The sequence below is a fragment of the Elgaria multicarinata genome, chromosome 6, assembly GCF_023053635.1.
Source record: "Elgaria multicarinata webbii isolate HBS135686 ecotype San Diego chromosome 6, rElgMul1.1.pri, whole genome shotgun sequence".
Taxonomy (NCBI): domain Eukaryota; kingdom Metazoa; phylum Chordata; class Lepidosauria; order Squamata; family Anguidae; genus Elgaria; species Elgaria multicarinata.
Window position 1 is genome coordinate 97,338,009 of NC_086176.1, and position 129,453 is coordinate 97,467,461.

Here is a 129,453-nt window from a genome sequence, read left to right on the forward strand (position 1 = left end):
CTCCATATATACAAATGACACCTGCTGAAATTCCCTTTTCAATACAACTGTTAAAGATACAGGAGCCCTGTCCTCCTTTTCATATGGTCACCCTATTATATCCCTCCCCACAATAGGGCTAATAGCGCTAGAAGGCCAGCGGATTTGGGGAAATGTTTCAAGCTAAACATCCTTTCATCAGCAGCTTTTTCTGATCAAATTAATAGCCCTCCGTGGCTGCTTAGGAGGAGCAAAAACAATGTAAGCAGTGCTGTGCGGCAGCTAGCACGTCATGTTACATTTGCTCAGCTGGAAAGGCTTTGGCCTGCACTGGGATGGGTGACTGTATGTGGATGTTGTCTGCTATTCACACCGCTAATCAAGAATGCTTAGGTCATTAGTCATGACTAACTTTGGCAGGATTGTGGCCATTGAGATGTTAAGGTAGGGTGACTATATGGAAAGGAGGACAGGGCTCCTGTATCTTTAACAGTTGTACAGAAAAGGGAATTTCAGCAGGAGGCATTTGTATGCATGCAGCACCAGGTGAAATTCCCTCTTCATCACAACAGTTAAAGTTGCAGGAGCCCTGCCCTCTTTTGTATCTGGTCAAGAGGGCAGGGCTTCTGCAGCTTTCACTGTTGTGATGAAGAGGGAATTTCACCATGTGCTGTGTGCATACAAAGGACACCTGCAGAATTCCCTTTTCTCAACAACTGTTAAAGATACAGGAGCCCTGTCTTCCTTTCCATGTGGTCACCCTTGCTAAGGGCGCAATCCTATGCACGTTTTGACAGAAAAAAAAAGTCTTACAACTCCCAGCATGTCCCAGCCAACATGGATGGTTGTGAAATGCTAGTTGCTGTAGGACTTTTTTGGTCGGAACAGGCACAGGATTGCACCCTAAATTACAAATACTAACTTACACACACATTTCTGGTCATAGCCTGGATAATGGCAGGAGGTGACTGAGAAACAGGATGATGCGTTATACAAAATAAAAAAAGATCTTCCAGGATTTGCTACCTCCTAGTGCAACTTTTTTTCTCTGAAGTACTTCAGTAATTCTAGAGAAGGAGAGAGATTTATAAATAAAGGGGATTCAATATCATGCACTAGTTAAAAATAGGCTTGGTACTTCAGTGAGAGCCCATTGAAAGCTCTCCCCCAGTGTGAGCTCAAGAAACTGCAGCTCTGGTTCATCGATCATTGCAGGAATTATGGAAACAGGAGCATACTCTGAAAGCAACGAAGATACAGGCAAAGGGCTTTTCCCAGATTAAAAAAAAAAAAACCTAGGAGAAATTGCAAACACTTTAGATGACAGGATACAAATGTAAACGTTCTCAATCTGGAAAACTGGGCAGATAGCGATAAAATGTGCATAGGAGGAAAATGCATTATTTATTCATTTAATGTAGTTCTATAACAGGCAAAGAGCTGTCTGTTTATCATTGAGGAAATAAATTGTTATTAAAGCTCGAGCTTTGAACTTTTAAAAACTTTTCAGCATGTCTACACTGTTCAGATTAAAACAAAAATGAGAAGAATCAGTCCAGTAGATCTTGAGTAAAAAGCCTTATACTACTATATTCATATACAAATTGAATAAATAAATCTTAAGTTTTCAATAGCACTTCCAAATGACTGGGCACTAGATGTTCAAAGCACTTCCCGTGCATAGTTGAAATCTTGACAACCACCCTTTAAGTCAGAGTGACAGAAGGGGTTTCCTGATCGATAATTCAGCCCCTTAAGGCGCAATCATATGCATGTTCAGACAGAAAAAAGTCATACAACTCCAAGCATGAGTAGCTGGGTAATACTGGGAGTTATATGACTTTTTTCTGTCTAAAAATGGTATAAGAACATACGATGAGCCCTGTTGGATCAGACCAAGATTCCATCTAGTCCAGTGTTCTGTTCCCAGTGTGTCCAACCAGCTGTTGACCCACAAGCAGGACATGGTGCAACACCAACCTCCTACCCATGTTCCCCAGCAACTGGGGTATATAGACTTACTGCTTTGGATACTGGCAGTAACAGCTATTGATAACCTTCTCCTCCAGGAATTTATCCAACCCCCTTTTAAAGCCATCCAAATTGGTGGCCATCACCACATCTTGTGGTAATGAATTCCAGAGCTTGACTATGCGCTGTGTGAAGAAGTCCTTCCTTTTATCTGTCCTGAATCTCCCTCCAATCAATTTCATGGGATGATCCTGGGTTCTAGTATTATGGGAGAGGGAGAAAAATATCTCCCTTTCACCTTTAGCCACTGATTTGAGGGGGGGCTGAAAAGGAGTCATATGTATGATACTCAGAAGGGATAGCTGTGTTAGCCTGTTGTGGTAAAAATAACAAAGAAACCTGCATGACCGTAAAGACTAACATATTTATTATGGCATAAGCTTCCATGGACACTGTCCACTTCATTAGAAGCATTAACCTCAAGTTGACACATTTACATGCTTGGGGGATTATATTGCTTTTTTCCTGATGTACAGTAAACAGTTGTATCAGCATATGAGGTGGTTCCTCTTATGTTTTGCTGGCGCTAACTGTTGCTCGTCTATAAAACATCAACATTGGAAGAAGCTACGCGATAACTATTTATAATGTGCAGCCATTTAATTGCTCCTTTGCCTTGGCATATTTAAAAAACTGAGACCTAATTCCCAATGCACTTATGACTCCTACTTTCCCTCAATTTATTTTTTGCCTGTTCACTGAAAAACGACACCACATGGCGCATGACTGGGCATTAGATGACTGGTTTCAAATGGTCACTTCAGGCTGTCACATGTTCTGCCAACTAAAAACTGAATGCTCTAAATGAGGGCTTGTCCACATTTCATATCCTCAGGGACTGCTCTTTTCTGCAGAGAATAGACCGAGTGACAGAAGGGAATTGTGCTGCGCTCTATGGTAAAACCAGCGCTACCCAGCACTAAGGGCTTCACAGAGATGGAGCACATGCATTTGGGCATAGCTGGGTCATTGAACACAAAGATAAATCCACAGTTAAAATGAGGGAGAGTTTCTCTTGCACACATAACTTCTGACAGGCCAAACTTTAGGATTTGAGGGATATCAACCCAGAGATTATAATTTGGCTCCTTTAATGATTGAGGGATCAAAAGGGGAGAGACACATGCAAAAAAAAAAAAAAGGGGGGGAGGGAGAAGCTCCCCCCCCAGTCCAAAAATTCTTTAAACATAAGGAGCAGGGAGGTCTTTTGGACAATTTCCAGAGGTATAGCTAGGGTGACCATATGAAAAGGAGGACAGGGCTCCTGTATCTTTAACAGTTGTATTGAAAAGGAAATTTCAGCAGGTGTCATTTGTATATATGGGGAACCTGGTGAAATTTCCTCTTCATCACAACAGTTGCAGGTGCCCTGCCCTCTTTTAAATCTGGTCACTCTAGTATAGCTCCTGCAGCTTTCACTGCTATGATGAAGAGAGAATTTCACCAGGTTCTCCATATATACAAATGACACCTGCTGAAATTCCCTTTTCTATGCAACTATTAAAGATACAGGGGCCCTGTCCTCCTTTTCATATGGTCACCCTACTTTAACAGAGGTTAATCTTTCATGTCATGAAGCCAAATTTAGAAAACAAAAACCTTCTAATTTCTGTGACTCAAACTGCTACTAATGGGACAAATACAGGGCTAGTTCGAAAGTGGCAACTCTAAAGTCCAACCATCACGCTCCATTCTTCAATTTGATTTGTGTGTGGAAGCTCTTCTAGTTGTAACCGAGTCGATTCAGAAATCAGCTCCACTGATTTTAGCGATTCTCACTTCCCAATCATTGCAGTACTATCCTAAACGTGTTTCCTCCGAAGTAAGTTCCAAATCATTAAGCATACGTGGTCTTGCAGCCCTATCCTATAACGCTCCGCCTTCCCCAACTTGGTGTCATCCAAACGTTTTGGACTTCGACTCCCAGCAGCCCCAGCTAGCATAGCCAATGGTCGGGTATGCTGGGAACTGTAGTATCTCAAGATATCTGGCACGCACGAGGTTGGGGAAGGCTGCATACCGGGTGCCTCGGCAAGCAAATTCCATTCACTTCCGTGCAATTAAGGCTGCAACCCTAGGCGCACTTTCGCCGGAGTCAGCTCCGTTGAACACAGCGGGGCTTACTTCAGAGTAAACCTACTGAGACCTGCTTTGCTTGTGATTGGCAATGTTGCCTTAAATCTTCTGCCTCCTCCCCCTGTGGATCGCTCCCTTTCCCCACCCTCTCTGGGAAGGGGTTAAGTTAGACGTCAAGGCCGAGCCCCTCAACCTCCCCCGGGCTGTGTCACCGCCTCGCCTTCGATCCGCCAGCCGGGCAGGCGCGTTTCTCTTTCCAGCAACATCGCGCCGAGGGGGTTGGACGCCAACTGCCGCCACCTCTTCTTCGTCTCCAGCGCCGCCGGTCGCCCGGGCTCCTTTATCGTCCTCCTCGCCTTTGCACGCCGCACAATCTCGAAGATGGCGGCTCAGAGCCTCCTCGCCCGGGTTGCCCGCTGCTTCCCCGCTGCCTCCCGATGGGGGCCCGGACGTGGGACGGTGCGGCTCGTCCTCGGAACCCAGGCGAAGGTAAGAACGACGCGGGGAGGCGTTTGGAGGAGCCCAGGAGCCACCCCCATTCCTCGGCTTTGATTTCTAGGCGGGGGACCCGATCCGGTGCATATGTTACTTGGAAATAAGCCGCATTCATTGGAGCGAGGCTTAGGGATAAGAACCTAATCTTAGGCAAAGTAGACCCATTGAAATGAATGGGGGCTAAGTTAGTAGCGTAAGTCTCATTCATTTCAATGGGTCTGCACTACGTAGGACTAACATTGGCTCCTAGCCACTGACTCCTAGGTCGGTTGTGTGTGTGTGCTTTGCATAGGATCGCAGCCTTCCGTTGGGGGTGGAGGTCTGTCCCTTTAAGAGCCGCTCGATCTGCAGCAGTAAGCAGGTGGTCATGTTTCGCCCCATGCAATAACCCAGAGCTTCCCAGGACCAGGCTGGGCTGCTCTCTCTCGTCTCCCCTTCCTGGGCAGTTGGCAACCCTTCGCTTGAAATCGAAACGCGCCCCACTGATGTTTCCTTGACCTCTTTCTGCTTGCATGCCTCTTACCCGACAGCGAGCCTGGCCTGCTTCCCTTTGCTCCTAGAGGGATCGGATCCACTTACAAGGGCTCCTTCGTTCCCTCCTTGGAAAAGAGCCTTTCCTTGAGGCAGAGGCCAAAGGATGCCCCCGCGACCCTGCTGCAGAAGGACTGAGGCGCCTTCATCCTTGCGCCGCCACCCCCCACCGCTTGACCAGGCCCGCGGGTTGGTTGCAGCGCGTCCTTCAGCGCTTGCAAATAAAAGACGCCCGTGTGTTGGGCTGACCTTGGGGAGGAAGGGAGCTCGGCTTCCACGGCCCTGCCTCATCCAACTATGCTTGCCTTGGTCGGATAGAGGTTATGAGCGGGGCGACGGTGGCAGTAAGGTAGCTAGGCCCAGTGTAGAGGCCGTCCTGCCCCTTTAAGTAGGTGTCTCCCCGAAGTCCTTACTTAGAACGCCGGCTTCTTGCAGCCCGGTCCTAGCTAGGTACCTCTTACTCTGCAGTAAAAGTGAGAGGTACCTAGCTCTTGCAGGGGGTGGGGGAGGTTAAAGCCTACTGTGCTTAATGGGGCTTGCTGCAAAGTTAGCGGATGTACAATTCTGATTTTAAGGGCACAATCCTATGCATGTATAGGTTGAAAAAAGTCCTGCAACTCCTAGAAGGCTGACTGGCTAGGGAATGCTGGGAGTTATAGGACTCCCCCCACCCCTCCATCTAAACATATGTAGGATTGCACCCTAAGTGCAACTAATAGGTCCGCCGCTTGGTTGGGGAAGAAACTTTGATCAAAATTGGCCCAGCAGGGTTAGTATTTCTAGGGCACTTGCCATCCTACAGAAATTTACTGCATGGCTTTGTGGCACATACAAGGAAAGAATTTTGGTGCAAACTGGCATCCTGGGCTGTTTGCTTGGTAATACATCCCCCTGATTCACTTGCTTCCAAGTCACTGTGCCCTCTCTGCCTGTTCCTGGCTTTTTCTGATCTGGAGCATGATGTTAGCATACCTTTAAATATTGAAGCTCAATAGAAAGTCTCAAATAGGATAGTCAAGGTTATGCCGTTCTTTGAATAGCAGTGGCAAATATATATAAGTGTACATATATTTGGTACAATCAAATCCAAGCATTTGATAGACCCATTCTAGTAAGGACTTGATTTCACCTTGATATGCCTTCAGCCCTGCTTTCGCATAATGGTTTGGTTCAGACAACATGCTTACCCACACTCTGAGTATGGGTTGTTGTTGAACTGTGGGTTAGCATGTTGTCTGGAACCAGAACATGTTCTACAGGCAGACTTGTTAACCACTTTGAACAACCCAACAACAAACCATGGGTTCTCAAAGTGCCTTGCTCAAGAAAAATAATCCACACTGCCTGGCTAACAACCCACCCGGCAGAAAAAGTCCTGGGTTTAGACAACATGCTAACCCACAGTTCCACAAACAGCCTGTGGTTCAGCAACAACAACCTACACTCAACTACCGAGTGTGGGTGAGCATGTTGTGTGAACCCAGCCAATGTTGCCTTATATCAGGGATTAGCAATCTTTTTGCTATTGAGAGCCACATGCAGTGGTGGGTGGAAGGACGCATCCCAGTGATGGATGTGGCCGGAATTGGTGGGGATGGAGGCCTGGGCTCACCTCATCTTTCTCAAATAGACACCTCCCCTCCATACACACACACACTCATATAGACCTGCACGCACCCCATCTCATCATGAGGAGATGGAGAGGTTTAAACCTCCCCTCCTGGTGCATTGAAATTCCATCTGCCTTCCTTGCTGCCCAGCTGATTGCTACTGGAAACAGTCATGCTCCAAGTATTTCTAGTGCCAATCAGCTGGGAAGGAATAAGTAACTCAGCTGGGGAATGGTAGTAAGGGGTCCCGGGGCCAAAACAAGATCGGCTGGAAAATGCAAGCAGCCTGAAGGCTCCCCATATGTGGTTTATGTGGGCCTGCTTTTAGTTTACTATGCTGAGAAGGAAGCCAAGCTGCATCACTGGAAAAGGAAGCAGGAGCAGCATAGGCCTATGGCCATAGCCAGCTCTGATTTTTTCCAGGAATGCCATCTGCTTGTACCATGTACGGCATTTGTGCCAGAGGTTGGGTGCTCATGCTCTACAAACTAGTGGGTAGTCATGTGCTGGTACCTAGCATGCTTCATTTTTTTGGATGCTGCCTTGGGTCTTTTCAACATCCCCCTCCCCTTTTCCACCTACTTCTAGATTGTATGCGAAGATAATGTGAGTCCTATGTTTAAAGCACATGTGGGCAACTTGCAGGCTGTCTGTGGCCCTCGGCTGCTCTCTGTGCAGCACACAGAGCCCTGCCTCCTATTCCCTGCAACCCAGCTGATTAGCCATCAGTTGGGTTGTGGGAAACAGATGGCTGTTTCCCTGCTGCTAGAAATAGCGATCTTGACCAGGATTGTTGCAGGGGGTGGGGGAGGTGGAGGTTAAAGCCTCTTCCCCTCCCCCAACGATCCTGCATCAGGATCATTTGGGGTGACAAGATTAAAACTTTTAACAACCTCCTCTATACCCTATGATCCACTTCCTGAATTTGTGTGTATGAATTGTTGCCTTTGAAGGAGGGTGTGTTTGTCCTGGCCCACTCACCACCAGCCCTGTCCACTCGTGTGGCCCGTCAAACGGCTGTGCAGGAGTCGGTGTGCCCACCTCTGAAGTTACACATGAGACCCCATGTTCTTAATGTGCATAATATTGGTTCTGCAAGTTTCCGCTTGCGTAAGTTTAGACTCCCATGTTGCTGAATTAATTTCGAGGCTGAGTCTTTCTGTGTTAAGTAATAAAGGACTCTTTGACCTAGACAGCACAGTTTGGCTGAAAAATGTGTCCTTGTTAGCCAAAGGTGATGAACCGGTTGCTTGGGACGTCTACTGTTGTGCCAGTGTTGATGAAACCCGGCATGTGACTTTCCAGGCTGTGGAGAACAAACTGTTGGCGGGTTCGTTCTGTTTCAAGTATGGATAATGCTGCCAGAAGCTTCTTATTAAGCAATATTATTTCTGCTTCTGTTGCACTCATTAATGAGGGAAATGAGCTGCCTTTACAAGTTTCCTATTGTTTTATCTGTTTAATAACCTGATTGCAAACACAGTGCACTTTCACTTAGTAGAACCAGCCAGGGAATATCTCAAATACCTTAAATATTTGGATAAAAGTAGTGCTGATGTCATAGGAATGCATGGAGGATTCTTAGTTTTGTTGATTAGCAAAGCAGCCCTAAGGATGTCTATTTAAAAGTAAGCCTCATTGCATTCAAAGGGACTTACTCCCAGGTAAGTGTGCATAGAAATGCATTCCTAGGTATATTACTAGTGAGTATGTCTCATTGAACACAGTGGAACTTGGTTTTGAGTAAATACATTTTCACTGTGAGGAACCTTATTTATTATTCCCATTTTAAAACATCCACAAAGTGGCTAATTGACATACAAAACAATATATAAAAATCACACAGAATCAGAATCGTAGTATTTAGGAATCTTGGACAACTAACGTTTTATTTTGGTTACTCAGATGGCAAAAATGTTAAGAATGCTTACCCTACTCAGATGAGACCCTAAGCCACTGTGGTTAAGTATTTTTAGCTAAACATATGGCTTAGTGTGTTGTGTGAACCATTCTTAACCATGGTGGCTACATAATCATGTTTAAAATATGGTCACTAACCATTTGCTGCAAAAGGGTTAGTGGTCTAACCATGGCTTAGTATGTCCTCTGAACAGGGCCGCTGTGTCTGATTTTGGTGTTCGTTTGGAAAGATAGACAAATCTTGGCCCTTCTTATTTATTAAATTAAAAATTATATACTCCTCTTTCTATTACCTCAGTTTTAGAAATTAAAAAAAAAACAGAAATAAAAACAAAAAAATGGTTAGTTAAAGCCAGATAAAAATAGCTGCAAAACATGGCACATAGCGGCTGACTTCTATCTTCAAAGGCCAACAGGAATAAATAGGATTTTGGCTGTAGAGAAGAACAAGTACAGTATATCCTCTTTCCTAAATAGTGTTCTTCTTCAGGATTCCAGCCATTTCCTCCAGGCAAGGCATTCCCCACTCCACTTTCAGCACCCCCACCCCACCTTGCGTGTTCCATTTTTTAATTTTCCAACTGTTAGTCTATATTCCATGACTAACATGCTGATTCCCCCACTTCAGGTTTTTGAAAAGGATTTTCTGTACTTCTCCAAATCTTGTGGCTTTTTCAAGCATGTTGAAGCCTTCCTCTTGTTTCCCCTGGCTCTGTTTCAGTAACAATCCTGTTGGCACTCACCACCTGAGTTTACTATTAGAAGGATTGCTCTTATGATTGCTGAGTCAGAGGACTTTATAGATGAACATTGTGTTCTCACAGTGGCCAGCTATTATTACTATTTATTTATTTATTTATTTATTTATATAGCACCATCAATGTACATGGTGCTGTACAGAGTAAAACAGTAAATAGCATGTCCCTGCCGCATAGGCTTACATTCTATTAAAATCATAGTAAAGCTATAAGGAGGGGAAGGGGCAGAATATGGCCTGGTTCAGACAACACGCTAAACCATGCTGCTTAACCACAAAATGGTTAATGGAATATATTGACCTTAATGCATTCCATTAACCATTTTGTGGTTAAGCAGTATGTTTAGTGTGTTGTCTGAACCAGGCCTATGAGGGCAATAGCTCTTTCTCATTTGTGTTCCCCAGCAACTAATATCGCCTCTGATACTAGAGGTAATCTAATAGTCAAGATGGCAAATAGCTATTGATAGCCTTATCTTCCATGACAACTATCATAATTAGATCAAAGATAAAGGGTTGATCACCTCTGCTATCTGGACAGGGATAACTTAGCTTCAGTTGTCTGTGCTATGGTGACCACCAAGAGTTGTAGGATTTTTTCTGTCTAAACATGCATACAATTGTGCCCTAATTCACAATCACTGATAGTTGCTTCTAAGTAAGTCTTTTTTTAAGATTGTAGTGTTAACTCTCATTCAGACGGTTTGTGAACTGCAGGCATTGTGTCAGACTTGAAATATGCTTTTGTTGCAAGTCTACAAAAAATAAGTTCCCAAGGAGTTGCTTAAGCTAGTGTTACAATCTGCTATATGTGGTTTTTGTCACTTAAAATTTGGCCAGATGTCTAGATAGACATCACAATTGTAGCACTTAAATGTATAAGAAAAACCAAGATTACGACATTTTTATTGCTTAAGGGGTATTGGCATTTGTAATACTTCTTTCTTTTCAATTATTCAGTACCCTTATTTTCAATCAGCAAAGTATAAGCGGATGTGTAATAATTTCAATCTTTCTTCTACTCCCCTTCTCTTAAATATTTATTGTGGCTAGCCATTAAAAGCTAGTTCATTCCTACATTTTTTTTTTCATAACCTAGGGAACAAAATAATATTTTGACCATCTGTAATACTTTCAGTAATTAGCATGGGCGATTAATTATCTGGCTTATCCAGTCAATGAGTTAGCCAACTGAGATTTGCAATAAAGGTGCCTCTTTGAGAGGATAAAGAAAGTGTGACCTCTTATCAAAAAAAGAAAAAAATGCTATCACTCGTTACTAGAAGGAAAAGCTTTCTATTGATGAGATTACTAAATAATGTTCCCTAAATGGCTGCTTTGTCATTCCAGAGAGATTAAAAGAAAATTCGGCATATGTGATACCCCTATGTTAAAAAAAAAAAAGGATAAATGAAAAACAAAAGATAGAAAAAAAAATAGATAACATTTTAACACTCTTTCTCTCTCCACCCCCGTACCTCTCAATAATTTTAGGATAAATTGTAAGGTTGTATAGACAAATGATTAATTTAATATATTTTTATTATCCTTATTCAGTGTATTTTATTCAGTAAGATCATGCATGAATACTGTGGGAAATTAATTTTGTGGAAGACTTGCAACATTCTGTAGGTTCAAAGTTTGTGGATTTTCAAAGATTGTGGACAGTTAGCTGAAAGAATCTGGGAACAGGGGAGCTGTAATATCAAATCAAGTTAAATTATATTTGCACATTGGCCATTGCAATTTAGAACAATTAACTGAACATAAGGCATAAAACAGACAATAAATGTCCTGAGTTCAAGAAAAACAAATTCCTTAACATATAAAACTCAGTATCTCCAAGCAAATAAAACATTAAATACAGTTAAGGCTAAAATGGTATAATTTAAAACTCAGGGTGCAGTTGCAGCCCTCATTTTAATAGCAATTGCTAAAAAATTCACAGTTTTTGCAGTAACCATCCTGTTGCAATCCTCAAGAAGAAAGTTCATATAATAATCAGTTGAACGCCCTGGATAAGGCAATAATAAGGGGGTTATTAACTCTTCACAAGTATTTCTGTACAAAGAGCAAAATAGCAGCACGTGGGCAATGGTTTCAATGTTACCATCTCCACAGGTACATACTCGATTATGATATGGAGTTCTCCTAAAGTGGCCTTCTCGAACCGCAGAAGGAAGCACGTTGAGACGTGTTCTTGAAAACGCAGTTCTATGTTTAGGGTACGTGAGCTGCTGTAAATATGTTGGTGTCTTATCTCCAGGACTAAATGAGGACAGTTTAAGATGAGGACTCAATTTCCTCATTGTGGACAAGCTGTTTTGTCTTTCGATGTCCAATAAGCGCTGTTTCAGAATTTCTTTAGCTTTGGGAGAGCCTAAACCTAATAGGTATTGAGATGGAAAGCCAACTAAATTTAGCCTTTTATTAGCAGCTTTCATTCAGCTACTTTTACGGGAGTCTCTCAATATCAGGGGGAGCAGACCCATGGCAGTTAGATGCAGCCACAGCCAATAAGTAAGTGTCCTCATCCAGACCTGTGTGTGGATAGAGATAACACCAGCCTCAAGCCGTAAAGCAGCATTAGAAACACAGTTAGGTACTGAAAAAATATATTTTGTAGGCGAAGAGAGAGAGGTATGTCCATCTTCTCAACAAGTTTGTGGTCAAACTGTTTCATTCCGCATCAAACTAGTTCAACTTCATTCTTTAACTCTTCTGTCTGCTCACCTTTTAGCTGGGTATCTGCTGAGGACATTTGAGTGTGCTCTTGCTATGAACACTGTGAATAGTGAACCTCTGGAAGTATCTCCCTTATGGCAACTTGTCAAATGACATTTACCATCCAGTTTCTCTTCGAAACTCACATACCCTTCTCATGGGTCTCCTTTTATCACCTCTACCAGGTAGACTGGATGACTCTTTACCAAAGCCATATTGGAGGCTCTATGCCTCTCTATACCAGTTGCTGGGGAACATGAGCAGGATGGTGCAATGGCACTCATGTCCTACGTAGGGGATTACAAATAGGCAGCTGTTTGGCTGGAATAGATAGGTCTGACTCTGCAAGGCTCTTCTCATGTCCTTAAGTTTATGTTCACCACAAATGGCCGTAAAGAGAGGTATGCAGTGGCATGCCAGAAACTTCCCAGTCTGGGTAGTGAGCTGATGGAAATCGATTGGCATGTGTGTCGAAGTAGATACCATGTTGGAACAATATAAAGCGGCATTCATTCAGTGGCTGATGCTATTCGTTTAACTATTGTTTCAGGTGTTCTAACGCTAAGTAGACACTGCTTTGAAATTCTGTACAGAACCTCTCCCTTACAGAGACGACGTCCCCCTTGGGTCTCCTTTATTTCTCTCTGTAATAAAAGGATCCCAACTAGGGAGCCAGTAATCAGAATCCTTGCCACTGTTTTCCTTCACCGCTGCCACCGTATAATCCTGTACCTTACCTCATGTACTTCAAGAATCCAAATCAGTTTATGAAACAGAATAACATTTATTTAACAAATAAATGCAGTTTACAAAGCTTGTAGTTTCATTTGTCACACTGTGTAACCTGTCCTACTCTACCCACTAACTTACACTATCTCCTACCATTCACACTGTTCCCAAAATAATAAACGATGTTGTTTAAACATTACACTTACTCCTGAGACTGTGTTACTACAGCTTCTCCTTGCACCATGCAAGCAGGGCTTCCAGATGAAATGATTTGGCTTCAGTCAGTCTTCGGGCTTTTCAATTTAGAAAAGGTTATAAGCCCAAGGTGTTTAATATCTTTCTAAAAGGGTGCCGTTGTCAGGGCTCTGTTTACTCTGCAGTTTCTCTCTTTAAAAAAAAGCAAATAAAAGGCAGCTTGACCCAGGTTATCTAAAGGGTTGCTTACTTCCATACCATACTGCTCACTTGTTGAAGGGGCTGTGCTCTGTGTGCCAGCTCTAGTAGATGTTGGCACATGGAGGTGATGGTGCTGAAGTTTTGGAATTTCCTTCCCCTATAGCAGAGTTGAGCAATTTTTGGGGGGTCTGGGGTTCGGTTCCCCCTCTGGAACCCACTGGAAGCTACATCCCCTCTCTTCTGCTTGAAATTCCTGCTAAGCCACTCATTTTGCTGCGAAAATTTGACAACCTAGTGGGAAAAATCTGGAATTTTCCTTTAAAACAATGAATCTGGGAAGCACACACCTTGCAGGGAATCAAAATCACGCCCCTGTGATTCTGCTTCCCAATGTGCCTTGTTTTAAAGGAAAACAGGCCTTTTATTTTTCTTTATTTGCTGTGGTGGCAGCAAATTTGGCAGTGGTTTGGAGATGTCAGGGGCTGCAAAACCCACCAGAGGTCTCCGTGTTGCCCGTCCTTACCCTATAAGCATGTTTGGACTTTTCACTTAAAACACTTGTCTTCTGCTGGGCTTGTAATAATAATTGATCTGACTTGATTGATCGTATTTTCTGCTGGTGTATTTTAATTCTTGTACACTGCTTTGTTGGCTTTGGGGATAAAGGCACTATAAAGGGGGGGAAATCTGATACGATTTGCAGAAATGATAACATTTTACAAAAATGAAAGCTGAAATTCTCAGGAAGATAAGTATCACATTCTGTGTCTCTTTTCTCTCCCCTCCCACAACTGTGTAAAATTGTAGTGAGTATCCAACCCTAATCCATACCAACACACTCCATTGAAATATCGCTTTGCATTTGAAACTCTAGGAGCGTCATCAGATGAGTGTTTTATCGCATGCTTGTTACTGCCCACTCACAGTTTTTTGCGGGTTCTTTTGACGCCGCTGTTCACCTCCCGCTCCTTCTGGTCTTCTTTCCACCACAAATAAGACACCAGCAAATCTGACTTTTTGGGGGGTGGGAAAGTTAAATGTGCCGCCATTTCCTGCTGTGTACAGGAAAAGCAGCGTGATAAAAACACCACTGAATGGGCCTCGTGGTCATTGTTTACTTCCTCTTTCTTTCCCCTGTGTGAAGAAAGAGGAATTCTCGTGAGACAGAAAGTGACGGTAAGGAAACATGATTTCCTCCCCAATCTGATGATTCTCAAGGATGCATTTTTTGGTTCCTTTAGATCAGCGCAAATTCTGTGTGTGTATCCTCCTAAAAACCACTGATGAGAGACCTTGTATTGTGGTTGAGTGCATCATATTGTACCCTGACACCTTTCCCACTTGCTCTTCCTCCTCTAGAGTTGTGGCTGCTATTTTTCTACCAGCAGCTGTCACAATACAAAATTTTATACTGATCCAGTGGAAGCGGTGAAAGACATACCCAACGGGTCTACTCTCCTTGTTGGTGGTAAGTAATAGAAGCTACTGCTCTTCCCCAAAGAAAGTTCTTATTCGGTTCCCCCCATCCCTGGGAATAAATGATATAGTTTAGGTTTTCAACATTCAGTGCAACTTATTGAAAGATGTTTATGCAGTTGATAGGAGAGGAATGGCATTTAACCTATGTTCTCCAACATCTATTGGTCAGGATCAGGCCTGTTCTCCCTACTGTGGGGGAAGGGGTTTTGGGGCGCAGTATCTGAAGAAAAAGAAGGACCAGGACCAGAAGTATACTAGCCAAAACAGGAAGCAAGGGAGGAGATTCTCCAAGACTCTTCAGGAGTCAAGGATGAATCTTTTGAACTGAGCCAATATCGTCCTGCAAGTAATGTTTCTAGGACATGGGGAACATGGGTGGGAGGGTGCTGTTGCACCATGTCCTGCTTGTTCATCCCTGGCCGATGGCTGGTTGGCCACTGTGTGAACAGAGTGCTGGACTAGATGGACCCATGGTCTGATCCAACATGGCCCTTTTTATGTTCAGAACGTGGGTGATGGGGCATAAAATCCCTAAAGGCTGGGAGCTGTTACGCTCATAAACCATATTGGCTGATTCCAACCAGCCATTGGCCAGGGATGAACAAGCAGGACATGGTGCAACAGCACCCACCCACCCATGTTCCCCAGCAACTGGTGCATACAGGCTTACTGCCTCGAATACCATCAGGGCTAGTAGACTCCAGAAGTATACCTTCCTCACCAAGGGAATTGCTCTGGGAGATCAACAGCCTAAGGAAGATAGAAAGATTGGTAGAGCAAGCATTGTTTAGATCATTTTATTGCTGAATAACTTTTATTGGTATTTTATTGGTGTTGCAAGCCAGTATTTTCTGGAAGGAGAAATCCGTTCATAGTTCACTGAATAAGGAAGCTGTGGTCAGTGCCATGGGGAAGGAGAGTAGTTTGCGTTTGTGCAATAAAAAGGGAAGCCCTTTCCTTCTAATGGGAAGGGCATAGTTAAATTTCTAAAGATACATGTGAAAACACTTTCAGCTGTTAGTTGTGTCCCCCTAGCCTCCCTTTCATAATCCACGTAATTGGATCATTGTATTGACTTTTTCAGAGGAGCTTGTATGTTTTGCTTGCTAGCGAACCATAAATTGTGGTGTCCGCTGGTTCCAAGTCTTCCATGCCTGCCAGGGGCAGGCAGTGTTCTGCCCACAATTTCCAGTGCGTCCCTGGACACATTTTTTTTAGTTCCCACCAAGGGGCCTTCCTCATCCCACATTTTTTTTTTAATGTGGGCATGCTGGGTTTGCTGTGAAGTAGGTTTCTGTTGGTGCTGAAAACTGTGGGCTCAAAGGTGTCGCTTAGTGTGTTGGGACTCTGCCTTGTACCTAGTCTTTTGGGCAGGTTACTTGCCCTTTGCCCTGCCTCCCATGATAGCCATTTTGTGGTGGTCTCTCAAATTGCCAACTGTCCCCATCGTCCAAAAACGTTGCCTCTCCTGGTGTATGCCAAAGAACTTGGGGCAGGATGTGTGTGTTGTGTTGCTTTTTTAAAAAAAAAGAAAAAAAAGATGCCTTTTTCAAAACAAAGTCCCAAATGACTTAAATGAAAACATGCAAAATTTAAAACAGCTACAGCAGTTAGCCATTAAAATACAACCAGCTCATGAAACAACTAAAATGTCAATGATGATTACAGACAATTCAACTGATGTATTAAACAGCCCATCCAATGCCTGGGCTTAGAAGGAAGACTTAACTTGGTGCCAAAATGATGACAATGTTGGTGCCAGGCAGGCCTCACTGGGGAGAGCATTCCACAATCTGGGGGCCACCGCCAAAAAGGTCCATTCCTTTGTTACCATCCTCCGAACTTCCTTTATCTGCTCCAAAGTCCACCATTCTATGAGAAAATTCCCTTCTCCTGAGTTAGGGGATTGGGCGGCGACGGGGCGGTGGTGATGGTGGATTTCCTTCAGGCTATACTGAGCAGCGGCCCTTGTTTCAGGTGAGTGGATTGATTGGGGTGGTGGTTTGCGTTTTTGCAAACAGAGTTGTTCACAGCTGAAAAATTTGTGTTGCTTAGGTTTTGGGCTCTGTGGCATTCCCGAGAACCTCATAGGAGCCCTGTTGAAGACTGGTGTAAAAGGGATAACCGCCGTCAGCAACAATGCAGGGTAGGTGCGCATCTTTTCTTAAAACACTAATGACATGAAATCTAACTGGGATTCTCTTCACGTAACTGATCATGCACAAGGGGGAAGAAAGTACCCTATTCATTCCTCTGAACGAACTGATCTTGCAACTTGAAATGATGAAGCCAGGACTGCTGTACAAGCGTTAATGCAAGTTTTAAAGAGATCTGAACTGCCAAAGACTATGCCTCGTTATATTCTCATTCCCTCTAGTTATTTCATAGCAGTGTTTGGGGTGGGGTGGGGGCTATTAGACGGCAGGGAGCTATTGTTGCTGTAGCACAGGGTGGGTTATTTATTCTGCTGGATGCATGCTGTAAACGTTAACAGTATTGATCTATTGGAAGGAACACCTTTACTTGTGTCCGCCTGACTGTGCTGTTGCGATATGTGAGGGAAGCCCATTCCATTGTCTTTCCACCAGAGAAGGGGAGGAGCTTGTGTGGTGATATGAGTAGGGACTTCTCTGTGGTGGTTGCCCCAACTTTGGAAGCCCCTCCTCCAAGAGATTCACCTGGAACCAACTTTGCTATCATTTTGGTGCCATTTGTTCACCTGGGCAGTTTTCAATATATTGTTTTGTGCTTGGGCTGTTAAATGTTGTTTTTACCTGCCCTTGGTTTGTTTTTAATGAAGGTTGAGATATAAATGGAAATAATGAATATGTATTATAAAATAAGAGCTCCTTTGAAATAAGGGGGCATTTGAAAGCAGAATGCCAGAACCTCAGTTTAATGAAGGATCCTCAATATTACAAAATCTATACTTACACTAAAAAGTGACTGATATTTTTATCTTTTATGGGAGCTTGGGTGGTGTTTTTTTACTGAAGTTTACAAAGTGCCCTGAAAAATAGGGAAGTAATATAGATAAAAGCATGCATAATAATAGCAAACTCAATTCTTTCAAGTGTTAGATCAGGCATTCTCCCGTCTCATGTTCCGATTACTCTTCTTGTATATTTAGCTTTAACTCTGATTTGTTATGACATCCAAATTTGGACTAATTATGGTTTGGCCAACCAGCATTGCCTGGTTTAACTATGGTTTGAAATGGGCATGCACTGCAGACCATAGTTTCAGATAATTTTGGTAAGCTTTAACCATAGCTAGCCCTGATTCAGACTTTTGATTTAACCATCCTTTGCTGCAAACATAGAACAGTGGGGCATTGGTTCTGGGGAACTATAATATAATGTCTGAATTCAGCCAAAGCTACACACACTTAAGCTGGTTCAAGGGCTTAGGCACATTTAATTCTATCCTGGTATAATTCAGTTTTCTGAATTAGAATACAGGCCATTGCAATCCCTATGTTCAGAATTATTATTATTATTATTTATTTATATAGCACCATCAATGTACATGGTGCTGTACAGCGTAAAACAGTAAATAGCAAGACCCTGCCGCATAGGCTTACATTCTAATAAAATCATAGTAAAGCAATAAGGAGGGGAAGAGAATGCATACAGGCGCTGGGTTGGGTAAACAGGCACAGGGTAGGGTAAAACTAACAGTATTAAGTCCAAACAACATCAGGTTTTAAAAGCTTTAGGAAAAAGAAAAGTTTTTAGCTGAGCTTTAAAAGCTGCGATTGAACTTGTAGATCTCAGATGTTCTGGAAGAGCGTTCCAGGCGTAAGGGGCAGCAGAAGAAAATGGACGAAGCCGAGCAAGGGAAGTAGAGACCCTTGGGCAGGCGAGAAACATGGCATCAGAGGAGCAAAGAGCACGAGCGGGGCAATAGTGTGAGATGAGAGAGGAGAGATAGGAAGGAGCTAGACTGTGAAAAGCTTTGAAGGTCAACAGGAGAAGTTTATATTGGATTCTGAAGTGAATTGGAAGCCAATGAAGAGATTTCAGAAGCGGAGTAACATGGTCAGAGCGGCGAGCCAAGAAGATGATCTTAGCGGCAGAGTGGTGGACAGAAACCAACGGACTGTGGCTGCTAGCCTAGTGGGTGACACAATTATCATCAAGCCCAAATAGTACTAGCAACTGAGCGCCACATCAGGAAGTATCTCTTCTTTAAGGAACATCCTGTTCTGTGCTATGGTAACACCTTGGAGAAATAACTCTTAAGAACTCTTTCATGTGTCTGGCCCAAACCATTCAAGCAGTGTTGGGGAACTCCCCCCACCCCAAGAGCTGCATTTACTTGGGAATAATCTGTTGAGCAGGGCCAAAACTCAAAGTGGGTGGGACCTACATGACCCCACACAATGATTCATTTTCTCTCGACCTTGTTCAGACAACATGCTAAGCCATGGTGCTTAAATATTTTGAGCTAAATATTGACCCTGTTCAGATGACATGCTGAACCATGGTGGTTAAGCATTTTGAGCTAAATGTTATGGCTTAGGGTGTCGTGCGAACCATTCCTAACCATGGTGGCTATATAACCATGAGATTTAAACATACTCACTAACCATTTGCTGCAAAAAGGTTAGCGGCCTTACCATGGCTTAGTGTGTTGTCTGAACAGCCCCCTCCCTCCCTTTCTCTCTCTCTCTCTCTCTTTCTCTCTCTCTCAGAGAGCTTCAGCTGTAGGGCAGTATACAAATGTAATAAATAAATGCAAATCTGGCTGATCTTTTGCCTTTTACCCTACCCCTTGCAACTAACATCCTACTTGTTTAAAGACCTGAAATATGTTAAATGTCCTTTATTAACCAGCATTATTTACCAGCAGATATTGGTATGTTGGGATAGGTGAAATGGTTAACATAGCTTATTGAAACCTAAATTAAACAGGGATTTAAAAAGTATCATTGTCCAGGTAAGAAATGTTCTCTCCTAGGATTATATGTAAAACAACATTATATGCATTTTCCTTTAAATTAACATTGTCCCATGTTGTCAGTGTTAACAAGTGTCTCAAACCAAATGACGGTGGGATTTGGATGCTTACTTCGTAGTGTGGAAGGCTAGATTCAGGCTTGCTATTTTCAAAAGCTTTCCCTGAATGTTATTCCTTGCAAGTTAAACATTAATGGCATTTCCCCTGTCTTATCAATGCTACTATTGACAGTGTTGCTGAATGATAAGATAATACTGATTCTTCCATCATTCAAACACTTTTAGTCTTTTTTTCATTACCCTATTATGTTTTTGCTGGAACATTGATATGGCATACTGAGAATTTGTAAAATGGTATATTTAACCGTGCTTAAGAAATGATGCTCAAGAGGCTTAAGAAATACCAGATTTTTAAAAGTTTCTTTTTTCATTTTTGGTTTTGAGTTGAGAGGCTTAAGAAATACCAGATTTCTTTTAGTTACTTCTTTTTTCGTTTTTGGTTGTGAGTTGAGAAATATTAAGGAACTGTAGAATTGAGTAACTAGGTATATTCTGTGATTCTCTCTCTCTCTTCTCTCTCTCTCTCTCTCTCTCTCTCTCTCTCTTTAAAACAATTCTCTAGCTTTGTTACACGTCCAAACCATTAAGTATGGACATCTGCCAAGAGACTTTTCTCTCTAATTGGGAGTTCCAGCAGATCTCAATTGGTAGATGTATACATGGATACTGTGGGAAAGTTGGGCAGGATGGTGAAATAATCACTGGGACAAAAGGTCATGAAATGCCAGGCTCAGCAGTTGGGGCTGTTACATATCCAGCAGCAGAACTCAAATATATGCATGATTACAAATGTATAACATCAGGACGACTCAGGATATTCTGTCTATGGATGTGTGCAAGATTATAACTCAGCATACCCATTCACAGTAGCGGTCACTGTGAAAATAGCATGCCTTACTAGCTACACTATGCTATTTTAATGCCTATAAAAGCAAACCAGAGTCACGATTCAGTCTGCACTGAATAGAATATGTTGATTAATTCTTGTTCAGCAATTTCACACCGTGGCTCCCTTTAAAGACTTTATTGAAATATGGTGACTGATGCCGACAGTCAAGTGTCCTTGGAGAATAATGCAGCTGGACAAGCATCTGTCCGGGATGCTTTAGGGTGGATTCCTGCATTGAGCAGGGGGTTGGACTCGATGGCCTTGTAGGCCCCTTCCAACTCTGCTATTCTATGATTCTATGAATAAGATATTCTCCAAATGGTTTCTGAGTGTTGCCACTTTTTTGAGCTCAGATTTTTGGGAGAAACAGATGTCATTGTCCAGGGTGAGCTATGATGCATTGGAGCATTTATTTTGTATTTGCTTAAAATGGTTTTTAGACTGCCTTTAAGGGTAGAACCCTTCAAGTGCGTATTTGGAGCTGTAGGTGGCAACAAATAGTATCCCATCACTTTAGTTTCTGAGCAGTATCCCAGAACTCAAATAGCACTAGTGGAGCACCGCTGAATCTTTTAATCACACAAGTGGTTTCCTATTACGCTTGTACAACCGGTTGCACAACAGGTTGCACAAGCGGAATGTGCAGCCCATTGCACAAGAGTTATGCGCAATGGGTTGCATAACAGTATAACATATACTGTACAAGTATAATGCACAACTGTGTGTGCAACCGTAACTTCAGTTGGATTCTTCTCTTGCACATAGTTCAGAACCTGGTTTCCATTAGCGCAACATCATTTGCTCTAGCGGAGTTACACAGTTGGTTACTGCCTTCTGATCCTATTCTGTCGGAGTCCAATCCTAAACAGTAATATTTCTCTAATAGAGGCCTGGGCTTGTACACCTGCCCATGATTACAGGCAGCCCATAGTCTCAAACATCTGTTCACCAGCAACAGTGGACTATCAGAGACAAGGACTAAGCCCTTAATGCAACATTTTCCTTGTGTCTTGTCTGAGCAACTTTATGTTATGTTAACTTTGGCTGTTAGTTGCCAAAAATGAATCAAGGCGGTGTACAACAATTTAAAACAATAAAACCCTGCAACAATAAAAACAAGAACATTAAAAACAGTAAGATCAATAAAAACTGCGTATTTTAAAAAGCTAAATTGAAAAGATGTGTCTTTACAGCCTTTCTAAAGGCCTAGAGGGGGGGGGGCAATTGTTATTCTTGAGTGAGTGCATTTTATAATTTGGGGACAGCACAAGAGAAACCCCTTTAATTTGTGTTTGACATACAGGCCTCCGAGGGTAATGCTGCTTTCAAAAGGGCCACTCTTGTAGATCTTAATGTTACAGGATCTAGTAATATCGGTGGTGCATTCACCTACTCATCCTTCAATGTGATATGTATGGCATCACTCAACAGTCCTCTATTGCAATGGTCTTCAACTGGTCCAGACCAGAGACACAGTTTGGGCTCCCAACCTGCAACATGGACCCACTTTCACAATTTCACAGTTGCTCAACATGGCAGCAACAGGTTTACCACGACCCATCTGGACTGATGTTGTGACCCACTTTTGGGTCATGACCTATCAGTTGAAGACAACTGCTCTATTGGAATCCTTCGAGGAGGAAGATTTAGAGACCCCTATTGAGGATTATGCCCAGAAACTAAATATGGCAAAGACTGAATTGCTTGTTTTTCCTCCTAAACCTTCTCCTCGTCTTTCATTCTCTCTCACTGTCAATGATGTTACGCTTACTCCAGTCAAGGAAGCTCGCAGTCTTGGCTTCATATTTGACTCATCGCTCTCCTTTATTCCTCATATTGAGGCAATAGCTAAATCCTGTCGTTTCTTCCTGTATAATATTGCCAGGATTCGACCATCTCTGTCTGTCTCTTCTGCCAAGACTCTTGTTCATGCACTGGTTATTTCTCGGTTGGACTACTGCAACCTTCTTCTCTCTGGCCTTCCTTCTTCTCACATCAGTCTGTTGGTTTCTGTCCACCACTCTGCCGCTAAGATCATCTTCCTGGCTCGCTGCTCTGACCATGTAACTCCACTTCTGAAATCTCTTCATTGGCTTCTAATTCACTTCAGAATCCAATATAAACTTCTCCTGTCGACCTTCAAAGCTTTTCATGGTCTAGCTCCTTCCTATCTCTCCTCTCTCATCTCACACTATTGCCCCGCTCGTGCTCTTCGCTCCTCTGATGCCATGTTTCTCGCCTGCCCAAGGGTCTCTACTTCCCTTGCTCGGCTTCGTCCATTTTCCTCTGCTGCCCCTTACGCCTGGAACGCTCTTCCAGAACATCTGAGATCCACAAGTTCAATCGCAGCTTTTAAAGCTCAGCTAAAAACTTTTCTTTTTCCTAAAGCCTTTAAAACTTGATGTTGCTTGGACTTTATACTGTTAGTTCTACCCCCCTGTGCCTGTTTACCCTACCCAGTGCTTGTTTGCATTCTCTTCCCCTCCTTATTGCTTTACTATGATTTTATTAGATTGTAAGCCTATGCGGCAGGGTCTTGCTACATTGATGGTGCTATATAAATAATAATAATAATAATAATAACAACAACAACAACAACAACAACAACAACAACAACAGTTCCTGTGAGGGGTCACAACACAACAGGGGCCTGAGTCCATAGAGGAGCCTGCTGAGGTCCCAGATGCTCATGGAGGGGTCCTCTGCCTCAGAGGAGGAGGCTGAGCGCACCCACCCACCCAAAGTTCCAGGGGAGGCAGGTCCACCTCAGAGAATCTCCACAAACTGACTCTGCAGCAGAGGTCTACTTGGGAGGAAAGGGACTCCTCATGAATAGGGCTCTAACCCAAGATCTCTAATGTACTGCAGCTGAACCCTGGGTGGGGCAACAGGCTCTGCTGTTAAAAGTCTTCAGTGTCTGCCTAGCCAGCATTGGAAACAAGGATATTTTTCATTATATCTTTTTTTGTGTGTGAATTGGTTGCCAGTCCTAGGAAAATATTTCTTGCATCTTTGCTGGGAGGAATGTCTTAAAGAACTTTGGCTGAGCAGATGTGTAAATTACTTGAGGATACGGATCCTTATGTAACTAATTAAGTAGCCTTACTTGCAGTGGCTGCTAAGATGATTAGAGCAAGGCTCCGGAAAACTGTTGCTGTAGATTGTGCACATGATGAGCTGATTTGAGTGGTTTGTTTAAACTTTCTTTTTCTGTGATTGTCTCTCTTTTGTTGTTGTTGCGCCAAAATTGTCAGAAGCGATGGTTATATACAATAAAATTGAATAGATAGAATCATTCACGCAAAGCAAAATGAGACAAACTTACAAATCTTGCTGCATACTCTGTTACGTGATGTGCTCTCATTAGACCCGTGTACAAACTTGCACACGTTCTAATGAGACCTACAGACCTGCTTATAAGGAATCTTTAGACATTGGCAATAGAATGTCTGTGGCTAAGTAAGGCGATTCTTACTCAAAGGAGCCTACACTATTGTAGAGGATAGTGCCACAATGCCACATTTATTGAGTTTTAAACAGATTCAAAAGTTAGTTTTGGGGGAATTAGCTGGGCAAATGGAAGCTTAAAAATAGTTTCAAGACTGTGAGAAGGAGGCTTCTTGAGACTTAGAGCGTACACATGCACACAAACACACACACGGAATCTCTAAAAGAAATATACCTTTCCATGGGCTGAAGCCCTTTTCTGTAGACAGCAACTAGCATGTGTTGCAGCTCCTGGTCTCAATGAAGAGGAAGGAAAAGAGAAAGCAAGGCCATAGCTAGACCTCAGGTTTATCCTTGGATCGTCCAGGGGTCAAACCTGTTCACCTAGGTTCCACACAGGGGATCCAGTGCTCAGGCAGGGGCGAACCCTGGATGATCCCAGGATAAACCTTAGGTCTAGCTGTGGCCCAAGAATCTTTCCTTTGGGAGGAGAGACTTTGCGATTTCAGCAGCAGTGTGGCACCTTATCCCTGGGGGTGGGGTGGGGTGGGTGGTGGGTAAGGCACCTAGTGATTTCAGCAGCATGGCCCCATGCCTCTGGGAAGAGGGGACCTTGACTTTCAAAACCTGAGGGTTTTTATTCAATTTAGAGAATAGCAGTGACATCACTGCTCATAAGCACTGGAAGTGATGCTACTTGCCATTGGAGAAAGACTGAGCTGGCCTTTCATCCCATATAACAAAAGAGGGCCCTTGAGGATGATAGCTGTACTTGCTGGAAACATTCTTTATTTCTATTATTTGTTCATTACATTTATATACCACCTCATAGCCGAAGCTCTTTGGGTGGTTTACAAAAGTTAAAAACAGTGAACATTAAAAACAAATATACAAAAATTTAAAAGCATAAAACCAGCAATGTCATTTCATTATCATTTAATGAAAGATAACGTTACATGCTAATGACCGTCTTAAAGACAAGTGTCCAGGCTGGAGTTCAATAATAGGGCCACATTGTAGGTGCATGACCAGATATCACTCTTGCCATCCACCATTCATATTCTGCTCAATTTTATTCCCACCCTTGCCTATGGGGAATGCCTTTTAGGAGGTCTATTAGAGATTGAATTGCTTGATCTAGCCTTATGTGATTGCTCTCAGCCCCATTCCTGTGCCTTTGCCCCATCTTTGCTGGAGGTGGAGAATGAAGACACCTTGGCTTTTTGGCTGCCTCAAAATGGAGTCAGTACTGCTCACTCACAAGAGAGCTACTTTGTAACAACTCACAAATCCTGTACCACTCATACTGACTCTGCAAAGGAGCCCTTTCTCTGCAGAGGGACTTCCATCTCTCCCAGGCAAAACCGAGGAGTCACTGAGGCCTATATTCTAGGCTCAGAGCAACATCCTGAATTTCATGCCTGAAGGAAAGGAAAGGCACCTTCCTCCTTTGTGTTCAGACTTAAAGACCTTTCTGAAAGTCAGTGACCTCCCTTCTTAATACATACTAATTTATTTAAAAATATCTAAATCCATTGCGCCACATCATCTTTAAACTATCCCCTTCCTAGAATGTCCCCAAACATCCCTTCTCCTTCTGATGTAGCTGGTTTGTCCCTGAACTGCCCTTTGTTTTCATGTGGTCAACAGTTTGGCTTACTTCTCTTTTCTTCCAGACATGGAGATTTCCTATAAGCCTTGACCGGTCACCAAGTTCCCTTATAAGGAATGCACACGGTGTGAATATCAGATATCAAGAAAAGAAACATATATCTAAATAGCCTCTAATACATTCTTTCTCCTGCTTTCCTTCTTAACCTTAAAGTGTTAGCCCCACTACTTATACATCCCTCTAAACACCTTCTGTGCCCCCAAAGCTTCTTTCCCTATGCTATGCTAACAAGCTCTTCTAACACCCCCCCCCCCACACACACACCTTACAAAAATAAGTAAAGTTGCAAAGCCCAAGAAAAATCCCTTTGGCTCTTAGCATTTTTAAGCCTTGGAAATATTGGTGGACTCTGGAGATCATGGTGGGATTGAGTGAGGTGGCTTCATCTTTCTTGGTGTTGGTGGCAGGTGTGCACCCAGGAATCCTTAAGGCACCATTTTTGTTGGTGTCTCCGTGAAGCCCTCGCACTGGCTTCACAGGGCACCATGTTTTCATGTGGCATCAGTGTGAAGGTGATATGTAGCCTGCTGGGGTTGAAAATGGCACCTGGAACCTGCCAGGATGCCCAGAACACAATGAGTTCTGGTAAGTTCATGGTGTACCCAAACCCTTTTTGTGCTGCCGCCTCTAAAATCTCTGAAATGCTTCGCATCCCCACTTCACAGCATGCAAGAAGGGTGGGAAGAATTAGGCAGGCATGTTGTAGCTTTCCCTGAACACTGTATGTAGAGTACCCTGTCTTGCATCCCCAGTGCCTACTTAGAATGGGGGTTACACCCTGTGTTTCTTCTTTGGACCCCAGTGTGATATGCATGCCATTCTCAGGCACATATTCCATCCAGGTACTGCAGAGAAATGTTGCGTTGTGGACCTTCTGTGGAGATGGTATAGAACTGTATCTTTAAGAGAGCAAAGATTAGATCCAGCTGAAGGCTGGGCAATCTATAAGGGGAAATTGGGGATAGCATTTGAGAGGGCTTAGTCAGGCATACGGCTATGCTGCTGGCCTTGCAAGGCATACTTTAAATAAAGGATTTATATTTGTACTTTTACCTTGCCTCTTTTTGGATACAACACCTTCAGACTATGCCCTGCTTGAACTGCATCCTAGTACAAGTAGGGAAGTCCATTGTTTGCAAATCCATCCCTTTTTTGAGACTGATGGATTGCTGTTGCTTGCTTGCCTCAGCTTGCATTCATGAGCCAAGCCGCAAGCTTTTCCTGATAACTAGGAACTTTTTTTATAAATAGAAAAACTCTGCAAATTGCCACCCTAGTTTGTAATTTGCGCAAATCCTGCCCAAATTTGTGTTATTTGCGCAAATCCTGGCCGTGATTTGTGCAACTTTCTATTTACGAAAGAAAACTCAAACCGGTAAATCTGCAAACTGGCCCAACTTGATGCAGATTGAGTCAGGCCAGCTCATGGGGAAGCAAGGCAAAGCACGGGGTGAGGAGTGGGGGCCAAGCGGATGAAAGCTTAGTGAGCTCCACCCCCTGGGGGATCCTTCCAACACCCCCAGGTTCAGCATCAAAATAAAAGAACTAAGGTGTACTTTCTTTGGCTTTCTTAAAATGACTCCACATCAGCATGGATATTACACTGTTTAAGATACATAACTGGGGCCAACAATGTGCAAGAAGATGTTGTAGTGTGGAGTGTTCCGTTCAGGGTGTCAGCCAGACGTTCATGCCCTTTCCCAACCACCTGGCATTCCGTGGCTACTGAGAATGCTCACTCCTCATTGGTCTGTTTTGGGGTTTCCTCCCCCTTAAGTTTCCCCCTCCCTTAAATAGTTCTCGGACTCCTGCAAACCTTCAGATTTCCGCAAACCTGCTGATGCTTCCCTCTTGTGTATGGCTCTGTAAGGATCCATACTTGGAGAGTGGGTTCGCTAGAAGTATAAATGATGATAATGATGTCTGTGCACCGCTGATCTTCTGCAGTTTTGAACACAATCTCAGAGTTGTGTGTCAGATCCATGACTTTTGTCTTTTGTGCCTTTGCCCTACATTGATTTGCTTAGTGGGTGAGCCAAAGGGACAAAGGGTCATGTATGGGGTCATGTATTGGCCAAGTTTCCTTGTGAACTATTTTTTAATTCTCTAGCTGTAAGTGTTCTGGTTTTAGCTCAAACTTCCCTGAGTGCCTGACTTAATCTCTTGTTCTGCTGCCTACCCTGCACCTGTGTAGATGGGGACATGATAGAGACATATAAAATCAAGAATGATTTACAGTATTTTAATAGAGAAATGTTAGAATGCCAGGCCACCCAGTGTGTTCAGAAGTGTATGCAGAGCCATCAAAATGATGTACTGTTTAATGCAGTGTATGCAGTAATATATTTTATTCTGCGCTTCTTCCATTATGGAACTCTAAATGGAATACCTGGTGTTGCCAGGCACTGACCAGAGTGTGGACCAAGACCTGTTTACCTTGAGCAAGCTTGCTGCATCAGATGTCTTTAAGTCCACACTTGTGGCTAATTAACCACTGAAATTCATTGATATATTGTTATAGAATTGAAGGGGTAGTGGTCTTAGGAACATAGGAAGCTGCCTTATACTGAGTCAGATTCTTGGTCTATCTAGCCCAGTGTTGTCAATACTGACTGGCAGCAGCGGCTCTCCAGGGTCTCAGGTAGGAATTTTTCCAGGCTTAACTGGAGATACTGGGGATCGACACTGGGACCTTCTGCATGCAAAGCAGGTGCTCTGACCATTGAGCTATGGTCCTGCCATTGAGCTATGGTCCTGCCGTGATCTTCTAGTCTAACCCACTGCACAGTGCAGGAAATCCTGAGCTAGAACTTCCACTGATGGAGATCCCCCAACAGCTTGAAGTCTCCAGCAAGGCAGAGCCCACCACTCCTGTCGGTAATTGGTTCCATTGTTGAACTGCTCTTATTTTCAAAAAGTTTCTCGTAACATTCAACCAAAACCTACCCTGCTGTAATTTAAAGCTATTAGCAGCAGAGAACCAAGTCCTGATTCATTCTTGTGTGACAGTCCTGCAGATATTTAAAGAGTGCTAGTTTCTTAAAAACCCTGGGGAGAGCTATCTTCCATGAATTTATTTGTTAATTTTGATAGCGTAGATCATCCCTTTTCAGAAAGTATTTCTCTGCTTGCCAGATGTTGGGAAGACACATTGGAATAGATAACTCTACATACTGCTTGTGAGCTCAGTGTTTCCCAACCTTGGTTACGTAGATGATGATGGGTAAGTTCCCATCATCTCTAGCCAGCATGACCAGATAGTTAGGGATCATAGGTATTGTAGTTCAATAACATCTGGGGATGAACTAGAGTGGTCTCATCCAGAAGTCTAAGATTCTTACTGTTCACTGAAGAAAAATCCATTTCAAAATACCTGTAAGAAGCAAATGGGTAGTAATGGGATAACTCCCTCCTCCTCCTCCTCCTCCTTCAATAATAATAATACAACAATACTGTGTATTTCAGCTAGAGTTTATATTTTGCAAAAAGTTAGCTTTTAGCACATTTCCTCAGTTCAGAAATCATCACATTGGGTGCAGGTTGCTTTGAATGCTGCAAAACCTGCATTTTGAAATTAATTTCAAAATGAAATCCACATTTTTGGAAGTCAAACACAAGCTTCTTTGCTCAAAGAGGGTCAGCAAAATACAAATTCAAACTTTGCAATGCAAAATTAGTTTTACTGATCGTTGATGTGGGTTTTCAGCCTCTTGCTGTGCATCATTTGAGCCTCAGTGGATTTGTTCATCTCCATTTCGGATAAGAACTGAAACAAATTGTGTATTTCGACATTCAAAAGAATCCTCAAATCAGCCCAACTGCGTTAAATTAATTAAAAAAAAAAAATCTTAGCAGAGACATCTGTGCTTATTTTTTTGAGTTGGCAACGTTAATCGTATCCTTCAGAATAGCTCTTTCTAATTTTAGCAGGGAGGTTATTCAATATTCTGGCAGGTGTTATTGTCCTGCTACTCCTGAATTACTAATGGTGTAAGGATCCACACTCTGTTGACATGCTTGTATGCTATTCAGGCTACAAATGAGGAATGGAAACATGGGAGATTTTTTCCAAGCTGAAGTCAACTCTTGCATTAGAACAATGTGTTATACAGGAGTACCTAATCTTGGCTTGCAGTCCCTATTAGATTTCTTTGGCTAGGCTTGTGATAATGGTGACTTTGTAAGATGTGGTGCATGTGTGAACATGGAAAAAAGCAACCGACGACTTCCACCCTGCTCAGAGTGACCAAGAAGCTGAAGCTTCTCTAGGTAGGGTTGACATAAATGTATTACAATGAGAGGGGGAGGCGTTGGAGCAAGAGACGTGGGAGAAGAGGAGGAGGAGGACAGAAGAAAATGGGAGGGATGCAGAGATTTGACCCTCCCTCTGTCCCCAGATTGGGCATGAGCTAGGGTGCTTCCAAATGATGCTTTTGTCCTGCAGTCGCCCTGTTTCATTCATGGAGTTTGATATGTGGTCGAGAAGATGCCATCTTCAATTTGGATCCCTCCTGTGTTTCTCTTATGCATTTTGTCTTTTTGGTGTGTGTGTGTGTCTTTTTTTGTTTCTTAACCTGGAAAAGAATACCAGAAATCTAACTGAAGCAGTGTAGGAGGTGTGTTATGCCTGTGACATGCAGATGTCATGTGTGTTACAGATTACATTACTTGAATTCCTAGCTTTGCTTCTGTTTTCATCTGTATACCTAAATATTGAGATTAAATCTTCAAGTATCTGGATGTCCTTCTTGTTTGGTCTTACTCTCTGCCTGTTAATTTATACAGGTTACCCTGTGTTTTCTTACAGGCAATGGTTTTTTTAAAAAAATAATTTTATTTTTCTACAATACTTAAACATACACATTACATCCTCTCATAAAGAAAAAACAACAACATACTACATAATATTGAAACGTTGAATACATAATATCTTATCTAAATACATAATCAAAATTAACATAGAAGTGCACCCCCCACCTCGGGATCTCATTCCTGATTCCAGAATCTCATACTTTCTTCTGCTGGTGGTTTCCCACTTCCTTTAGAAAACACAAATATTAGGAACTGTTTCCAAATTCCTTCAAAATCATTTGATTTAGCTATACCTCTTCTCCATTTAATATTACTTGTCAATTTATCATTAATAGCTATATCCCATACTTCTTTATACCATTCTTCAATAGAATATTCCCCTTGAATCTTCCAGTTCCTAGCTACAATCAATCTTGCTGCAGTCAGCAAATTCGCTATCAATTCCTTGATTTCCTTTTTACATTTAAAATCTTCAAATAGTGACAGTAATGCAACTTTTGGTGTTCGTTCTATCTTCATTTCCACAATTTCTTACAGGCAATGGTGTGGACTTGATAATACATTCTAGCAATATGGTTTGTTGATCTTACCAGTTTTCAAAAGTATATATTTATATCATTTATTAACAGTCCATCTAGCCCTGTATGCGGTCCTATAATAGCTAGTTTAAAATAGAATTGCATAATAGGAGCTATTCCTGTTGTTCACATCCAGTTTTTAAAGACTGGGTTCAGACAACATGATAACCAATGGTGGTTTAAATAGTAGACGTTTGGTTATTTAACCCACCATGGGTTATTGTGTTGTGTGGACAGTTGGTTATTTAACCCAGCATGGGTTATTGTGTTGTGTGGAGGGAATTTTTAACCAACAGTTGGTTATTTGGCCAAAATAATCAATGCAAGTAAGCAATGCTGTACAGAGTTGGCTATTTGATCCACCATTGGTTATTTTGTTGTGTGGAGGGCACCATTGGTTATTTCCTTAGCCACGTTGGTTATTTTGTCAGCCACAGAGTCACAAGACAAGAGCAGTCAAAGAGCTGGCTGCTGCTGTAGTCCAGCTGGCGGGATAGATTTTCGGCAGCAATGGCTGATGGGATACTAGTAGGAGGACTGAGGGGGAGAGATGAATGAGTCAACTCAGTGTAGACTAATAGTTAACTCAACACTGATCCTAATCTATACCACGGTTGATTATTATCATGTTGTGTGGGGAGTACTCCCTAGATAAATAACTGTTGAGGTGATTATTACCCCACCATTGACTATTGTGTTGTCTGAACGCAGTCAAAGTCTAAAGACGCTGTAAATCTTGCCTATCCTAGTTAACGCCTATACTTGCCACCAAACAGATTTCATGTTGAATTGAGGACCTTTGACCCAGCTAAGCAGATGACAGGCCATTATGACTTTATGGCTTGGATGGAACAGAAAGAAGGTGTGTACGTGAACACTGCTTACAGGATATTCTGCTGGTGGGCTAGTTCTGTAACCTAATAAGTGTGTGTGTGTGTGTGTGTGTGTGTATGTATGTATGTATATGAGAGAGAAAGAGAGAGAGAGAGAAAATGAGAATGTTAGAGAGGAAGCAGAATGTCAAGCAAAAAGCAAGATTCAGGTCAGATGAAGAGCTGAGTTCACTTAATGGTATAACATTTGCGCTACACGATTACTTTTTTTACTTTGCTTTTTATACTGTATTTTGTATTTGTGCTTTTAACATGTTGGTTGTTTTAGTATGGTTTTAATTTTTGTGAACCGCCCAGAGAGCTTCAGCTATTGGGCGGTATAAAAATGTAATAAATAAATAAATATTTTTTTAAAAAATTGTTGGGTTTCAAGAAGTACTGCATTATGACCTTAAAAGCTCAAACATCTGTTCCTTTTCTTTTAAACACAGAAATTTCTTTTAAACTAAATTCCCAAATTATTTTTAATGGATTCCACTTTTTTAAACAAGCCAAACAAAAACAGCCACTTCTAAAATAACAGTGATCTAGTGAACTCAGGGCAGTCTCATAGTGGCTTCATGAATGTCTAGTCTACACTGAGTGGCCTTTATAGAAGCAGACTTTTGTCTGGTTCAAGTTTGGGTCAACTTGCGGTCGATAGCCTGCATCTGCTGCGTACAGAAATCCCTTTGCTAGTCCTAACACCATTTCAGGTCCGGTAATGGCCAATGTACTGAGGCAGGCGAACCAGTGGATTAGAGGAGCCCTTGATAACATGAGGCAGAAATCTCTCTGTAATCGTTGGCAAATCTGTCCTTGACCTTTTATTCCCTACTGTTCTCCCACTGAGCCGATTCCGTGTGCCACATGCAGGCTGAAGCAGTGTACGCGTATCGTTTGGTTCTGGTCACAATATGATAAGACATTGAGGGTTAGCTGAAGTATTATTACTGGACAAAGGTTGTGTTTTTTATTTTCGTATGAGTGACTCCCTCTTGCTGCCTTATGCCTCTTTGATTTCCCATTACGTTAAGACACCGGCCCCTCCCCGTATGCTTTCACAAGAATATTTCTTATAGCAGGTTTTGTCAACTTCTGAATCATTGAGAATCCCGTTTCTTCTCCAGACAGTGGACCAGAGGCAGAAGGAAAGGGTCTTAGTGCAGTAGTAGATCACATGACTCACAGCACATAAGCCAAGCAGTGTGTGTGTGTGTGTGAGGGGGAGAGAGGGGGGGAAATGTGGAATTTGTGAGAGAATATGATACGTATGTATGTTTACATTTTGTATGTGGGCGTATGTGTGTGAGTGAATGGTGTCTCTGTGTGTATGTATGTATGCGAGTGAAGCACATTGGGACCACATGTAGAGATGTGAAGGCCTGGGGGAAAAACGGAAAAATTTGGGAAAACGTTTTTTTCTTGAACCCTTTTTTTGGGCTTTTTCCTATTGTTCTTTTTTTTTTTTTGCTATTGATTATCAGTTACTTTTGTTCGTACATATTGTGACTTAAAAGCCAGTATTATTTGGGGTAGGGGTTAAGGGGGTAGGAAATAATACATGCTTTTAGTTCAGTATCATAAATACAGGTAGTTCATTATAAATGTGTATTTAATTGTATTACTTTTTTGTGCACAGTAGGGATGGGAGAATCTGTCAATTTCAGTTTTGCTCAGTTTCTCATTTTCCTGACTGGAAGTTTGTTTCAGCCTGTTCCACAGCCTTTTGTGAATTTGGCGGGAAAAAGTCAGCATGAAAATTCGTATACATTTTTGTGTACATTTCTCCAAATATATGTATTTTTGTATCCACTTCCCGTAGTCTGTGCAGGCACTCCCAATGTATATTTTTTGTGCATATTTTCCACAATATATGCATTTTATGTGCACTTTCCCTTAATATTCACATTTGTGTGTGCATGTTTTGAGTTAAGAACTGGTTTGCAAATTTTTGAGAAGTGTGGATTTTGATATGCAAGTGCGTTCCAGTTTGCTTATAGGTTTGGGAGGTGTAACTTGAGTAAGTTTGTATAAAAAGTCAGACCCAACAAATTTCTCTTTCATTTCTAGTGCACAGTTTGGTAGAATACGGTCTGCACGCTTTCCCTTACGTTTAGATGCTCACACACACAAACACACACACACACACACACACATACAGACACAAAGCCAACAATTCATGAATGGGATGGAAAGAAGCAAAGTGCCATAGTTCAGTGTGGTAAGAGCACAAGGTCCCAGGTGCGATCCCCGGCGTCTCCAGGTAGCGCTAGAAAAGAATCTTGCCTGAAATCCTGGAGAGCTGTTGCCAGTCAGTGTTGACAATACTGGGCTAGACAGACCATGGGCCTGATTCAGTATAAGGTGGCTTCCTATGTTCAGTCTGGAGTGAGACAACCAGAGTGCAGTCTGGAGCGAGACAATCAGTAAACCTGTGTAACTTTCCAGTACCTGGAAGAGGGTAGGTGGGGGGTGTCCTCACATGAATTTTCATGACATTGTGTAGCTCGTTTTGTAATGACTGTTCTCCAATAACTTTTTCTGTGCAGGGTAGATAACTTTGGACTTGGCCTATTGCTTCAAACCAAGCAGATCAAACGTATGGTGTCATCCTACGTTGGAGAGAACGCAGAATTTGAGCGGCAGTATTTATGTGGAGAACTGGAAGTTGAGCTTACACCGCAGGTAAAATGGTTTCCTTATGGGGCCAGCTGGTTTTCCTTTTGTGGGGTCTATTATAGCTAATAGCACTAACGTTGGCTTCCATCTTTGGCCCAAGTTCCAAACTAGCATGCAGGTGATTGAACCGTGTATGTCAAAAACAAATGTGGAAGGTTTCATTCAATAGGACGGGGTTATGAGAAATGATGTCCTGTAAGGCACACTTTTATACATGTGTATTTGTGAGGGGCAGGTAGATCAATCCTCAAACACTCAGGTTTTTGTATGTTAGGTACTCCAGAGTAAATAGAACTGTCATCACTCTGATGGGCTGTATTTTCATCCTCCCATAAAATATTTTCTTGGACTATTCTGCTTTTCTCGTTTATCTGTAGGTGATATATTTTCATGTCACAGTAGGCAGGAATTGTGACTGCCTCTATAGCCAGGCAAGAAAAATTGTGACTTATTTTCTTGTTGTGTTTTATGTTGCTTTTGATTTTATGGTTTTATGTTCTAGTTTTATTTAAGTTGTTTTTATGTTTATTGTAACCTGCCCAGAGAACTTAGTGTTACGGCCCGTGAAACAATCTACAGATGTCATAAATTAATAATAAGAGGGACTGTGACATAATAGCAGGTCAGCCAATGAGATTAAGAGGTTTGAATGCTAAGGTCTAGGAGCAACCTTTGTGAAACTGAACCCCTTAACTTTTCTTTGCACACCACTGAATTCAAATGGTAGCTTGCCTTTGGAGAAATATTGGGGCTGCTTAATGATAACAGTCAGAAGTCAAAGAAGGGAATTAGTGGAGGCTTTGCTCTTTTAGCTTTTTTTTCTCTGTCCCTGCAGACTTCATAGAATCATAGAATAGCAGAGTTGGAAGGGGCCTACAAGGCCATCGAGTCCAACCCCCTGCTCAATGCAGGAATCCACCCTAAAGCATCCCTGACAGATGCTTGTCCAGCTGCCTCTTGAATGCCTCTAGTGTGGGAGAGCCCACAACCTCCCTAGGTAGCTGATTCCATTGTCGCACTGCTCTAACAGTCAGGAAGTTTTTCCTGATGTCCAGCCGGAATCTGGCTTCCTTTAACTTGAGCCCATTATTCCGTGTCCTGCACTCTGGGAGGATCAAGAAGAGATCCTGGCCCTCCTCTGTGTGACAACCTTTTAAGTATTTGAAGAGTGCTATCATGTCTCCCCTCAATCTTCTCTTCTCCAGGCTAAACATGCCCAGTTCTTTCAGTCTCTCTTCATAGGGCTTTGTTTCTAGACCTCTGATCATCCTGGTTGCCCTCTTCTGAACACGCTCCAGCTTGTCTGCGTCCTTCTTGAATTGTGGAGCCCAGAACTGGACGCAATTCTCTAGATGAGGCCTAACCAGGGCCAAATAGAGAGGAACCAGTACCTCACGTGATTTGGAAGCTATACTTCTATTAATGCAGCCCAAAATAGCATTTGCCTTTCTTGCAGCCATATCGCACTGTTGGCTCATATTCAGCTTGTGATCTACAACAATTCCAAGATCTTTCTCGTTTGTAGTATTGCTGAGCCAAGTGTCCCCCATCTTGTAACTGTGCATTTGGTTTCTATTCCCTAAATGTAGAACTTGGCATTTATCCCTATTAAATTTCATTCTGTTGTTTTCAGCCCAGCACTCCAGCCTATCAAGATCACTTTGAAGTTTGTTTCTGTCTTCCAGGGTATTAGCTATCCCACCCAATTTTGTGTCATCTGCAAATTTGATCAGCGTTCCCTGCACCTCCTCGTCCAAATCATTAATAAAAATGTTGAAGAGCACTGGGCCCAGGACTGAGCCCTGCGGCACCCCACTCGTTGCCTCTCCCCAGTTTGAGAAGGTTCTATTGATAAGTACTCTTTGAGTCCGATTCTGTAGCCAACTGTGGATCCACCTAATAGTTGTTCCATCTAGCCCACTTTTAGCTAGTTTGTTAATCAGAATGTCATGTGGTACTTTGTCAAAAGCTTTGCTGAAGTCAAGATATATGACGTCCACAGCATTCCCACAGTCCACAAGGGAGGTTATCCTATCAAAAAATGAGATCAAATTAGTCTGACAGGATTTGTTCCTGACAAATCCATGTTGGCTTCTAGTAATCACTGCATTGGTTTCAAGGTGTTTACAGATTGACTTCTTTATAATCTGCTCCAGAATTTTCCCAGGGATGGATGTCAGACTGACTGGTCTGTAGTTCCCAGGTTCCTCCTTTTTGCCCTTTTTGAAGATAAGGACAACGTTAGCCCTCCTCCAGTCATCCGGCACCTCACCGGTCTTCCATGATTTTGCAAAGATAATAGACAAAGGTTCTGAGAGTTCTTCCGCTAGCTCCTTCATTACTCTTGGATGCAGTTCATCGGGCCCTGGAGATTTGAACTCATTCAAGGAAATTAGGTGTTCTTTGACCATTTGTTTATCAATCTCAAACTGCAATCCTGCCCCCTCAACTTCTGCTTCACTTTTTCCAGGGGGGTCATAGACCCGCTTTTGGGAGAAGACCGAGGCAAAGTAGGAATTGAGCACTTCAGCCTTTTCTTTGTCATCTGTTATCAATTTGCCATCCTCATTAAGCAGCTGAACCACCATTTCTTTCCTCTGTCTTTTACTACTCACGTATCTGAAGAAAGCCTTTTTATTGCTTTTAGCATCCCTCGCTAATCTCAGCTCATTCACAGCTTTAGCCTATCTGACGCCATTTCGGCACTTCTGCGCCACTTGTCTGTACTCTTCTTTTGTAGCCTGGCCTTCCTTCCACTTCCTATATGTATCCCTTTTTGTTTTCAGTTCATCAATAAGCTTTTTGTGGAGCCACATTGGTTTCCTCTGTTGTCTTCTATCTTTTCTCCTTGTTGGAATTGTTTGTAACTGTGCCTTTAAAATTTCATTTTTTAGATACTCCCACCCATCCTGCACTCCTTTTCTCTTTAGGCTCCCTTGCCACGGGACCTTACTTATTATAGTTCTGAGTTTATTAAAATCAGCTTTCCTAAAATCCAGAGTACGTGTATGGCTACGCTCGACTTTTGTCTCCTTCATAATCAAGAATTCAAGTATGACGTGGTCACTTTCCCCCAGAGTTCCCGTAACTGCCACTTTATCCACTAAGTCATCCCTATTGGTCAATAACAAGTCAAGGATTGCCGATCCTCTAGTTCCTTCCACCACTTTCTGTAGGAGAAAGTTATCACCCATACATGTCAGGAATTTCTTGGAAGGGCCGCTTTTGGCAGTAATGGTCTCCCAACAGATATCAGGGTAATTGAAGTCCCCCATCACTACTACATCACACTTCCTTGAAACACTGGTAATTTGTTTCTCAAAAGTTTCGTCCTCGTCTTCTCCTTCCTTTTCAGTCAAGTGGTTTGTTGCTTTCAGTGCGTGTCCTTATCAGTTTCTTCTCTTCTAGGGCACCCTTGCTGAACGGATCCGGGCAGGAGGAGCGGGCATTCCAGCTTTTTTCACCAGCACGGGCTATGGAACTCTAGTCCAAGAAGGAGGAGCCCCAATCAAATACAACAAAGATGGTTCTGTCATCCTTTCCAGTGAACCAAGAGAGGTAAAGCATCCATGGATTTGAATCGGGTTGGGATCAGGGCAGAGATGGACAAATTGAGCTCCTCCAGATGTTTTGGCCTACAGCTCCCGTCAGCCTTCAGTACTGGCTATGCTGGCTAGGGCAGACAGGTCCCATAGCCCAAAACATCTGGAGGGCCACATGTTGCTCACCACAGAACTAGGGGCTTGAAGCCAGCAGGGGTGAGATTTCCGATTCTTTGTATAAGCCTTTTCCACAGTTCTGTTTTGTGCAATAGCACTCAAGACCAAGGTAGGTGGATTTCAGGTTATTTAGAGACAGTGGAGAGTTCTACCTTCACAACAAAGAAATGACTACCCCCCACCCTGTTTCGGGGGCTTTGGCCTGAGGCGGTTCACAGACCAGTCATCATCATCATCATCATCATCTTACCTGCCTCTCCCTCTGGATTGAGGCAGGGAATAACATTAGATACAAATACCATAAAATACATAAAAGTGATTAAAGGCATATAAAACTGATACAATATTAAGTAACAGTCAAATATCTTAAATTCGACTGGGTAGGCCTGCCAGAAGAGATTAGTCTTTATAGCCTTCTTGAATTTGAAAAGACTATTAAGCTGGTGAATCTTTCCCAGCAGGCCATTCCACAGTCTGGGAGTGACAGAAGAGAAGGTCCTCTGGGTAACAGTTGTCAGCCTAATTAGTTCTTCCCAGAGAACCTAAGTGTTGACATCATGGGCTCGTGCATAAATTTGTACACCTCCGTTATGTCTAATGTTCATCAATCGGAGTTGAACATACTAATGGTGAACTTGGTGACACTAGTGTTTTCATTCTTACTGTTATATGTCAGGCTGACTTAGAGCTTTTGCCATTCTACTCCTTTAAAAATACACCCCCCACCCCAAATATTGAATGTGATTTGCCACTGCTGCTGTTCGTTCTCTCTCTCCCTCCCTCTCTCCTCCGCCCCTTTGCGTGGAAGTCTGGAAGAGGATCATTCTTTAAATCCTAGTATGGGGGCAGGTCATTTTAGTGAGAAATCATCTTACGAGACTTCCCCCCCCCACTTGTTTCCTGTAGGTGAGGGAATTTGATGGCCGACACTATATTATGGAAAAGTCAATTACGGGAGATTTTGCCCTAGTGAAGGCGTGGAAATCTGATCGTGCTGGAAACATTATCTTCAGGTACAGTATGATCACAGAGCAGACATGGTTTTCTCTAAACTATTTTCCAGGAAATCTTGGGAGTTCCTTGGAAGCTTGTGTGGGCATCCTGAATGAGGAGATCAGGAATATTAGAGAAAGAGATACCCAGTGGACGACTGATGTTACTATCCTTTAGGGCAGGAGTGGGCAATTTGTGGCTCTCCAGATGTTTTGTCCTACAACTCCCATCATCCCTCACTGTTGGCTATGCTGACTAAGACTGATGGGAGTTGTGGCTCTCCAGATGTTATGGACTAGAACTCCCATCACCAGGGCTTTTTGGTTTGTGTTAGGATGCAGGGAACCAGCAAGAGGGAAGACACTTATGTGTCACAAAACAGATGATAAAAAGTTCTCAGGCACCTGAAAAACTTTTTTTTTGCCCAGTGCATTTCATAAAGAACTTTATTTCCACAAAACATCATATCAAATGCATTTTAAGACAGAAGACACATTGGAAGAATTCCTTTCAACACGTTTGAAGAAAGATAAGCGGTCCCTGAGGAAGGAAATTTCTTGATGAAATGCGTTGGGCAGAATAAAAGCTTTTTTTCAGGCACCTGATAACTTTCCCTCTTTTGTTTTTGTTAGGATGCAACTTCAATTCCCAAAGCCCAACTGTGGAGGTCTACATGGTCTGGACAACACTCTATCTTTATTTAATTTTTACTAATGCATTTAAAATAGTTTTGGCCACCCTAGCAAGGCAGTAAACAGAATTAAAAGACAGTATTAAAAACACACAGCTGAAAAACAAACAACAGAGTACCTTAGAGTATGCTCTAGAATCCTATGCATCAATGCCAGGGTTCTGTGCCATATGCATGGGGTTCTTCTGCAGGCATGTTGGAGGCCAACAGGACAGGGAAGACTGGTGCACGCTGACTGGCAAGCAGTTCTCCAGGGTTTCTCAGCCCTATCTTGACATGCTGCGGATTGAACCCGGAACCTCTTGCATGCAAACCATGTGCTCTGCCACTGAGCTATGGTCCCCCTCTGCTGTTTTCCATCTCTGTGTCCTTGAAGTTGGCTACTAGGCCATGAGTGCAGTAGGTAGGAAACCCTGCTCAACAGATCAGCTAAGGGTGCGAGATCACACTCCTGATACTTATGCCAGGCCTGGGACACCTGCCAATTGTATGGGTTGACATTGCCTTTGTGTGCGCCATGAGGGCACTGAGTGCCCACAGTCTCAGGTAGTTTGCTAGGCTCAGTCCCAGGTGCACCTCCTACAGTTCTTGCTCAGAGTCCTGGAGCAGGGCTACAGAAAAATTTTGATTTCTCCTCCATTATTTATTTATTTATTGCATTTTTATACTGCCCAATAGCCGAAGCTCCCTGGGCGGTTCACAAAAATTAAAACCATTCAAACTATAAAACAAACTATAAAACAATCCTTTGGCAGGGGCTCATGGAGAAGGACCCCTGAGGATGACCTTAGGGTCCGGGCAGGTACATATGACATTTGGCTGTGTCGGTGCACACAACTGAGTTCTTTCTCTTTTAAGAACATAAGAGCCATGCTGGATCAGACAAAGGGCCCACCTAGTCCAGCACACAAAGTGGTCAACCAGTTGTCAACCAGAAACCCACAAGCAGGACATGGTGCAACAGCACCCTCTCACCCATGTTCCCCAGCAACTGGGGTATATACGCTTTATTGTACTGATACTGGAAGTAACACATAGCCATCAGGACTAATAGCCATTGATAGCCTTCTCCTCCAGGACTTTATGCAACCCCCTTTTCTTTTTTGAACAGCAGGCTGCTGTAGTTTCTTGAGAGGTGTTTAAGAAGCAATTTGCAGGGCTGAATGTGGGTGAGGTTGCTATCTGGAAAGGAGAAATGGTGGCCATTTGATTTTTTTGACAGCATTGAATTTTGTACGTATAGCCTCTAAGGGCACAATCCTTGTATGTTTAAACAGAAAAAGGCTTTCAATTCCCAGCACCCGTTTGGCCAGCCATGCTGGGAACAATAGGATTCCCCCCCCCCCCCGGTCTAAATATGCATAGGATTGCACTCTAAGAAAGCTTCCAAACATAGTTGCCTGTGAAATCCCAAGGCCATGACAGTCTCTGGAAAAACACAGACCTGAACACTTCTACGCTTCTTCTCATAATATGATGGAAGCTTAGTTACATCTGATGATTAATTAACTAATTAATTTAATAAAAAGGGGGTGGGGATTCGACATTTCATTGGGGTTTCAAAATATTTCATCCTAAATGTTTGCTGACCACATGGATTCACTTAGTATTTGGCAAAACAAAATAACCAGGAGAGGGCAGTAGAAGCCTAACATTTTCTGCGTTGTTTGAGAATTGAGAGAGAAATATCTAGAAAACGGCATTCATTGGTTCAATTAACACTATGAGCCTGCTCCACTGAGGCTTACACCATCAATGGAGACGCGTTATCAGAAAAGTCGACATCTGTAAGAATGCAGTGTTTAAAACAGATAAAACTTAATCATTATAACATTACATAGATATTCAAACTGGGACATGTTAGGAGGACCTTGGAGGAACATTTACAGAGAAACAGCTTAAAGATTCCTATTATGCAAGTAATACAGTGAAAATGTTGCTTTTCTAAACAGTGTCAGCATATGGTGAAATAGATGATTTATTTGTTTCATTTCTATTCTGCCTTTTCCTCCAAGAACCCCAAGGTGACATACATGATCTTCCTCTTCCTCTCATTTTATCCTCACAACAACCCTGTGAGGTAGGTTAGGCTGAGAATCAATGACTGCCCCAAAGCCACCCTGTGATCTTCATGGTTGAGTGTGGGGATTTAAACCTGGGTCTCTCCAGGCCTAGCCCAACGCACTAACCATTACCCCACACTGGCTCTCAGAGCTGCATTCAGGTTGGAGACCAGAATTTAAAGCAATTTTTATTTTCTTCCTGATAGACAGGAGGAAAGCATATCCTCCAAACTAAAACCCAGAGTGTGAACTGAAGAATCCTGAAACTAATTCTGTGGATTGTTCTAGGGGATGGTGAGGTGAAGTAATCACCAGTTCCCAGGGGATATGGCCCGGGTGTGCACAGAATCATAAAATCATAGAGTTGGGGCAGGTCTTTCAGCCCATCCGGTTCAACTCCCTGATTAATGCAGGAAACAACATAGACTTTGCAGCCATCTGTTGAAGACTTACAGTGCCTGAGAGCTCCTTCACCCCAACGTCATTGGTTCCATTGTCGAACTGCTCTTACCTGTTGAGACGTTTCTCCTAATATTCAACTAAAATCTATCCTCCTGTACCTTAAGCCCATTAGAACTGGTCCTGTATTCTGGGGTACCAGAGAAGAAGTTTTTGCTGACTTTTGTATAGACTGGTGCTGAGCGATAGCAGAAGCCTTTAATGTAGCGCTGCACATTTCAGAGTAAAAAGTCTGCTTCAGGAGACTGAAAGGAAAATGCAGGAATTCCAGAAGTAAGAAGCTTGGAGTGCAATCCTACATAGATTTAGATAGAAAAAAAGTCCTGCAACTGCCAACAACCTTAAAAATACGATTTAGCAAGTTAATATACAAAAAACCTATTTATATACAACAAATGTAAACAATTTTAACAACAAGAAATCTCAGGACGCGTTAGAAACACTTTCATATGCTGTTAAATGCCTGGGAGTAGAGGGAGGACTTAACCTGGCACTGAAAAGATGACAATGTTGGCGCCGGGTGGGGAGAGCATTCCATAATTGGGAGCCACCACTGAGAAGGACCTTTCTCTTGTTTGCTTATGGAAATCATCTGGGTAGGAGACAATGGCGTGGTTGTTCTTCCCTGTCTTGCTGTACCCTATCACAGGTTAAAATAGGTTCCCTGTTGCCTGGAACCCCCCAGAATCTTGAAAGCTGCCCTGATTAATTCTGTGAATCTATAAGGACCCTTAGGCTATATTCCTCTACCCATTTACCTGGGAATAACTCCCATTAACCTCAGTGGAAGTTATATCTGAGTAGGCATATACAGGTTTGTTTGTTTATTTATAGACAACTCCCCATTGAAAATTTCAGAGCGGTGTACAAGATAAAATAAGACTTGCTTCTTTTATTTTCAAACACATCTTCACCCTGCACCTACCTCCAGGATGGAAAAGTGTAGTTTGCCATTTAAATATATTCCTTATACCTATTCCAGCTACACAAAGGTCTTTAAATATATATATATATATATATATATATATATATATATATTAAGACACCCTATTGCAGCGTTCCCCAAGCTGGTGCCCTCCAGATGTGTTGGATTGCAACTGGCATAATTTCCAGTCAGCTTGGCCTACACATATTGTCCTCCTAAGGGCGCAATCCCATGCATGTGTAGACAGAAAAAAAGTCCTATAAATTCCAGCATTCCCCCAGCCAGCATGTTGTGGGACTTTTTCCTGTCTAAACATGTGTAGGATTGTGCCCTAATTCTGTTGGGCCGACATAATGCTTTTCCTGATATTTACAGCATTCTTAATCTGAATATAATGTACTCTCGCATCTCGTATCTGCAGCCCCCTTACCTCTTTGCCCCACCTCTTGTCTTCCTCAAATAGGAAAACTGCAAGAAATTTTAACCAGCCCATGTGCAAAGCTGCCAGAACAACTGTGGTAGAGGTAAGTTGGAACAGATACTGGCCCCATTCAGAAGACACCTTAAACCACAGCTTTAACCATGGTGGTTAAGCTAGAAAGCCAGGCTGTGTTCAGAAGACACCTTAAACCAAGGCTTTAACCACGGTGAGTCAGGAAAAAAGCCTTATTCACCATGGTTAAACCCGTGGTTTAAGGTGTCTTCTGAACGGCCCCTGGCTTTCTGACTTAACCACTGTGGTTAAAACCGTGGTTTAAGGTTGGGCCACTTTTTTTTCAAGCGCTGTTCATATGTTTTACTTCAAAGCTAAAGCACTGTGATGTACAATTTATTGACACAACAAGAAGTTGATGTGTGATTTCATGTTACAGTGCGACGGTTGTCTGTTGTGTTTGTGGCTTTGTGTTGTGTGCCACCACTTCTTCAACCCATTACTTTAACAGTTCTCTCTCTTTTGCTTCTAATACCAACCCTATGTGGTCTTGGGTTAAATCAGGAAGAGGTGTTTGTCCATATGTGAGATTGTGTTGTTCTTTGCCACTCTTTGGTGGACCTGGAGGCCTTTGTAAAGAGCTCAAAGAGCGTTGAAACATGATGTACATACATAATTGGCAACAAACCGCTGACGACAGTGGGAAGTGGGTGATATTGCCTTCACTTACAGCAGGAATGGAGTCATTAAAGGCTGCTGTGTCATTTATTTAAACATAAAAACGGAACACCTGTTTCCAAGAATAACTAAGAAAGCCCTTCTGCTCACCTGAGGCCTAAGCACAGGAGGGGGATTTTTTTTTCCTGTCAAGGTCTGCATTACCTCAGCTGAAACCTTTTGGACTCTTGTGTTCCAGCAGTGGCTGGGCCAGAGCCGAAGTGGGTGAGGTTTGCAAAGTGAGCTAAAGTCCACATGAAACTAGGCTGAGATCCACATACGGCACTTGGGCCTCAGGTTCTACGCCTTGTGCTGTAGGTGGAGGCCCACATGACTGAGTGTTCTTCCACACACACCAAAAATTCCCTTCACATAGAAAAAGCGCATGTCTTCAAGTAGGCTAGGCTAGAACCTTTCTTGCTGACACTTCATGCTCTGTGGTTGGCAAAACTGTGGTTCTCTGGAGTTAGTACTAACCACAAACCATGCTGCCGCATACAACACTTTAAGCCATGGTTAAAGCCGCTAACACTGCTGCAGAATGTCCAACTGGTTAGTGAGTGAGCAGAGTTTAGCAAAACGCACCACAAAAGACACCTTAAACCCTGCAGCTGCTTAACCAAAAGTCTTAACCAGCAGGGTTTAAGGTGTCTTCTGAACAGGCCCATTGTTTTCTACGTGGAGGGAATTTTGGGGGATGTGGGGGAAATGTTGGCATGTAGGGTTCTAGATTCACACAAGTTTTCTATGTGAAGGTGTGCATGCTATGGATTCAGTCACTAGGTCACTACCTGCTGTCTGAAGTGGTACAACTCAGTTCTTGTAATTGCGAACTATGATTTCACGTTATGCCTGAACCAGCCCTTGAGCTGGCAGATTCACCATTCAGGCTTTGGAACTTGAGGGAGGATTTCCTGAAGGTTCAAATGGCCGAATGTCAAGCTGACGATCTGTAGTGGGCACTCTTGTCCGTTTTATATAGTATTTTGTATCACTTTTAAAATATTAGTTTGCTTTATTTATTTATTTATTTATTTATTTATTTATTACATATCGCCCAATAGCTGAAGGTTTCTGGGTGGTTCGCAATAATTAAAACCACAAAATACATTGTAAAATACAATATAAAATGTAAAAGCTTAAGAAAAAAGTATAAAAAAAAATACAAACCAAAATAAAACCTAGCAGTAATGCAGAGATAAAAATACAATAACAGAGCTAAAAGACTAAAATGCCTGGAAAAATAAAAAAGGCCCTTTACCTTGTGTCGGAAAGAGTCCAATGTAGGCATCAGGTGAGCCTTTCTGTGAAGCTCATTCTACAGCCAGGGTGCCACAACAGAAAAGGCCCTCTTCTTGATAGCCACCCTTCTCATTTCCTTGGGGGGGAGCTCCCAGAGAAGGACCACTGAAGATGATCTTAGGGTCCAGGCAGGTACATACAGGAGGAGATGACCCTTTAGATAACATTGCCCTGTGCCATTAAGGGCTTTGGAAGTTAATACCAGCACTTTAAATCGGGCCCAGAAATGGTCTGGCAGCCAGTGCAGATTGTTAGAACCTTTTTGGTTGACCAATAAATGGGACAGAATGGAAAGCAATGCATTTTAGCTATTGAGAACACAAATCTAAACTGAATTGGTAAGGTATGATCCACAATCATAGCTTGTGAAAGGTAGGCCCAAAACAAACTTTGTTTTGGGGGAATAAAGACAAGCAGAAGTCTCTTGCATCACCCTTACAAAGTTTGATATCCATTTCTGAAGTGAGAACATAGGTAACATGGCTGTCTCGCCCTTGGCCCCCTGGCATCAACAATTTTTAAAAGGAACTTGGATAATACATTTGGGGAAGACACACTGCCTCAGATCCTGGAGTACTTTAGCTACTTGAACTACGCAAAGCTGTATTGACTAATGATGTTCTGATTTGGTATAATAGAACTTCATATCTTCAGTATTTCTATCCTGATACCATCTCTGACGCAACTGCCTCATCTCCCTCCAGCCTTTTCACAGTCCATTCTTTTGGGTCCCCCCCCCCTTTCCCTTCATAGTGTACTTTTTAACTGGATTTTTTCTTGCCAAAGAAAGAAGAAGGTAGGATAACACAGGTCTAGGTTTTCTTTGATTTTTGAGACGTACATCTATTATGGAATAGTCGGCTACAAGAAGACTTTTGAGTTTAGGAAGAAAGAGGATCATGTAGGGAGGGCGGGTTAGAATTGTGTGCAGAAATGCTCTCTCACCCACAACTAATTAAGCAAATGTAATTAAAAATCCTACAATGTATCCCCGGTTGCTTAGCAACAACACTCCGGCTCCATTATCGTTTTGCTATCACTGGTACAACGGACCTCATTACATTGTGGGACAGAAATGAATGGGATCCATTAATCACCTAACATCTTGGTATTTGTTTTCTATTGTTAACACGGAGGCACTGCTAAATGGTCATACTTAAAAATATACACTTATAATGAATACAGCCTTAGCTCTTCAGTCTTCTTAATTCTAATTTTGCCTTGCCAGGTAGAATTCTGAAAAGGGGCCAAGGATTAAAGAAGGATAATTTCAACCTGTTCTGCAAAAGCCTTGAAACGATGCCCAGAAATGATGCTAGCCCATATGGCCCACCTACCAGCGCTGCTCGCTGAACCTCTGCCAGCAGCCCAACCCTGTTCTGCTCCCTGGTTGAGCTGCCATGTGGTCTGCGGCTGCCCAGCGAGCAACAGCAAGACACCATTTGGAAAAAATATGGCAGCTTGGGTTATGTTTTTTTGCTTTCTTTGTAAAACGCCTTTTACATAAATGGCAGCCGTAAAGGGGCCATTTATGCAAAATTGCAGGAGTGAATGGACCTTTCATGCCTGTAATCTTGCATAAATGGCCACTTTAAAATAATAATAAAAAAATGGCAGCCACTTTATGGCTGCTATTTACATAAAAGGCTCTTTATGAAAAAAACCGAACCACCATTTCTAAACAAAATGGCAGCTCGCTGAGTGGGTCGTGCGGCCACTCACCAGGTGCTCTCAGACCGCGTAGCAGCTTGTCCAAGGAACCAAACAGGGTTGGTAAGTGTGGCGGTCCATGGTGTCTGTGAGACTGAGCAGGGGCAGAGTGCTATGGACTCCACCCCGCTCTCAGTCATCCCTAACCTATGCATACCTATGTTAGCACAGCAATGTTAACACAACAGCATTGTGGATTATACCCTATCAATTCAGTTTAGATTTGTGTTCTCAGTTGCTAAAATGCATTGCTTTCCATTCTGTTCCGTTTGTTCATCAACGAAAAGAGTTCTTACCATTTATAGCAAACAAATATCAAGTGTTTACCATTGCAAGGGTGATTTTATGCAGCATGAGGTGTGCATTTGCAGTTACTAAATGGTGAACTTGGGCGAGCCCCTACCTGTCTCGTCTTACCTGCTTTAGAGTTGTGAGGATGTATGATGTTAGGTAGCCTCCCCCAACCTGGTGCCCTCCCGATGTTTTGGGCGACAACTCTCAGCATTCTTGACAATTGGCCATACTGGCAGGGGCTGATAGGAGTAGAAATTCAAAACATTGGAGGTCATCAGGGTGGCTGAGGGCGATGTAAGAGAATTAGCCTTTTGTGAATAGGTCATGTTTATAGGAATGATGAAAAATAATACATTGTAAGCTTGATGCTTTATCCTGCCGAAAACACAGATACGGCTTCCTGATCCACCAGACCAGACTGGTTCATGCAACAACTTGATCATGTTGTACTTCCAGGTTTTGACTATAAGAAACTGTCTACTTCCTGTTACAGAGCACTAGATTTGTTACCTTATTTTTCTTTTTAAAAGTTTAAGGATGTTGTTATGTGGGCAGGTGGGATGAAATGTGTGGTTTAGTAGTGTTTAGAGGACTAGAAATAGAAGTTTGACTTTGATGTTTTGCTTTCGTTGTCGGCTGTGTACCTACTGCTGTTCTACAAGCTATGGCAGAATGGAAGGAGGCTTGGCTGTTTGCTTCTGTGAAACTGGAAATTCCACATTTGGTTTTTTTACTGCGCTTATCAAACCTGTTTGGAGTTTTGGTGTGCTCCAGCTACAATGTGGCAATATGTATGTTGGGTCATGGTGGGCTGCTCTGACTGTAATTTCAGTTCTTCACAAGCTTAAAACTACAGATGATGTCAAGGGTTCATACAACAATTTGATCATGGTGCCATGTTGCTCTTCCAGGTTTTGGCTATAAGAAACTATGAGGAAGAATGTGGCCCAGTTGCTTTATTTTTCTTAGGAAAATATTGTAAAAATGTGATTTGCTGCAGAGCTTCAAAGACTTAAAAGGGACAAATGTAACTTGTGTTGATGCAGTAGCAGAGGCCATGCTGGAAGCCTGTGGGGCTGCATGGGGCTTGTGGGTTGCTTGTGCTAAAGTTCGATGCTACTGTAACTTCTTCCCTCTCCCCATATCCTTACTTGCATCCTGAAAGGCAGTGGAAGCACCCAGTGTGTTTCTCTCTGCGAAAGCTTTTCTGAATTCTGTTGCATACACACTCTGAAGGGTTCTTTCCTTTTTTTCCCATATCTATCCAGGTGGAAGAAATTGTTGATGTAGGGTCATTTGCCCCCGAAGACATTCACGTTCCCAAGATCTATGTCCATCGCCTCATTAAAGGGGAAAAGTATGAAAAAAGAATTGAGGTAAGTTTAAATGGGTTTGGGGCCATCCTGTGAGTTTGCCCATACAGTGTGGGCACATTTGCATAATTCAGCTCATTTTGCATAATTTATTCTGGTTTTTCCAGACATGGGGAGGGACAAGGAGTTGTGCATGCTTGAGATCTGATGATCATTATAAATTGGGTCAGGAAGAAAAGAGGCCTAGTTTTACCCTATGATCAGGAGGTGGGGAGGTGATGGCTTGGCGTGGGGTGTGTGTGTGTGGCCATCCCTGGGTCCTTTGACTGGGTAACTTTGCAAGGATATTTGAGCACCGCACCTGTTCTCTGCTGCAGACATAGTGTAGTTTGGATGTCCTAGGACAGGCCCTCTAGGTGTTTTGGCTTCCCATGATCCTTCACATTAGCTTATGCTTGTCAGGGCTGATGGGAGCTGTGGCCCCTCAGAGGTTTTGGCCTACATATTAACCACCCTGGCCTAGGGTGATATATGAAGACTCTGTTGACTAGATGTTCTAGTTTCATAGCAGGATGGGAACTAGGTAGCCTTGCATTTTTTCTGATGCTTGTTTGACTGAAATTTAATGCCTATAAATGGTTTTCACAAAGTTATCTGAGGAATCCTGGGGCTCTTTGGAGTCCCTCAAAGAGAAGATCAATAATGCTGGTGAAACTCCAGACTGGCACCCCCCCGCCCATCAATTGAGTAGGTCCTCTAGAATGCGCCCCAGAAGCTGCAAGGGTTCCATAGCAGACACGTGGGCCTTTCTTAGTAGACATGTCAATATGGAAAGTTTTGCCTGACGATAGAAAACTTGAAATGCATTTTCCTTATTATAACCTCTGCATCTGCTTATGATGGGCCACCTTTCTCAATAGGTATTTTGGCCCTAGGGTGAGGTCTAAGGCTTTATCATGTAGCCATGTTTCGTTGTTGCTAAGCAGAGCTGGCTCTAGTCAGTGCCTGGATGGGAGACCGCTTAGCACCATGTAGGCCACTTTTGAGTTCTGCGAAGGAAGAAAAGGGGAATATAAATGTAATGAATAAAACACTTCTTTTGTGTGCTAGACAAATGGTTCTGCTGAAAAAAGCTGCCATACTTTATTTTAAGGCTACTCCTCAAATATTGCTCCTGGTTCTTCTTTGACTTGATAACTGCAATGGACCCCCCTTTTTTGGGGGGGATCATAAGGTTGGTGTAGATCTTTTTCACGATACAGCCGTATCTTCTTCATTTTCCCGGCGCTGCTTTCCTTCTGTCTTCAACTCCCCCACCCCCCACATACTTTTTGCAGTCTCATTTTTAAGTGTGTTATATAGTCTAGACCAGAGTTATAGCAAGGATTAATTTTGGTTTGCTGAGTTTTGAATTCCTGCGAGGGATCTGTCTTGTCAAATAGGCGATGAAAGTGCAAGCTTCTCTATTTACTGACTTGAGCTGGTGGGAAGAGGGAGGGAAGGAGGAAAGAGAACTGTAAAAATAGCATCTGTCTAGGAGGTTCTGACTGCATTTTCCAGACATAAATTGTATTGGATGTAATGCAGTTTTTCGCCAGAGTGCTGGGCAAGGAATCCAGCAGAAAGCAGATTTAACTTAAGAGTGCCTGGAGAAGGAAGATATGCTCTTATCATATTAGAAGAGGCATCATGACAGTCATATATCTGGCCTGGCTGTGACCGAGAGAGCAAAACGGCTGATGGGAAACCTGGCTTTTACTTGAACTTTGATTAAATCCCTCTTTCAAATGCCTGTTTTCTTGGGGCTTCATTTCTAAAAGGAGAAGAAGCAGAGGCTTTGGGGTCAAGGTACACACCACAGCTGTAGACCCAGGAGCCATGTACCAAGGCAGTTGCAAATGTCATGGAAGTGATCTGGCCCTTGGTTCTAGCGTGCATGCAGGAGTACACTTGGTTTCTGTGGGCAGAGGGAAGGTGAAGAAGCAAAGGCCCTTTCTACACCTGAAGATTATCCCAGAAAAATGGAGGGATCGTCTCTGCCTGCTCCCGGGATACCCTGTGTGTCATTTGGATGTACAGGGATGATCCCGGGACAAAAGGCAGATGTAGAAACGGCCATAGATTCCCAACTCCAGCCTCTGTTGAAAACCTACTCTGCTGAATTGGGTGTGTTGGACCTCTTTAATCTTGAGGGCCCATTGTATTTCAAAGAAGCATTCCAGGAGTGGAGCCAAAATACCAAAAATGCCAGCATATTGTAGCTTAAAGCTCTTACTACCAATAACCAAGCTTTAGGGAGAGACATTTTTCAACCTTTTAGAATGGCGGGAAAAGCTACACAAATGTCGGGAAACCATCAGTGGTTGGGGGAAAGGGGGCGGGGCCATCGGGAGAACCCAGGTGGGCCGGGTTTGGACCCCAGGCCTGAGATCTTGTGCCCCTGTGCTAAATAAATCCACACGTCTGGGATTCGAACAGAGCAGTGTTTATTCGACCAATATTGGGGAGGAGGGATTGAAAAGGCTTTTAAAAACCTCTCTCCTAAGTGGAAGCACTTTGATATAAGCTGATGTCAGTGGACCCATGCTGGCTGTAATCGAAGCGCTTGTTTACTTACAAGATCAGTTCGCAGTCCACTTATCTTCCCAACCCAAGTCGACTTTCACTTAAGAGCTTCTGAATGTTTGCTTGTGAGTCTGTGTAGATGTATGCCAGCAGAGGTGCTATCTGTGGAAGGAGACAAAATCAGCAGTGTTACTAAATAATAAGAAATCCCATCGAGCGTTCAGTCTGTACCTGGTTCATTTTGTGTACGTTCATTTTCATACTGAGCCTGGAAGATTTGTTACCTTTTCTGCTGCCACTGTGACTCATTGCTCTTTGCCTGTGTTAATTTCTAGCAAAGCTTTCCCTGGGCATTTGGTTTCAGAGAATGAGGGTGCCGACAGCGTGTTTCCAATCCACCATTTGAGAATATCTGTCTTAAGGCCAGCATTCCCTTGGGCTAGGCAGGAGAAGAGAGTACTAGACAAAGCTCATAACAGCAGATGGCAGCCTCGAGCAAAAGCTGGAAGAGACTCTCTGTTTCCTATGCTATGCTTGGTGAAGGAAGGGAGCATGGAACTGAATTATCCATTAACGCAAGGGGTGGGTGAGCAGCAGTCCAGTTGGGGAGGGACCATTGCTCATTGGTAGCAATGCAAACAGAAGGTCCCTGTTTAAAGTGCTGGCATTTCTGGTTAAAAGGATCATGGAAGAGGTGATATGAAAGACCCCTGCCTGACTTCCTGGCCAGCTCCTGGCCAGTTACGGTAGAAGATATTAGGCTTCAACCCTGGCCGGTACAGGAGGAGAACTTATTTTGATCCTGGGGGCTGGATTTCTTCCTAAAACACCACCAAGTGGTGGATTATATTAGGGGGTGGTCCCCTTCCTGCCAAATCCCTGACCGTTCTGCCTGAAGCCACACTCCCTAATGTTCTTGGACTCTTCCATGCAGAGAGGCAGAGAGTGATGGGTCTGTGCCTCTCTGCAGAGAAAGGAGTGAGCAGGAACCCCCCCCCACTCTTATCTCCAATTGTTGATTGGAGATAAGAGTTCGTTTTATCTGCTTAATACTAGAGAAAGGTTGTCATCCCTAGACTTGGAGGACAAATTATCTGACCTGGTATAAGGCAACTTCCTGTGTTCTGCAGAGATCTGGGCAAAGTTCATAGAAAAACTTGGGCAGCAAGAGGAGATGAGTTGTGGACCCTCAGCATAAGATAGCTGGCTCATATGGTTTTTGGAATGAGGAACCTTAAAATCATGTTGGGTACTTGAGAAAAAGGCAGGTAGGCCCTGGCATTCCTGCATCCATGCCAAAGTGGTGATACTTTGAGGAGGTTCATGTCCTCTTCAGGGCCAGATTTAAATGAACTTTGTGAAGGTGTTCGGTGGAACATATATTTGTGGTCTTCTAATAACAGAACTTGGATCCATACTAAACAGAGCACAGACAGAAGTGTTTGGTGTGCAGAACAGAGAGTAAATTGTCTCTGTGGTCCATTCCATCAATATTTCAAATTTACCCACTTTCAGGGGAAATGGCTACTGTTCTTTGATCTTTTGATGTGGAACCAAGGACCGTTGGTAGGTTCTGTCTCATCAAATAGGCAATGAAACTGGAGGCTTCTCTAATTACTGATTCAGAGAGGGAGAACAAATAAATGTGCCTTGGTGAAGTACCTGATGCCCTCCAGATATTTTGGGTCTAGCCAACATGGTGAATGGTCAGGGATTCTGGGAGTTGTAGTCCAAAATATCTGGAGAGCTCTAGGTTGAGGAAACCAAGTTTAAATAATCAGACCTCAGCAGGAGCTCCTTCTTAGTGCAGTGGTGCTGTCAGGGCAGGTTTTTGAGGCGGATGTCCAGAATGCCCCCCCCCCCTAAATACGACAGGGCTGGCTTACCATATTTCAAGTAGATGAAGTAATACACATTACCATCTAAATGGGTGGGGAGCCTGTAAAATGCTTGAGTCCAGAGTCTAATATCACTGAACTGTTCTGTTGATACAGTGTTTAGCATAAATCAGCCCAGCCCATTTTAACTAAATTTCCTACTACTGTACTTCAAGGTGCCCAAAAACTTCCTTGACTGTAAAGAACCATCAGTTTCTGTAAGGACTATGGTGTAACATCTGCCTATCCTCAATGTCCCATGAAAGGGTGAATTAATGACACAATTTTGGGCTCTGCTTATATTTTCTAGCGATTATCGCTCCGCAAAGCTGAAGATACACAAAGTAAGCAGAAGAAAAGTGGCGATAATGTGAGAGAGAGGATCATCAGGCGAGCAGCTCTTGAATTTGAGGATGGCATGTACGGTATCCTTTGGCTGCGTTGAATGACCTTGCCTGCTCTTGTTGTCGAAGGCACAGATGCATGCCTAAAGTTTTGTAAAGGATGAGTTGAACCTTGACTAATTCTCTTAAGCTAACCTTGGTATCGGCATTCCACTGCTTGCCAGCAACTTCATTAGTCCCGACATAACCGTTCATCTACAGAGTGAAAATGGAGTCCTTGGCTTGGTAAGAATGGAATATGGATGTCATTACAGAAACCACTACAATATGGGGAGGAAGAAGGATTTGTAGAAGACACCATTAAATGTTTGACTGAAAGTTTGATTCTGTATATATTTCAAATTAGGGACCTTATCCCACTGAAAGTGAAGTTGACCCTGACCTCATCAATGCAGGTAATCCTGTTTGACTATCATTCTCAATTCTATGCTGCCCTTCCTTCAACTAGTTCAGTGCAGTGTACTGTCCTATTCCAGGTAGAGTCCACAGGGTGAACCAGAGAAACAGGTTCAGGCTGGGGGGGGGGGGGGGGCTGGGAAGTGTTCCATTTGAGATGAATCATTCCTAAAGGATGAGGGTGATGTTTTTGATAGCCCAATGGGGAAAGGGTAGAAATATCCATGAGCATAGAGTAGAAAATGCTAAAGAGCAATAGGGGGGAAATTCACACACCAGCGACATGTAGAGATGGTTTTTCTATGCTAATGCTTGAAGCCTTCAAGCTAAGATGCAGGATTGGAATGCTTGATTTTAAAGGAGACTGTAGATATAGTGGGCATAATAGAAAACTGGTGAGATGGAGAGAACTCGTGGGATACGGTCATCTCTTGATACAACCTCTATAGAAAGGACAGGGAAGGGCCTGTTGGGTGTGTGTAATGTGACTCTGTATGTCAAAGGGTCAAATTAAATCAAAGTTTGGGTCAAACTAAATAGAATCCTTAAAAGGGGAAGATCCCTCCGCAGAAATGATAAGGGTGATCTTGATATGGAAAATGAAGTCAGGGAGGCATCCAAAGGAGAAAGTGTTGTAGTAATGGGTGACTTCGGTTACCTTCAATCAGACTGGATAAATGCATGTTCTGGTCACAGCAAAGAAGCTACATGTTTGGATAATCTAAACAAATGTGCCCTACAGCAGTTGGTAAGAACTCACCGGGGTTGTAAACACAACGTGCTAACCGACACTCAGTGGTTGAGTGTGGATTGTTGTTGAACTGTGGATTGTTTGTTGAACTGTGGGTTATCATGTTGTCTGAATGCTGCGCATTTCCACAGGGTGGCTTGTTAACAACCCTGAATAACCTAGCAACAACCCATGGGTTATTCAGGTGGCTTGTTGGAGAAAAATAAGCCACACTGTACGGTTAACAAGCCATCCTGCAGAAAATGTCATGAGTTCAGACAACATTCTATCCCGCAGTTCATCAAACAACCACATGGTTCAATCACTGAATGTGGGTTAGCATGTTGTGTGAAACCAGTCACTGTGGGATCAGAACGCTGGATGAGATGCCTCTCGATTGGATCTGTCATGGCTGCTCTTATGACCTTAAGCAGAGAAACAGGACTCTTTTCATTGCAGGATAAACGACTTTTTTGCCTTCCTGTCCTCATTCTCCCCCCCCAAATAAAAGCTTTGCATAGCCATGTCCTTCAAGTAAGTTGTTATCCTCACAGAGAGAATAGATACTCAGTACCATGTTGGGCACTTGGCCGTTTTATGCTTGTTTCTTCTACAGGTAAAGAGACAGTCACTGTGCTTCCAGGATCTTCCTACTTCTCTAGTGATGAATCTTTTGCAATGATTCGAGGGTAAGTAATGAAAAGACCTAATTTGCTAAATGTCAAGAGCACTGGCCCAGCTAGGAGGTGAACTTATTAGTAGTCCTCCGCAAAGTGGCTGTCGTCTCAGTCTTCTGCAAAACAGTCATGCAATTAGTAGCTGGATATTGGAACTCAGTAGATTTAGCAGCTGGATATCGGGTCTCAAAATAGTCAACTCTGATAGCTCTAACAGTTGTCAGATCAACTCTTGTTTCTACAAATCCTTTGCATTCTCTCCCGCGGGCAGCACGTGGCTCGTGGGCCACACGACACTCCTCCCCCAGCCTTAAGTGTGCCCCTACCATATTTCCCGCTGTTTAAAGCTAAATTTGGGCTTTTCTAGGATATTATTGCAGTTTGCTGCTGAAATTTGGCAGCAAACCACTGATAGTTTTGCCACTGTTGCTGCTGACTTTTGGCAGCATGCATCACGGTTATGAGCTCTGGAGAGTTGAAATTGGCCCTTGGAGACCTTTGATGTTGCCAGCACCTGCATTATATGAACTACAGGTGCTCTTGCAATGAATCCATGCAAATTACGACTTTTTTGTGATGTTCGTATAAGTATTACCTTTGACGTTGTTCAGCAAATTTCAAGTGTTCCAGGTTTGACCCATAGAGAACCAGTCCAAGCCACTGAATTTAATGCAACCTATCCCCAAATATATGCGCATGGAATTTGTCTCGCATTTATCCATCTGCACTTGCTGCTGATACAGAGGCAGTGTGCAAGAATGTTTAGCAGGCTTGTTGATGGAACTAAAGAGTGTACCAAAGTTCTTCATGTTGCTCTTCCACCAAATGTGTTTTGATTTCTTGTTTTAACAGGGGACATGTTGATTTAACTATGCTTGGAGCAATGCAGGTGTCTAAATATGGTGATCTAGCCAACTGGATGATCCCTGTAAGTAAATGTTTAATATTTTGCATTTTATTCATCGTATTTAATTTGAAGTGATTGATAAATGCTTTTGCAAAAGGTGCTTCGCTGAAATCTGTGTTTGCAACAAATGTTAAAAAGAAAATAGATGGTTCCTTCTGGGTGCATACACATTTCATTGGCAAGGGTTGTCTCCACAGTTTGCCCAATAGTGATCTCAATACCATGTTTTTGTTCTGTAATCGAGGATCTTTTTGGAAAATAAAATAAAATCCAGCGTCAGTTCATGAAATCTTGCCAGAGCAAGACGGGTATGGTGACTCATTCTAACAAAACGTTGTTTTCAACACATAATCAAAGTAGCTATTCTAAAAGTCATCCCATACACAGAAAGTTTGAACCAACCCTTTAACCCAAGGATGGGAACCTGTAGCCCTCCAGATGTTATTGGACTTCAAATCCCATCCCCAGCCAGGATGGGCAGTGGTCAGGGGTGATAGTTGCTGTAGTCCAGCAACATCTGGAAGGGCACAGTTCATTCACCCCTGTTTTCATCTGCCTGACCCCAAATTTGGAAGAAGACAGTACTTGCCCGCAGTTGAACTTCTGGTCATTGCTTTATTGCTGTTGGCCTTCAGAATGCATGAAGGGTGTTGCGTCTCTCCCGCCACCCCCACCCCAATTTGGAATTGCTTCCTTGGCCAAAATTCCCTCCAGCTTTCTCATTTTTCGATACAGTTGTTTGGTAGTGGGGGTGGGTGGGTTCAGGGAGGAATCCAGCTGTTCTTAGCCAAACTGGCAAAGCCTAAAATATAAATGACTGGAGGAATTTAATCAATTTCCAAAGCTAAATACATTTGTAATAGAAGACAAAGGAAAAAGACTTTCAGACCCCACCTGACAGTTTTCTTCCTGCAAGGAGTTACTTTTATTTCTGTGCAAGACTGAAGCTTGGAGTCAATTCATTTCCCACTGTGAACCTGCAACTTGTGATAATTCACTGTTGGCAGTTAGGCCTTTATGCATCGTCACCCGGCACCAATTTAGGGATCCTGGAAAAATACTCTGGTTCACTCTCAAGACCTGTCTAAAAAAAGGTGAAGATAACCTAATGTTTAGGCCCTCTCTTTGCTTTGTATTCTAGCTATTTACAAACATATTTTCGATCCAAAGAAAAGCAAGGATGATAGGAGTTGTAGCCCATAACATCTGGAGGTTGAAGAAGGCTGGTTTAGTCATTCAGTGGAAGCCTTAGCATGCACTTCTATACCTGGGTGTATCAAACGCAATGGTGCTTGCTTCTAAGAACATAAGAAGAGCCATCCTGGATCAGACCAAGGGTCTATCTAGTCTAGCACTGGCTTTATCCCAACCTGGTGTCCTTGAGATACATTGGACTACAATGCCCATCAGCCCCAGCTAGCATGTCCAAAGGTGATGGGAGTTGCAGTCCAAAGCATCTTAACAACACCAGGTTGGGATAGGCTGGTATAAAGCCATAGTGTACTGCACTCCTAAAGCCAGCTAGTACATCTCAAAGAGTCCTCTTGATAGTGACTGTGAAGCACTATCTGCTGCTCTTGTACTCGGAAATAGTTCTTATGAAATGCCTGCACTCCGGATGCTTATCGTGGGCAAAATCTTATTATTAAGGCTGTCTTGTACAGAGACTATTGGTCCATCTACCCTTGAGAGTAGATCTGCCAGGACTCAGCCAGAGACCTTTCTGGCCTCTTTGTATTTATCTTTTTATGGTGCTTTTTAAAAGAACCTTAAAGTTCCCAATCTCATTTATCACCGCAGCACGCTTGTGAGGTACTGAATATTGTTGGAGGAAAGGTCACCTTATCGTGACTCTTCCACTTCAAGAATGGTAGATTCAGTTACAGCCAAAGAAAATAGAAAGAGGACCATGACATTTTTCAAGTATCAAGAGAGTCTACATTTAGGAAAATCAAAAAATAAGTGCAAAGTTGGCATTAGTATTTAGTTTGTTCACATCTGTGGATTGTGTGTGTGAATGTTCATGTGTGTGTTGGCTCTCAAATGAATTATTTCGTAGGGTAGAAAAACTTGTGATGTGTGAATTGCTTCTCAGACTAATCTCTTCAAGAGTATGTTCACTGAGAGCTCATTGGGGATTTGATCTGTGCTACCCTTTATCCCAGCTTCATTGTAACTAAAGGAGTAGCACAGTGAGATTAAATAAGTGGTAGTTCAGGGTGAGCAAAAGATGGATCAGGATCTCCTGGTAGATCTTAAGAACATAAGAAGTGCCCTGCTGGATCAGACCAAGGGTCCATCTAGTCCAGCGCTCTGTTCTCACAGTGGCCAATCAGCCATTGGCCAGGGACCAGCAAAGCAGGACATAGTGCAACAGCACCCTCCCACCCATGTTCTCCAGCAACTGGTGCACACAGGCTTATTGCCTCGAATGGCTAGTAGCCATTGATAGCCTCCAGGAGATTTGCACTACATCATCAAGGAGTTCCAACTCCCAATGGGTGATCAATGTGAACAACAAAGTACCAAATATACTTGTATATTTTAGCTTAATGCTCTTACTGCCAGTAACTAAGCCTTAGGAGAGAAATTTCAACTGTAGAATGGGGGGGACACACGCACACAAAGGGCAGGAAACCACCAAATTACTGGTCAGGAGAAAGGGGGTGGGGCCAGCAAAAGTGGGAGTGGCCATTTGGAGAACCCAAGAAGGCCAGATTGGAGGTTCAACCACACACACACAAACACACACACACACACACGTTCTCAAAGATGCCTTTTATCATTGAACTGTGCCTTTTGCCCATTTCTGCTACCTGAATGTAGGTGGCAGAAATGTCGTGCCTAACACGTGCCATTCCATTCAGTGAATTGTGGCAAGTGCGATTGTCAGGGATGCGTGCAGGTGTCTGCAAATAGATGCAGGTTGTCCAGATGCCCTTATCTGGACAGAGATAGCCTAGCTACAGTTATCCTTGCTCTGATAACCTCTCGCTTGGATTACTGCAATGCGTTATACGTGGGGCTGCCTTTGAAAACGGTCCGGAAGCTTCAGCTGGTGCAAAACAGGGCAGCAAGGTTATTAACAGGGACTGGCTGGCGAGATCACATTATGCCAGTCCTTTTCCAGCTTCATTGGCTGCCAGTCCAGGTCCGGGCCTAATTCAAAGTGCTGGTATTGACATTTAAAGCCCTAAACGGTTTGGGGCCAGGTTATCTGAAGGAACGCCTCCTCCCATATGTACCTACCCGGACCTTAAGATCATCTACAGGGGCCCTTCTCCTTGAGCCCCTGCCAAAGGAAGTGAGGCAGGTGGCTACTAGGAGGAGGGCTTTCTCCGCTGTGGCACCCCGGTTGTGGAACGAGCTCCCCAGAGAGGTCCGCCTGGCGCCTACACTGTACTCCTTTCGTCGCCAGCTGAAAACCTTTTTATTCACTCAGTATTTTAACACTTAATTTTAACTTAAATTTAAATTTTACTGTTTTAACTCTGTATTTTAATCTTATATCAACTTTGCTGTGTGGTTTTATCCTGGTTGCGCTTTTTATACTGTATTTCGTAATTGTGTTTTAACCTGTTGGGTGTTTTACTGTGGTTTTAATTTTTGTGAACCGCCCAGAGAGCTTCGGCTATTGGGCGGTATAAAAATGTAATAAATAAATAAATAAATAAATAATAAATAAATAAAGCAGGGTTGCTCCGAAGAGTTTGAAAGAAGGGTGGAAGTGTCAAAATGGGTGTCCATCTTAACTGAAGTTTTGACTGCGCATGTGTTCGGATTGGCATGTGTAGATCTTTCTGCATCAAGGAACTTTAACCAGCTCTCGCTCTACAGCTTCTTTTATTCTTTCTACTGCAGAAAAAAAATGCCTTTTATAGTAATTTCCTAGCATTCTTTAGTAATGTTCCTTGGGTCCTTTGTTCACCTTTTCTCTCCCCTTCCCTTCTTCCAAATTTAATCCAGCTGTCTGAGATGGCAGTATGATGACAATAATTCTGTCATTGTACCATTTTGCAGACAGTAGTCAATGGGGGGGGGGGGGAATGACAGAGCAAATATATTTCAAAAGCAATTCATTTTTGGTTCTGGTCTGCCTTGTACTTTTTATTGAGGAAATGTGAAACAAAGAATTTTTTCCCCTTTTTCTTTTTTGTTATCTCAAGCTGTAATGTTGGTCAATGGATATTAATGTTCTTTAAGCTTGACTAAAAATGTTCTGTTGGAAACATGTTCACTTGGGAAAGAAGGGAAATTGTTCAGGGCCTCCTTACTATCAGTTGTTAACAACTTTAATGATTTCTAAACCTGCAAAAATAACATATTGCTGAGCACTGGGTTTTGTAGTTATTTTTAAGTCTTTTAAGCCTCTTCCATGGAATGAGAGTATAAATAAAATTTCACTTGACCATTTTTAGATACTTTATACATTACGAAGGTAGTTCTGTTTAACTACCCCTTCTAGCATGGCTGGGTATCCTCTTTTACAGAGGGCAGTCCTCTATTTGTAGAGTTAGGAACATAAGAAGAGCCATGCTGGATCAGACCGAGGGTCCATCTAGTCCAGCACTCCATTCACACAGTGGCCAACCCGCCATCGGCCAGGGATGAACAAGCAGGACATGGTGCAACAGCACCCTCCCACCCATGTTCCCCAGCAACTGGTGCACACAGGCTTATTGCCTCCGATACTGGAGGTAGCACACAACCATCAGGGCTAGTAGCCACTGATAGTCTTCTCCTCCAGGAATTTACCCAACCCCCTTTTAAAGCCATCCAAATTAGTGGCCATCACCACATGACCCTGGGTTCTGCTATTTTGAGAGAGGGAGTTGCCAGAGGACTGTCCTCTATTTGAAGGCACTCTCTGTTTCAAGCGGTCTCCTGACCAATTCCAGTTTCAAGAGAATGAACCATACAAACTATTGCCCATCAGTAGTTAGCACCTGGACAGCAGACTGAAGAGGCAGGTAGTCAGGTCACCTGTTCACACAGTATGGTGAGATGTCCTGAATTTCTATTTAAACGATAATAATTATTTCTGAATTTGTATCTATACCTAGAAATCAGCATGTGCAAATGTTATGCAGATCAATGCTCTCTCCCCACTGAGGGGAGGTTACAACAGCTGGGATTGTTTAGCTTGGGAAAAAAAAGGCTAAGGGGAGACCTGATAGAGGTGTACAAAATTATGCATGGGGTGGAGAATGTGGATAGGGAGACATTTTTCTCCCTCTCCCATAATACTAGAACCCGGGTCATCCCATGAAGCTGATTGCGGGAAATTCAGGACAGATAAAAGAGGACTTCTTCACACAGTGCATAGTTAAACTATGGAATTTACTACAACCAGATGTGGTGATGTCCACCATTTTAGATGACTTTAAAAAAGGGTTGGATAAATTCCTGGAGGAGAAGGCTATCAATGGCTGCTAGCCCTGATGGCTATGAGCTACCTCCAGTATCCAAAGCTGTAAGCCTCTACACACGCGTTGCTAGGGAACATGGGTGGAGGATGCTGTTGCACCATGATGAGTGATGGGTAGTGTGAACTTGGAGAACATTCTGGAGTCCCCTGTACCACCCCAGGAGTCACAGACCTAGAGCACTTGTTTGCTGCCTTGAGCTGCCTTAAACTTCTAGGCAAAATGGTGGTGCTGTCTGTCGATGGGTCCGTTAAGAGGGCTGGGTCCTAGCGACTGCGAACTCTGCTGACCTCTGACACTTGCCATGGAGACCTTCGATGCTTAAAAACAGACAGATTTCTGTTTGGCCTTATTTCCCCATAGATAAAATGGGAATGACAGTATCAGTAGGGATCAGAAAAAACAGCTGTAAGGCTGGAATCTGAAATCAGAAAAGAGACAGCTGCACTGGTGATGTTTCCAACGCATTTCCACACAGGTCTTTATCGAGGGGATAAAGAGCTTTTCCCCTTGGTAAACACCTCTGTCGAAATGCATTGGGAACACGACCAGTGCGGTTGACTCTTTTCTGAATGTGAATGGCCCATCTCACATGGGGGTTGTGGGGCTGATTGAGGTACGAACTTAGAGCACTATTGATACATAAAGACCTGGAGATGATGACTTAATTTTGTATTTTGTGCAGGTTTGGTGCTTATCTAATTTTACAGAAATGGGGTGGCTGGGGGTGGAACGAAGAGCTTCAATATATTAGTATTTCTGTTTAAGCCTGTTTTTCTTGAAAATTGTGTTTTTTAGGGTAAGATGGTGAAAGGAATGGGTGGTGCCATGGACTTGGTATCCAGCGCAAGAACTAAAGTGGTTGTCACCATGGAGCACTCGGCAAAGGTAAGAAAAAAAGTAATATCCTCTTCCTGGAGTTTTGATTGGCTGCTATCCTATGATGCCCGTGCCCTCGTGGGAGCAATTGTTCATGCGACGACGCTTTCACACTTCGCAAGTGGAAATGTTCGTTGCAGGAATGGGACTAATCAAGAGAACTCGCAGAAGGGAGATCCGCCGACCTATCCCGATCCACCAACTTAGGTTTCTGGGGTTATCTGTAGGAGTGTGAAAGCCCCGTCGCACAAGCGGCCGCTCCTGTGAGCACAACAGAACCAGTAGAGGCAGAGCAGCCCTGTTGGATACTGGCGTAGACTGAAAACGTGCATTGTGTCTCTATGAACTTGTCTGTTGTCTGGTACGTTGGGCTTTCTCTCCAACTCCTGTCTTGTATCTGGATGCACTAGTTGCTGGGGAACATGGGTGGGAGGATGCTGTTGCACCATGTCCTGCTTGTTCATCCCTGGCTGATGGCTGGTTGGCCACTATGTGAACAGAGTGCTGGACTAGATGGACCCATGGTCTGATCCAGCATGGCTCTTCTTATGTTCTTATGTCACACCAGTACATGAACGGCTTTCCATGTGAAACAGCTGTTGTCATGAGGCCACTCCAGTGGCATTCATCTGTCTACCATGCTAAGAAGAGGAGCTAGAGCATTGCTCCATGGTAGAGCACTTGGTATGCAGAAGGCCCCAGGTTCAATTCCTGTAGTCTCCAGGTAAGGTTGGAAAAACTCTGGCCTGAAACCTTGAGAGCCGCTGCCAGTCAGTGCTGACAATACTGGGCTTAATATTGTTGATACTGACTGGACTAATGGTCTGATTTAGGATTAGTCAGCTTCCTATGTTGCCTATGTAGAGAAGTGGCCTTAAGAACATAAGAGCCATGCTGGATCAGACCAAGGGTCTATTTAGTTCAGCAATTTGTTCACATAGTGGCCAGCAGCTGCCCGTGGGAAACCCACAAACAGGCGATGAGTACAACAGCACCCTCCTGCCCATGTTCCTCAGCAACTGGTGTACGTAGGCCTATTGTCTGCTAAGCTGGAGGTAATACAAAGCCATCATTGGCAGAAGGGATGGCGATGTGTATTGAGAAGAGTTGAGGAGCTGTTGTGCGCAGAGAATCTGCAGGGGATGTGTATGAGAAAGGCATCAGAACCACAGAAAACCCTTGCTGGATTAGACCAAGGGTCCATCTCATCCAGCATTCTGTTCACACAGTGGTCAACCAGCTGCCCATGGGAAACTCTCAAATAAGACATGAGTGCAATAGCACCCATCCACTCATGCTCTCCAGCAACTGGTGTACTGAAGCATACTGCCTCTAATACTAGTAGCCATCGATAGCCTTATCCTCCATGAATGGTGTCAGGAAAAAGGTAGCAGACCCCCTTCTCTGTGCACTGCCATAGTTCTGATTATACTATTTAGTGATGAAATGCTTCCTACATCACGGCAGCGACATGGGAATCACTTAGCAGTGGTAAGATCTTGTACTGTCCAAAGCTAGCATCTGTATGGCAGAGCCTTTTTTTTAACCTCAAAGTGCAGTAGTGGGCAGTGTATATTAGTGTTCTTTAAATTTTGCAGAACATGTTGTATTTGAAACCAGTGGAAGCTGATGGCTCTGATGACAGTGGGCCCTGAATAGTTCTGACTAGTTGTGACTGAAACCCAGGGCAGATTCACCACCCCACTGATATCGGAGCCATCCAGCCTCCACGTGTTTGGAAAATATTTGCTTGGGGGAGAAGAGAAGGGTTGAAACCCTCCCTTACAGTTTGACATTGCCCATCTTGGTCTGGTATACAACTACCTATCACAGCAACATGGGACCTTGCCATGAATGAGCAGAGGCATCATGGGAAGGGGCCCCAAGGCACTAATATTTCTCCCTCTTGCTACTGCAGTCTGGTTTTATTTGTTTGTGTATTCAGTGATTTATAAACCACCTTTCAGGGCATAACTGAGCCTTCAGTGTGGTGGCCCCCTTCCTATGGAATTCCCTGCCTCTGGAAGTCAGGCAGGTGACAACTTTGTATTTCTTTCGGTGGCTCTTGAAAAGGTTGTTGTTCCAGGAAGCCATCCCTTAATGACTTCAGTTTTATTTGCACTTTGTTTCTTTTAAAAATGTATTTAATGTGTTTTTATTCTGTTTTTATTCTGTATTCTATTTGTTCATCACAATTCTTGGATGGGGAATGGTATATAAATATTGTAAATATTGATGATGATGATGATGATAATTAATATAAAAAACTGTCCTCATGAGCTGTGTACAAAATTTCGTTACAAACATAATTATGAAATATTACCATCCAATTAAAGCCATAGCACACAAGCCAAGAGTAAGCAGTTAATTAAATCTTGGAATGAATAAAAAGCAGACTGGTTTTTTTTAAAAGGTTTTTAACATTTTAGAAATAATAACTCCTGCAACTCTTGATCCACAAGAATTCAGCTGGATATGGAGGTTCAGGGCATTGCTGTGTCTTCCCCCTTCTTCTGGCTCACTGGGAGATCTCGCATCCACTTTGCAAAAACCCTGGTTCTTCCATTCCTATTTTGATGGCTTTCTATAGATAGAGCTTTAGATAGGTTTTAACCACTGCTGTAATAATAATGAGGTGACAGCAAGATAACCTTTAACAGTAGCATTCTGTAATGTTGGGGTCACGGCGGCTGTCTTGAAAGCCATGTCTTTCCGCAAGCCTGTGCATTTCAATCGCCACGGAATGCTTAGAAGAGATATTGTGTGACCTTAAAGGTATTCCTGATGAGTTGATGAACGCTTTCCTTTAAAAATAGCACCGATAAATCATTACCGTGCCAGGAACAGAGCTTGTAGGGTCCTTGAATGAAGCATTGTCGTGATCTCGTAGTCATTTTTCCTTAATACCAGTCAGTTTCATTGTGGGTGCTAGCTGTCTTGATAGCAGATGTAGATGTTGACAGGTATAAATAAGAACGAAACCATTATTCCCTACAGCAAAGAAAAAAATGGGTAGTGGGGGCGGTGAGAGGACTCTCTTTGAGAATACCCGCTGCTTCTCCACAGATAAGCAGAGCAATCATCAGTATAAAATCCGTAAAATTCATCAGTGATTAATATAAGCTTGCAACATCTTTGTAAGTTGCTTCTTGTATAGAAATGCAAATGAACAATTGGAGATGAAAGCAAAAGGGGTGAAAGATAACCAGTGCTGATCACCTACCGTTAATTAACACATGTAAAAGCAGGGCTTCTCTATTACGTGTTGACTTGTATGCCCTAGATATCTAATTACTTATAAGACATCCTGCTCTGCTTGTCTGAAGACTTAAGTGTGTCCTACAATTTTGAAATAGTTCTGAGGTATGTAGCTAATTTCGGGCTTCTCTAGGGGAAGGCCAAGGAGCTAAACCTGGGAGTGAGAGAAGGGACAGTGGTGTTTTCCCAGAAAAGTTGGGTTTGGGGAAAACAGGGACAACCTCCGAGGAGTCAGAGTGTAGATCTGACTTTGAGAAAAATGCTATAGATGACAGTCCTGGAGGAAAAGGCTATCAATGGCAACTTAGTCCTGATGTCTAAGTGCTACCTCCAGTATCTGAGGCAGTAAGCCTATATATACCAGTTGCTGGGGAACATGGGTGGGTGGGTGCTGTTGTAGTCGTATTCTGCTTGTGGTTTCCTGGTTGACAGCCGGATGGCCACTGTGTGAACAGAATGCTGGACTAGATGGACCCTTGGTCTGATCCAGCATCAGGGCTCTTCTTATGTGCTTACGTTTGTTACGTTTTTTGGTTGGATGTGCCAATTGAAGTAGAACAATAGGGCAAAAAAGGAAAGATTATACAATTAAACTTTCATCCTCGTTACTTTTATCCTTGAAGTGTTGCATATTCTTGGACAGAGGGTGACATAGGCCTTAGCTAGACTCCCAGGATATGCCTGCTCCCAGGATACCTGTGTGTCATTTACATGAACAGGGATGACCCCGGGATAAACCTTAGGTCTAGCTAAGGCCATACTGTCACAAGGCTACATTAGAACCTATTCATCTTTTGGACTACAAAAGATAAGCGCAGAACTGCTTCTTAAGGCGATATGACTGGGAAACTTATTCCTGGAAAATGCATTGTTCTATTCATAAACTGAATCTACAGTTGCCGAGTTATTTTAAGGAATCAAGATAACCACATCTTCTGATAGCACCATTGCAAACGGCTTCTGTGTGGTTCAGTCCCAGAATGCATCTGTAATGTCTGGCAAATGTTACTCCTTCCACCAAACAGCTGACGTAGTCCCTTCCAACCACCATTATTGCTGACATTTAAAGGAACTACGTAATCTGCCAAACCCATGTGGTTTCTCTGTGCATATATTAATGGTGAATTGGAAGATAGTAGGGGCAAGGGCATTAAGTGCGGGAATTAGGAAGGTAAGGCAAATAATTTTCGAGCTGTACATCAGCTCACATTAGTCTTTAAATGTTGAATAAGGCATATTTGTGACCTGAATAAGTCAATCTAAAACAGCCTTCCCCAACCTGGTGCCCTCTAGGTGTTTTGGAATTCAACTCTCAGCAGTCTCAGCCAGCATGGCCAATGTTCAGGAATTCTGGGAGTTGTAGTCCAAAACAGTGGAGGGCACTAAGATGGCCCTAGAATATTTAAGCAGGGGATTAAAGAATCTTCTGTAAAACAGCTCTGTGAACCACTGTGGAAACGTCACTGATGGAATCTGTACATATTTGTGGTGTGTTTTAATGCTGCTTACTGTGAGGCCTTCTGAATTTCAAGCAAGCTGTTTTCTCTTGTTCGTTCATGTGCCTTTTTTCACTATAGGGCAACGTCCACAAAATTTTGGAAAGCTGTACTCTGCCAATTACTGGGAAACAGTGTGTGAATCGCATCATAACGGAAAAGGTAGTGTTTTACTTTTGTTAACCCCGTCTTTTTCCCTAAGAAGCTCAGAGGGGCATTTTTATCTTTATAACAGTTCAGTGAGGTAGGCTATTTATTTATTTATTACATTTTTATACTGCCCAATAGCCAAAGCTCTCTGGGCAGTTCACAAAAATTAAAACCACAATAAAACACCCAACAGGTTAAAAACACAATTACGAAATACAGTATAAAAAGCACAACCAGGATAAAACCACACAGCAAAATTGATATAAGATTAAAATTAATCTTATTTTAAGATTAATTTTAATCTTAAAATTAATAGGCTAGGTTGTGAATTGCCCAAGGCAAACTCTGGAATGTTAATATGCAAGCTCCCTTTGTGTGAATGGCCACTTTTAACCGGAATTAGGAAGAATAAGCAGTTATATTCCCCACCTCCTTTCAAATATAGGAAATCTCCCCCCTGCCCAACCCCCCCCCCCCCCTTATGATTGCCTCTTCTGTTCAGGCACTTGCCTGACACACATGGGGGCTTAAAAATTACATTTCTATACTGCCCAATTTCTATTGGGCAGTATAGAAATGTAATGAATGAATTGGTTTTACCAAGTTGAAACATTGGCTGCAGGCCTCTAGTTTAACTAGTAAGGTTCCCCTTCTTTCTTTTGTAGATTAAAACTATTTTGCAATTCCTTTTAATCTTGCAGGCTGTGTTTGATGTCGATAAGAAAAAAGGGCTAACTCTGATTGAAATCTGGGAAGGCTTGTCGGTGGATGACATCAAGAAAAGTACTGGTGCTGAATTCACAGTAAGTTGTTGTCTGCTCATAAGTTGCACTGGGACTTACTCCTGAGTAGACTTAGAATGGAGCTGTGTTTTGCATGTTCAGTGGGAAAACGTTCAAATTGGTATGAATTACATCTGGTCCTGTTCGCTTTGCATTCTCTGCCCTAAACCCCGCCCCATGCCCTTAGCCCCGCCCACTGCTGGAATGCGGCTCCCGAGGCTCTTCTAAAATCGGAAAGCAGTCCCAGGCTAGAAAAGGTTCAACACCCCTGCTTTAGAACACAGCAATAAAGAAGAAAAACTGCATAGCTGTACTGTGGATTTGGGGATAGATGTAGCTATACATGCTTAGCTTCATAGGTTTTTTTTGGGGGGGGGGCGGGGTGGAATCCGGTAGATAACACATGCAGCATCTCCATAACAAAAAAGAAATTGTTTAGAGTGACCTGTCACCATTATGAAGGTGGCATTATATCAAGACTAAGCAGTCCATTAAATCAGATCTACAGCTTCGCTCCTAGATCATCCTGATGGGGCAATTTGTTCTGGTTTGCAGGACAAATTTATAATCGGAATTATAACAACGTCATAAAAAACAGAATGGAAAGCCTTAGCTTAAATTTGTTACATTATAAAATAATAATAACCATCAGGTGACTTCCATACACATCACAATTTAGGTGAGTGTCTTCCTGTGAAAGCCTGACTCTCTGTTAGAAGACACAAAAACACATTAAGGCTGTAATTTTATATAATACTTTCCTGGGAGTTAGCTCCATAGAACTCACTGGGGTTTATTTCTGAATAGATCTTTATAAGACCTAGGCTAAAATTCCAATGCAGCTTTCAATCAAAGTGGCTTTCAGAAGAAAGATAAACATAATCCTTACTTATATAGCAATGGAACCATTTGGTTAAAAGGAATCTTAGGTCAAGTTTTCATAACATTGTTTCACAGCTCCTGTGTACACTGGAGTGCACACAGAGTTCTTGTGTTTACAGTTTTTCCGATTTACTTCAGTGCATAGAGTTGATTGTACATACAAATTAATACACATATAGATTTGTTTCTGTTCTCTCCATTGAAATGAATGAGGGTACTTCAGCAAGCAGAAGAGCCTGGGGTATGCAGTGGAATCCTCAGTGCCTCCAGCCCAGAGGGAGCAAATGTTTCTCATGCAATAATTACGTTCTTGCTTGTGCAACTGCTAGCATTGACCATCTGTTGTTGATACATCTGTAGTTCATGGATCATCTATGGTTGGAGACCGTCATGCGGGGTGTGGGGGTGGGTGAGGGAGTTGAAAAGGCTTGTGAGATGACTGCATTGATGTGAAATCTTGATGGCCTGGTTTGCACATAACACTAAGCCATGGCTTATTTAACTCATGATTTGTTGCCCTATTCAGAGTTTGTCTGGCAGATAGTCAAATAAACCATGATTTGTTTTTCCAATCCCTGTGTTTGCAGTTTCCCTCCTGCTCCCTCCCTGTATCCCAAATGCATTGTGGTGCAGTAGTACTGCCATTTAGAGCATCTGGGGTTCTTTGACTACTCTTGCCTGCTGCTTCTGTAGCCTGGCAAAACAGCCCATGGTTCTTGGTTTACACATAACAACAACCCATGGTTTAAACAATGCAGAGCTACATCACAGCTGCAAGCATTAGGGGCTGCACGCAGACTGCGACCATCAGGGCTGGCTGCACACACAAGGTCCCTATTGGATCCTGCCCTCTCTCTGCTCTTATTCCTCCTCCTCCTCCTCCTCCTTCTAGCTTAACCCTTGAGTCCTCATCCCCAACCAAATTGGCATTTAATTTGCATTTATAAAGCACCTTTCAAGTGTTCAAAGCACTCAGCTTTGTAAGGTAGGACTTTGTTAGATTCATTGACCCTGTTCAGATGACACACTAAGCTACCGTGGTTAAGCATTTTGAGCGAAACATGATGGCTTAGCATGTCATGTGAACCACGACTTAGTGTGTCATGTGAACAGTGGTAGCAACCTAACCATGGTTTAAACATGCTCACTAACTATTTGCTGCAAAAGCCTAACCATGGCTTATTCTGTTGGCCCGTTATGTTGCTGGTCAGGCTGAAACCTATCTTTTGCTTCTCTTCCTATATAATACACCCCATGGACATTAATGCCGCTGGTACCTGGCATTACTAAAAACTACTTTATATGGTTATAAGACTGCTGGAAATCATGTATGCATTATTTTCCCATTCATGTTTCTCTCTCTCTCTCTCTCTTTCTCTCTCTCTCTCTCTCTCTTTCTCTTTCTCACTAGGTTTCACCAAACCTCACACCTATGAAGCAGATTTCAACCTGAGAAGTAGACTGGGCTTATTATCTTACATACTTCCAGTGAAGGGAATCAAATGTCTGTTTTGCAATTATGCATTTTAAAGAGGTCTTTGTAAGTAGTTTCTTGGTAGTTAGCATCAAGCTGACTATGTAACTATAACTCCGTAAATGTTTATTCGCACAGTACAGTTTCAAAAATAAACTCAATTTTGTACCTAGATATTTATAAGAATCATATTGTAGGTTTGACTGTCAATACACAGTGGCAAGAGGCAGTGGACCAGTTTGGAGGATCGTATCTTGGTTTGTTGAGCTGAAGCATGCACAGGCCTTTTCCCCACGCATGCAACACTTTTGCACAAGCCATGATTAAACCAGAAAATTTCTAATTAACCATGGTTTCCATTTTTTCCAAGTCTGGAAACCATGGTTACCAACTTCAACCCGTCTGAATGTGACCAGTACCTTCTAGATGTGATCCTGATGCTGTCATTTTGGGCAGAGGACACTTTCTCACATTGACCATGCTAACTTGGAAGTGCCTGTACATCGACTGCAACTGCGCACACACAGAGGCATGGGACAACATGTTGTTGACCCTAAACCATGTGAATAAACAGAACTTTGGTTATTTGAGTGTCCACATTACAACAAGTCACTTCAATATAAGGTTATGTGCAAGGCTGTTTATATTCTGTGATCAAAAGTCAGTATTCTTTTAAACTGTCAAGTTTCTAGTCATCAAGGCTGCAGAGAAGAGAGGCTTGGATGTCTGTGGGGAATGCTTGGTGCGATTCCAGAGAACAAGGAAAGAGGGTTGCTTTTGAGATTTCTAGTGGTGCTCTGCATAATACCATCCCTTTCTCAGGAGCAGCATGGAAAACCCATTTGCTGGTGGTATAGGTTATACACAAATAAATATAATAATCCAATCCACAAAGTGTCTAGCAGATTAAAGCATGCAAAGTAAGCATACAGATTTGCTTAACTTGCATACATTATAATTACTTTGTGAAAAACTTGGCTTGCCGAGGCACAGCATTTTGATACTTGAAGTGATGAAATATACACAGCCCTGGGTTGCATAGGAAGCGTACAGTGCATTGCTCAGCTTTCAGATAATGGAGGCAGTGTTGCAATGGAAGTTTATTGTCATAATGATCTTGTGGGGACTTTTTTTTTTAACCGACCATTTAATAAATACATACACACGTGCATCTAATGTTTGGATCCTGCCTTTTCATTGTTAACAATGACTCATTCGCACAAATGTCTAGTGAAATCAATGGGAGTAAGGCAGAGTCTTTTTTTTACTGTGCTTGATATGCCATTTATGTGTTGTGAAATTGGAGTTTAAACAGTGGCAGATAATGACTCTCTTTCTTTCTTGGTCTGGGCAGTTCCAAACGCCTGTACCTTTTCCCCACTCCAAAGCTTTAGATGAGAGATTAATTAAGGTGGAAATGTACAATTTAGTTAAGGATGATTCAACACTTGATTAATGATGTAAAAAAAAATACCCCTATTTGAGGAGAGCCACGTGTTGTAACTGGTGGCTGGTCTAACTGAGGTGGCTTGTCTAATTTGAGAATCAGTGTGATATTGGTGTCAAGAACGGAGGCCCTCCCTCTACACAATGAACATTAACAGAGGATTGAACTTCAACCAAGCTAATCACATCTTTTATGATGCTAAAGAGCTTTTCCATAATACAGATTCAGTGAAACTCAAAAGACCGCCCCAGGGCCTAAATAGTCAATCCTGAGCTCTCTATCAGGGACGGCTTTTGCAAGGTCGAGAAGTTGCCACCCAATTGACAATAGGCAGTAATGTTAAAACCCGAAAGGCCGAGTAATTCCCCCCCTTAGGTGGCTCCCTTTTGCGTATGCTCTGGTGAGAGGCAATTCTGGCATAATGCCTCAAACCACTCCTTATCTGTGCCACCTTATACTGACGACACACACTTGTGTCGACCAAGTTGCCCTCCTCCTCGCAGACTTGGGCCTAATGAACACCAAGCAGGATATTGCACTATGGAAGTGGTATATAAAAGGCAGGAGCCACACTAAGCGGGATTTAGCACTATGAAAGCAGCATATGGTCTGTGTCAAGGGGCCCCAACAGTTGTCAGTGCACTTCAGTTACTGCTATAAAGCAGTAGTGTGGCGCCTGCCTTTTATATACCGCTTTCACAGTGCCATATCCTGCTTGGTGTAGATTAGACCTTGGTTTCCCATGGGGCAGTGAAGGTAGTGTCTCAGTTTGGATCACTTGGTTGCCAAGGCCTTGGGAACATTCTCCTCCCCCGCTTCCTCCCCCGCTCTCTGGTCTAAATGTTTTAGTTCCAACTCTGAATCAGAATAATCAGAAACTGCAGAGGCCCCTTGTCTCAATCTTGACAATAGGTTTGGTTGTGGGTAACTTGGTTTCCAATCCCTGTTCAGACATTAAGCTTATTGTGTAGTCTTGGGGCGAAACAGTCTCACATCTTACCTCACAGAGTTGTTGTGCTGTTCTTGAGCATCTATTGAACTGTGTTCAACATGCATGTGCTGGTGGTCTGCTCCATCCATACGTTTCTGTTGTGTTGCCTGCGTACACTCAGGTGGCCTTGAGAAGAGCTCGTCCTCCAACCCTGTCTTCTGCCAGAACATGCCTCCTTTGTGGTGGTGGGAAGCAGGAGATAACAAGGATAGGATAGGATCCTTTATTCCATGACTGCCTGCTTTGACCTTGTAGGATTCTTTGGAAAGGTTATTTTGAGCTTGGTGCTGAACTAACTTTTTAGGTTCTTGCTCCCCTTTACATCAGTCGAAAACTCATGCCTAGGTCCATTCTGTCCCCAATTGCCAATCAACTATTACCAGAAGTAACCTCTACTAGTTGGGCTTCTGGTGGACTTCCAGGAGGTTGGAGCCAGACTTAGGCATGCTTAAGAAGACCAAATGGGTTCAATGGAACTTAAGTTAGTCTCTTTAATTTCAATGGGTCTACTCCTAAGCATGGTTAAATCTGGATCCAATCCACTATTACTTATTGGATATTGTCATTCATTCACTAGTGCTGAATAAGAGCATATCCATATTGATTGGTTGATAAAAACTGCCCAATATCTGAAGCTCTCTGTGCCCTACTGTGCCATTGTTTTGTGTGACACTGCAAAGGAATTAACTTTGCTTCTCAGGAGGAGATGCCTACCTCTATGCATGATTGGATTTATGTAAGCCAGTGCCCCATTTCCATCCCACCCCGATCCTGGGTTGAACTTAATATGTTCCCTAAATATATAAATTAGGTAGCAGCCATGAAAGATGAGAACTGGAATTTTTCATTTCTCCTTCATAGTATATTAAGTTCTGGATGCCTACAAAAGGACTAGTGGACGATATTGTGACGTTGGAAAGTAAAGCATTTCACAACAGGAGGAGATGGTGTCTGGGGCATTTTAGTTTAGAAAAACATTGCCGGTGGCGGGGACACATAACATGTTAATGAAACTATCCATGGTGCATTGAGAGTAGTAGTGCTCCCATCACACTTGGAACTGCCTTCCTCAATGTGAAGCCCTCCAAATGCTTTGAACTACAATTCCTGGCATTCTTCACTATTGATCACGTTGACTGGGGGATGATGATAGTTGAAGTTTGAAACATCTGGGGGGCACCAGGTTGGGGAAAGGTGTGCTAGAACATTGGGCAGTGGTCACCCAATAAAACTGATGGACAGTAATTTGGGGACAGACGAAAAGGAAGTCTTTCTTCACACAAGGCATAGTTAACTTACGGAATTTTGTGCCATAAGCTGTGGGGATGACTGGTGACTTCGATGGATATAAAAAGGGTTAGATAGATGGAGGAGAAATCTATCGACAGCTATTAGCAAGGACAGCTATAGACACCTTCCACTTTTGTGGACTGAATTCCAGCTTCTGGTGGCAACAGCAGGAAAGAACAATTGCAGTCTCCCCTCCAGATGTGTTAAATTGACTATTGGCTAGGCTTGCTGGAGATGATTGGGGTTGTAGCCCAAGACATCTGAAGGCTGCCAGGTTGGGGAAGGCTGAGCTTTTGCCTTCAAGCTTTGGTTGGTTGTGGGCTTCCCAGATTCATCTGGTTGACCAGTGTGGGGGAGTAGGAAGCTGGGCAAGATAGACCTTTGGACTGATCCAGCAGGGCAGCTCTTGCATTCTTGCAACACATTCTGTTCAAATTTCAGGCAATGTATATAGAATAGAAGTGATGTTTTTCCTGCACCCCTTAATTCGCAAGGTTTTGCTTTCTTTCATCTTTTGTGTGCCATGCTTTTGGTTCTGTCCATTGACAAAGAAAAACGTAAAACAGTTGACCGAGCTAATGAATGTACTGTAAACTGTATGTTCAGGTCTCCTTTATATGTACTTGCAAAAAGTCAATAAAACAAATCACACAGTGTATTGCTGTCAGTCTTGTCAAGGAAAACGTAACTTGTTGGAAACAGAGGTGCGTTTTACAACACCTTTGAGGTGGGACTGTAAGTAGGTCACCGGGGTAGAGTACATGCTTTGGATGCAGAAGGTCCCGGGTTCAATCCCCGGCATCTCCAAATAGGACTAAGAAGGAAACTTGCCTGAAACCCTGGAGAGGTTAGATGGACCAACAGTCTGATGCCGTATAAGTTTCCTATATTCCTAACTTCTGCAATGAATAATAATTCATTAATAATAAACATTTGAAGAGCTGGGTGGATAAAAAGCTGATGGTTCTGCCTGAAGGATTACCATTCAAAACATGGCACCATTTGCACTTTACTTCACAGAGAGTGTGGTCTTCAGTAAGTTATGGGCGAATTGGATGCACGTGTACTCAGAAGTAAACAGGTGTGAAACTCCCTCAGAAATGCGTTTGGCTTTGTTCTGCTGCATATTTACTATCAAGTGTGCTCCAAGTTAGTCATTGTTACTACTTTCTGATAGAAAATGACTTCCCTCCAAGGCACTATTGAGGGACCTTCTGGAACAGGCTATGACAAGATGCAAGGGCCTGCAGCAGGGAGGACAAATAGGTAACACTCCTCCCCCCCCCCCCCGAGGATACTGAGTATAAAAATGAGAGAGAAAAACTGGTGATACTACAAAGATCCTCTCAGGAGCAGGACATCCGGCAACCTAAAAGTTAGCAATTCTGATTTAATGGCTCCCCGGTACTGCAAGGTTTTTCAGGGTTGCCAAAACTATAAAACCGTTCCAGATACAGACCATCATATAACCGAAAATCGCTGAGAGAAATGGGGTTCTTTAAATACATATAGGAAGGGTAATAAACCAGATTCTTTTTGTCTTGACGAAGTGAAAGGACACCAAACGCATTCTTAGCAACAAAAAAGGCGGAAAGTGTTGCCTTGTTGCATAAGCGTTGATGGGTTTGGCTGGTGGTGCTGGTGGCAGTGGTGGGAAGGCACTCTCTTATCACGTTGAATTGACTGATAGCAATTTTATGTGAGTGGAGCTGTTTGAGGCTCAGAGTCTACTGCCTGATTCCTAATTTGTGGGGTAATAAGAGTGAGCTCTGATGGCTCAGTTTGTAATATTTATTTAATTTATTTAAAACATTTATATCCCGCCCTACATCAATAAGATCTCAGGGTGGCGTACAGATAAAAGCATATAGTATAAAACAGTACATATACACAGCTAAAACCAAATTAAAACCATAAACAAAGTTAAAACAATATCTAATTTAAAAGCAGTAAAACTATTAAAACAATAATTTTCGCACGTTCTAACAATCAGCTGGTAGTGGTGTGATAGTATAAAAGGGTTGGTGCCATTTCGCATAATTCTAGTTGCTTTGGGAAGTGTAAAAAATCAGACAAAAACGGTGATGGTGTGACTGGCAGAAGTGCATTTTGTGCAACATTGCATCGTTTGTTCAAGAGCAAGCCCTAGTTGATGCCGTTGAGTCCAAATGGGCTATTCACAAAATACCCAGGTTACCAAATGTAAAAAGTACAAATGCTCATCATGATATTCCTCATAACCAAACACACTTAGGGGAAGGGCTGTGGCTCATTGGTAGAGCACAAGCTCAGAGAGAACAGGCTCTGAGGAGGTGTGGGGGGACAGATGATATAAAAGTCCTGCTAATCAAAACATCTGGGTGCTTCAACCCTGTGAGCCCTGATTCCACTACACCACTGATGGTGCTTCTTTACATAAGGACATAAGAGCTGTTCTGGATCAGACTAAAGACCTGTTTAGCCCAGTATTCTGTTCCTACACTAGCCAACCAGGTACTTCTGGAAAGCCCATAATAGGACACAAATGCCAATGTACCCTTGCCAGCAGCTGGTACTGAGAGGCATGCTGCCTCTGATACTGGAGGTAATTTATCACCATCACGACACTGATAATCTTATTCTTCCTGAATGTGTCTAATCCCTCTTTAAAGCTGTCCAGCTACAACTAGTGGTAGTGAATTCTGTAGTTTCACTATGTCCCCGGTGAATAAGTACTACTATTTCTCTGACCCGAATTCCCCACCACTCAGCTTCATTGGATGATCCCGGATTCTAGCATCTTATGACAGCAGGAGAAAAACTCCCTCTCCACTTTCTCCACATCATAGATACTAATAGAAATGTTGATCAATACCCCCTTCGTTACTCTCCTTTTTTCTCAGCTTAAAAAGCCTCAAATGTTGTCTACTTCTAGAGGAATTGCTTGGGCCCCTTGGATCATTTCAGTTTCTCTTTTATGCACCTTTTCCAGTTCTACCTTGTACTTCTTAGCCATTTTGTACGGAAGAGATTATTTTTGCATGTACAGTTTTTCTCTGATATTCCCCCCACTGATCCTTTCCCCAGCAGCGTAGAAGTGAGTAGCAGGTCGGATTGTGGACCTCCTCTAACCCATAGGTTTCCTATCAGTACCATAAGGGATGATTCTATGATCCAGTTTAAACCTGTCCTTCTCACATGAATTTGTTCTTGGTTAACAGAAATGTTATGAAACCCAAGTCATTATTAGGACTGACAACTGTTTAAAGAAACCTTTATCCATCAATTGTACAGTTTTTGGTGTAATAATCAGTCACTTAAATCTACATAGATTTACACATGAATAAAAATATATCTGAAGAAAAAAGCACATACTTCCCTTATTTTTAGATGAGCTATTTCCTCACATGTGAGGGAGAGGAAGCATCTAAGCTGATGCCCACAACATACCGTTTTCCTACATTTTTGTATTAAAAACAATTAACATTTGAAGAATATGCACTGCCCAGTTAAATGAGAGGCTCTTCTTAATCAATTCAGGCTGCAATCTTATACGTACCTTCCCGGAACTAAGCCCAATGGAACTCAAGTGGGACCAAGTGGGATTGTTCAAGACAGCAAGCAGCAACTATGTACAAATTTCAGCTTATTTCAAATTTCTTGCAGGCCCACAGTCCTTTTGGGTTTAACATTACTGGACTGTGTAGTATAGGGGGCTGCTGTTTGAGGAATAAGCCCAAAGCTCTCTGGGAAGTGAAGAACTAGTATTGCAGGGCTTTGGATCTAGGCCTTAATACTTTATTCCTATTTTGGGTAGCTCATGTCTCCTTTAAGACATTAACACTCCATCTGTGGGTAATTGTTTCTTTAATAATATCTTTCAAAGTAATTTTCCAGAAGGCCTTTAAGTACAAATTAATTGTCAACCTGTTCTTTTTTATCCATTACTTGGCTAGCAAAGGTGTGTTTTTAAAAAATAGATTAATCATAACGATCTTTTTCTTCCCTGTAGTGATAGTTAAGACTGCAATCCAGAATTCTTTTGCATTCATTCAAAGAACACAGACCAATGACCTCTATTACCCTACTGATAAAATGCCAGGAGGAGGCTTTAGTGTCCTCTGAACACCCTTAACATGTATGAAGCTGTTCTAATAAGTTTCAACCTCTTCCTTAGAATGTTTAGGATCATATATCCCATGTTTATTTATTATTTATTATATTTATTTGTATCCCGCCTTTTCCCCAATACTGGGACTCAAGGTGGCTTTACAAAATTAAGAACATATACAATTAAAACATATAAATAGAAGTTAAAATATAATTAAACTAAACGTAATATTAAAATATTTTTAAAAAACATAAAAGACAAATGACAATACAAAATCCAGCATGTTAACAGATCCAGACAATTACCAAAGGCTTGCCAGAACAAAAAAAGGTTTTGATTGCCTTTGGAAAAATAGCAAGGAGGGAGCCAGTCTAGCCTTCTTGGGAAGGGAGTTCCAGAGCCTTGGAGCAGCCACCGAAAAGGCCCTCTCCCACATTCCCACCAGGGAGCATGTGATGATGGCAGGACCGAGAGCAGGGCCTCCCCAGAAGATCTCAGGAAATGGGCAGGCTCATAAGGAAGAATATGGCCTTTCAGATAAACTGGACCTGAGCCATATAGGGCTTTATATGTCATAACCAGCACTTTGAATTGTGCCTGGAAACAGACCGTTATGATGTGCCTTTCCTCTATCGTCCTTCAATATGTATATTTTCAGAGTATCCAACAGAATATCAGTAGAATTATAATGAACACTGTGTTAGATCCAGACTTCTGCTGGATCAACTGTGCTGTCAGAAGTGGATTCACCCACTTTCTCCTATTGCCAGCATCGCCAGCCCCCCAAAAGTGCTACACAGAGAAAAGACATAAGAACATAAGAAGAGCCGTGCTGGATCAGACCAAGGGTCCATCTAGGCCAGTACTTTGTTCACATAGTGGCCAACAAGCTGTCAAGTAAGAAACAACAAAGTAGGACATGGTGCAACAGCACCCTCCCACCCATGTTCCCCAGCAACTGGTGTACTGGTGTACTTCTGATACTGGAGACAATATATAGCCAGCAGGATTAGTAGCATTTGATGGCCTTCTTCAGGAATTTGTCAACCCCCGTTTTAAAGCCATCCAAATTATTGACCATCACTACATCTTCTCGATGACCCAGCTGAATGGGGTGAGCTGTAGTGTGTGTGGGTGGTGGATTCTCAAAAATCAGACAGAGGGACCTTCCATGGATGGAGTTCTTCCTCTAGCAGAAGGTAGATCCTGGATTCAACCCTTAGTCAAACTCGGAGTTGACCCATTGAAATCAATGGGACTTAAGCTGAGCATGACTAACTTAAATCCCACTGATTTCAAGGGGTATATTCTAAGTATAATTAAAGGCAAAACTATATGCTGCGTTAAGTGTGTAGTGTGTACTGGATCCTAATTTTTAAAACTTTCCTATAAATGTGCAGGGCCCTGATCCAGATGTGGAACTACCGCTGAAAATGACATCTCCACATGCAGTTCTCCCTGTAACAACCCCCAATACATAGTTTGATGATAGTCATAACTCTGAACTTTCCCCCAGCTCATGCTGCAGATCATGGCTGGCGCTTTCATGGTCTACAGTTTACTTCATCAGATGCATGAATCCTTATCCTGGGTTACATGTATATATACACATGGTTAGGGATGGGAACCGTAAACAGGGAGGTCAGAGAAGAAATGCAGAAAGTACAGACAGTGACAATTATATTAACTGTGACCATTCATAAAACAATTCTTGGTGTCAACAACCAATGCCAGGATACCTCTGTTATCACTGACAACAGTTTTGTGAATGTCCACCATTCTATCTCATCTAAATCACTAGTTTTGATCTGAAAATCAAAACTAGAAAATGTTTGACGTGCCTTTGAAGTGTAGCCAGGGAGGGAAATATGTCACTGTTGCTATTCTCTTTCTACCCAAATTGATCTCTTGTTCTACCCATCTTGTCTCTGCACACTCCCTTGTCTTGTGTCCTATGAACGTTCAATTCCTCTTCCCCTTTCACGCAGACCGAAATACACATTTGAATAGTTTTGGTTATTTGCTATTTAAATCAACTTTGTATTATTATTTTTAATCTGTTATGTTGTACATACTCTGCTCAAGCCATATTCCAAGGCGTATTGTTTGGGTTCAAATTAAAACCTCATGTGTTCCTTGATAGATGTATATTGCAAGAAATGTGGTATTCCATATCGGGAGCACAGCTTGTCAGATTGTCTCCTCGTATCAAATTTCTGGAATACAAGAATCCAATTCGAGCTGCTATAATTGAGAGAGCATACGGTTGCCAGGAATAGCAGCTGCAAGACTTATCCGTTGACAGGCGTCTTGCTTGTGAATTATTGCATTTTTGCTGTACTTGCTTTGACACATTTTAACCAAACAGGCTGTTATTCCTAATGACCATGTTCTTGTAGATTAATTCAAGCAGAGCTTTGGAGTATCATTCTTCAGTGCCTCTTTTACCTTTCCCGTAATACGCTAGAACAGACATTGGACCAAAAAAAAATGGAGATTTTTTATTACAAATTAAGTTGTTTTATTTTTAATTTATTCTATTAGGATAATTTATGTCCCATCTTTTTACTCATCACGTTTCCATGCCAGCTTGCAGAAGTATATAAATAACAAATAAAAACCACAAATAGAAATAAAAGATATAACTTATTTAAATGAACTGCAATCAACAAATATATATCACGACTATTATCAATGAAAACAAGTGTTTTTGCAATATAAGCCTTCCATTTTTTCAAGACAAGAAAAGCCCATTTTCAACAACATCATCATCAATAACTTATTTATTACCCGCCTCTCCCTCTGGATCGAGATGTAGAACAACACAGCAACAGCAGCAGCAACAACAACAACAGAATACACACTCTAGCTATTTCAAAGAGAGGGTGAAGCCCAAGTTGTCATAGCAGAGGGGGGCATGGCTCAGTGGTAGAGCATTTGCTTTGCATGCAGAAGGTCCCAAGTTCAATCCCTGGCATCTCCAGGTAGGGCAGGGAAAAACTCCAGTCTGAAACCCTGGGGAGCTGCTCCCAGGCAATATCAACTATAGTGGGCTAGATGGACCAATGGTCTGACTCAGTATAAGGCAGCTTCCCATGTTCCTACAACAGGTTCTAAGGGTCTGCAAAGAACAATGTTTCATTTCATTACTCTGTTCATTGTCATTTTATTTTTTTAAAGTGCCACAGGCTGAGTTCACACAACCCGCTAACCCACCAAGGCTTATTGTGTTGTCTGAACTCAGAGCATTTTCTGCATGGTAGCCTTTTAACCATGCAGTGTGATTTATTTAACTCAAACAAGCCACTTTGAGAACCCATGGCTTGTTGGGTTGTTCAGGGTGGTTAACAACCCGCAATGCATGGTTAATGAACAACCCCACAGAAAATGTGCTGTGATCAGACAACATGATAATGCTTCTGTAGAAACAGTGCTGCATTCAGACAACACAATAACAACAACCCACACTGGGTGGATTAGCATATTGTGTGAACCCAACCACAGAATTGCATCTTCTTTATGTGTCCACCCTTTCCCTTATTTAACTGCTCCAGCATCTGGGGTGGGTGGGTCGGTTCATGACATCAGTACATATCAGCCAATAGGCAATACCCAAAGGCAAACCTTTATTCCAGCTCCACCACCTGGACAACCTTGTTTTTCAGGAGCTCGCTTTGATACATCTGGGTGAAATCCAGTGTTGCATGAATGGATTGCTGTTTGCACAATGGTACTTTCCCCATCTATGCCCTGCACCCTCCAAATCCCCAAAATCTACAGAATCCCCTTACTAAAAAATCTTCCATAGATTTTGAGGGCATGTAAGGGGCGTCAGGGGGAAAGACAACCCAATGTCCAAAAAGCAGTGAAATTGCTTCCGATACTCTCTCAGTAGTACATTTGCATGCGGCCAAAGAATGTCTTTTGATTGCTAATGAGTTCACATTAGAGCATTATTCACAGCTACTCAACTGAAACATAATGCACTTTAAAATAGGGACGGCATTTTAAAAGTGGGCTGGTTGCGCATGGAGTTGTAATAAGCACCAAAAGCAAACACCAGAACTGAAAATGCAACCCTACATTTAGAAGATTGCTTCCTTTAGAAGTAGCAATGTTCAGAAAATAACGGAGAAGGCGTCATTTGGCCAGGGCATGCTGGGTGCTAGGAGACATCTTCTGCACAATGACATCTCAGTGCATTTGACACGTGATAACTCAATGGGTTTTTTCAGGAATTGGGAGGACTCCTACTTGTACTGTTGCCTCAAGAAACCCCATCTGGACTGAAGCAAAAAAGAGAAAATGAAATATTCCAACAACGTTTTGCATGCAGAAGATCCCAAGTTCAAGCACCAGCATTTCCAGGTATAGCTGGGAAATACTCCTGTCTGGAATTATAAGGTTTTTATAACCATATGAAATTCTACCCAAATGGAAAGTAGACATAGTCCACAAACATGGTGACCAGTGGCGGCACCAGTAAAAAAAATCACAGAGCACAGAAGGGGCAAAGCGTGGGCAAGCTGTATCCCACATATTCAGATCTCTGAAAGAAAAATAACGGTATCTCTCACACTAAAACTGCCATCCCCTCGACTACAAGGGCTGTTCAGTCTGGTTTGGGGTCAGCAAGTTCCTCCCTCACCCATCTTGCTACAGTATGAACCAAGATCCCATGATTTCTACTAGGCATGTGCTCCGCTCCGATTAGAAGCGCAGAAGCAGGAGCGAATTGGCCTGCTCCGCCTTGCCCAGAGGCGGAGTAGAAGCGGACCGCGGACCCCTAGAAGCAAGGCGAAAGGAAGCGCCCATTTTCGGAGCGCTCCGGTTTCTGCGGTCCGGTCCGATCGCCATCTTGAAACATTTCGCCCATAGGATTGCATTGCGGAAAAGAAAGGGGGATAACTGTGTTGTTTTTGAAGCTATCATTCTGAAAATTCTTGTGCTCAAAGAGTCGTGGATGGGGTTCATTTTGAGACTACTCTCAGCTCTCTGCGTGGTGCGGGTCGCGAGCTAGATTTTTTAAAAAAACCCGGAGGGAAATACCTTTTTCGAAGGGCTGAGGGGCAGTCAACTCCCGGTCATGATCACATGATCCCAAAGTTGGAGGAGGGGATAGGCAAAACGGGTAACTTGGGATTCTGGGAAACTTCTCTTTCTTAGTCTGAACGGACTTTTCCCAGTGTTTTTTAAAACAGTAGCCCCACCAAATGCACAAACACAACCTGAAATCATATACTAAGCCAATAATAAGAGAGCACTGCTACCCACCCTAACTTTGGGGAACAACTGAAAAGATGTGGTGCAAGGGGATGAGCTCCCCTAGGGCATGCCATGTGGACGTGCCCCCACTCTCTCCTGTACTTGGGGGGCTATCACAGCCCTCCAAAGAGAGTAACCCGGTGGAGCAATGCCTATCATGAGCTGAACTGACAGTGTTGCTTCTTAAAAGACTGGTCACTAGGACCAGTCAAATTGGCAGCTGCTTCCCTCTCCCCCGGGCACGTCCCCCTATTACTGGTAAAAGACAGATATAGCCTTTTTTAAAAAGTTCTTCTTGTTGTTTATTCAGCAACACTGCTGCTTTTAATTCCACCCCTCCTTTGTTTATTTATTTATTTATTTATTTATTTATTCCATTTTATATGCATTACTGGCTTATCCTTGGCTCACTTCCTTATGCCCCCAGAAATGTCTGCTGCCTGCCTGCCTTCCCTCCCTCCTCCCATGCCTGCCTCGCAGGGATGTTGTGTGTGTCTGGCTTTGACTCAGGGGAGAAGTCCTTCCTGCGCTCAAGTTAGACTTTTGGAAGTTCCAAATCCATTTTTCAAGTGTGGAAGAAGATTTCATAGGTTTATCTCTACTCCCCAATTCATGGCATGTTGGGATTTTCTTTGAAATGGCCCCATTGAGATGTCTGCAGGTTTAAGCCCCGCCAAAAATCAGGGGATGATGGGACTGCCTTGAGTCTTGGTGTGCGTGTATCCCTGGATAAGCTTTCATGGTGGCGAGTTTGAGATTTTTAACGTGCAAATTGACGGAGCTATGGAAAGGGGTGTGAATGGGGTGCCCGATTTTCATAAATTCCCCAAAAATCAGGGGATGATGGGACTGCCTTGAGTCTTGGCGTGCGTATGTATCCCTGGACAAGCTATCATGGTGGTGAGTTTGAGATTTTTAACGTGCAAATTGACGGAGCTATGGAAAGGGGTGTGAATGGGGTGTTGGATTTTCATAAATTCCCCCAAAATCAGGGGATGATGGGATTGCCTTGAGTCTTGGCGTGCATGTGTATACCCCCATGAGTTGTCATGGTGCCAAACTTGAGGTTTCTAACTTTCACAGAAAAAAAGTTGTATACTTTTTTAGCTTAATGCAAGCCTATGGGGGGGGGGGGGGAAACGGAGCTCCGATCCGGATCCGGAGCTCCGAGCGGAGCAGAGCGGACATAGGTGGAGTGGGGGCGGGGCGGAGCGGGCCGATCCGCAAATCACGGATCTGGAAGAGAAGCAGAGCGGGGGGGTCCGTGCACACCCCTAATTTCTACCACCCCACAGGGTTGCAGTTAGGAAATGTGGGATTACACTGGGAAGAAAAACCAGTCACCGCAGAGATAGTGGCCTTCCAGAAACTCTCAGCCTGGGGGCCAAAACAGCCATGAATTCATTCACACAATTAGCAACTGGATATTGATTTATTAAAGGTTTTTATATATTGCTTTATAGACTGACCTCACAAAGCAGTTTCCATGACATTTTTAAAGCAATGAAATTAATAAAATTGTGCAATCAAAACCAAAAAAGGACGAACTCTTTGTCTTGGAGAAGCTGATTCTGTTTCTTCTCCTGACAGGCCAAGATGGCAGTCTGCTTGCCAGTGGTGCCACCCTCCACTCGGGTACTGGTGCAGGTCTACAGTGCCCATAAGGTGCCTTGTCAGGACACCATTCTTGTGGCTCATTGAGCCTGCAATGGGGCAGAGAGAGGTCTTAACCCCACACAAGTCCTGGGCACAACAAGTGCCAGAGGAGTGAAAAAGGCTATGTCACATCAAACTGGAAGCCCTGCACCTTATTTTAATGGGAGAGGTGGTTAACTCCGCTCCTGCTGGAAGTCCCATCCCATCCCTGGAAGTCCCACTTCCAAAGTCCAGCTCCAGAAGGAGGGATCACTGGATGGGGGTCATATGACTCCTAGATGAAGTCATCATACCTCCATGGACCAATAGGATGGGGGTGGAGACCCCTGCTGTACATGTGGGGAAATGGAAGTGACCCCATAGGGACCATTTCCAACCCCATGCCCAGAAGTCCCACCCTGGAGGTCATGTGACCTGTCTACAAACTCCTCATGCCACCTCATCTTCTTCAGCCACCATAGCATGAGGAGTTTGTAGAGGGGTCACACAATCGCATCAAGTAAACCCTCCGTCCAGGCCAGGACTTTTGAAATTGGGAATTCTTGGGATGGGGTTGGAAATGATCCCATGTCTGCTACCTTGCCTCCCGGACTTTGCCTTGTGATGGATGCTCTGTTCTACTGACCCTTGGACTCCTCTGCAACTCTGCTTCTGGACTGTGTAATGCCTGAGTGCCTGACTGTGTTTTGTTCCCTGACTGCTATGTCTCCCCCTCCTGTCTAAGTTAGGGATGTCGGGCAATCCATATTGGGGGGTGGAGCTTCACAAGCTTTTGTCAGCTTAGCCCCACAGACTCCGTTGTGTCTTCCACCAACTAGCCCCACTCAGTGTGCAATGAGTTGGGCAAGCTGGTGGAATTCGTTAAAAAATTGTCCAAATTTGGCTGCAAATTACGCAAATCTGCATAATTTACAGGGGAAATGTATGCAAATCCCTATTTGCACAAATTAAGCCAAAACCAAAAAATAAATAAAGGTAAGGCTGGAGGCAAGGATAGGCCTTTGGAGAGAACTGTGGATGAAGTGGTGGCTAGAGATTTCTCCCAGAAGGAGCTGTTCTTATGGTTAAGGATTGCAGTCAATTGACACATTGAGTTGGTTGGCAGAGCCTCTTCAGTTTCAGCTTACCTCTCACTTCCATAGCTGCCTATCCGGACAACATACCTCCTTCCAGTCCAAGAAGAGAGGCCCAGGCAGTTTGAACCATCACAGTTGCTACTTTCCTACTGTGAATGCTTCCTCCCCATGAGCTCTAGGGATTAATTAATTAATTAATTAATTACATTTCTATACCGCCCAATAGCCGGAGCTCTCTGGGCGGTTCACAAAAATTAAAAACATTCAAAGTATAAAACAACAGTATAAAACCATAATATAAAATACAATTTAAAAGCTCAATTTTAAATAGGGATGGGTTTCCTCACTCGGTGTCTGAACCAGGGGAAGTGGTGTACACATCGTATCCACATCAGGGAAGGCTGGAGGCAGGGTAGGATCATGAGGAGCACAGTGCATGAAGAGCGGACCGGACATTTCTCCCATAAGGAGCTGTTATTCAGATGAAGGTCTGTAATCCACATAGGCCTGAAGAGATCTGGCTGCGCCTGGTCTTTCAGTGGCTCCCCCCATGTTGCCTACTAACTGGAGTTCTTCAAGGGCCACTGTCAGGTTGCATAGTCCTGTGCTCCTGGTGGCTGAGGAACAGGGGGAGATAGAGGTATAGGTACTAAGGACACCCGCTGAGGTGATATTATGTGTCCAAGTTATTTGCAGGGGCCTCTGGAACCTCAGACCTAGGGGACAAGATGCCTTCCCCAACTCTAGGCATACTGCATCTCACCTGACATGGTCCAGGCTTTGACTGAAGTCATTTGTGGAATTTTATAGAATCATAGAATAGTAGAATTGGAAGGGGCCTATAAGGCCATCGAGACCAACCCCGTGCTCAATGCAGGAATCCACCTTAAAGGATCCCTGACAGACGGCTATCCAACTGCCTCTTGAATGCCTCTAGTGTGGGAGAGCCCACAACCTGCCTAGGTTATTGGTTCCATTGCTGTACTGCTCTAACAGTCAGGAAGTTTTTCCTAATGTCCAGCCAGAATCTGGCTTCCTGTAACCTGAGCCCATTATTCCATGTCCTGCACTCTGGGATGATCGAGAAGAGATCCTGGCCCTCCTCTGTGTGACAACTTTTCAAGTATTTGAAGAGTGCTATCCTGTCTCCCCTTAGTCTTTTCTTCTCAAGGCTAAACATGCCCAGTTCTTTCAGTCTCTCCTCATAGGGCTTTGTTTCCAGACCCACTGCTGCTGTGTGAGTATGTGTGCATTTAATTATAATTTGTATGCTAATGTTTACATAATATTGTAAGCCATCTTGTGAGGGCTCTGTACCCTGAAAAGCAATGTGATATAGATAGATAGATAGATAGATAGATAGATAGATAGATAGATAGATATAATCTTGAATTCTGCCTCTCCTCACTCATCCTGGCTGTGCCCTACTTCCAGATAATGTCAGCTAGAAACTCTTCATTCTGTTCTGAATTCAAACTCCGGCAGACGGGAGGGAGCAGAGAGATAGCAAGAAACTGTTTGGGGGGGGGGGGTGTCACTTTTTTCCAAGCTTGGATGACTCTCTTGAGAGATTCTCACCTATCTAAAGATCATCTTCGGTCATTAGCTCCCATTGACAAAACATCTGTCATACTGAGCTATTAGCTGGCAATTCACCTGACGCAGGAATGATCAGCCAGCAGCCATAACAACATTTTAAACAGTACTGAGTGGAAAATTTCTCCCACATTTTTTTTGACCATTCTCTTTCAATTAGATAGACAAGAAATTGTGTTTGAAAAGAAATTCAAGACATTTTGGGAGAAATTCTCATGGGTTGGGTTTGGGGTTCTTCTGCTAAGGAGTGGTCGCTAGTGGTGTGACTTTCCTTGTATGCTCGTCTCTACAGGAGCCTCTTCAGCTACCTGCATGTCAATTAAAGCTCAGGGTAAGACATCATGAGAAGTTTGGTGAAATTGTACCCAAGTTTGTACTCCACATTGTCCACAAATACGGTGGGGAATTTTGAGAGTTCGTTTGCGCACAGCTCTAGTTTTATATGATTACTTTGTAAGAAACGTTGACTACGAAAATAATAGTGAACTCCTCCTATGCTTGCTTATGCAGAAAAAAGCCCTACAGTTCTGGCTGGGGAATACTGGGAGTTGTTGGACTTTTTCTATCTCAACATTTATTTTCTTTTATATAAAACATAATATAGAGCTTTAAAAGTTTAAAAATACACGGTAAAACAAAAATGAACATATCAGCAGTTATAGCCCAGGGAAACCCTGTGCAAAAAGATTTGTTTTCAGGAGGTGTTTAAAGCATGTTACGTTTCCACCTCCAGATCTGCACGAGGGAAGGTTTTTCCAGATTGTGGGTGCCACTACAGAGAAGGCCCACCACTGAGGTTCTTCATGGCGACATTCCGTTTGTTTCGGAATAGCTAGCAAGGCCTCCTCTGAAGATCTTAAATATCGTCCAGGTGTATATAAGGGAATGTTGTCTACCAGGTATCCTGGTCCCAAGTTGTTTAGAGCTTTTTAGGATAATAACATAACCTGTTATCTAAGGTGCAATCCTATAAACATGCATAGGACTGTGTCTTAGACCATTTGCATTTCACTCTTTCTCTGTTTAAAACATTCAAGTAGTGAGGAAAGCCTTTATTGCAAATGCATTGTTGTTGTTGCTGCTGAAAAATAGCTAACCAAACAGTCTCATGTAGTTTTTAAAGACCACATCTCATGTAGGCCACCCCCGACTGACAAGGGGTTCTGTCTGTACTTTTAAAGCAATTTTTTAAACCATTCTGAAGTGTCTGGTGTACTTTATATTTTGATAGAATGATGAGCTACCTCCTACAAATAATTGTGAAGCTGAAGAATAGAGAGAAGGCACTTTTGACTATTGAGGTTCCTTGGTGTTTTTTTTAGGGTTGGGAGTGTTCCCCCCTTGTTTGAAAATTAAAATAAAGATGTGTGTGTCCTTTGTATATCAGCATTTTATGCCACTTTCCTTCCCAACGGCTTCCAAAGCAGCTCACAAAAAAATATAAACAAACCTAATTAAAATACAACAAAGTAATCAAAAGATAACAATCAATAAAAGATTTTCTTGGAATAGATAGTGTAGCAACAGGAGCAGTCTTCACATCCTAATGCAGGAGAAAAGCTAAACAAACCTCAAAAGCTCTTTGAAATAAGGTGGCCTTTACAAGGTATCAAAAATAGGAAGGAGTAGTATATACTAGAAGGAGTCAAATGGGCCTTCTGAGGGAGGGAGTTGGGGACCCTAGGGGTCACCACTGAAAAGTCCCTGTCCTTTGTATCCAAACCTCAGATGCTTTGGGGACATGAAGCAGAGCCTCCTCAGATGATCTTAATGGGCAGGCAGGCAGGCTCCTATGGGATTCTGCATTCCTTCAAATACTGAAGATGGACACCATTAAGGATTTGGAGCAGGATGACCAGAACTTTGAATTGGACTCAGAAACAAAGTGGAAGCCATTGCAGATCAATTAATTTTGGACTAATAAGATCCATAGAACTCCCTCCACCCCCGCCACTCCCAAATAACACCCTGGCAGCAGAATTCTTTGCAATTTCCAAATACTCTTCAAGGGCAGCCCCATGCAGAGCATGTTGCAGTAATCTAACCTGGATATGCCCAAAGCATGCACTGACAAGTGTCCTGGTCTGCCTTTTCCAGAAAGTGCCACAACTGGAGCACTAGTCAAAGCTGTGTACAAAAAGCCTTCCTGGTCACAGCCCCAACCTGAGTACCTGAGACAGCCACAGTGGGCTTTGCCATTTCGGTTGTCATTTATTGCGCTGTGCTGTTGCAGTTGTTGCAATACGGGGGCTTTGTACTGGATCCTGCCCACCTCTTCTTGCTTTGCACAGAAGACCATGGTTTATATAGCTTCCCAGTGAGAACACCAAAATAAAAGCCCTTGAGTGGAGCATTCAGCCTCTCAGCTATAAAAGCAAACGCTTGTAATAAAACCTTACCACATGCTGCTATGCACTGCTGGAAATATTTTGCCAGAGGATTGAATGTCATTAACGTCTGGAAGAAAAGGAGAGTTGATGAATACTGTTGGCGTTTTCATATCAAACCCATCAACTTACAAATGCAAATCACAATTTCAGGGTTTTTATCACTGATCTCTTTTTTAAAAGGCCTATTCCTGGGAAAAACTTTACTTTCTGCATGACAGTTTGATCTCAAATACTATGAATCTTTGATGGATTCCAGTTTAATCCATGGCAGCTGCATATAAGTATATTTGGACTCATCCTGTTCCTTTAATTTTGGTCAAGTCAGCTGCCAGCAATTCTTGTGGGAGGAGAGGAGTGAAAAGAAATCACACACACACCCAAATTGGGTTGGGGTGAATAAATGTTTGGGTTGAGGGGTTGGCACATACTTTACTTGATACCTGGAAGAGACGGCTGAGAGTTTCGATTCTTAAAAGACTCCAACACCAGCCTCTTCCTGCTGGCTGTGGCACAAAGAACTCCACTCCCTCCTGAGCCCAGGAGCAACACGTCCTGAAATGCCCATGCAAGTTCTGCATAAGGAATCATAGATTCAGTGGAGTTCTAGCAACACTCCAGTTCACAGCTGAATGTGGCCATTTAAAGGACCTTACAGTTGGGCCCTTTCGGTTGGGAACCAGACGTGTCACTAGAGCTTTGTTGAGTCTGTGACCCCATTGGGTGAATTAGAGTTCAATAGGTTTATTAAATAAACCATGAATGTGGTCATCCGTGAGGAGGTGAAGAACATACAATGACTTTTCCCCCTCAGTGTTATCTCTGTCTTCATCCCACACTACATTTTTGCTCTAACTTGAGTATTATTGTTGTTGTTGTTGTTGTTGTTGTTGTTGTTGTTATTATTTATTTATATAGCACCATCAATGTACATGGTGCTGTACAGAGTAAAACAGTAAATAGCAAGACCCTGCTGCATAGGCTTACATTCTAATAAAATCATAGTAAAGCAATAAGGAGGGAAAGAGAATGCAAACAGGCACTGGGTAGGGTAAACAGGCACAGGGTAGGGTAAAACTAACAGTATAGAGTCCAAACAACATCAGGTTTTAAAAGCTTTAGGAAAAAGAAAAGTTTTTAGTGAGGCTGTGAATCCATTCTGGGATGCAGTCAGACTAGCCAAAATTCTTGAGGAACTCTCCAAGGTGCTGAATCCAATCCCTGAAGTACATTCAGCACACTGGATTGCTTCTTTCAAGTTCTGGCTGGTCCTTACTGAAATTTGCAGCCCCAGTGAAATCGGAACCACCAGCATCCACTGACAAAAAGTACGAAGGTTGTATCCCAACTGAGCTTGTTGAGGGTAAGCCCACAAGGATCAGTTATCTGGGCCCCCAGGGAGCTGACTGCCATTCCAACAGTGCAGAAAGTGCATATGGGCCCAGTGTCTCTATTTACCAGATTCATTCCCTTGGTAGTTTCTAGCACCTGTCCCTGCTAAAGCACTGTTAATGTTTTATTCCTATTTCCAATGTTCACACAGGACTACCTTCGGGTCAGAGTGGTGGGTCTGGACAAAGGGCCTTGGAGGACGTACCTGGCAGCAGAGCACAGGGAGGCTGTGAGGACTATTTCCCACAATGCCCCAGAGCAATGCTGCATCTGGGAAATTAAAATGGCAACCAGACTCAACCACCTGCTGCTTCCTAGTGCATTAGGCTGGAAGGATTTCCCAGAGCCGGAATAATATTTATCAGCTAAGTGGGATAGCGGAGTGTTGTTAGCATGCAAAGGAATATAAACTACTTTCTTACAGAATATTGTGCTAAACAGACAAGAATTACCAGGGGAGCCTTTACCGGAAACTGAAAGCCTATTTTAATGGTGGAAGCTCTTGTTCCTTTTTAATTAAAATTATTCTTTTCTCTATTTGGATTATTGAAACCTACACTCGTGAGAAATGGAGGTGGGGAAAATCACCTCTTGGGCTGTACAAATATTGCCAAAGTAAACAGTGAATGAATGTTGGTGAAGAAGGCTCTGAAACCACTGCTTTGGATTGTGTAAATCTTCATGTAGTGCCTATAATATAGCAGTCCCATGTGTGGGAAAAGGGGAAGTTGCTCAGTAGTGACGCTGTGGGCTTCTACTGGGCAACTCAGCGTTTGAAAAGGGGAAAGGCTGAACCTACAAAGCCCTCAGTACCTGACTCCCCACAGGAACTTCTTATCTTAGAAAACATTTCTTTCCACCCCAATGTGGTACACGTAGACAGAGTGCCCAGTTTGGACCGGGGTGACCTTTCTTCAAATCTCCTCTCAGGCATGAAGCTCACAGGGTGTTGTTAATCCAGTTGCCATCTTTCAGACTCGCTGACTTCACAGCATTGCTGTGAGGATAAAATGAGAGATAACCAGTGGAGGCTGGTGGCTCCAATGTCAGTGGGGCAGCTAAGTCCACGCCTGGTTTCCATCAGAACCAGTCGGAATGCTAAAGCACCTTGGATGGCTCCTTTAGAGTTTTGACTGGTTCTGGCTGAAAGCCAGAATGGATTCTCTGACCCACTGACATTGGAGCCACCAGCCTCCACTGGATATACCTGTAGGCTGCCTAACCTTCCTTGGGATAAATAGGTTCATCACACCAGGGTTATACTGTGCAATCACTGCGAGTTGCGTGCAAAGGACCCTGCAGTTTTCCAGTTTATAATCTGCTTTGACTGTGAAGCACTGCCATACATCCTGCTTTAATTGTGCTATAAAGCCAAAAGAATTGACCTATTTTGCTACCTGTTTAGGAGCGAATCATTTGTTGTTTTCTGAGCGGCCACTGGGGGTGCAGGAGCAGGATTTGATACTCTTAGGCTTCAAATTAAACAAATGCTTACATCTGCGTAAGTTTTAAAGATAAAGACATCAAAATTGGCACAGTAATAGATATTAAGGAGAGCTTTAAGCATACCAAATTTGAATCAGATTGGGTCATCCGTTGATTTTTTATGATGTTTTTACATTTCCCCCCTTAAACCCTTTTCCTGGTATACAAAGGATCTTAGGAGCGCTGCCGCCCGGGGTATGATTTAGCTAACAACAACGACAACGACAGCTTTGCACTGTAGGGGATAATTCGAGGGAAACAGGTACGTGGGATGAAGCTTAAAATGTAAGGAATACAACAGGAAAAAGTATTTTTCCTTCTCCAGAGGATTTACAACAGCCGCTTCTTTCCTGCCCTCACTTTCCTCACCATTTGATTGCTCTGAAAGAATTAGCTGTATTGGCCACAATAGGGACAAATTAGCATCTATGCATATAAATTAACACATGCACATCATACATAAATCAGCATCCTATTTTATCCTTGGTGATGCATTTCTTCTTTTTTGGTGGTGCAGAAGTGACCACTGTACGACCCCTGAAGGCCCCATAATGCCCATTTGATCTGGACTTGCAGAGGGGAAGCCTGCTGAATAAGCAGACGATGTCCCAAGGACTGGGAACCCTGCACAATTTTAATCATGTCAAGAGAGCAATGGCCAAATAGGTCTATTTTTTGGATGGATTGTAGCTGGAGAGCAGCCATAGACCCAACAACTAATTATAACCTTCCTGTATCTATTGCTTTTCTCTGAGACTAGCAGCCCTTAGTCGTATGGTGGCATTTGTATATCCATACCAATCACTTGATATGTTGAAAAAGAAAAGCATTAGTCTCAGTGGAATGTGCCTTATAAATGTCTTGCCATTTACACATACTACCCTGAAAGACATTAACTCCAGTAAGAAATACATCCCCTTGGCATTCTCTGACCCAATTAAACCTCTCCTAACAGTCTCCACTGATGTGCAGATATAACAGTCATGCTATCGAATACTTTAATCCTATTAAGCGGCAGTTCTTAAGGTGGCAACAGTTGTTAGATCAGAACATACAGTGATAGTCCCTGGTGGTTTTCTCCTATCTCAAACAATGACCAGTGGCAGACACTTCCAGCAATGGCAAGACCTTTAATGACCTTCTAATCCTTACACTACAATAGCAATCCCCCAAGGCATGTGATTTGGCTATTGGGCAATATAGAAATGCAATAAAATAGATAAATAAGGTTGGCTGTGGTGGGTATAGATGCTGGACTAGATAAAACTTTGATCTGACCCAGGAAGGCTCTTCTTACGTACTTATTCATAGTCAATCTTTCTAATAAAGTTCTATAACCAGGGCCAAACATGTTGAGGCCCTAGGCGGTATCACGATTCAGAGGCTCCATGCAATAAAAAATAAAGAGAAAAATAAGTATTACCTTATAATAGGAAGGGTAATGAAAGAGTATCACTCAGCATTGTGTGTGTGTGCTTGTAGTTAAACAGCGTAAGATACCTTCTTTGAAGATGTGTATAAAAGGACTAATCAAGTAAGTTGATTTGAACTTCTTTTAAACTGCCCCTAGTTTGCATTCATTGCCTCCAGTACTAAATGTTGCATTACCACACTTTCTCTGCATAAAGCAACTCTAGTGTAAGTCACACCAGACTTTCCAACATATTTAAGCCAAAGCATTTTGTCTTAGGCCGTAGCTAGACCTAAGGTTTATCCCTGGATTGTCCTGGGGTCAAATCTGTTCATCTAGGTGACACACAAGGGATCCAGTGCTCAGGCAGGGGCGAACCCTGGATGATCCCAGGATAAACCTTAGGTCTAGCTGTGGCCTTAGTTATCTTACATCTCATTTCTCTCCAACATATTTAAAGGCCCCTCATAATATGAGACCCTAAGCCATGGCTTACTTGGCTTGTTCCTAAATCCGGCATGGTCTATAACACATTCTTTGAATAGGCCTTTACCTGCAATATTTGCCCCAAATCCCAAGGTATTTTCTTGAAAGTAAATCAGTTGGACTTAGTCCTGAATAGGCATAGTTAGGTGTGAAAGATTGTTTTAATTTTGTGGTAAGATTGCTGCTTCCTAGGGAACAGACAAAGTTCACCAACTCATTTCATAAAGTTCTCCATAATGGAAAACTATGACTTCTGATGAACTGCAGCAAGAGATGTTGATATCTCAATCATAATTTCTCTGAAAAACTTAAGAGTGGAAAAAAACTCAGACTCCCCCCCCCCATTTTTTTAAAGAAGGAAAAGAAAAGGATGATTGAAAATATAGCCAAGTGGCTCTGACATTATGTGTCAGTGCAAAATAAATTTAGTAATAACCTGTCAAATGATCTTCCCACTGCACAGCAAGTGTGCCGGCTCGATCATGATAGCTAATATACACAACACCTGGTCTTTTTGATTGACAGCAGGATTAAGCAGTTTTACAGGGGAGACATTGGCAAGAAGAGGAAATTTGTAAAGATCCATTGAAGTTAAGGAAATACTAAAACCACACTTTCTGGATTTTCAAAGGAAAGCAAAGAGCTCAGATCACTTCCTCTCCTATCTGTGTGGTTTGTTTATGCAGCAACTGGAGCTCAGTGTGAAATGTGTTCAATCAGTCATGCCAAGAAGCAAACGATTTGGGGATCTCGGTTATTAGTATGGATCACTTCCACTTAAGCCAGCTTTCAGTGTAACTATTGGCACATCTACTCAGAAGTAAGTCAATGGGCCTTACTCTCGGTTAAGGGTGTGTAGGATTGCAACCTTATTTTCCTTAGCTTCAGTAGGGAGTGAAATCCTGTTTCTGTGGACTTCTGAACTTAAGACAGCAGTTCATAGGTTCTGATGTAGTAGTTGCTATTTTTTTTTTGCTGCAGCACTGGTAATAAAGAGCTTTATCACACCAGCGTTGTACTGTGCAATCACTGCAAATTGTGTGCAAAGGACTCCGAAGTTTTCCAGCTTATAATCTGCTTTTATTGTGAAGTACTCCCATGCATCCTGCTTTAATTGTGCTATAAAGGGAAAAGAATCGAGGTATTTTGCCAGTAGTTTTCGAGCGAAACATTTGTTGTTTTCCGAGCTGCCACTGGGGGCACAGGAGCAGGATTTGATATGTTTAAAGCAAATTAAACAAATGCTTACATCTGTGTAAGTTTTAAAGATAAAGACATCAAAATTGGCACAGTAATAGATATTAAGGAGAGCTTTAAGCGTACCAAATTTGAATCAGATTGGGTCATCCATTGATTTTTTAATGATTTTTTTTTACATTTCCCCCCTTAAGCAAAGGATCTTAGGAGCACTGCTGCCAGGGGTGTGATTTAGCAACAGCAACAACAACGATGCCAGCTTAGCGCTGTAGGGGATAATTCGAGGGAAACAGGTACGTGGGATGAAGCTTTCAATCCTAGCTTTGATGCAGAATAGCTATTTAGTGGAATGGCTATTTAACTGCTTGGGAGCGATGGGACAGATATCAGAAAATGCTCACATATAGCAGCTATCAAGGTCTCTTCCTAGCCATTGCCTCTTGATCCCCACAGTTGTGGCAGAAGGGCAATGAAGACATATCGCTGGGGATTAGTCGTGGGAAGAAGTCGACTTGGGGATCACAAATATGATAGTGACAACATGCCTTGGATGTCCTAGTGATATGATGTAAGGCATTCCTTGCCCACAGTAGGCTTCCTAGCTCTTCCTAGCCATCAGTGGTTTTCATTCCCAACACCCCTGTCAAACCAGCATGCATTCCAATATCATCCTAGCTCCCCCACTAAAAATATCCAAACGGAGATACAGAAATGCAGATAATAGCTACCACACACAGTCATAATGGTGAAAAGTGTATGTGTGCTGTTGTTTAGAGAAGAAAGAGGATGAGCAATTTTGTGTCTGGGGAAGAAAGCTGTTAGAATTCTAAGCTGCATTAGCAAGCATTGGCCAGAAGGCTCTCTGGACTGATTCCATGTGGGCCGTTTTAGAGAAAACAGATACAGCTCAGGGCTGTTCAGGAGACACATGAAGCCCATTAAACACCAGTTTTCCTCAGCCAGAGGGAAGGCATAAAAATGTACCTAACTGCTAATAAGCACAGACTGGTAGAAAAGCTTCGTAGTTGCTGCTAAGCCTAGATTAGAACTAAAGTCCCTGTTGCCAATGTCCAAAAGGGAAGACTGAAAGAACATCAAGCTGTTGCAGTAATGGAGGAGTTGTGACCACCCTGCAAAGTCATAGCAAATTGTTTCTGAATCATTTATAAGGCTTATGCTCCCAACAAACCCCCAGTACACCTAGGGGTGACCATATTACACCAACTTTAAAATCACTTCACTGGCTGCCAATTAGTTTTCGGGTGAAGTATAAAGTGTTGGTTGTTACCTTTAAAGCCCTACATGGTTTGGGTCCAGGTTACCTGCGGGATTGCCTACCCCCATACAATCTGCCCCACACAGTCAGGTCCTCTAGCAAGAATTTACTCCAGTCTGCCAAAACTAGGCTGACAAGCGTTACCCAGAGGACCTTCTCTCCTGCCACTCCCAGACTGAGGAATGGCCTGCTGGGAGAGATTCATCAACTTAATCGTCTTGTCGAGTTTAAGAAAGCTATAAAGACTGATCTCTTCTGGCAGGCCTACCCAGATGTTTTTTTTTTTAACATATCCAATTGTTATTTTAATATTGTATCAGTTTTATATGTTTTTAATCAGTTTTATGCATTTTATGGTGATTTTGTATTTAATATTGTTCACCGCCTCAATCCAGAGGGAGAGGCAGGTAAGAAATAAATAAATATTCTAATCTATTCCATTCTATTCCATTCTATTTAAATTCCTTGATTTGAATGAGAACTTGTGGAATCAAAGAGTTGTAAAAGATGAAAGATTATCAGGTGTAGGGTGACCATATGGAAAGGAGGACAAGGAATTTCTGCAGGTGTCCTTTGTGTGCATGCAGCACCTGGTGAAATTCCCTCTTCATCACAACAGTTAAAGCTGCAGGAGCCCTGCCCTCTTTTGTATCTGGTCGCTCTAGCAGGGTTAATGGGATGGAGGGGAGGCAAAAGTCCTTAGATGCACCCATAGAAGAAAGCATTCCCAAAATGATTGATACTACCACTTGCATTAGTTTGGAGAAACCCACAGCCAATGGAAGTTTGAAGGGTCCATAAAACAGTGTCCATAAAACAATTCCTCCTCTCTGTTGCTCCCCCATTTCTGATTTCTTCCATACTCAGGAGAAATGGCTTTTTTAAAATAACCCCCCCTAAACCATGTTCCTTCATTTCCATGCACACATGTGTACCTTAGAAAACCCAGGGTGTGATTCACAGTTCTGGAGCCAGTTGGTGAATGTCTCAAACTGGTTAACCCATAGCATGGAGCATCACTGTGTGGGGCGTGCCGTGGAGCAATTAGACAACTGTTTTGCTATGTTCTCATACTCATCACTTACTCAATAACTAGTGTAAGGTACAAAATCTGTACATCCCTACTGTTGCCCTCCAGATGTTTTGGACTACAATTCCTATGATCCCTGGACATTGGCCACCCTGCCAGGGGTTGATAAACATTGTAGTCCTAAAATATGGAAGGGACCAGTTTGGGGAAAGCTAATGTATTCTGACAGGCAGCTCCCTAAGGCATTGAGCATAATTCTTCCCAAGCATTCCTACTGGAAATCATTTTCACTGCTGTCCCCATGAAACGAACCAGGGACCTATTTTCTGCAAAGCCTGCGTTATTTCACAACGCTGTGGCCAGAGCTTTTGTCTTTTTAAAAATGTGTTTCCCAGAAGTGCTCCCATTGTTGGTGAAAACACTGCAGGGCTGTAAAAACGTTTTGCATCACCACACCATAAATCTTCATCCTTGGACCTCTTTATTCAGAACAAAAGTTTGGTTCTTAGTAAGGCCTTGAAGGAAACGTCAGGGATGTAGACACACAAACCTAAAAATAAATTTGGCATGATCCCAGTCCACATGGTTCTTAATGGATTGAAATTTAGCTGCCTTGGGGACTACACTACCTCCACAGACTGCTCAGAAATAATCATGCTCTTCAGGATAATCTAGCTGTAGTATAGATTTTTAGCTGTTGGGGATGCAGGGTTTCTCAATGCAGAATCCCCACTGTGAATTTCTTTGCTAGAAAAGCTTTTCAGCTAATGGTTTCCCTTGGTGAAGCAGGATCATGAAACAACATTATATCAGCATTCAAAATCTTCAAGGATACAATCGTCAAATTACACATTATGTGTGTGGGGTGGCTAGGGTGACCATATGGAAAGGAGGACAGGGCTCCTGTATCTTTAACAGTTGTATAGAAAAGGGAATTTCAGCAGGTGTCATTTATATGCATGCAGCACCTGGTGAAATCCCCTCTTCATAACAACAGTTAAAACTGCAGGAGCCCTACCCTGGTTACTCTACTATAGCTCTTGCAGCTTTAACTGTTGCGATGAGGGAATTTCACCAGGTGCTGCATGCATACAAATAACATCTGCTTAAATTCCCTTTTCAATCCAACTGTTAGAGATACAGGAGAACTTTTGAGAAACAAATTGCCAGTGTTTCAAGGAAGTGTGATGTAGTAGTGATGGGGGACTTCAATTACCCTGATATCTGTTGGGAGACCATTACTGCCAAAAGCGGCCCTTCCAAGAAATTCCTGACATGTATGGGTGATAACTTTCTCCTACAGAAAGTGGTGGAAGGAACTAGAGGATCAGCAATCCTTGACTTGTTATTGACCAATAGGGATGACTTAGTGGAAAAAGTGGCAGTTATGGGAACTCTGGGGGAAAGTGACCACGTCATACTTGAATTCTTGATTATGAAGGAGACAAAAGTCGAGCGTAGCCATACACGTACTCTGGATTTTAGGAAAGCTGATTTTAATAAACTCAGAACTATAATAAGTAAGGTCCCGTGGCAAGGGAGCCTAAAGAGAAAAGGAGTGCAGGATGGGTGGGAGTATCTAAAAAATGAAATTTTAAAGGCACAGTTACAAACAATTCCAATAAGGAGAAAAGATAGAAGACAACAGAGGAAACCAATGTGGCTCCACAAAAAGCTTATTGATGAACTGAAAACAAAAAGGGATACATATAGGAAGTGGAAGGAAGGCCAGGCTACAAAAGAAGAGTACAGACAAGTGGCGCAGAAGTGCCGAAATGGCGTCAGGAAGGCTAAAGCTGTGAATGAGCTGAGATTAGCGAGGGATGCTAAAAGCAATAAAAAGGCTTTCTTCAGATACGTGAGTAGTAAAAGACAGAGGAAAGAAATGGTGGTTCAACTGCTTAATGAGGATGGCAAATTGATAACAGACGACAAAGAAAAGGCTGAAGTGCTCAATTCCTACTTTGCCTCGGTCTTCTCCCAAAAGCGGGTCTATGACCCCTCTGGAAAAAGTGAAGCAGAAGTTGAGGGGGCAGGATTGCAGTTTGAGATTGATAAACAAATGGTCAAAGAACACCTAATTTCCTTGAATGAGTTCAAATCTCCAGGGCCCGATGAACTGCATCCAAGAGTAATGAAGGAGCTAGCGGAAGAACTCTCAGAACCTTTGTCTATTATCTTTGCAAAATCATGGAAGACGGGTGAGGTGCCGGACGACTGGAGGAGGGCTAACGTTGTCCCTATCTTCAAAAAGGGCAAAAAGGAGGAACCTGGGAACTACAGACCAGTCAGTCTGACATCCATCCCTGGGAAAATTCTGGAGCAGATTATAAAGAAGTCAATCTGTAAACACCTTGAAATCAATGCAGTGATTACTAGAAGCCAACATGGATTTGTCAGGAACAAATCCTGTCAGACTAATTTGATCTCATTTTTTGATAGGATAACCTCCCTTGTGGACTGTGGGAATGCTGTGGACGTCATATATCTTGACTTCAGCAAAGCTTTTGACAAAGTACCACATGACATTCTGATTAACAAACTAGCTAAAAGTGGGCTAGATGGAACAACTATTAGGTGGATCCACAGTTGGCTACAGAATCGGACTCAAAGAGTACTTATCAATGGAACCTTCTCAAACTGGGGAGAGGCAACGAGTGGGGTGCCGCAGGGCTCACTCCTGGGCCCAGTGCTCTTCAACATTTTTATTAATGATTTGGATGAGGAGGTGCAGGGAACGCTGATCAAATTTGCAGATGACACAAAATTGGGTGGGATAGCTAATACCCTGGAAGACAGAAACAAACTTCAAAGTGATCTTGATAGGCTGGAGTGCTGGGCTGAAAACAACAGAATTAAATTTAATAGGGATAAATGCTAAGTTCTACATTTAGGGAATAGAAACCAAATGCACAGTTACAAGATGGGGGACACTTGGCTCAGCAATACTACAAACGATAAAGATCTTGGAATTGTTGTAGATCACAAGCTGAATATGAGCCAACAGTGCGATATGGCTGCAAGAAAGGCAAATGCTATTTTGGGCTGCATTATGAAGTATAGCTTCCAAATCACGTGAGGTACTGGTTCCTCTCCATTCGGCCCTGGTTAGGCCTCATCTAGAGTATTGCGTCCAGTTCTGGGCTCCACAATTCAAGAAGGACGCAGACAAGCTGGAGCGTGTTCAGAAGAGGGCAACCAGGATGATCAGAGGTCTAGAAACAAAGCCCAATGAAGAGAGACTGAAAGAACTGGGCATGTTTAGCCTGGAGAAGAGAAGATTGAGGGGAGACATGATAGCACTCTTCAAATACTTAAAAGGTTGTCACACAGAGGAGGGCCAGGATCTCTTCTCGATCCTCCCAGAGTGCAGGACACGGAATAACGGGCTCAAGTTAAAGGAAGCCAGATTCCGGCTGGACATCAGGAAAAACTTCCTGACTGTTAGAGCAGTGCGACGGTGGAATCAGTTACCTAGGGAGGTTGTGGGCTCTCCCACCCTAGAGTCATTCAAGAGGCAGCTGGACAACCATCTGTCAGGGATGCTTTAGGGTGGATTCCTGCATTGAGCAGGGGGTTGGACTCGATGGCCTTGTAGGCCCCTTCCAACTCTGCTATTCTATGATTCTATGAAACAGGAGCCCTGTTCTCCTTTTCATATGGTCACCCTAGATTATGTTGTCACCAAATCCCATTGAAATGAATGGAACAAGTTAACTGAAATGCAAATGCTTTTGTAAACTGCTGTCCAATCCTAGACACCTAGATCCCACTTATGCAAGTGGGAGTCCTTTCCAAGTAAGTGCATGCAGGATCACAGCCTTGTTCATAGCTCAAATTTAATGGGACTGGGGCCACGGTTTCTGGCTACAATTAATTGCCCCATTAATAAACATGGATCATTCCTGATCAATTACCAAGCTATACCGACCCTTAGAAAGAGGCCTTTCTTTCCACCTTGCATAGGACAACAGAAGAGCTCTAATAGCATTATCAATCATGTCTTGATGGCATAGCCTTGACCCTCAGCTTGCTATTCATTAAAATGCACCTACTGCTGCCGGAGTTACCTTGAGTCCTGAATTCCCAGTCACTCTTAAGACAACTCTTTCCACACAGGAGCGTCTTGCTATTCATCTTCTCCTGTATTTCCTCCAGGAACTGTCCTTGTCCACCAAGTTTCCAGTGTGATCCTCTATCAACAGCGGAAGGGGCATTTTTGGCAAAGCAGACCTTTACCTAAGTCTCCCTGTGCTTTTGATTCATTTTATAAGACAGATGCTCAGCTAATTCTTAGAATAGTAGAGTTGGAAGGGGCCTATAAGGCCATCATGTCCAACCCCCTGCTCAATGCAGGAATTCACCTTAAAGCATACCTGACAGGTGGTTGTCCAGCTGCCTCCTGAAGGCCTCTAACTGCCACCAACTAGTGTTGATTTAGATTGGTGCAATTAGAGTAAGATCTATAAAGCTCAGCATTTTGTTTCTGATAGCAATTTCTCTGGCTGGAGACAGACCATTGTTTATGAGTGAAACAGCTGAAAATGATTCAAGAGAAGCATTGCATTCTATGGTGTCTACATTTATTTAGTTATCTTTGTCCCACAGTCCAACAGGTTCTCCAGGTTTTGAAACAACCCCAGAACCTGCAAAACTGGTTTACCAGAGATAGAAGTGCAGTGAGTATGGTGTTCACCTCGGCTCTTCTGCCTCTGATAATATATCCTGATTTCTAAGTTCCAGCATGCATCCCCAAAACACACAACTAATTCAGTTCTTCAGTATTCTATAAGGCCAATTAAAAAAAAACCCAGTAGAGTCAATTTAAAGTTTAAAAATTGACTAAAATTTTTGAAACATACCCATCTCAGTGGTGATGAAGAGTGTGTTATTTTGTACAATATTGAAAGAAAGAAAAACCCTCATGCAGCTAATAAATGACAGTGCTTGAACAGTTACAGATAAATCAGTAAAAGTAAAGTAAAAACAAAGTAAAAGAATGTATAAACTTTGCTAAGAGGTCTAAGATGATAATCTCCCTTACCAACCTGCCCGATCACTGTGGTCCGAATGGAATCTATCAGGAGAAGAGCCTTTAGTGTGGTGGCCCCTCCTCTGTGAAATTCTCTGCCCCTGAAGGTCAGGCAAGTGCCAACACTAGACTGCTTCCAGAGCCTCCTGAAAACAACTATGTTTCGAGAAGCCTTCTCCAACTGACTAGCCACTGTTTTTTCTGGCTCCTTTGTTCTTAAATTGAATAATTTTAATTTGCTTTTTTAATCTTCTTTCTTGTACTATTTATATCTATGTTCACAACTCTGGAATCTGTGTTAGATAATTGAGTGGTATATAAATAATAATAATAATAATAATAATAATAATAATAATAATAATGAGTTAAGAATGTAGCAGTTGTACATAAAGACCAAGAAAGAAATCTAGAATTTCAATAAGGACATTAGGTCTTGTAATCAGGTGGTAATAGGTGGTACTTACAGATACAATGACTGAAAGATGACCCATGCAGATCCTCTTCAGAGTGGCTACCTGACTAGTGTTTTGGCTTTCATTTTTATTGGGGGGAAACCACAGGCATTCTTAGAAATTACCTGATCAACATACTTGAGATCATTAGTCAATGGAAAGATGAAAACATCTTCCCATGTCGGGTTCCATATTGTCAGGTCCCAGTGGGTGAGAGGAGAACTGTGTAGTCCAGGGCAGGCATGGGCCTAGCCCCAAAGAGCAATTGAGTATTTGAAGGGCAAGAGGTAGGCCAAGGCCAGCAGGGCCTCTATTGGCTCCCCAGGTAATCTGGTTCCTCTGGGCTAGCTAGCTGCAATTTCTCTTCCTGCCATTGTCAGGGTGGCACTGTGGAGCAGGAAAGCTCAAGCCAACCACTCCCTCTCCCTGGAAGTTGTTCTGCTGGTTGGGAGGGGCTGGCACCTGGGCCCTGCTGTCAGACGCTCTGGTTCGAGCCCACTGCCCCCTCTCACACATTTGTAGTACAAATTAGGGGTGTGCACGGACCCCCCGCTCCGCTTCACTTGCAGATCCGCCATTTTCCAGATCGGGCCGCTCCGCCCCGCCCCCGCTCCGCCCACTTCCGCTCCGCTCCGCTCGGAGCTCCGGATCCGGATCCGGAGCTCCGTTTCCCCCCCCATAGGCTTGCATTGAAAGCTAAAAAATTATACAACTTTTTTTCTGTTCAAGTTAGAAACCTCATGTTTGGCACCATGACACCTCATGGGGATATACACACGCACGCCAAGTTTCAAAGCAATCCCATCATCCCCTGATTTTTGGCAAATTTTTGAAAATCGGGCACCCCACACACAACATCCCTGCGAGGTGGGCAGGGGAGGAGGGAGGGAAGGCAGGCAGGCATGCAGCTGGCATTTCTGGGGGCATAAGGAAGTGAGCCAAGGATAAGCCAGTAATGCATATAAAATGGAATAAATCAATAAATAAACAAAGGAGGGGTGGAATTAAAAGCAGCAGTGTTGCTCAATAAACAGCAAGAAGAATTTTTTTAAAAAGGCTATATCTGTCTTTTACCAGCAATAGGGGGATGTGCCCGGGGGAGGGGGAAGTAGCTGCCAGTTCAAGACAGCCACCAACAGCTCTGAGAAGAAGTAAAACGCTCACTTCAACTCATAACAGGCATTGCTCCACCACTGAAAAGTGACCATTCACTTCAACTCATGATAGGCATTGCTCCACCGTTTTACTCTCTTTGGAAGGCTCTAATGGCCTTCCAGTGCAGGAGAGAGTGGGGGCACGTCCACGATGAGATGCCCTAGGGGAGCTCATCCCCTTGCACCACATCTATTCAGTTGTTCACCAAGGTTAGGGTGGGGAGCAGTGCTGTGTTTCTATCTCTTATTCTTGGCTTAGTATATGATTTCAGGTTGTGTTTGTGCATTTGGTGGGGCTACTGTGTTAAAAAACACGGGGAAAAGCCCGTTCAGATGAAGAAAGAGAAGTTTCCCAGAATCCCAAGTTACCTGTTTTGCCTATGCCCTCCTCCAACTTTGGGATCATCATGACCGGGAGCTGACTCTGCCCCTCAGCCCTTTGAAAAAGGTATTTTTCCCGCTGATTTTTTAAAAACTTCTAGCGCGCGACCCGTACGATGCAGAAAGTTGAGAGTAGTCTCAAAATGACCCTCATCCACGACTCTCTGTGCACAAGAATTTTCAGAATGATAGCTTAAACCCCCCCCAGTTATCCCCGATTCTTTCCCTCAATGCAATCCTATGGGCGAAAAGCCGAAAACGCCGTTTGAGCCGCGCGGTTGACCCGATTTTCACAAAAATATAGCACGCGACCCAGACAACGCAGAGAGGTGAGAGTGGTCTCAAAATGACCCCCATCCACGACTCTCTGAGCACAAGAATTTCTAGAACGATAGCTTCAAAAACAACCTAGTTATGCGCGATTATTTGCCGCAATGCAATCCTATGGCGAAATGTTTTCAAGATGGCGACCGGAGCGCTCCGCCTGAACTAGGAGCTCCGAAAAATGGGCGCTTCTCTTCGCCTTGCTTCTAGGGGGTCCGCGGTCCGCTCCTACTCCGCCTCTGGGTAAGGCGGAGCAGGCCAATCCGCTACTGCTTCTACGCTCCTAATCGGAGCGGATCACACCCCTAGTACAAATCCAAATCTGTTTCTTATGGTCCATGACCAGATTGAGAACACAAAATATACAAGATTAGTAGTCACCAATTTTCCTGTGATAAAACTGTGCTCAAAGCAGCTTACAGCAACATCAGGGAAAATTACACAATGAAATACAGCAACATTTCCAGATGGTTCATTAACAATTGCGGGTAACTTTTGTAAACCGCCCAGAGAGCTCCGGCTATGAGGCAGTATATAAATGTAATAAATAAATAAGTCATGACAATATTTTGTTGGTCGGACAAATAGGGTAAACACATAAGAATGTAAGAAGTGCCACACTGGATCAGACCGAGGGTCCATCTAGTCCAGCACTCTGTTCCCACAGTGGCCAACCAGCTGTCAACCAGGGACCAACAAAGCAGGACATGGTGCAACAGCACCCTCCCACCCATGTTCCCCAGCAACTGGTGCACACAGGTTTACTGCTTCTGATAATGGAGGTAGCACGTAACCATTGTTGAAAATCGCTGCTAAAGGTGAATCCTCTTTTTCGAAGGCTGAACTTCCATGCCCCCCTCCCATTTTGGTTTCCACTCCTCCATTTCTGGCCTAGATCCTCCCTTAGTTGTCAAGCATAACTGCCGTCTAAAATGGCTGTTTGCCCAAGGCCAACAGGACACACCCCACCACAAGCAGTGATCCTAATTTCAAACCACTCTCAAATAAGGGTGGCCACGTGACCTCTTTTGACAAATGGATAATGAAGTGAATGAACTTTTAAATAATGGAGACAAATGGAATAATAAAAAGAGGCAAACACTGCTGCACCTGCAGGACAAAAATAGGAAAACATCATACATTCCCCCTCCCCCCTGACAAAAAAGAGGGCTGCCTTCCATCCTACCGAGGTCGGTAAAATGAGTACCCAGTTAGCTGGGGGGAAAGTAATAATGGCCGGGGAAGGCAACAGCAAACCACCCTGCTATAAGGCCTTCCAAGAAAACGTCAGCGAAAGCTGGCGTCCCTCCAAGAGTCAGTAATGACTCAGTGCTTGCACGAGAGGTTCCTTTCCTTTCCTTATTATATAAAGATATCATATTATTATCATCTTCATATTGCAGATTGAGTGGGAGGGGATGGAGGAGGAGCTTGCCACAGTTTTGTGCAAATCGGGTTCACTGAAATTTTGGGGCAGTGGTTGACGCTGCTTTTGTTAACCATGATGGTGTTCCATATATCAGACACACTGAAATCTGGCTGTGACTCAGAATTTCATTTACAAAGAAAAATAGTGAGGCCAGAAGAAAGATAACCAACCAACAATGCAATCCTATACATGTCTACTCAGAAGTAAGACCACTGAGTTCATTGAGTATAGGACGGCAGCCCAAAGGTGCCATTCTATGCATGTTTAGACTGGAAAAAGTCCTACAATGTTGGGAGTTGTAGGAAGTTTCCTGTTTAAATATGCATAGGATTGCACCCTAAGTGTGGCAGACCAAGGATGGTGGTTAGGATGCATGGGCCAATGCACTTTAAAAAGAATCATTAACCCTTTTCACTATCCTCAGAAATCTTTCTTTCTTTCTTTCTTTCTTTCTTTCTTTCTTTCTTTCTTTCTTTCTTTCTTTCTTTCTTTCCTTCCTTCCTTCCTTCCTTCCTTCCTTCCTTCCTTCCTTCCTTCCTTCCTTCCTTCCTTCCTTCCCTCCATCAGGAGGGAAGCTCTTTCCCTGCTGGTACCAAAGAAATACATTAGTCACTGTGTTTATTGGATGTGTCATGCCATCTCCCAGATTAGAGAAAGGTTTATTATGTTACTGCATCTCTTGTGTTTCTATTTTCTCTGTTTGCAGCAATAACATGATCTGTATTTATAATCTGAATCATATTTTCTCCTCACCACTCTTAAGGGTGCAAGGAGAGAGCAATGAGAGGAGTTCTCTGGAGCCAATTTTGGAAACAAGTATAGGAAGGCCAGGGGGCCAAGCTGAGGTGCTGAGTAAGGGGGAGAGAAAAAGGAAATCCACAGATTATGTCTTTCGGTTCCCACATCTCGATTGCTGTAAAAACGTAATGTGAAAATGAAAAATGCAGGCAATTTGCTTCCCTTTTGAGAGGCTTTCTAGATTTAGGGAGTCACACTTAGGAGTACACACTGTTCACAGGGGAAATGGGTTTTATATTTCTGGGCTTCCCCCATTTACATCGCATAAGGTCATTGCCTTATCACTAGTTTCATACAGCTTTTCCTGGACTACACTGCTTCAGGCTGGGATTGGGCAGAATATTTCAGTGTATCTCTAAGGTGGTGGTGGTAGTGGAAACCTTGCCTGCCCAGAGAAAAATAGCACATTAAGAAGAAAGCAAGGTGGAAGGGTTAAGAAGCAGCAGGTCCCATGAGAGGTCCCATGAGAGGTCTCCAGCAAAAACAGGAGCTAAGCAGGCAGGGCTGCATTCAGCCCCGAATCAGAAGCTGGAGACAGGAAATAAGGCAGACGGGCAGGGGGAGAGAACAGACAGCCCTTCAGCACCCTGGACAGCACCCAAAGAGCAGGCAACTTGTTCTGATGTACAGAACAAAGGATGTTGGAGGAATCCGATTGGGCAGTAGAACTCAACACACTTTTGTTGGCTTGGCACCCCAGACTCCATTCCGTCTTCTGCCAGCTGGCCCAGCTCAGTGCATCTCGATTCTGGCCAGCTGGTGGAATTTCTGTAAATTGTTATTATATTTTGTGTGTGTAAAAAGACAATTGCACGAATGACGGCTGTAAATTGCATAATTTGCACAGGTTACGGCCACAATTTGTTCAAATTACATGATTTACAGCCATAATTTGTGCAAAGTGTGCAAATTTGCACAAATTACAGATGAGGCAAATAATGCGTAAAAAGTCCCCAGAACTCGGGGAAACTGCGTGGCTGGGCTTGCAGAAGCAAACCGAGTCACGTGTGCTGTAGTATTCTGGTGATCCCCAAAAGGGCTGAATTTCCTGGTGAAGGACATCCCAACCATTAATGTGCCATTGTCTTTCTCATCCCACCAATCCCCAGAAAATGGCAGCTCTCAGAGAGGATCCAGATATGAACCATGGCACAGCATGTGCTGTTGGGGAAAAAAAAATTCCAGTGTCATTTTCCTTCAAAAAATTGGCCCAGAATCTGCTATGCCCTTGACATTGCCCTTTGCTCCAATGATGTCTTTAAGGAATGAAGGAGACAGAAGCAGCCAAAGGGAACATCAAAGCCTGCTCCAGTTGCACTCCCTCTGTTGTACTGGGTCAATTGATATCAATTTGCTTTGTGAAGGAAAATTCAAATGCTGGGTCCAGCTCCAGGGGAGTTGTAGTTTTTTCCCCTTCCAGTTTTGCTTTGTTCTTGAGGATGTGGTTCTTGCTATATCAGTTGTATTGTAAGCCTCTATGAGAATTCTAGTTGAAAATAAATATACTAAATAAACACCAGTTAAAAGTAAAAAGAACCAGACACACATGACAATGTCTTTAACATCATGACTACACTGGCTCTAACTGAGCCCTCTTATCCTTCCTAGGCATGGCTATTGCTACTGGGCTCTGCTCACTTCCAGAGGAGTGGATAGCCTGAAAGGGGCAGTCCTTGGGGCTGGAGTCTAGCACTTCAGCCTTTTTGTAATGCCTCTGTTCAGGGCTGGTGCCAGACTATTTTGCACCCTAGGCAAGGTTATTATTATTATTATTATTATTATTATTATTATTATTATTTATATAGCACCATCAATGTACATGGTGCTGTACAGAGTAAAACAGTAAATAGCAAGACTCTGCCGCTTAGGCTTACAATCTAATAAGGTGAGCTACTTTCACACACAAACCAATAAAATGCCAACTTTGATTTTTAAAAACATATGTTTCCTGGAAAAAATAAGAAGCACAAAACTTGAAACTGCTAAATTTATTTTAAAGTGCAAGAAATACATCATGCCAATTATAGCAAACAAATTGGAAAGGAACGTCTATGGGTCTAAAATGCATAATTTAATAGGAATATCACCTCAAAATCATCCCCCCCAACTCACACACACATGCACACACACACTCAGCATCACTCACTCCAAAAACACACACACATGAACACATGCATTCACTCAAAGACCCCATGCACCCCATTCACCCATACATTCTCTCTCTCTCTCTCTCTTTCTCCCGGGCGCGTTCTGGAAGTCCAAACACAGAGCCGCCACACCCCCATCCCAGCGTCCCTGGCTTCACTTCGGCTATGCGGGCATGGGGCGCCATCTCGCCCGACCAGGCCAAGCTGAATCTTCAGGCCAGGCCGGTTCACAGCCAACATGCGTGAGTGCTGCGCTACGCCCGGTGCCCCTCTTAGCTTGGCGCTCTAGGCAGCCGCCTGAGTGGCCTCTATGGTAGCACCGGCCCTGCCTCTGTTGGCAAGTAGATAGCGCAGGGATGGGGCAATTTGTAGCCTCCCAACATTTTGATCTGCAACTGCCATCAGCCCTAGCCAGCGGAAGCGATGATGATGGTTGATGGGAGTTGTAGGCCAAAACATCTAGAGTACCACAAGTTGTCCTACCCTGAGATAGAGCAAAACCATTGGTGCTGAGGTTTCTAGTCTCTGAGAAGAATCCAGCCTGGGCTTACATCTACAGGGCCGACAGATCAGGAATCTCTGATTTCAGAAACTCCGGGATGTTAGGTTTAAGCTCAACACCAGTGCCCAGGTCTGATGCCTCCATGGCTTGGACCATTGTCTCTCCTGAGCTGGCCAACCCATGTCCCTCCCTGGTCTCGGTTGTGGCATGATCAGACACATTGCTAGGTACTTCAAGGATCTAGGGTAGGGTGACCATATGAAAAGGAGGACAAGTCTCTTGTATCTTTAACAGTTGCATAGAAAAGGGAACTTCAGCAGGTGTCATCTGTATGCATGCAGAACCTGGTGAAATTCCCTCTTCATCACAACAGTGAAAGCTGCAGGAGCTATACTAGAGTGACCACATTTAAAAGAGGGCAGGGCACCTGCAGCTTTAACAGCTGTGATGAAGGGGGAATTTCCCCAGATTCCCCATATATACAAATGACACCTGCTGAATGGTGTCAATACAACTGTTAAATATACAGGAACTCTGTCCTCCTTTTCATAGGGTCACTCTAATCTAGGGCACAGGCCCATGACACAGATTTGCATGTGCTCACACACATACACACAATTTATTTACATTTCACCAATATTATCAAAAAATATCAGTGAAATAAAAGTGTCTCTGAGCATAAGCAGAATGACTTTCTCTCACCACTGAGCAATTACAGCCTCCCCTTCCCTACACAGCTGGGAAAGTGGCTGAGAGTCCTTTGTAGATCCATGGCATCTCCCCTCAGTATCCACTGGCATGTCCCCTTCTGTCCCTCTCTTCCTCTTCCTGTCATGGCCCCACTGGAGGAATACTCCTCAGAGAAAGAGCTATTGCTCCCAGAAATTGAGGGCACCCCAGATCAGTCTCTGTCACCAAACCAGGAGGAGCCTGGCATGGAGAAGGGATTCTGCCTCAGAGGCAGAGCAACCCCCTGCCCCACCAGAAGGGTCATAGCCTCAAGCAACAGGGCATGAGAAAAAGTGTTCACTTGCCAAGAAGGATGCCTCAGGAGAAAGTGACTCCTCAAGACCAGGGCTCTGACCAGAGAGCTCTAAGGTGCTGCAGCTGAGTCTTGGGTGGGGCTCAGCAAGCTTGGGTGTTAAAAACCTTCAGTGTCTGCCTAGCCAGTGCTAGGAATAATGTCTTCATCAGTGCCTACTGTCTTGTATTCTGTTTCCCTGATCTTGCCCTGTAATTGAATTTCTGTGCTACTGACCTTGGACCCCTTCTTGACTGTATTTCTTGGACTATGTATTGTATCAAACTGTTTATCTGTGTTTTGACCATGGCTGCTCTTCAGATCTTTTTTGGGATTGCTCCCTCTTCCTTAATAAAACTCTGCTTTTGACTATTGCCTACTGATTGACTTGCTTTTGGGTTGCCCCTTTTTTAACCTGAGCCTGATCCAGCCATTGTAAGACCTCAGGAAAGTGAGTCCACTTGGATCACCCCCTTGAAGGGAGAAATCCTCTGGATGCTATGCCCCTCAGATGTTGTGTTGGGGCCATACCCTTGCTCTCTAAAACTCAGGAGGTTCCTTCACCTCAAATCCATGATTTGGGTGACAGATCTACCATTGAAACCATCTGAATACGTCAATAGTGGAATTTGGACTACGTAAAAAGAAACTTACATCAACTCTTGGTTTCAATCTGGGACAAAATCTTTTATATTAAAAGGGTTTTATTTTGGGAAAGGTCAAACTATAAACCTTTTAACTGAAGATTTTTTAAAAAAGAAAGAAAAAGCAAGAACCAAATGGCCATCCTCCTTGGCATGGCTCACTAAAAAGATACTTTTAACTTAGGCTGTTTCAAATCCCAGCTGACGTTTCTCCATTCCTAGGCTGCAGAAATAAAAAGGTCACTTGCCTCTAACTCTATTTCTTCTCACAGCTCCTGGAACATAAGGTGTCCCCCTGGGGATTTGGCACCTACCTTTGCAAGTCCCAGATTGTTGCTCTTTTCACATAAGCAAACGATAAACAAGGATGCAAGCTAGGTTAAAAAAAATGCAAAAATGTTGTACCAGGGCTATAATTTGCAGTGTGAATAGCTGCCCAATTAACATACTGCTGACTCCTGGAGGGAATGGGAGAAAGTCGGTGTTGCTTTTTTTTTTCAATGGTTTATTTGTAGGAAGGTGCTAAATATAGAGTGTGGATGGAAAGTATGAATGATTTAATGAGCAGAAAGTGTGCTTGCGTATTAGCAGGCTGATCCAGAAGGCAGGTAAGTCAAACACTCAGGCTTAAAGACTGTTGAGTCTCCTTGGTTAAGCAAGGAATTCGTTGGAACGGACTCAAACTAGCAAAAACTTTATTGTCTCATAAATAAAAATATAAGTACAGTAGAATAATACCTTTATTAGGGTCAACGAAAGAGCTTACAAAGAAGTGAGAAGACTTTTGAGTTTATTGGGATAATACAGGAGTGAGAAATTTGTAGCCCTCCAGATGTTGTTGGCTTACAACTCCCATCATCCCTGGCAGTTGGACATGCTGGCTGAGGATGATGGAAGGATGATCCAACAATGTTAGGAAGGCCACCAATTTCTCATGCTGGAGTTAATGGGTATAGAACTCCAATTGAACAGGGAGGTAACTGGGATGGAGTTCTATTTTCTGAGAAGGACGTTGATCTGTATGGGGCTGCTTCTATTGCTCTCCAGGCTCAAAGGACTTTTGTTTTGCAGAGAATCCAGAAGCTGCAGGGGCTCCCAAATGGAGTGTTTTCCTGATCCAGATCAGGTCCTTGCACCCCCTTTTTTTTGCTATTTGCCCCAAAGGCAAAACACATCTTGAGGAGCAAATAGAAGATGGGTGGGTCATGGATTGCTGCAGGGCCTGATCCAGATTCTGCATTGGAGCCCAGTGGATATCTTTTCTTCAAAATAAAAGTGGCATGTTTAAGCAGACTTTTTTTTTAATGTTTATTATAATGTGTACTTTATCCTTTACTTTCAATGAATATCTGTTTGCTGTGAGCTACATGGCCTGACCAAGTGTAACCAAGTACCCTTTTGTTTGTGGAATGTTTTCTCTATTTGGGTCAAACGTTTCTTGAAAACATTTTATGTGCTTCCTGTACCCCATCTGTATGTACCAGGGGGTGCACAATCTTTTCAACCCTTAGGGCTGCATCAAGCGTCTGCTGGGGTGGCAGAGGTCATCTACACATGTACATTAACATAAAACTCACATACATCTCTCTCTCTCTCTAACACACACACACACACACACACACACCCTCACTCACATCTAACTCCTGACCAAGAGCATTTCAGAGGCCTGACACCTGCTTTGATCAGTTAAAACCAACACTATGTTTCCTGCCATAGAAGCTGTATTTCTAGATTGTCCTAGAAAGTGTTGGATAATAGGAGCAACTCCACAAGCTTCCAGACACTAGGGGGCAATAGAGGACGTGTTGTATCAAGAACCACTTCTCTGGTTCATTCCCATTGTTATCCTGTGCCCTGATTAGTTCCTTTCTCCTACACCCCTCCCCCTTTCCCTTCCTCTCTGCAACAGGCAATGTTCTTCTTTCCCTGATGGCAGCAAGTAACCATATCTCATGCCTTTGCTTACTTACATTCACAGCTCCCAGCTTTAGAGGGTCCTTGGAGATAAACTGCGTTAGACAGCCTTCTTCGACAATGTGTATAAAAGCTCTAACAAAGTAAGCTGACTTGAACTTCTTCTAAACTGGCTTTGGCTGTGTCCATCCCCTCCAATACTAAATGCTGTATTACCACACTTGCTTTATATAAGGCAACTCCGCTGTAAGTCACACCAGGCTTTGCAACAGAAAGCAGGCAGGATTTTTAGGATGCTTTTGGGGTGTTCTATGAGTGGGGCTTCTGTTAGGAACCACAGAACCTATTCCTAAAGGATTTCCCCCTTTCCCTCATTTTTTCCTTGAGTTGTCTGGGGGCCCACCCAGTTGAGGCTGGTGGCTCCAATTTTGGTGGGGCTGTAAATCCATTCCAGGTTTCAGTCAGAACCAGCCAGAATGCCAAAGAAGCTATCCACGATATTGAACCCTATCCTCAAAATAGCGTCAGCATCGTGGATAGCTCCTTTGCAGTTCTGGCTGGTTCTGACTGAAACCCAGAATGAACACACAGTCCCACCAAAATTGAAGCCACCAACCTCCACTGCGCTTTTGGGGGGTGGGGTGGGTGCTCCAGTAGCCCATGAGCTGCATATTTTTGTTCCAAAATATATTTGTTCTGTGAGGAGAAAGGTTTGAATTTCCAAGGAGCTTTTCACCATAGCCTGTTTTGGGAACTACAATTCCAAGGAGATAATACAATAAGGTGTACGCATCTACAGCAAGCAGGATATTGCACTATGAAAGTGGTATATAAAAGGCAGGAGCCACACTACTGCTTTATAGCAGTATTGAAGTGCATTGACAACTGTTGGGGCCCATTGACACAGACCATATACTGCTTTCATAGTGCTATATCCTGCTTGGTGTGGCTCCTGCCTTTTATATACCGCTTTCATAGTGCTATATCCTGCTTGGTGCGGCTCCTGCCTTTTATATACCGCTTTCATAGTGCTATATCCTGCTTGGTGCAGCTCCTGCCTTTTATATACCGCTTTCATAGTGCTATATCCTGCTTGGTGCAGCTCCTGCCTTTTATATACCTAGGGTGACCATATTTGGGAAACCAAAAAAGAGGACACCTATTGTGTGTGTGGGGAAACAGCTTTCTGAGTCCTGCAGAAAGTACGTTATTCCCCCGCCACCTTAAAGAACCCGATTGGAGTGGAGGAGGGGAAAGGATTTCATTCTGCACCACCACCATCCACTCCAATTGGGGCCTTTTCTATAATGTCCATGAATGACCCACTTTCCCCTTTAAGACCTCAATTAGAGCTTGGGGTAGGGGAATGATGTGCCTCAAGAAAGCATGTCATTCCCTCCTGCCATGCTAATGGCAGCCTTAAAGAGGAAGGTGTGTCATTCCAGGACATTATTGAAAATTATAGAACATCCCCCCTGACACCATGGAAAGAACAAAAACCAGGACAAATCCGGGGAAATCCTGACAGTTGGTCACCCTAATATACCGCTTTCATAGTGCTATAACCTGCTTGGTGTGGCTCCTGCCTTTTATATACCCCTTTCATAGTGCTATATCCTGCTTGGTGCGGCTCCTGCCTTTTATATACCGCTTTCATAGTGCTATATCCTGCTTGGTGTAGAATAGGCCCAGATCTCCCTCCCCATCCAGCAAAAGAAATGCTCATGAGAAAGCTCATAATAGCCAAGCTAGCTGACAAGATAGCAGAGGCCTATTTCCTTATCTCTTCAAAGCTGGCAAGTGGCAAAGCATATCATAAGTGAATTAAATGAAACCTGCCCTAAAAAGACTGGATTCATGTATGCAAATTAAGTAAGAAAGCGATCAAGAAAGGTTGCTATGCAACTAGGTTAAAAAAAGAAGTAGTATGCTTTTGATAATAGATTTGGCCTAGAAAGGAATCAATTTAAGAAGTGGTACTATTGAGGAATTCCTTTAATAATTATATTGTTTCTAACTGAACTGCGGTAAGATTTCTTTGTTTCTTTACAACATAGCCCTAATGTGACTCTTTAATCACAAGAGATTTGGCAGCCAGAAGGGAAGCGTGGAGATCAGAAAAGAAGAGAAAATGGATGGATTGAATGCATTACAAATACTAGGATAAAAGTGAGTTTGGGGCGGACCCATGGCTCTCATTGTTCAAGGGCTGCTCCTGAGCAAATGATGGGGAAGCTTGTTAGAAAACCCTATGGAAATAGGTGTATGGCAGGAGCGTTGCCTAGTGGCTGGGGTTCCATATAAATATTGCACCCCAAGCACATTCTCCAGTGTCAGGAAGGTGTGAGTGTTTAGCTCATCCAAGACGAAATGGGTGCTACTTTGCATTAATGACTATAGCTTTACACTTGCTTTCATTCAAGGACTGAAAAGACTAATTTAGTATGCCATAGCTGTTGGCTATTTACCCTTAAATAGAAACACGAGAATGGCAGTTAGAGTATTAAAATGGAGTTAGGAGAGTGTATTCAGTGTCAAAAAGGTTCATGACAACTTTGCTTTAGGCTTGGATTCATAGGCTAATTGGAGGCCAGTTAATCTACTCCCACTAGGGAGTAAAATGCCAAATTTTGCACATTGCTAAAACCAGGGAAGAGATTGATGCCTTTATTGCAGGTGATTTCTGGTCAATTGATAGGAATTGAGGCAGTTATGAGAGCTCCTGATTAGAATGTTGATGCTGGGAATGGCACGGAATTACTGGGAATGGCACGGAAACCACCTCTTCATCCTGACTCCTAGGCTCCATCTGTAGAGAGGTACCACATGGGTGGGTTGAATGACGTCAGTCTTTCCCATGCCAACATTGCCCCTCTCTGGTTTCCAGTAATCCCAGGCAGCCTTGGAAACTACTATAGTCATTCCATTTGCAACCGGAGAAGAGCAGGGAAATGAAATATGACTTTATTAATTCTTCTGGACCTCTTAGACACCTACAGGAGTATCCTTCCGAACGGCTTTCCTGGATTGGGAACAGGAGTCACCAGTTCGCAATGGTTGCAATGGATTCAGAAGGTGGTGCTGGGGAGTCTGTTGCTCCTCCCTAGGGCCAGTTCTGGGTTTAAGGGGACCCTTAGCAAAGTGCTTTCGGACCCCTACAGGAGACCCCTGTAGAAACCCCAGTGGGCTTACCTGAGCGCAGTAGCAGCGGAGAGCAGAAGAACTACAGCCAGTGCCAGTCAATTTCTTCTGACCTAGGGTGTTGTGCAGGGTGACCATATGAAAAGGAGGACAGGGCTTCTGTATCTTTTAACAGTTGTATTGAAAAGGGAATTTCAGCAGGTGTCATTTGCAGGCAGCACCTGGTGAAATTCCCTCTTCATCACCACAGTTAACAATGCAGGAGAATAGTAGGGATGTGGTTTATAATAGTAGGGATGGGGTTTACCCAGTAGGGCCCGGTAAACCCCCCCTCCCTCCTCTCCCTTACCTGCGTCCGTCCGCGGTCCTTCGGCTTCTTCAATTGAGCCCGTGGCTCAACCAGGAAGTCTAGGCCGCACTTGCGGCCCAGACTTCCTGGTTGAGCCATGGGCTCAATTGAAGAAGCTGAGGGACCGCGGACAGACGCAGGTAAGGCCCCCCTCCCCCTTGGTCTCTGCAGGTAAAGGAGAGGAGGGAGGCGGGCCTTACCTGGTGCCACTCCCCTCCACTGCGGAGCTCCGATTCGGAGCCGGAGCTCTGCGGCGAAGAGGAGTGGACTATGGGTGGAGCGGTGCGGAGCGGAGCGGGCCGACCCGAAATTTTCGGATCGGCCCGCGGGGCGGATCAGGGGGTCTGTGCACACCCCTAGAGAATAGCTAGAGTGACCAGATACAAAAGAGAGCAGGGGCCGATCTACACCAAGCAGGATATAACACTTTTAAAATGGTATGAAAACTGTATATGTAATGTGTCCTGGGCCTGAACAGTTGTAGTAACCATTATAAGCAGTAGTGTAGATCCTGCCCAGGCCTCCTGCAGCTTTAACTGTTGTGATGAAGAGGGGATTTCACCAGCTGCTGCATGCACATGAACACCTGCTGAAATTCCCTTTTCTATATACCTCTGAAAGATACAGAAGCCCTGTCCTCCTTTTCATGTGGTCACCCTAGTGTTGTGGGAAATTTAAATGGTGGCTCCAAACCACCTGATGTGGCCATCTTGGGGCTAGCGCTGGCAGAGCAGTAGGCCCTTCTTGGATGCCAGGACAACCACCTGTCAGGGATGCTTTAGGGTGGATTCCTGCATTGAGCAGGGGGTTGGACTCGATGGCCTTGTAGGCCCCTTCCACCTCTGCTATTCTATGATTCTATGACCTTAAAGATACTGCCTGTTGATTCTGGGTGTGCTCAGCTTCGTAGGAATTATCTAGTGGGATCCCACAGGAATAGGTATTGCCTCCCATGTTAATCTACATGAAACTTCCTGGTGAAGCCATGTGAAGATTTGGATGACTATAGGGTCCTCTTTAAACCTGGAGCCATCCCTAGGGTGAAGTAAGACTTCTATATTTCCTTCCCAACAGATCCAGCTGTAGTGGTGACCAACCTGAATGAGTATTTGAAATCAGTGCATCCACACACCCAAATCTGTCCCTGCCACCTCCAGCAGAAACACACTGGCTGAGTTCGGATGACACACTAATCAACACGGTGGGGTGGGGTAATAGGAACAGAATGGGAAACAACAATTGATTAGCGTGTCATCCGAACTCAGCCACTCTTGTCCTTTGTAGCAGTGCAGCAACATAGGAGATTTAAAAAAAGGATCTTTCCCCCTTCCTCCATCATTTGGGGGTGCGTGGGAAAGAGTTCAGGGGATTGATAGATTGCAGCAGATGTACTACTCGGAGAGCTTCCTAGCACGCTTTTTGTTGTTGTTCTGGGAAGGGGGAAAACATTCTCTTCCAACTGTTGCTGGTACTTCTACTTTTATGTTGCTCCCAAGAACAAGATAAGGGCGGGGTGTTCATGAGGGCTGGTGTCATGCAGGGACAAATTTAGGGAGCAATGTAAGAGTTGGTGGAGATGAGCAGCAATGTAAGAAGTGGTGGACAGGCAGGACTTCTCTCAGAGTGTTTGGATAAATAATAATAATAATAATAATAATAATAATAATAATAATAATAATAATAATTGGGAATAGTGCAATCTCATCTGCAAGTTACAGAAAGGGGGCAGTGTTGCACTTAGCTAGCTAATGCATGGGAATTTTAGGTATAGCTAGCTTTAGGATTTCTATAGCCTACTGTTTCCTGCTCCTCCCCTTCCTTTCTTTCCCCTCCCCTGTACCTTCCTCCATTGATGGGAGCACATAGCTTGTGCATGCTCTCTCTGAATAATAAAAAGACATGACTGGACAAACTCTCTTGAAACCCTGTGCTATACTGTACCTGCACTTGTATGTGTGAGAATAGTTGTGAATAAACTGTTTTTCTTTCTTCGCTAAAGAAAACTGTGGTCTCTTTTTTAGTCTTTTGTGTGCACGGTGGACTTGTAAACACTCACTCTATTGTGGCGTTTGTTTTTCTCTGCTAACTGCCTTCTTAACAGTAGGCAACAACACCGAATTATTCCCATAGGGATTTTGGTCTGAGCAAAAACAGAAATTCAGGGGTTAGAAGATTTTTCATTCCTTTGGTGGGGGTGCATGTTCTGAATCCCCAAGGTTCTTCTCTCCAGGCTAGACTTGGTTGAGCTTCTATGGCTTCGCTACCGCTAAGTACTTGCTGCTCAGGCACTGCCTCTGAATATGGCAGCTCGTTTAACTACTAGCTACTGACAACTCAATTAACTTCTTTAAAATAAACTACAACCTTTTCAAGGTATTGGCTATAGGATTGACGAGGGGTGAGCAGAAGGTAGGTCTGGAAGATATGATGTAGATCAGTGAGGATTTCTGAGCCCCAATTGTTTAATAATAGCAGCAGCAAAATCACACACACACCACCACCACCACTGCTATAAATCACAGTGCTGAAATGAAGCAAGCTTGGGGATTTTTGCACAGAAGGAGACTCAAAACAAATGTCTGTGCTTGGAGTTCTGTAATTTAAAGTGTATGTCTTTTGCAACAGGCTCTGGTTGATGGATCTCCAGGAGTTCTAGTAAAAAAAGAAAAGAAAAAAAGCTTGAAGTTTCCCTCTTCCTGTAAGTAGTGAATTTTCGACATGAGGCATTTATTCTTTGCTCATGATTGTTTATGGGTTCTTTAGATGACATTGTGATCCTCCAGTTTCACTTCTTTTTTCATGAGCACTTTCCTGGTCTTTTTCTTTGAGTGGGGTTAAAGGGGTATTATTTCTGAAAGTGAATGAACTGCTTGCATAATTGTGCTATTCCGTAATAGCACAGTGCCACCTAGATGTTATGTAGCAGAGAAGCAGGAAAGGAAAAGCTCTTTGTGTGGAGCTTAGATCTCAATTTTGTGACTGAAAGAAAAGCCAGCAATTACTAGAAAAGCTCAAAGAAATTAAGAAAGTATTGAGGAGAGAGAGAGAGAGAGAAAGGAGGGAGGGTGGGTGAGTAGGAGGGAGGAAAGAACATGGACCTATTTATTCTGCGAATTGTATTTTCATTCCTACCAATAGAAATTTAAAGGATCATGACTTCATAGAATACAATGACACTACATGACAAGAGCACTGTGCTGTCTTTCTTTGTTAATGCTAAACGCTCTCCTGCCTGGCTGTAATACATTCTATCAGAATGGAGAACCCTCTTGTTATTTATCACTGTCAACAGTATATAGAGAATGGTGTGCGTGTGTTCTGAAAGGACATCTCAAAAAAGAAAGAAAAAAAGGCAAATGTCATGATTTTGCTTTTGTGTCTGAGTCTAGGGAACTTCTTTCAAATATCACCCCCCAAGGACAAACTGATAGTTTTGCATTTAAAAAATTAAGCTTGGGGAAATGGCAGAGGTCAACCAGGGCACTGTAATTACTTTTACAACTTCTATATTACTGCCACTAAAGAGAGAAATCAGTAATAGAACACATGCTTCACCTGCAGAAGGTCCAAGGTTTTATTCATTCATGTCTTGGCTTATACTAGAATGACATTAATAGAAGTATAGCTTCCAAATCATGTGAGGTACTGGTTCCTCTCTATTTGGTCATGGGTTAGGCCTCATCTAGAGTATGGCATCCAGTTCTGGGCACCACACTTCAAGAAGGACGCAGACAAGCTGACGTGTGCTCAGAGGAGGGCAACCAGGATGATCAGGGGTCTGGAAACAAAGCCCTATGAAGCAAGACTGAAACAACTGGGCATGATTAGCCTGGAGAAGAGAAGATTGAGGGGAGACATGATAGCACTCTTCAAATACTTGAAAGGTTGTCACACAGAGGAGGGCCAGGATCTCTTTGTGATCCTCCCAGAGTGCAGGGCACAGAGTAACGGGCTCAAGTTACAGGAAGTCAGATTCCGGCTGGGCATCAGGAAAAACTTCCTGACTGCTAGAGCAGTACGACAATGGAACCAGTTACCTAGGGAGGTTGTGGGCTCTCCCACACTAGAGGCCTTCAAGAGGCAGCTGGACAATCATCTGTCAGGTATGCTTTAGGGTGGATTCCTGTGTTGAGCAGGGGCTTAGACTCGGTGGCCTTTTAGGCCCCTTCCAACTCTACTATTCTATGATTCTATGACAAACAGAATCCAAGAAGTAGCTTTTATAGATGTGATGTGTGCTGTAGTACCTCCCACTGCCATAGAGACAAACCCTCTTTAGACTGATTGGTAGCTTGTTTCTTTGACTCTGGGAACTATGGTGTTGCCCATGTCTGTCATGTCTGTAATGGATCTTTTCTTCATGAGACTGTTAATCACTCTATCTACTTTCAGTTTCATCTCAGAACTGAGATCCAAACTTTTCCTTTCTTGCTTTTCTGCTACATCACATCTAGGTGGTGCTGTGCTACAGCAGAATAAGACAATTGCACAAGAAGGAAAATGCCTTTCCTTTTGCTTTCAGAAATAATACATTTTCCTTGCTCTAATGCCCCCACCCATGGGAAAGTGCTCTTTAAAAGCAGCCCTGAAACTGAAGAATAACATCGAAAGAATCTGTAAACAACCACAAATAAGGAATCATGAGCACACAAGAAATGCCTCATGTAGAAAAAGCTCTCTGACATCATCCGGGCTGACTTGTCAAAGAAAGAGCTTGACCTGGCAGAGCGCAGACTCCTTGGGGGGCTTCCTGATGTTAGCTAGTTTTCAAGCACTTCTGGCATCAGTAGAGAAGATGCATCAACCCCTTCTATCCCCTGAGGACAGTAACTCACCCAAGGCAGTAGAAGAGAAAACTGAGTGCCCACTCAGCCCTCTGTGTGCTGGCTCCGGAAGGCAAAGGCAGAGGTTGCCATGCAGTGATGAAGTGTGTACCATAGAACCATAGTAACCAGACTCTTCACAAGTAAAGGTCTACTTGGGAATAAAGGTGTTCCTCGTGGGTAACTCTCTTACCAATGTGCAGAGGACTTGCAGCTGAGCTTTTGGATAGGGCTCTGGCTGTATCAGCTCTCACCTGGAACTTGAGAGCTACTAGACTAATGACTTATTTCCACCTCCAATGCCTTTTTTGTCTGATTGAACCGCTGTGCCACTGATCTTTGGACTTCTGCTTGCCTCTGCCTCTTGGACTGCATTTGTGCTAGACTTCTTGTCTGTGCTTGGACCTTGCCTATGCCTCAGACCTTTCTTTTGGAACTCATCCTCTTGCCTGGTCCTACTGTGCTTTTGACCATTGGCTGTTTCCTGACTAATGCTTTGGACTGCTCTCTTGCTGGACTGATACCTCTGTGCTTGACCACTTGCCTGTTTATTGACTTCCCATGGGTGTGTGGTTGGAGGGGTTGTCACTTAAGTTGTCTATGCTGAGTCTGACCCAAAGCAATGCAGTGTCAAAGAAAGCTCTGTCTATGAGTGAGGTTCTGCCCTAACTCTCATTTCTCTGGATTATAACTATTATGTTTTAGCCATTGGTAGTGGTGGTTGTACCATGTTTAAATATTTTAATACTGGAACGCATTTAATATATTTTTTTAACTTTTGTATATTTCTATTCATAGGGTTTAAATGTATATGTTTTAAATTTTGTAATGCTGCCTTGAGGCCTAGCACTGGGCAAAAGGCTGGATAATAATAATAATAATAATAATAATAATAATAATAATAATAATAATAATAATAATAATAGATTAATGCTGTCGTTACCTCTAGATACCATGGGGCTATCTACATCCTAAATAACAATGTTTATTTAGATCTTTGTTACACCAATAATGTAGAAAGACTGTGATCCCTGGTTTTAAAGATAGGAGAAGAGACCAGGAGATCATGGTTGGCTTATGGTCAATCACACAGCAAAAGCAAGCTGAGCATAATGTGAACTCCATTTTCCAGTAATTTAACCACAAATCCATAGTGACACTCAATAACTAACTAGTGAGATTAAAAACAGCCTGCAAACATAGATTGTAAGACAGCATCTGTGGACGAATAGACTTTTCTCTGGCCCTTCCTTCAGGGATCAATTTCACCCTTAATAAAACAAGATGTTTTATTATTCTGTGGGGTGTCATTAGAACATCGCATGGGGGAGAAATCCAAATACAGCAATGACATTAATCAGTTACGGACAACTATTGATTTGCTTTGCTAAATGAGGATGCGTGTAACTGGGAAGGTACAATATTAGCTTGGTAAAAGATGGCAATTTTATTGACAACGTGGGCTAAGAATAAAATGAGGCAGCTGCAAGCAGCTCTCTATCGTTTGACGAGAGAATTGGATAGAGAGTCCTTCCCCTCTGTGTTAAAAGGTGCTGATAAATAGGCCACTTTGCTGCATTTATGGCACCTGTTAATCAGATCCATAGAATTACAGGGCAAATTCGTAATGCTTCAGCACTGCCCAGGGAAATTATACGTAAAACCTCTATGACCTTTTATTGGCTAAAGCGCTATTTGGGGACCTTGGTTCTTCAAAACAATTGCTATAGTTAGATAATGACAAACAAGTAGGATCTGCTTATTAATCATTTCAGGAAGCTGTTGACACATTGGCTGTGGCCAAACTCTACCCTTGTTCTTGGAAAACAGGTGTGGGGAACCTCCAGCCCATGGGCCAAATGCAGACCTCCAGGCATCTCAGTCCAGACCTCTGAATTCTCCCTCAGCCTTTAAAAGAAGCTATTTATTCAAATGAGAGAACCAAATCTAGATGATCAAATAAAAAGCAATTCACAGTCAGCAGCCAATCGATCAATCAATTGCATCCCAACCCTTGCTGGACAAGCTCAAAGTCCATCCAGTTCAGTAGACTGTTCACAAGAGCACACATCCAGATGCCTGTGGTATGTTCACAGGGCATGAAGTTGATAGTTTTTCTCAGGTTTAGCCATAGCTAGCTTATCGGGGAGATACAAGGCAGGATGTCTGTGAGCTGGTGTGGAGATGTCATTCCAGCACTCTGTGCCTAGGCCTACCTGGAGCAGAGCTGCAGGCCATCAGTGCCACCCGAGGAATGGTATGGTAGTGTACAGAGCCTTGTTCAAGAGAATACCCTTTCTCCTGTAGAGTCCTTATTCCTCAAGCAGGCATTTCTGTCTCTGGCAACTGGCTGAACCTGTACCTTTTGGCACCTGCGCTCCCTGGGGCTAGGTGTGTCTGTTTAACATCTCTGAGTCCGAGAGGGGGCTAACTCTGTCATGATGGGTAGAGTCAACAGCTTTCTCCTGCGTTGGCCCAGGATTCCCGTGATCCACTGGAGGCTGGTGGCTCTGATTTCAGTGAGGCTGTCTAGCCATTCTGGGTTTCAGTCAGAGCCAGCCAGATCTAACCAACTATCCAAGGTGTTGAACCCCAGTCCCCAACATAGGTTCAGCACCTTGGATGGTTCCACTGATATTGGAGCCACTCCCCTCCACTGACCTGATCAAAACACGAGTCTGTACACACATTATCAATATTCAGGCTAAACAGGGTTCATGTGCAACTATTTTTTAATATTAGCCCCTTACTCTAGATGACACTGTTGTAATAGATCTCAGGTTCCTTGATATGTAAGTAGATCCAAACAACAGGGCAAGATTAACACAGATTTATGAAATAAAGGAAAGGCAAGTATAGAATTCAGTTAATAAAGAAAGGGAAGACTGGGTTTTAGCCAGAACTCTAAAGCAATTATCCAAGGTGCTGAGCCCTAACCCTTCTTTCCTATTGTCTGATGCTGAGAAATATGTATCTTTTAGAACTTCTAAATTCCTTGTATAAAAATGTAATAAATAAATAAATAAATAAATTCCTTGTCAATGCTCTACAAATACGTGCCATGAAGTCTAAAAGCTGTATGGAAAACTTTTCAACTCTTAATGGTTTGTTGGTGGAGTTTTAAATTGTATCGTGTTTTATTCTGTGCTTGTGTATATAATGGCAATTTGCTAAGAAACAATCAAGAATTCTGAAGGATCAGGACCTTGGATAGCTCCACTGAAATCGGAGCCACCAGCCTCCACGGCCCTGATCAAAACAAGATTTTGTACTTACATTATTAATATTCAGTCAACAGAGTTCAAGTGCAGCTGTTTTTTAAATGTTAGCTGCTTACTCTAGATGACATTCTTGTTGTTTGTAATGCAACGGCATGACCAGACCACCCAGCAAAGCAGCCTTTTGTTTGGTGATCTTCTCTGCTTAGGTCAAGTCTAAATTGTTTCTTGCTGTGCCCATCCATAGAATCATAGAATAGCAGAGTTGGAAGGGGCCTACAAGGCCATTGAGTCCAACCCCCAACCAGATCTGATCTAATCTCTCTTGTTCCTAGGGAAGAGGCTTTTGAATATTAGGGGCAATATAATGCCCATGCGGACCTGCACCTGTATATTATGAGACAGAAGAATACTCTCAGAAAATCATATGCATTTGAGATAGCTCATAATGACTGAACCAGTTCCCAACTGAGTCAAATGGAGTTGACCCATTACTATAACATTTCTGCTTGCAAAAAGGTAAACACTGTACCTGTGTCAGTTGACATAAAGCCAAGACTGATGCTCCCACGGGGATTAGTAGTGCAATAGCTTAATTAGGACCCTCCCAGTGTATAAAATCAATATTTTATGTATCAGTTGCATTTATAGCCAGTGGGGGCTAGTGGCTCCGATGCCAGTGGGGCAGTGAATCCACTCCGGGTTTCAGTCGGACCCAATCAGAACTCAAAAGGAGCTATGCAAAGTGCTTAGATAGCTCCTTTAGAGTACTTACTGGTTCAGATTGAAACCCGGCATGGATTCACTGTCCCACTGGCATTGGAGACACCTGCCTCCACTGTTTATATTTCATCTTTCTCTTATGGACTCAAGATGGTTCCTAGGTAGGGGTGGATGGGAATTCAATTCAAATTTAACAATATTCACAAAGCTTTCCATATTTTGGAGAACGAGAACTTGTCATTAAACAACAACAACAACAAATGTGGGAGAAACTAAAACTGACAGATTTATCTATCCAAGCCCAGGGCTTTGCATGTTTAGCTCTTAAAAGTCTGGGTTTGAATCCCTGCATATCTAACCATGTTAGCATTGCTGCCACTTTCTTCAGATAGGCTTTTCAATGTTAACAGCTCATTATTATTATTATAAACCGCCCAGAGAGCTTTGGCTATGGGGCGGTATATAAATGTAGATAATAATAATAATAATAATAATAATAATAATAATAATAATAATATACATTTATATACTGCCCCATAGCCGAAGCTCCCTGGGCAGTTTACAAAGATTAAAAGACTGAACATTAAAAATCAATATATAAAATTTAAAACTATAAACAACTAACATTTAAAACAATTTTCAAACTCTCAGCCAGGCCAAAGCTAGTTCTGGGGCCAATTAAAACTCAACATATGCTGTTAAATGCCTGGGAGAAAAGAAAAGTCTTGACCTGGTGCCGAAAAGATAACAATGTTGGTGCCAGGCGGGCCACATCAGGGAGAGATACCTAGCAGTCTGGCACATTGTGATCCTCTCTATGCTGAAATAGCTGTACCTAGTGACTTTGGCTGGTGCAGATGGCTGAGAATTTTATTTCAGTTCATGTTTTTGTAAAGAATTTTTTTAAAATTCACAAAGTTCTCCATATTCAAGAGAGGTAGAATACCATGCCAACATGCTCACATTAGATTCAGCCTGAGCCCTCTTTAGGCCCTGTACCTGTAGAGGGAGGGAGGGAGGGTGTTGCCCTAGCTCCCAGCTGTAATGACGTGGCCACCATCCCGTACGTCCACCTTACCCTGAGCCAAGGGCTCTCAGACCTTGCAGGATACTCTTGAGGCTTCATTCTTCTGCACCCTATTCCCAAGCTCCAGCCTAAAATGTTATACAGTAGCCAAGCAGAAGACTCAGGATTTCATACCAAGACTTAGTTGGTGCACACAAATCTTGAGGTAGGTGTTCAATTTATTTACAAAGGGAAAGGGGAGGGGAGTAAAAAGTTGTGCAAGAACCAGAGAAACATTTGGAAACAATTCTTCACACAGAAAACAACACCAATGAAGTTACCTATGCCTGTTTTGACCAAGGCACAGGTCTTCAATAGGACAGGGGCCCAAATGGTGATGCTCAAAGTCACAAGCCAAAAGCAAGACAAAATATGAAGACAATAGGTGGTTATAGCCCTCTCTCTTTTTACGCCCAAGTCCCTGACAACTCCAAATAGATCTATTAGCCAACCATAGGGTGGCATTCTCAAAGCCCTAATGAGGGTTGGGGGAATTCCCACAGGAATGCAGCTAGGATCATTCAGCCCAATTAACTGAGTCTTGCTCTATCTTTGGAGCTAGACACCTCTTGAGATAACCCATACGCAGGGCGTTGTATCACTATGTGCAACATCAGCCTGGCCAAATTGAGTCTTACAGTGGTCCTCTCACAACCACAGGCCTCTCTGATGGGTCTTCCACTAGATGTGAAGCTCCCCTTAGGGTGATCATATGGAAAGTAGGACAGGGCTCCTTATCTTTAACAGTTGTACAGAAAAGGGAATTTCAGCAGTTGTCATTTGTATGCATGCAACACTTGGTGAAATCCCTTCTTCATCACAACAGTTAAAGCTACAGGAGCCCTGCCCTCCTGACCAGATACAAGTAACCCATCATATTCCCAAGAAAAGTTCCACACCATGTTCTCTGGTGAAGACGTACCCTCCCCTGATCCTTTTAGGAGACTGTGACTCCATCCAGGACAGGTATTATCCCTGCTAACCAACTAGGTCCCTGAACCCCCTACTCCCCCTATAATAAATTTTGTCTTACCTGGC

At 43.1% G+C, this 129,453-nt stretch overlaps 1 protein-coding gene across 2 annotated transcripts; it reads left to right on the plus strand.

The window, feature by feature from the left end:
* The first annotated feature begins 4,291 nt into the window (after positions 1–4,291).
* OXCT1 (3-oxoacid CoA-transferase 1) lies at positions 4,292–71,394 on the plus strand. Of its 2 annotated transcripts, XM_063128119.1 has the most exons (17): positions 4,292–4,575; positions 14,608–14,716; positions 16,783–16,873; positions 34,571–34,706; positions 38,109–38,258; positions 39,326–39,432; positions 44,014–44,074; positions 49,275–49,382; positions 54,072–54,186; positions 54,296–54,390; positions 54,512–54,560; positions 55,908–55,980; positions 56,821–56,896; positions 63,100–63,189; positions 68,016–68,096; positions 68,786–68,887; positions 71,160–71,394. In XM_063128119.1, exons 1-17 carry the CDS (start codon positions 4,468–4,470, stop codon positions 71,199–71,201), a joined length of 1,593 nt encoding a protein of 530 aa, XP_062984189.1. In that variant the 5' UTR covers positions 4,292–4,467; the 3' UTR covers positions 71,202–71,394. The 2 variants fall into 2 exon arrangements, with proteins under 2 accessions (XP_062984189.1, XP_062984190.1); XM_063128120.1 differs by lacking the exons at positions 4,292–4,575; positions 14,608–14,716; positions 16,783–16,873 and adding an exon at positions 29,944–30,025.
* Positions 71,395–129,453: the final 58,059 nt, after the last annotated feature.

Excerpts from the sequence above, each read along its gene's own strand:
- OXCT1 (XM_063128119.1), top strand. The coding sequence starts at position 4,468 with ATGGCGGCTCAGAGCCTCCTCGCCCGGGTTGCCCGCTGCTTCCCCGCT. Across the intron at positions 54,187-54,295 it reads ATTTGAGGATGGCATGTACG|CTAACCTTGGTATCGGCATT; the intron begins GTATCCTTTGGC and ends AATTCTCTTAAG. Across the intron at positions 68,888-71,159 it reads GTACTGGTGCTGAATTCACA|GTTTCACCAAACCTCACACC; the intron begins GTAAGTTGTTGT and ends CTTTCTCACTAG.